The sequence below is a fragment of the Hippopotamus amphibius genome, chromosome 5, assembly GCF_030028045.1.
Source record: "Hippopotamus amphibius kiboko isolate mHipAmp2 chromosome 5, mHipAmp2.hap2, whole genome shotgun sequence".
In the NCBI taxonomy this organism is placed as follows: domain Eukaryota; kingdom Metazoa; phylum Chordata; class Mammalia; order Artiodactyla; family Hippopotamidae; genus Hippopotamus; species Hippopotamus amphibius.
The window spans coordinates 29,171,295-29,313,812 of NC_080190.1; the positions used below are offsets into that span (position 1 = coordinate 29,171,295).

General features: G+C 50.7%; 1 protein-coding gene and 1 non-coding gene across 6 annotated transcripts; one reads left to right on the forward strand and one right to left on the reverse strand.

Annotated features, from left to right (window-relative positions):
* Positions 1 to 33,460: 33,460 nt before the first annotated feature.
* Positions 33,461 to 109,768, reverse strand: PAX2 (paired box 2). Of its 5 annotated transcripts, none has more exons than XM_057735570.1 (11): positions 109,711 to 109,753; positions 105,997 to 106,165; positions 105,055 to 105,252; positions 79,081 to 79,166; positions 77,393 to 77,512; positions 71,716 to 71,784; positions 52,890 to 53,065; positions 50,561 to 50,687; positions 36,427 to 36,528; positions 34,071 to 34,157; positions 33,461 to 33,582 (listed from the first exon to the last, which is right to left on the reverse strand). In XM_057735570.1, the coding sequence occupies exons 1-11, from the start codon at positions 109,751 to 109,753 to the stop codon at positions 33,461 to 33,463; spliced, it is 1,299 nt and encodes a 432-aa protein (XP_057591553.1). The 5 variants fall into 5 exon arrangements, with proteins under 5 accessions (XP_057591553.1, XP_057591555.1, XP_057591554.1 ...); XM_057735571.1 differs by having other exon boundaries at positions 33,525 to 33,601; XM_057735572.1 differs by lacking the exon at positions 71,716 to 71,784.
* On the forward strand, positions 100,700 to 100,806 carry LOC130854636 (U6 spliceosomal RNA). Its single transcript, XR_009054085.1, has one exon. It is a non-coding gene; the product is annotated as a U6 spliceosomal RNA (small nuclear RNA).
* Positions 109,769 to 142,518: the final 32,750 nt, after the last annotated feature.

Sequence of the window (142,518 nt, forward strand, 5' to 3'; positions counted from 1 at the left end):
GGAGGATGGATTAAAGGTGGTTGAGGCTTGAAGCAGGGAGACCAGTTAGGAAATCAGTGCAGTAGTCCGAGAGAGACAATGAGAAGTCATGACTGGGGTATTACAGTGGGGGAGGAAGGATGGGAAACCATCAGGATGGCAGAATGAATAGGACTGGAGACTGGTCCACCGTGGGGGTAAGGGTGGGAGAGACGGAGGAGCCAAGAATGAAGCCCAGGCCTCTGGCTTGGTCACTAGTGTGGCTGGTGGTGCCATTCCCTAAGACGGGAAACTCAGAAGAGGAGCAGGATTGAGGTGGGGGTGGGGCTGGGGGTGGGGGAAGGGCGACTGTGAGATGGAGACATCCAGGTGGAAATGTTCAGTTGACAGAGGAATAGAAAGGTCTAGAGCTTTGGGGTGTAAATTTGGAAGTCGCTGTTCATTTCGATGTGTTAGTCAACAAATATTTATTGCGTGTCTGTGATAGACTGGGCTGGGGATGTAGTGGTAAGTGAGGCAGGCTGTGCCCTTCCCTTGTGGGGCTCACAGCCATCAGTGGAGAGGTGGTGTCTGAAGCCAGGAGAGTGGATGAACTTCCCGGAGGGAGAAGAGAGGAAGGTGCTGGCATCGCTGGGCTGAAAGGTAGCAGTCACGAAACCAGGGTCTCTTGTCTCCCTCAAATCCTGGAAGGCCTTCCAGTACACTTGCTGCATTTTCTTCTTAGATAAGCTTTGACTGGCTATCTCCTATGGTCCCCATTCTCCAGGCCTGCTCCCTGCCAGTGTGCCCACAGACACGTGTGTGTGAGGCAGCCAGGCTCCCTGCCTCTGCCCTGCTTCCACGTGTCGGGTAGTGGAAGACAAGCCCAACAGACTCCAGTTCTAGCTGACGTGTAAATCCTCCTTCAGCTCCTGATAGTGTTTGCAAGACAATGAGACCCCCAAAGCCCTTCATGATCTGGCCTCTGCCCAGTTACCCAGCCTCATCTCCAGCCCAACCTCCCAGATTCCCCAGTGGCTATCTTCCCAAACTAACTCCCAACCCCTGGTCAGCCCTTGCTCTCCCCTGCCTACAAGCCTTGAACATGCTCTTTCTCCTGACACCATCTCCCTCTTTCATCCAGCCAGCCTAGCTAACTCTTAGTGAGCCAGCTTAACTGTCTCCTAACTGCGGGCTTTCTCTCCCTGCCAGAGACCCTTAAGGTCCCTCTCGTGGGCTTCTCTTTAGGAAGATCTTATTAGCTCATATGGTGATAGTCTGTTTGCTTGTCTGTCTCTACCTCTAGATAAGGAGATACTTTAAGGTAGGACTTGTTTTTTTGTTCATCTTCATAGCCCCAGTGCCTAGTATAGGTGCTCAGAATTATAGGCTGTGCATGTTGGGGGCATTGAGTAGGGCTGGATGTCGGAATAGGGCCAGTGGGGAGGTGGGGTTGTGTGGGGGTAGGGCTGGTTTGGGGATGGTGCTGAGTATTGGAGGAGGGGCTGGGTGTTAGAGGTGGAATGGGTGGGTGCTAGAGGTGGGGTGGTTGTTGAGGAAGGGCTGGTGCTGGAGGTGGGGCTAGGCGCTGGAGGGTGGGATGGTGTTGGCGTAGTGCTGAGAGCTTGGGGTCGGGAAGGATGATAGTAACGCAGTGCTGAGAGGTGAGCAGGCAACTGGGTGTCAGGGAAAGGGGGCTGGGTGTTGAGGGAGATGGATTTGGGAGTATAGGAAAGAGCCCCTGAGACCTCTCCAGAGTTCTGACTTTTAATGTTGCTGATCCAGCTCTTCCTTGGTAACCAGCTTCTCCCCGGGAAGGAGAGAAGAAGAGAGGAGACCCGGGGAGAAGAGCCTAAAAGGGTGAAGAAGGATTTTCATTATGAAGTTAATTAGCTTCAGAGCCGCTGCACCTTTCAGGACGAGGAATTAGAGGGATTTAATTGCTTTATCAGCCTTCCCTTTGATTTTCAGCAATCAGGCCGATTCCATTTAATTTAACTGCCACAGACGAGGAGAAAATTGATGCGCTCACCTGCCTCCGAGCAGAAAGAGAGAGTGGGGAAGAGGGAGAGGGGGAGCCAGAGAGACTGGCAAACACAGAGTCTGCAGATTAATGAAAACCAACAGCATTTGCTCACAATTGGAGATGAAGTGTGCCCTCGAGGTGTTTGGAATTGTGTATGTGGCCGTGTATGTGTGGCTCTGTGTGATTTTGTGTGTACGAGCGTGTGCGAGTGTTTGTGACTGTGAGTGACTTGGTTGATATGGAGATGGGGTTGTGGGTGAATGCTGGTGTTTGGCTGTAGGTAAGTGATGGCAGAGGTGTGTGACTGACTGTTGGAGACTCCTTGTACGTGAAAACAACGTGTGAATGGGGATGATTGTGTCTGCTGCGTAACCATGAATAGTGACTGAATGTGTGTCACTCTGTAGGTAAGAATTTCCCTGTGTGTAAGCCGCACATCTATTAATTCATTTCTTCAGCAAGCACTGAATGAACTCCTGCTTAGAGCCAGACACAGTGCTGTGAGAAAAAGATAAGTAAGACAGGGTTCCTGCCCGCAAGGGTTCATGGTCTAACAGAGGAGACCGATGAGTAAATGTCACAGTTCTGGGCTGCATGAGTTGCTCTGGGAGCACTGTTCTGGAAGGCCTCCCAGAAGAGGTGGCTTAAAAGATAAGAAAGTTTCTGTGTAGGGGAGGGATTTGATGGGGTTGTGGTGTAGGAAGGGCATTCAATCAGAGGGGACAGTATGTGATGCGTAAGGGAAGGCGGGCTTCCCAGGAGGACAGGCCACAGAGCAAGAAGGATTTGGGGCCATGCTAACAAATGTGGACTTTTCCTATAGGTTACTGAGTGGGAAGTAACCCTGCCAGATTTGTGGGTTAGAAAGGCTTCTTTGACTGCTGTGTGGAGGATGGATTGGAGAAGGCAAAGGCCAGAGGCAATTTACAACCATTGCAAAATCCAGGGGAGAGATAGTAAGGGTCTGAGGGAAGAGGGAAAAGAGAACAGATTAGGTGAAATGGGCAGAATTTGGGGAGGGGGAGAGGGCAGAAAGTATTGATATATGAGCATCTTGGTAGTAGGTGATTCCATAAAGGGAGATATTGGAGGACGAGCAAGTTGGGAGAAAGGGTCTTGAGCATGTAGAGTTTAAGATGAAACTGGGTATCCAGGTTGAGGTATCCAGCAGGTAGCTGGATATGAGTCTGGAAGCTCAGCAGAGAGGTCTGGGCTGGAGAAAAACAGAAAAAAACCATCAGCGTGTGTGGGTAGCAAATAACGCCATAGGAATGGATGAGACTAGCCAGGGAAAGTGTGGAGATCACGAAAAGGAGAGGGTCAAGGGCAAAATCCTGGAGATCACTCATGTATATGAGACTGGAGGAAGAAAAAGAATCAGGGAAAGATGATAAAGAATCAGACAAAACAGAGGAACACTGAGAAAAATTTAGGAAAGAGAGGAGAATGTTGATGAGAAGTTGAGTTCAGTTTTGGAAATGTTGAGTTTGAGTTTGCTATGAGATATCCACGTGAAGGTGTCCAGTGGGCAGGATTTAGGATGCAGAGCTCTCAGTGTGAGTGAAAGCTTGAAGATGTGAATCTGGTATGGCTGGTATACAGGATGAGTGAATGGATGTAGAAGACGATGAGATTGGAGAAGTGAGTCAGCCTATATAGGGTCTTGAATACCAATTTATGGGTTAGTACTTTAATCTGAGGGCAGGAGTTTTTGACTGTCTTTAATAAGGCAGATGACTTGATCAGAGTTTCATTTTGGAGATATCACTCCATATCTAGAGATTTCCCCCCAAGTCAGAGCTTGAGACAAAGACTTGGGTGAAGGTAGTTTATTTGGGAGATGATCCCATGGAGCAGTAGTGAGGGAGTGGGGAGGGTGAAACGGAAGACAGCTGGTGGCCACTGTGGGCGACTGGTGCTTAATCCTTGACCCTCAGCAATCATGTGGAATGTACTTCAGAATTGTCCCTCTAAAGGACCAGAAGTGGGCATTTATCTACTGACTGACTGGTTGAAGTTTGCCCCTGGGCCATTACATTCGTTTTCTCAGGCAAGCTGCACTGAAATCAGAAGTGGGCTGAGGGGAGGAGATGCTTGGAGAAATAAAAGCGTCTGCTATATTCTGACAGTTACTTGGGAGATGGATTGAAAAGGGAGAGGTTAGAGGTAGAGATACCAGTGAGATGACTGCAATGTCCAGACAATCCAAGATGAAGAATGTTGGTAGGTACTGATGGAAGGATCGTCTTAGAGGCATAAAATTAATAAGACTTGAAGATAGGGCATTTGGGGTTTTGTGGTAGGCAGAATAATGGCCCCTCAGTATCCACATCCTAATCCCAAGAATATGTCGTGTTACATGGCAAGGGGGAATTAAGGTTGATAATCAGGTCCAGGAGATTACTGGGTGGCCCACTGTACTCACAAAGGCCTTTATAAGTGAAAGGGGAGACAGGAAGGTCAGAGTCAGAGAGTAGCTATGCTTCTGATTTTGCAGATGGAGAAGGGGCCATGAGTCAAGGATTGTAGGCAGCCCCCAGAAGCTCGAAAAAGGCAAGGAAACAGGTTCTCCCTTACAGCCTTCAAGATGGAACAGAGCCTTGCCAACGCCTTGATTTGAATGCAGTGAGACCCATTTTAGACTGCTGACCTCCATAACTGAAAGGTAATTAGTCTGTGTTGTTTTAAGCTGAGTTTGTGGTAATTTGTTACAACAGCAATACAAAACAAATAAAAGGTCCAAGCAAGAGGACTCTCAAGTAATTTCCAGGGCTTCTAGCTTGGGCTGGATAGGGAGGAATTCATTGAGAAAGAGAAGAGAAGTAAATTTGGGAGAGAAGCTTCTGAGCTATTTTAACCATGCTCTTTGTGTGGCTGGAGAGACTTCCATGTGGAGCAACCCATATAGGATATGAAGCCAGGGTAGGAAAGACTAGGGATTGGGGGTCTTCATCAATGTAGAAGCCATGGAAGTAGATGAGGTTACCTAGCAGAGGTTGAGAACAGAACCTTGGGAACATGCCAGTGAGTTGCAGTTGATGAAATTGTTGCTGGTGGTGGAGGTCTGTTGATGTCTGTTTCCTCTTAACAAGCTCTCCGAGTTCCAGTGTTGGCTCTGTGACCTCTACTCTTCCTCCTCCACTGTCCCCCACATTTTCTAGTCCCTTAGATTCTTAGGAGGTAGCCTGGAGGGCTGCTTTGTAATGTTGTGCAGGTTGTACATTGCACAACTCTAAGGGCATCATTCACCTACGCTTCAATATGAATATGGTACCCTCCTAGAGTTATCAATGTACAACCTTGCCAAGAGTCCATGAAGGCGTGGTTGGCCTGTTTAGAGAGACAAGGAAAGAGACTCTTCCTAGCCTCTAACTACATATCCAGAGCCTCAGCTCTGGCTTGAATCCAGGATGCAAAAGAGGTCTCAGGAGCAAGGCCCAGACATAGAATGGGAACAGCCTCTGGAAGGGATGGAGCCCTGGAGGCAGGCTGTCAGGTGTGCAGGCCTGGGCCTCCTGTCAACCCCCATTCCTTGGGAGGACAGCTCTTCCCTCTTCCCCTGGCACCCCACCCCTGTTGACTGCTTTTTGATTAGAATGTGGGCTCTAACTTGGAATTAACCTGATTAATGTAATGAAGGCAGGGCCGGCTCAGCACTGCCTGGTGATGAGGGGAGATGGATTGGGAGCGAAGGCGCTTGGATGGAGGCGCGGCCGTAATTGCTGCGTTTACTGCTACCTGCCTCGCTGACCCTGCTGTTTAGCCCATTAATGATGATGCACAAGCCTCACTTTCCAGAGATAATGACAGAGGATCTAGGGGGAGGGGACAGGAGGAGGGAAAGGGCCCTGGGGGTCTGGGGTCTGAGGGAGACATGGGTATGAGGATGGGTCCCTGGCGAGGGTGAGAGGGTGAGGGGCCCGAGGCACAGAAGAGTATGGGGAGACAGAGGGTGCAAAGGTACAAGATCGGTGTTTTCTCCTGGTTTCTGCCCCCTTAGGATAATTTAGGATAACTACCTTGAGCAGGGGCTGCTACAGCTGGCAGGGCTCTCTGACTGGGCGGGAGGCCAGCACCACTGCCTCCCCAATTCAAGAGGGCTTCCGGAAGGAGGGGACCTGGGAAGAGAAAAGAAAACCCAGGGAGTTGGACAAGGGTTGAGAAGTGCCTTTCCCCTTGCCTCTAGCACTGGCCTAGAGCAGGGAGGGAAGCACTGAGGGAGTAGGGCGGAGTCTTTGGGGGCATGGTGCGGGCACACACATGCACTTACATATTCAGCACAAAGAATCTGTGCGCAAGTCAGTGGGAAAACTTATCACTTTAACTCCTCTTTGGTGCCTCAAAGAAGATGAAATGGATGTTCCTGATCTCATCTGCTGCCCCTCCGTCTACTTTATCCTCATCTATGTACATCATTCATTCATTCATTCAAGATAGTCAAGGGTTGCCCTGGTTCTGCTGCAAACTTATGGACCCCACTGGGTTCCTTCCCCCTCTGGGCCTCAGTTGGCTACTCTGTAAATGAGGGGTTGGAGCAGGTGGTCAGCCCTGACATGTGATGATGCAGGGATGCAGCTTGTCTTTATTTACACCTGTAGTCTGCCCTGGAGTCCTGGCGGGTGGAGGACCCTCTAAGAGCACCCCCAAGGACAGTGGGAGTGTCTTTCCTGCCTCTGCTGGACTCCATTGGGGCTGCCCACATCTATGTACTAGCTTTTTAGTGGTTGCTTTGAATTTAGTAGTGGCTTTGAGAACCCACGTTAAGCTCAGGGCAACAGAAACTCCCTGCTTTTTCTCACATGAGCCGCTGACAAACCCTGACGGTCTCAGTGCACTGGGGCAATCGATTCGTAACACAAATCCAGGACTTCACATGTATGCCTTAAATTACATTATGTTAATTTTATCCATTATTCCAAGCTGTCTGTGAGGCCCCAATTTTTTCCTCCACCATTTAACAAGTTTTATATCTTCTGATAATCTGATGAGCTTGGAGGTCGTTAACAAAAACAGAGAATAGGAGGGCCAAGGATGGAGTCATGGGAGCAAGCTCTAGAAATTTCTTTTCAGCCTTACGCCCATCTACTCTTTCCTTTCCTTTCTCCATTTTGACTACTGGTTCTCGGTGAACCTATCCTGGTTATTACCGTGCACGGATGTTCTCTGTTTAGTGCCCACACACTGTCAACAATGCGTTTTCCAGCCAGAGTGTAAACCCCATGAAGGCAAGAACTGCCTTTGCCTTGTTCATCACAGAATCCCCCGTGTCTAGCTCTCTGCCTGAGACGTAGAGGGTGCTCAGTATAGGGTCATTGAGAGAATAAACGACTCCTCTGACAGAAATAAGGGTGGTAGTTGTGTCAGGGTAGGACAAGTGTGGTGCAATTGTGCAAAATTTTAGGAACATTAGTGTGTGTTTCTGCCCCCAGGTCCCCACCTCTGGCCTCTGCCACCGGGCCTTTGATGTGAAGGGGTAGAGAGGAGAGGTAGATTTGGTGGAAATTTTTAAGCAAGAACTCTGGGGTACTTCTAAAGAGAGAATGTGTGTGTGTGAGGTGGGGAGAGAGAGCAAGCGAACATGCTTCGGGGTCTGGCAGATTTGGCTGTGAATTTTGCTTTAGTTATTTATTAGCTGCATAATTGAAGGCGATTGGTTATCATTTCAGAGCTTCCATTTTTCATCTGTAAAATGGGCCTAGCAATATCTAACCCCCTCAGTTGTTGTGAGGATAAACGCCACAGAGACACAGCCCTGGCTGAGGCTTGGTCCTGCGCCTGCGTCAGGGAGCCCCACCTCCTTTCCCCGCCCCTCCCTCTTCCTCACAGCGGAGACGGAAACTCTCCAGGAGAAAGAGAGCGAAGGAAGAGTGTGAGGAATGTTATTTGTGCTCCAAAATATCTGCGTATCATTACCAGAGTCTGGGAAGTCAACCCTGACTTTCTTTAAAGCTGTTTTCCCTCATTGTATGGGTTATGGATGTTAATTGAAGAAAAACTGGAAAATTCAGATGTGCAAAATAACACATCACGTTTAATCCTACCACCCACAAGTGTGTGTGCGCGCGTGCGCGTGTTTACGCAGAATGTGTTGCACTATTTAGTTTTAAACACATTGAAGTGGGGCTTCAGGGGAACTTCAGATGGAGGTGTCCGTTAAGCAGATGGAGATGTGAACCTCAACTGGGGGAAGGTGAGCTGAGCTGAAGATAACAAGTTAGGAGTTGGTCACTGTGTCTATGTGGCTTTCGCAGCTGTGGGAAGGCCACGGTGCTTGAGGAGGAGTCTTGGCTGAGGGCTTAAGGGTGGGACCCTGGAAAGCACCAGCACCCATTGAGGGTTAGGTGGAGTTGGAGGAGCCAGTGATTAAGGCTGAGAATCACCATCAGAAAGGCTGGAAGAAAATCAGGAGAGCGTCATCCAGAAGCCGAGAGAGAAGAGTGGTTTAAGCAGGTGGGGGAGGGCAGCAGTGTGACCTGCTGTAGGGATGTCAGGCAGGAAGGGGCCCAGAGAGAGCCATGGGGTTTGCAGCGGGAAGACATAAAGACCTTGGCTGGAACAGTTAGCCTGGGGTAGTGGGGGCGGAAGCCAGGTGATAGTGGGGAGAAGGCTGGAGGTGGGCGAGGAAAGTAGCAAGTGTAGGACTCTTCAAGAATGGGCGGTGATGATGGGAAAGGAGACTGTGGGGTCTTGGCTTGGGAGGAGGCAGCGTCAAGGGAAGGTAAACTTATGTGAAGGCTTGGAGAGGAGGAGTAGGGGAAGGAGATGGTGGGGAGAGAGAGAGAGAAGAGAATAGTTGCAGAAAAGCCATTATAAATCATCGCTTATGGTTTGTAAAACATCTCTGCATCTTCCACAAAGTCTGTTGAGGACATTGTCCATTCTGTAGTCCTGTGTCTCTTTCACAGGGAACCATGGGAGAGGCGGTGGTATGTAGAGGATAGGAGCACAGTCTCTGGGGTTTGCAGACCTGGTTTTGAGCCAAGTCTCAGCCACTTACTGGTTATGGGCACTTGGGCAACCTCTCTGGTCCTCGATTTCTTCACATACAAATTGGGAAAATAATATCTAATTCACAGGGTTGCTATATAAATTAGAGGAGGTGCCAGATGTTTAGCCTTTCGCATGGCGTCAGGCCTATAGAACTAAGAAGGGGAAGTTGTTACTATTACTTATGTACCCTAAGGAGTTCAGCTGCAGGAAACAGAAACTCTATAATAAGCAGAAAGGGATTTAATACTGGGAATGAGGGGGCTCTAGGCTGATTCTCAGGAATGCCTGACTCCCAGGACGGTGAAGCTGAAGTGGTCACCAGACCAGGGAAGTGGGAGAGATAAGAGCTTGTGTTTCCCTGGCTGAAGCTCTCACGAACTCTGGGTGCTGGAAATGCAAACTGGTGTCTCTATCACAGGAGAAGGCAAAGGGGTTAAAGGGCCATCTCACTGTACTTCATCTTCCTGGGAACCAGGCAGGAAGGAAAAACTTGGTAATGAAAAGATTCTGAAAGGGAGGCAGGGAGGCAAAGCCAAGGTGAGACAGCCAACGAGGAGGAGGTAGCCCACACTGCCATCACCGAGCCGGTGCTCAGGGAGGAAGCGCCAGGTTGTCTCACGTACGGAAGCTCAGAAACAAAGTGGGAAGAATCTTGGAAATTTCCCTCAGAGTAGGTGGCGAGTGATGTACTGAAAGTTCCCTGACAGTGATCCCAGAGGACCTTCGGTGGTTCGCACCTGAGGTCTGGCAGAACCCTGCCCAGACACGTTCAGACTCCCAGATGCTTTTTTGTAGAACTTTGTGGTCCCAGGTAAAGACACTAAAGGAATCTGGGTACACTAGGCTGTGTGGGAATGAGTTTTCATTTCTTCTGGCATTTGGAGCTCATGCTTCTGGAAGGAAGGTTGAAGAAGGGATGTGAGCAGTGAGCTTACAGATGGTGTTAAAGATGAAAGACTGGGATTTGCTTTGGGAGTGCTATGCAGGGGTATTTGGGAAGATTTGGGAAGAGACTTCCTCCTTGATTAAAAGAGCCATAAACCATAAGTTGATGATAAGCTGTCAGGAAAAGCAGAGTCGAGATAAATCTGTAAAAATGGATGCTATTGGAACTCATGAAAGGATGAAGGCTCTGGGGTCAGGAAGATCTGGCTTTGAATTTTGCCTTAGTTATTTATTACCTGCATGGTCGAAGATGATTATCATTTCAGAGCCTCAGGTTTTCATCTGTAAAATGGGGTGAATAATATCTACCTCCCTCAGCTGTCGTGAGGGTTAAATACAATGGCAGAGACAAAGCCCCCGGCTGAAGCTCAGCCCAGTGCCTGTGAGGGGGCCCCTCCTCTTTTCCCCTCCCCTCCTCTTTTCCCCTCCTCTCCCCCCTCCCCCAATACCCTGTCTTCCTTAGAGTGGAGACTGGGACTCTCAGGGAGAAAGAGAGGAAAGAGAGGAGAGTGTAAGGATTGTTATTTGTTCTCCAAGACAGCTCTGTACAGTTACCAGAGTCTGGGATGTCAATTCCGACTTTTTTTAAAAAAAACTTTTTCCCCTCATTACAAAAGTTATGAATGTTAATTGAAGAAAACCCAGAAAATTCGGATGTGCAAAATAAAACATCATCTATTATCCTATCACCCAGATTACTATTGTTAATATTCTGTTGTATATCCTTCTAGACTATTTTTATGCATATAATCAATTTTTTACATAAAATGCTATTATATAATACATATTGTTTTGGAAAATTTTTTTCACTTAACAATACATATTCATGCCAATAACTATAGTTCTATAATCTATACCAATGTCTTTAATGGTTTCATAGTAGTCTAGTATAAAGGATAATAAAGGATAACTTTACTGAATAATCTGTTATTGATGGACATGTGTATGCTTTCTGCCTTTGTAAACAATAAGGCAAGGAACATCCCTGAGCATATATCCAAGAGAAGCATAGGAGAATACAAATGTGACTGCCTGGGAAAGTATCTAATGAGGTCAGATTGATAAGGCCTTGCATAGATCCTTCATAGAGCATGGAAGGAAGGAAGAGCAACCAGGGAGAGGGACACCAGTTTGGCAACACACTATGAGAAGCACCTGAAAGGTTAGAGCTCAAAAAGAGTGGAGGTCGATAATAACCCCTTTGTATATCCATCCTATAGACAATCACAGAGGGAGGCACTGCCAGGTACTGACATGGGGGCTCATTAGGTATATTGTCGAATGAGAACAGCAAGTTACAGAACAAAACGCTTGTCATTTGTACATATAAAGTCACCGTACCTCTTTGATTTTCAAGGAAAATAAAAAGTTTAAGAGGTAAAAACAAGATTCTCTCTGAATTTCTCCATATGTTGTAGGACTGAATGTAAATAAGAATCTCAGTGCTAAAAAGTTTTTAAAATATAGAGTGCCTTGCCTTTCTGTGGTAAAAAAAAAAATATATATATATATATATATATATAACATAAAACTCACTATTTTAATCATTTTAAAGTATACAATTCAGCGGTGTTAATTTTATTCACAATGTTATGCAGCCATCACCACTATCTATTTCTAAGATTTTCTCAAACAGAAACTCTGTACCTGTTAAGCAATAACGCCCCATTTCCTTCTCTCATAAGCTCCTGGTAACCTCTAATCTGCTTTCTGTCTCTACGAATTTGCCCATGTTTCATATAAAAGAAATCATACAATGGTTTTCTTTTTGTATTTGGCTTCTTTCACTTCGTGTGATGCTTTCGCGATTAATCCATGCTGTAACACATCTCAGAACTTCATTCCTTTCTATGACAGAGTGATGTTCCGTTGTATGGATATACCACATTTTGTTTCTCTCTTTGTCTGTTGATGGACAGGCATTTCCCTCTTAAATCCATTTATTCAAATCAAACATTCTTTGTGAAAATACTAACGAGAAGCCTGTTTTCCGTTATTTAAAATGGTTATGGGTCAACTTAAGTTAACAGGTTATGGGTCGACTTGAATCCGTCAACAGATTTCCTGAAATGTAACTAAATCCCAGCAAATGCCTATGTAGAATCAACATATTATTATGTCAGGACGTAAAATGCTGAGAATATTGCTTCCACACAACAAACATGCTTGTGATGGACGGTTGCTTTGTTAGCAATAACAAAGCCTCTCAGCATCAGCCACACTCCAGACTCACATCCCCTTTGCTGACACTTTTCAAAACGTCTATACATGATTCTGACATCCTACCAATTCTATTTGAAATGTAGTTTGGGATTTTTCCCATCCATCATTATGTTTAGAATGTCATATCAAGCTTTGGGGATGCATATACTGTATATATTTTCGCTATCTAAACAACAACTGAGAAACAGCATTGTGAGATACATGTGTTCTATAAAGTTTGGGTACTAAATGCCTAGAGATGTTCTGCCAGGAAAATGTTAATGGGGGGAATATGTTCTACAGGATATGCCAATGTAGTTAAAGAAAACAAAGTATATGTTCTTTATGTACATATATGTGTGTAAATGCATAGAAGAATATACACCAACCTAGTCACAGTAAAGATGGGCAGAGACCTAAAGAGACATTTCTACAAAGAAGACATACAGATGGCAAAGATGCACATGAAAAAATGCTCAACACTGCTAATTATTAGAGAAATGCAAATCAAAACTACAATGAGATGTCACCTCACACCAGTCAGAATGGCCTTCATCAAAAAATCTGCAAACAATAAATGCTGGACAGGGTGTGGAGAAAAGGGAACTCTCCTACACTGTTGGTTGGAATGTAAATTGGTACAGCCACTAGGGAGAACAGTATGGAGGTTCCTTAAAAAACTAAAAATAGAGCTACCATATGATCAGGCAATCCCACCTTTGGGCATATATCCAGAGAAAAACATGGTTCGAAATGATACATGCATCCCAATGTTCATTGCAGCCCTGTTTACAATAGCCAAGATGTGGAAGCAACCTAAATGTGCATCAACAGATGAAAAGATAAAGAAGATGTGGTACATATGTACAATGGAATATTACTCAGCCATTAAAAAGAATGAAATAATGCCATTTGCAGCAACATGGATGGACCTGGAGATTATTATACTAAGTGAAGTCAGTCAGTCAGAGAAAGACAAATATCATATGATATTGCTTATATGTGGAATCTAAAAAAAAAAATGATACAAATGAACTTACTTACAGAACAGAAACAGACTCGCAGACTTAGAGCAGGAACTTATGGTTACCTGGAAGGAAGGGTGAGGGGAGGGATAGATTTGGAGTTTGGGACTGATGCGTACACACCGCTATATATTTTTTAAGCTCTTTATTGGAATATAATTGCTTTACACTGTTGTGCCAGTTTTTTTTCTGTACACCAAAGTGAATCAGCTATATTTATACATATATCCCCATATGCCCTCCCTCCCGCGATGCCCTCCCACGCTCCCTATCCCAGCCTTCTAAGTCATCACCCATCATCGAGTTGATCTCCCTATGTTATGCGGCAACTTTCCACTAGCTATCTATTTTATATTTGGTACACACTGCTATATTTAAAATAAAATGCCTTTCCCAAAGTAAACATTAAAATAAAATAAAAATGAGAAGTATACAAAATGATTATTAAAAAAAGAATGGACTAGAATTACAAGGACTGATCAATGATATCTTTAGCTTTATCTGTAATATTTTCATTTTAATAGGTATGTATTATTTGTGTAATTAAACATAAATGAATGAATGGATGGATGAATGAGTTAATGAATGAACAAATAAGTAAATAAATAAATTTTAAAAATGTGTTTAATATCCAGAACAACCTAGAACAAACTTTGGGGTAGAAGGTCATGTATGATGTTAACCAAAGACAGAGAGAAGAGCTGCTACCTATCCTTTTTCCTTCTTTCCATAGTGTTGAGGAGAATGACTTCAGATCAGAAGTAGTAGGAAAAAATTATGATAAAAAGATCCAGGTCCAGAAAGGTATCAAAATCATATGTGATAGGAATCTGCTTTCGGTGACCTTTGGGGAATCATGGAAGAACAGAGAGGTGCTACAGGATGGAAATGGACAAGTACTACCATTATACTGAGGAGAAGTAGACAATGGATTTGGAGATTAAAGATTGTCAAGATTGATACTGATTTCTGGCAAAATTCTAGAAATTATTATATATGGGGTCTGGCAAGGAAAACATGTCTACCTTTTGGCAGAAGACAGCATGAATTATTTAAGAACACACGCCAAAGAGAAATATCATGCTTCTTTTGTTGATAAGGACACTGAATGAGGAGGTTAGGGGAATGCTGAAGATACTGTTTTTTTCTTTCAACAGGGCATGAAGCAGTTTGTCATATTATCCTTGTGGGTACAGTGAGGAAATGTGGGCTGATAATGACCCTGCTTGGAGGATTCGTAGCTGGTGACTCACTGTACCCAAAAAGGTATGATGATGGTAGGGCTTATGTCTTCCCAGTAGGAGGTCTTTGAATCTGTGACTCAACCCTGGTCTTGTGATGTTTCTATCAGTGGCTCAAATGAAGATGTAGGTGTCCAGCTCATCACACTTCCAGATGACACAAAGAGGAACAGGATCACTAATAGGCTGGATGACAGAATTGAGATTAGAAATGATCTTGACAGGCTGGAACAATGATCCTTCATGAACAAATGACACTTGGAGGAGGGTGAATGTGGAGTTCTACAGGCAGGTTAAAAAGATCAGAGGCACAAATATAGGGCTGGGAGCCCTAGTTTAGGAATGAATCACTTGAAAAAGACTGAGTTTATAGGACAGCTGATTCATTTTGAATCAACCGTATGGCACAGCCAGGCCTGTGATGACTCCCAGGCTCCCTAGCTGCCTTAGTAGATGCAGAAAGCTTGGAATAAGAAAGGTCAATGGTTCCACTAAGATTCCATATTTTGCTAGGTTCAGGGCTGAGAACGCTTCCTCAGAGTAATGTCCAGGGGAGGGCAACCTCCATCATAAAGGATCTGCACCAAGTCCTATGAGTAGAGCAACCATAAAATATTACCTAAACTGGGATATATTTGAGTAAAAGAAAGTGTTATTAACAACTGCAATGTATAATAATTCTATTTTTGAGGCATCATTGGAAGAACTGAGACTTTTTACAGTAGAAAAGAAAAGAAAAAAAAGAATACTAATAGTTAATTGTTGTCATATGAGAAAGGGAAAAGATTTCTATGGCCTATTATTTTTTAAAATTGTTATTTAGAAAGGAGTATTGTCTCACTGAAAAAACTTCAAATGATAGCCAACTCTTTTCTGTCAAATGGGGATGATGCTAGTATCCAGCTCAGACTGTTATGAGTATTAAATGAACAGTGCATGGCATAAGAATTTGTAAGATCAAATTAAAAATATAATTGTTTAAAAGAAAAAAAAGTTCTTCCTTTTCCCACTACCTTCCATCTCCTATATCAGGCATGTGCCTCAGAGGCAGCTTTATTATTAATTTGTTGTGTGTATTCTAAACATTTTTTAATTTAAAAAATTAAGACTAATATGCTTACATGAAGCAAGTGTAGCAAAATTTTTATATTGGCTAGCTCTGAGTGATTAGAGTATGGGAATCCATTGTACTTATTCTATTTTCATGTATCTTTGAAATTTCCATTAAAGATAGTTATTTACATAACTCAAAAATTAAATTAATACAAGGTTGTAGCTACCGCCTATTAGCTCCCCATAGGCTACAATTTAAAAATTGTTTATTTGCTTCTCTATTTATATTAAAATATCATGTTTATCTTGCTTTTTTGACTTATTTTTTAGATACTTTTATTGACTGTCTATTATGGAAGCTGAGAATTGGGCTTTCTTATACCACCATCTATATTTATTTTATCTTTGTTCATTCTCTCAATATACTTACATCACGATTTGCAGTAAAAATCAATATTTTGTGTTTATATATATAAATGTGTAAATATTTCTTTTCTTTCTTCTTTTTTAAACAGCTGAGTCACGTTGTGACTTTCATTACATTTTATTTATTGCATAACTTTTTGTTTTTCCTGAAGTTAAAAATAGCCTCAGGTTCCCCTCCCCCACCAGCAGTTTGCTAAATTTCCTAGTTACTTATTCCTAATTCATGTCCAAATTCCCAACAGAAATATGAAACTTTATTTTTGTCAAGCATATTTGGTAATCTATTGTTGCCGTATTTTTATTGGTGGCATCCCTTTTGGACCTATAGTTTTTCCATTCAGGGCCATCACTAACACAAATGTCCCTTTTGAGTAAATTTTTTAAAAAAAGGCACACCCCCCTCCACCCCCGACAGATGGATTGTAAAAAGGAGCTTCCTGGGGTGACAAATTACAGAAGAGTGCTCTCTTTGTGAAGATTGATTAGTAAGAGTGTCTTATTCCTCTAGGTTTGATGCAACCCTTCATCAGGACTGTGGCTCGGCCAGCAGAGTGCAAGATGGACTTTGGTTCTCATTTATGGCCCCCAGAGGAGACATCTTTTGTCAGTGAACAAGTTACACCACTGTATGCGGTGTGCCTGTGCTAGTTCCTATCTGTACTGCTTACTCCACGCATATGTTGCACACCTATCATTACAGATTTTTTCTTCTCCGTCATTTTGGGAATTTCCCTCCCTCTTCTCGCGTGTTAAATCTTTTGTTTACTAAGTCCCAAGTATTCCTCTTTCTTGGGTTAGTCATTCATTTTTTAAATTAATTAATTAATTAATTACTGTAATTGGCTCCATTGGGTCTTCCATTGCTGTTCACAGTCTTTCTCTAGTTGCAGCGAGTGGGGGCTACTCTTCGTTGTGGTGCACGGGCTTCTCACTGCGGTGGCTTCTCTTGTTGTGAAGCACGGGCTCTAGGTATACAGGCCTCAGTCGTTGTGGCACACAGGCTCAGTAATTGTGGTACACGGACTTAGTCGCTCCATGGCTTGTGGGATCTTCCCGGCCTAGGGATCGAACCCATGTCCCCTGCAATGGCAGGCGGATTCTTAACACTGTACCACCAGGGAATTCCCAGGCATTCATTTTTATTTACTTTTTGTTTATTTATTTATTTATTGGCTGTGTTGGGTCTTCATTGCTGCACCCAGACTTTCTCTAGTTGCAGTGAGTCGGGGCTACTCTTCGTTGTGGTGCACTGGGTTCTCATTGCGGTGGCTTCTCTTGTTGCAGAGCACAGGCTCTAGAGCGCAGGCTCAGTAGTTGTGGTGCACAGGCTTAGTTGCTCCAAGGTATGTGGGATTTTCCCAGCCCAGGGATCAAACCCGTGTCCGCTGCATTGGCAGGCGGATTCTTAACCACTGCACCACCAGGGAAGTCACCTATCCAGTAATTTTTAAAGAAAGAATGCCTAGGAATTTGGGGGAACTTTGAAAAATATTTTATTTTAGTCTTACACTTGATTGATATTTTGACTGAGTATAGAATTCAAAACTTCAAATCATTTTCTCCTAAGAATTTTGGAGGTATTGTTCCTTTAGTGGTTCCATTGTTACTATTGAGAAGTTTACTGCCATTGTTATTTCCAAACTGTTGTATTACCCCTCTGTCTCTCATTCTGGAAGCTTCTCTATATCCTTTGGTGTTCTAAAATTTTATGATTATGTGTTTTGATGTGGGAATTTGTAAATCTTTTGTGCTGGGTATTTGGTAGTCCATTTCAATCTAGAAATTCATGACCTTCAATTTGGGGAAATTTATGGAATTATTTTAAAAATAATTTTCTCACCTTCATTTTCTTTCTTTCTTTTTCTTTCTTTCTTTCTTTCTTTTTCTTTCTTTCTCTTCCTTTCTTTCTCTTCCTTTCTTTCTTCTTCCTTTCTTTTCTTTCTTTCTTTCTTTCTTTCTTTCTTTCTTTCTTTCTTTCTTTCTTTCTTTCTTTCTTTCTTTCTTTCTTTCCTTCTCTTCCTTCCTTCCTTCCTTCCTTTCCTTCTCTTCCTTCCTTCCTTCCTTTCCTCCTTTTTCTTCCTTCCTTCCTTCCTTTTTCTTTCTTTCTTTCTTTTTGATCATGTTGCCAGGCTTGTGGGATCTTAGTTCCCTGACCACGGATTGAACCTGAGCCCTCAGCAGTGGAAGTGCGGAGTCCTAACCACTGGACCACCTTCATTTTTTTGTCCTCTTTTTCTAAGACTCCCTTAGTCAGATGTTTATACTTTCTATATTTACCTTTTATTTTTCTTATTTTTTTCTTTTCTAATTTTATCTCTTTTCTAATTTATCTCTAATTTTATCTATTATTCATTCTACTTTCTGGATATTTTCTCAATTTTACCTTGAAAACCTTCTATCAAATGTTTTTACTTTTGATATTATATTTATGTCAATATATACACATATTCATATATGCGCATATACATATGTATTAGTTTCTAGGAGTTTAAAAATTATTATTATTCTCTGAGTGTACCTTAAAAATACACCATTTTTATTTCACAGATGTGAGTTTCTTTTCCTCTCTGAGGCTATTAATTATAAGTGGTTTTTTGGAGGGGATTGTTTTTAGTTTTCTTCTCATCCCTGAATTGCTTTTGATTCTTTCAAGGTTTTTTTTTTTTTTCTTGTGGTAGTTAATTCTGGCCTTTATTTTTCATGTTAGAAGCTTATTTTCAACCATTAGTATCTTTTCCTGTCCCTCAATACACAAAAGCAAGGCTGTAAAACACTTGGAACTCTGTGTGCATGTTTGGGATCTGTTGATCAGTAGGTATCACTGGAAAGTGATAAGGTGGGGGACCCAGATGTTTTGTGAAAGACCCAAACTGCCAGAATCTAAAGGTATTTTTTTGGGGGCTGGTCACTTTCTTCAGAATCTCCATTTTGGACAGCTAAGCAATTGAATTTCTGAAAGTCAAGGTGGGGGAGATGGCGATTCCCATATTTAACTAGTTTATTTTAATATAACCATGGTTTAAAATTTTTATGGTTGAAAATTTCAAACATATATAAAAATAGGCTAGTATAACAAACCCAAATCGAACAATTATCAATTAATAGCCAGTCTTGTTTTATATAGCTCCCAACCACTCCAACCCCCAGATTATTTTATAGCAAATTCCAGACATCATATCATATAATCTATAAATATTTAAGTTTATGTTTCTAAAATAAAATGACTTTTTAAAATGATCATAATATCACTAGCACAGCTAAAAGACTTCATAATGTGCAATTAGTGTAGTATTTACATTTCCTTGATTACCTCTTTTAACTACTTGCAGGATTCAAGTATATTGCAGTTAGCTGATATGTTTCTTAAGTCTCTTTTAGTCTATCCATTTTTCCCCTTTGCAATTTCTTCATTGAAGAAGCTGGATTATTTGCACTAAAGTTTCTCACAATCTGTGGAAACTATACAAGCAAGAGTTTAGGTCAAATTTTCTGTAAAATGGTAGTTACATCTAAAGGCTTGATCAGATTCAATGCAGGTTTGATTTTTTTTTGGAAATACTACTTTTAAGGATTTTTGGTTTTTTGTTTCTTTGTATTTTCATCAAGAGGCACATCGTGTTCTGTCATTTCTCTTCTTGTGAAATTAACAGCCGTTGATGATCATTGCCTAGATTTGTTATTCCATTAGGGGTTGCAAAATGGTGATATTCTAATTCTATCCATTCCTTCTTCATTTATTAGTTGGAAGACTTCTATAAAGAGAAATGAACCTTCACCCAATATTTGATTTTCCTGAGGTACAGTTCTTATAAGAAAGGCAGTAGAAATGCTAGATTCTTTTTATTTATCAGTTTCCCAAATAATGAGTTAGTTTCCTTCCTCCTCTAAAGAAGATCAAAAAGGTTTTCCTTTTAAGTATAATTATATACCTATGGATTTAAATATATTTGATGTTTTGATCAGTTGCAGCCATTATTCTCATTGATGCTCAATTATCTCATCATTGGTCAGCGGGAGCCTCTAATTGGCACCTAAGTCCTTTTAATATGACCCTTGTCTTTAATAGCTTCCTTGTTTTCTGTTATGACAAGATTTGCAGGATCATCTTGTACATTTCCTGTTTCAGACTTGACATCTTCCATTTCCCCAAAGAGCCCTGGTTCCTTTTAGTGCAAAGTGGTATTTAAAGACCACAATCTGGAAACTAGAGGTGTTTACTCCTACCAAGTTGGTCAGTGTCTTGTCCTTTTCAGTGTAGAGAGCCAGGGAATGCATTTTTTAAAAGGTAAAATGTGTCAAGAGCTACTACTAATACATCCGATTAAATCCAGGACTATAAGAATTTTAGTTCTCTTCATTGATCTTCCATCTGGTTTTGTTTGTTTCTCCCACACCAAAAAACTCCAAGAATATAAATATCATTACTTATTTGCTTCATCGGTGTATGCCCCACTAGGGAATGTGTATATAGTCAACTACTAGGGTTTTAAATTACTTGGAATAATTTTTCTCTATGTAGTTATGATACCAACTCAAAAGAGAGTCAGGTTCATTTGATTTATTTTGTTTTTACTTTTTGGGGGATTGCTTATTTATTTAGTTAATTTTGTTGTGACATTATGTAAAATATTTACATAGTTTGAGAGTCAAATCTGCAACATAAGATATCAGTGATGTTCTACCCTGTCCTCTCTATTTTTCTTCCTCCCTTCTTCAATAGATGAACTTAAAAAAACTTTTTTATCTTTCCATTTTGTAAAATGTAAGTTAAAAAGTATATGCATTCATATTCCTCCTTTTTCAGGTAAATGTTTGTCTATTATACACATTTTTATCCACCTTAATATTGTCTTTTAATAAAATTTATGTCTAGGAATATGTTACATATTTATGTTGTAACTCAACCTGTTCCCTCTTTTGTTTCTTACCTAGGGGCATGCACTTCTTAAAGCAGATACCCAAGGGCATGGATGTACTTTAAAAGGGAAATGGACCTGGGTTTGAATTCCAGCTCTGCCCCTTACTGACTGCGTGACTTTGGGCAAATATGTTAATATGTCTTGGTCTCATTATCTTTATCTGCAAAATAGAAATGATAAAACCTTCTTAATAGGGTTACTGTGGATAATGCAGAAAGAACACTGAGCTCAGTGCCTAGTCCATGCTAAAGGTTGGATAAATGTGAGTTGTTTTCAATCATGTTATTATTAGCTCTGAGTTTTGTTTTGCATTTTTGTCAATTTGATGATTCCAAGAATCTTACAATTACTGAATGTGATTTACCATCCCTTTAGCTCTGAAAGGAGCAGATACCACTTGGGCTACGTGAGTACTCAGAGCACTGAATACTGTCAGGGCTGCTCAGATACTACTCTGCAGTCAGGGGCTGCCTCTTTGGGATCCCAGCCCAGGCCCCTCCATTCTGACTAGCTCACAGAGCTGTGTCCTGGCCTGCAAAGCCAGATAGGACCACTGTTTCTTGCTTCCCCAACTTCCCTTCTTGGCTTAGCTCTTTCTTGTCCCAGGCTGCCATCATCCCTGCAGAAGCTGTTTCCAGACCTCTGCGTTTCCTGAGGAAGTTTCTTTTCAAACTTAGAAGGAGCTCTCTCCCTCCATTCTCAGGGCTTTGGGGCTCAGGCTCAGCGTTCCATCCTCTTCCCTTCCACTGTTCTTGAGGCTTTATCATTGTGTGACATCATCACCACTCTGACATCACTATATTAGTACAGTGTTACTGAGTTAACATGAGTACACTGTAAGTTTGTCATTTCATTGCTTGGTTGTGGGCTTGTTACAGTCATTTCAGCCCTACAGTGTCCCTGATTACATGCTTACCTCATTACCACAATATAACCCCATATTGTTAACCAGTAAATCAACCCGTAATTTCCTGGTTGATATCAGTAAGTTGTATGGTCATCCTGTTTCTGGATTACACCATTACAGCCCTTCCATATCACTTATACCAGGTGACACAACTTTACTACATCATATTATTGTAGGACCCCTTCATTTCAGTATTATACAATTACTTTGTCACAAAATTACATCGGCTCATCCAAAATAAATGCAAATTTGGAGGATAGGAGAGTGGGGGCAGGAAGGTATATCTCCCAATTCTACACCCCAAAGCCAATTTCCTCCCTGTAAGTCTGTCTGTTGGACATCATGCCCGTGTATGTTGCTCAGGCAGGTACACTCAGCATATGAAGTCATGTTCATTGTTTCTAGTCCCAAGGCAGCCTCTCTTTTTGCCTCTGCTGCTAGCACAGCCAGCCACCCAGCCTCTTGGAAACAGTCATCTCTGCCCTATCTCTCTTCCTCATCTCAGATCCAATTGGCAGCCGAGCCCAGGTGTGCCATCCCTATGAGGCTGCCACTAGACCTTCTTGGGCTAGTGAGTTAGCGCATTTAGCTCACCTCATCCCCCTCTACCCCTCGTGGGAGCCTTCTCCATCAGAAACCTTCCTTCCACAGGTCAATCTCTCTCCCTCTCTCCTTTCTCATAACTGCACCAGCCTACTAATGGTCTCCTTGCTTTAACCTTTCCCTTAAACCACCCCACCTGGTATCCAGAATTACCTTTGCAAATAAAACTTTGCATCTGGCCATCTTAAGCAGCAGCCAGTAGGGCTTCCTAGGTGGCGCAGCACTTAAGAATCTGCCTGCCAATGCAGGGGACACAGTTTGATCCTTGCTCCAGGAAGATCCCACATGCCGCAGAGCAACCAAATCCATGTGCCATAACTATTGAGCCTGAACTTTAGAGCCCGTGAGCCACAACTATTGAGCCCATGTGCCGCAATTACCGAAGCCCACGTGCCTATAACCCGTACTCCCCAACAAGAGAAGCCATGGCGATGAGGAGCCCACACACCACAAGGAAGAGTAGCCCCTGCTTGCTGCAACTAGAGGAAGCCCGTGTGCAGCAACAAAGACCCAACACAGCCAGTAAATAAATAATAAATAAATTTATTAAAAAAGAAGAAGAAGAAGCCAGTGACCCTTTCCTCACCAAGGGCAGGAGAAAGGCCAAACAGCTTGGCCTTCATTGACTTTCACAAACTGGTCTCTCTTTCCTTCATCCTTTCATCCAGTTGGTATCCTCGTCCTGTCAGTTCAACCTTAGGTAAATATATCAAAACCAGTTTTGGAAAGTTTGCTTTCCAACCATTTTTCCCTCTCCTGCTCTGATCAGCCCCATGTTTCACATGCACCCACATCACGGCAGAGCATGCTTCTTCCAGATCCTGGGCTTTGCTCTTCTAGCAAGTCCTTATGGCCATTCTCTCTACCATTCTAACCTCCAGCTGTCTGTAGCCTCATTGGAACCCACCCAGCACAGCTGGTTTAAGTCAGTCTGGTGGGCTCACAGGTTGACTGCGTGTTCTCTGAGGGTTTCTCATCTTCTCAGTCACCCCAGCATGTCTTGGGCTGCCAGGAGTGGTCTGACTCTGGGGAGCTTTGCCCCAGGGTCAGGCGAGGGATAGAGCCAAGAAAAGATAAGGCCTTTATTCACTCATTTATTTATTCAACAAGTATTTTCTGATATCCATTAAGTGCCAGGCTCAAAGGATAAAGACTTAGACTCCATTCTCATGAAAAAACATTCAGTAGAAAGAGAGACTGCACGAATAGGGTGACATGTTGATGAATGGGGAAATTTGGGAGCTGTAAAAACACATCACAGGTTCAGGGAAGGCTTCCTGGGGGGAGTGACATTTAATCTGAAATCTCAAGGAGGAATAGGAGTTAAAGTGAATGGTGGGGGTCACAGAACAGAAAGAATTTTTCAGGCTGCAAGAAGAACAGTGTGTGCAAAGGCAGGAAGGGAAGATTAGTGGGGCTGGAGCAGAGACAGCAGGGGACGTGTGCCGGAGGCGAGGCTGAGCTTGGTGGCAGACGTTGCGGCTTTGTGCCTTGTGAGTCAAGAGTTTGGACTTGATCCCCTGCAGGCCCGTGGTGGTCCACCGAAGGGTGTTAAACTGGAAGTTAGTGTGTATGTGTATGAGCGTGGTGCGGGGGTACATCAGGATATGATTTTCATTTTAAAAGATGACATTAGCTATAAGAAAGAGCCTTAATTGGGAGAGCAGGCAGAGTTGCTGATGGTGGCGAGGAGGAGCTAGAAGCAGGTGGCCCAGATTTGCATGTTTTCCGGACGTTGAACAGAGAGGACTTGGATTCTGATTGGCTGAGTGAGATGAGGGAGAGAGAGGAGTCAAAGATGGCTGGTGGGATTCTGATGTAAGCACTTGAGTGGGAGATGATACCAATCCCTCAGATTAGGATCACCGGTTGGGACAGTCATGCCTTGGATTCTGCACAAAGAGTCACCCAGGATGGTTGAGGGTCATGATGGGGGGGGGGGCACAGGGAGTGATGGGGCCTCACCCAGTCAAGGGGCCAAAGAAGCCTTCCTGATTCAGATAGCTGATGGCAAGGCCTTGACTACATGAGGCTGAGGGTCTAAGACATGAAGTTGGGAACTGGGGTCTCCCGGAAGCTGAGGGAGCAGGAGGCCTGGAGACTTGGCAGTGGACTTCGGGTGGCCAAGTCCTGGGTGACTCTAGCCTTGGTTGGTGACAGACGGCTGGGCTGGGCTGGGCTGCCCTCTCCTCCTCTGATAATTAATCCCGCACGGGGGCCGCGGGCGATGACAGGGCTGTCTAGCGTGCACTTAAGCATTAAATGACCAATTTCTGTCAGACTAACTTCCCCAGCCTCCCCATCCCCTCCTCTGCCGCCCACCCCCGCCTGCACCCCCTCCCTCTGCTCCCTGCACTCTGAGTTTTTCAGCAACTGATGGCTCCTGGTTCATTTCTGTGGAATTAATTGGTCCCTGAATGAATTCTGTTGACAGGGCAATTTATCATGTGTTTGGGCTGACAGTGCGGGTGTCGGGGGGTAGGGGGGTGGGGAGATGAATGGGGGGGCTGAGATGAAGGGGAGGAGGGGGGGTCTGGGTTGGGGTGAGTATTGACCATAGACAGGGACCTGAGAGGTGCCAGCCCGAAGGCTTGGGACACCATAGAGCACCCCCAATCATGGCTGCATGCTTTGCTACACATCCTTGATCCCACAAGTTTGAGAGAAAATCCTAAACTGGAGAGGACCCTCCAAACTTTGTCTGACTTCTCCCCAACCCTTCAATCATCTCAAATGTGGCATCTTCATTGGGGGAATTTAGCACCACCCTACATTAACCCTCTGAAGGCTGGAATGGGGCCTAGGGCTCTGGGAGAGAATAAGGGAGTGTGTGTGTGTGTGTGTGTGTGTGTGCGCGCGCGCGCGCCTGCTCATGCACTCAAGGAGCAAAGGGACTGATTAGTCTGGGGGGGAAGGGGGCTGGTCCCCAGGGAGTTGGGCGCTCAGCCGGCCTGGCTAACAGGGGCCCAAGGGGCTGGCTAATTAAGGTACTGAGATGGTTTGGGCAGGCGGGGGTGTTAGGGGGAGGCAGGAAATGTAGTTGGCCCTAAATAGCTGCTTCCTTTGTCTCCCTCCCATAGTCCCCTACCCTGCACCCTCAATGGTCCCCACCATTGTCCTAGAGATCTCTGGGCAGACATTGGGAAGAGAGATAGGAAAAGGAAGTACTGACTCCCAGGTGGGAGAGATGGCAACAAATAAATCCATGCCTCCTTTTCTAGCTTAAAAAGTCCCCCAACCCCTTCCCCATCTGAATGTATCCACTCCACTTCCCCAGAGCTTTCTTGAACTTCTCCTGGCCACAGAGATTGCCAGGCCACCTACCATATACAGCTGCAGAAGCTTAGAATGTCAAAGTGGGAAGGAGTCCTGAGGCCATCTGGTTTTACACACGAGGAAACTGAGGCATGGACAGAAGGAGAGGCTTGTTGAAGGTCACAGAGTGATCTTGTGAGCCAACTTCTGGGTCCCTTCTGCTTTCAGCTTGGAGATGCCTGCAAACACACATGCTTTTTGTTCTGCTTCTAGGTTGCTGTTTGAGGACTGAGAATTCCTTAGGGAGGGGGTGGCTCTTCTACAGGCCTCTTCTACCAGGAAATTGAGGCAGAGCCTGGGCACTTGGGGATGGACGGTTACAAAGATCAGACCGTGGGAATGGGCCTGAGGTGCTGCTGGGGTTCAATCAAGTAGGGAGGCCACACGGACAAGGGGGATGTGGATCAGGCTGGGGAGGGGAGAGCAGTGTAATCTGGGGGCCCTGAACCCTGAGTCCTGAGAGATGGAGCCAGCCAGGGCAAGAGAGCCCTGGATCAAGGCAAGGATCTACCACCCACATGTGCTCTCCCTGCTGCGGCCTGACAATGTACTCCTGCTCTCACAGACCACCTTCTAAACCTCCAAGAAAGATTCTTCCAAAACTCCTTACTTTCCACAAGGTGGGACCCAGCTCTGCTCTCCACACTGTCAGCAGACAGCTACTGTGTCTCCTGCAATCTCTCTGAGCAGCTACAGCAACCCCTATCCCCTCACCATCTGCCTCTCGCCAGCAGAATTCTCAGATTCCTTTCCACCCCTCACCCCTACGCCTCCACCCTATTCCTTCAGGCCTCTTTCCATAACCCCCTCAGTGCATCTCTGAACAGCCCCTCTTCCCCTCCCCTCAGTCTCCACCCTCTGCCTCAGCTCGCACGCAGGCCAGTCCACGTAGCCCTTAGCCTGAAAGGACACTCCCTTGAGCTCACTGACCTCAGCCTCTCCTGACCCTTCTTGTGTTCCCTTCCCTTCCAAACTTTTCAAAAGAATTGTTTACACTCTGCCTCCGTCTACTTCCTCAGTTCTTAGTCAACCCTCCCCCGGCAGCCCTCCCTCTACCTTCAGGAAGCACTAGCTTTCTGGTCACCAGGTGGCCCCTATTTACCAAATCCAATGGCCTTTCCCTCAGTCATACAACAATAAAAGCAAAACCTAGTTTATTTGTTAAACAATTATGCTTATATGTGTTGAGGACCTGGTTGTCTCTATTTTTTTTAATTTAAATTTTTTAAACTCAAAATTTATTTAAAAAAGCATACTCACAGAAATCTCACCCTTGCCCAGTCCCCATCCACACTGTTCCCTGCTCAGAGATGACCATTTCTTATTAGATTATTAATCTTTTCAATATTTATGTATATATAAGCAAATGTGATAAAATCCTTATTTTCCCTCTTTCTTCCAAAATGTGTCCACTGTTTCGCACTTTTCTTCTTTTACTTAAAATTCTAACCTTGTTGTGTCTCCATTTCAGTGTCCTCCCTGAGCTAATCCTTGGCATGGACCCCATCATCTCTTGCCTGGACCACTGGAGCGGGCTCGTATAGGTCTCCCCGTACCCACTGTGTCTCTTTGCATCCCACTCCTCACATTACAGGCAGAGAGCTCCAAAAATGCCGGTCTATTACGCCACCCTCTCTTGCTCAAAAACTTTCCACGACTCTCATTCCTATAGAAAAAAATCCAAAGTTCTTAACAGAGCATTCATGTGCCCAGAACTCTTTAAGTCAGAATTTTTGAATTACAGTTGGCAGACACCCAACACATTTGCTTAAGTGAAAAAAAAGAAAAAAGAAGAAGGTACTGGCTTACGACCCTGGAAGTCCCAACGTGGCCTTGCTTTAGGCCTAGCTGGCTCCAAGAGGCTCAAATGATGCCACCAGAGCTCTCTGTCTGCCTCTCAGCTCTGTGTGTCCCTGCTTGACTCTGAGTGTGACTGCACTGCGCTCTCAGGCAGGGACTCTCCACATGGTGGGGAGCCATCCCGAGGGGTCCAAAGGAAGACCCTCTCTCTTCCAGTCCCCAATAACAAACCTTCTGAGAGGACTCTTCCTAACTTAAAGTCTATGTGCTTTGAACAGGGACACGGGGTCCCCATGGGCCAGATATAGGTCTCAGATCCACATCTATGGTCAGGAGCTGATAGGGCATTCTGATTGACAGTCCCATAAGAACTACACAGGATGGGGAAGGGACAGGTTCAAATGGAAGGAGGGGTGCAGATATCCTGAGGAAGTGGGGGAGCCAGTCATGGGGCTGCTTGGAGGAAAATGCAAATCAAGAGAAAATGTCTTGAGAATTTCTTGGTGGTCCAGTGCCTCCCGGTTGGGACTCCGTGCTTCCACTGCAGGGGTCACAGGTTCGATCCCTCCTGGTCAGGGAACTAAGATCACACATGCCACATGGTGTGGCAAAAAAAAAAAGAGCAAATGTCTTGATGTCTTGGGAAGGCTCATGCTTGGTGTAAGTGAAGCGTGGCACAGAGGGCAGCAGGCTCAGAGCACAGTGAGCTGGGGGTGGTAGCAGGGGTGGAGGTGGGGTGACAGGTTGGACACCCAGAACATGTAGGACCTTATAGATCAGTTTTAGGATTCTGGCTTTGACTCTGAGGGAGAAGGGGAGCCACTGGGAGGCTCTTAGCAGAGGAGGAGCCTGCTCTGCTTTACACTTTGGAGGACCGCTCTGCCGATGTGGGGAGACTAGACTGGGGTAGGTGGGGCAAAGATGGAAGGCCAATTAGAACTTTTTTGCAAATCAAGGGGAAGGCTCATACTGGCTTGGACTGGGACGGTAGAGTGCAGATCATTGGAAGTGGTCAAGTTCTGGATCTATTTCAAAGGTAGAGCTGTCTGGTTTTGCTGGAGGATTAGGTATGAGATGGGAGGGACAGGAGAAGTCAGGGGAGATTTAGGGTTTTGGCTTGAGTGACTGTAGAATGGAGTTGTTCTTGACTGAGATGAAGAAGACTGGGGAATCACCTCAGGGCCTCCACTGGGCTTTGACTTTCATGGTCAGTGGCCTCATTCTCTCTGTACTTCCTATTTCTGTGTCCTGAGAGAGGGGGACTGATTGACTCAGCTTGGATTTGTGTATGAGTCCAATTCTAGTAACAGAGTCATTGGTGGATACATGGGCAGGAGGGGCTGTGAGTGGAGCAGCTTCCTTAAAAAAGCCATCAGGTGATGGATACCATTTGGACATTTCTGGTATCCTGGCTCTCAACTACCTTTAAGCTTCATCTCCTGCCACCTCTCCCAACCCCCTCTGTCTTTCCCCAGGCAGTTTATACTCCAGCCACATTTTATCTGGTATATTTCCATGCCTCCATGTCTTTGCTTCTGCTGTTTCCTCAACCCAGGACGGTTTCTAACTGTTACACTTGGTGAACCTCAGCTGGGGACTCTGTGGTAGTGGGGTGGAGACAAGGCTAGCAGAGTCAGAATTAGGTAAGTTCTGGGGAAAAACAAAGCTGGAGAACAGGCCCTGTTTGTGTTTGAGGTGGGTAAATGGGACTGCAGTTAGAACAGGCAACTGGTCAAGGATTTAGAACATGTTTTGGGGGCCCTCAGGCTGATTCCAAGCAGAAATCAGCATCCCCAGGAGGGACACAGCATGAAAGCTTCTGGGCAGTGGTGGTTACTGCTGACAGTGGACCCTTGCTGTTCAATTTGGTATGAAGGAGACCAGAAATAGAACAGAAGGTAAGAAGTTCCGGTGGGACCAAGGTAAGAGGCCCTGGTTCCCAATCTGATGAATCGAGCAGGCCAGGGCTCCCATTCTGGGGGCAGCTGGAGGCAAAGCCAGGCAGTGGGGCCAGATAGCCTGCTCCATGTGATGAGCGCAGCATTGGCTGGGCCAACCCAGTGCCCCGACGACCTCCAGGAATTCACTTGCTGGGCATCAGGCAGTAATCAGTTCTGCCATGCTGGATTTTCATGGGTTCTGAGCAGGCTCTCTGAAGTGGGGTGCACGTCTTCCAGGGGATGCAAGATAATCTATTTAGGCATGAGAAGAGAACACTGGAATATATATATTCCAATCTCATCCTTTTTCTATTTTATGTCTTATAAGATTCACAATATGTTAGTCTAGTAGTGGAATTTGTAGTTAAGTAAATATACTTATATTGGGAGTACGCATTCAGACTTCTTTTTACTGCTAGGGTGTATGATCAAAGAAGTTTGAAGACTACTCTTCTAAGAGACTGGTGATTAAAAGGAGCAGCACCAGGCAGGATGGAAGGTGGAACTGTCATTTGCTAAGGTGGGAATAGGGAGGAGACACAGGTGGGGAGGGAGAAGGAAGGGGATGGACTTGATTAGGGGCTTGCTGATTTGCTGGGGTCCTGCAGTGTCATTATGTGGGTGGGCTGGGCAAACAGGCTTGGGGAAAGACAGGCCTGTTGGAATCATGATGGGAAGGAGGTGTCTGGGAGACACTGTCCCCAGCCAGTGGGAAAGGTCACTCAGTCTGCTTCTAGGCCCTGCTTGCAGCTGCCCAGCTACCCCTGGCAGTTTAGAGCTTCAAGAGCCTTTCAAGTGGGAGGAGGCAGAGATGGAAGCTGAGCTGGGAAGCTTTCCCAGTGGCAGAGAAGGAAAGTATCCAAGGGTGGAGACCAGTTGGAAGCTGTGGCCTTTGTGGGAGGGCTGGAGCTGGGAGGTTGCTGAAGGGATGGAGAGCAGACCCCTTCCACGTATCTCAGAAGCAGCCTGGACAATCACTCCATCCCTCCCCCAAAGAGGAACAGAGACACAGGGACAGACACACATCCTTCACTAGACACTCAGGCACAAGAACAGTAAGGGTGTCTGAAAAAACTAACAGTTCTACCCACTTCCCCACCCCAAGACCCACACAGGGACGTACAGATCCACGCAGATCAACACGAATGGGAACCGGCGACCGACCAACCGACCCCAAATATAGGCGCCTGCGCGCCCTCCAGATACACCCAGACCGCACCAATCCTCGCGGCTGTCCGCAAGACACAGGGGGCGCGCGAGGTCGCTTGAGCCCGCAGCTTCTTCCCGGGTCTCTGAGGGCCTGGACGCTGTCCCGGCCCGGAAATGCACAGCGAGGAAGCTAGTGGCAAGCGTCTATGGCATCTGTGCGGACTGCGGGATAAAAATTGCGGCTGCGCGGAGGAGGGGAGGAAGGAGACAGGAGAGCAGACAACCCCCACTCTCGCGGAGAGGGCCTCCGATGTAGCGTTCTGACAGCCTGCACCCTAAGTTTGGGTGTGGTTGGAGAAATAGGGCCACCAAATCACTCACTCGAAGTTATTCTCAAGTTTTGCAAAGCGAAAACTCCTTGCCCCGAGGGCGGGGTTATGGGGGCGGTCGTCGCTACTGATGGGCAGACCCACCTGGGCCATTGCCTGCTTTCCGCTGCGGACAAGAGGGCCTCGGCAAAGGGGTGGGAGGCGGGTCGCAACGGGAGCGCTGTTGGGAGTATTGAGGGTTTATTTGAGATCGACTAGTGTGAGGGAAGGCCTGTCCCAGAGACAGGTAGAGACAAACCTGGAGCCATGGGGAGTGACATACAAAATTTTATTATTATTATTAATTATTATTATTTATTATTATTAATTTGTAATGTGCACAAAAAAAAAAAAAGAAAGAAAAGAATAGAAAAGAAAAAGAATCAAAACGAACCGACGCGCTGAAAGTGGCCAAGGAGACCAGAGCCATCGGGGGATCTTTCGAGGGTTCGGCTGGGTCCTGGGTCTGGGGCCCCTGTCGCGCCAGCCCCACAGGGACTGGAATGGGCCGGGCCTCGGAGTTTGAACCTCGGCTCCCTCGCTGCCCCGCTTGGGCCGCTGGAGCCTGGCTGGGCACCGGCAGTTCCCTTAACTATTCTTTCTCGTTTTCCTTTTCAAATAAAAAGGCTCGAAGGGGAGAGAGATCTGGGCGAGGACTCCAAGCCTTTTCGGATTTGTTCAAGGATTTTTATTTATTTATTTTTCACTTTTATTGACTTTGTTTCTGTTATTTCGAGTCGTCACGATCCACGGGAGAGGAGACATGCAGGGCGCATCGCCGCTACCGAGAGAGCAACTACGGGGCGGGGCGGCCCGGCCGCCGGCGGCCCAGGGAGCGCGGGGCACGGCCGCGAGGGGCGAGCCTGGGGGCTGGAGCTGCCACCTCTGATCTAGCCTCAGGGGGCAAGGCAGCCGGGGCAGGGCTGGGGAGAGAGGCCAAGGGAGAGACAAAGACAGAGACGAGAGAGACGAAGACTGAGAGAGACAGAGACAGAGGGGGAAAGAAGCAGAGAAGAGAGATGCAGAGAAGAGAGATGCAGAGGAGGAGCGAAAACACGGAATTACAGAGAAATAGCCAACAAAACAGAGGCGAGAGGAGTCCACAGGACCATGTTCGTCATTTTGCATAGAGATTTCTTTTCTTTCGTAATTTTTGTAACATAAAAAAAACGCCCCCCTCCCCCAGGACGTGCTGTGCTAGTGGGCGTGTAGCTGTGTTCCCCCCTCCCCCCCAGCGAGCGGCGACTCTCACAGCACAGACAGCGGGGCGTATCTACAGGCAGGACGGGCGGGCAACCGGGACTCTACCGGGCGGGGCGGGGCGGGGCGGGCGAGGCGGGGTTATATACACAGGGATTCGCCTTCACACGACACACACCGTCTTTCTACAAAGCAGCAGCCTGTTGGGTTTTTGTTTTCCTTTTTGCAAAGACCATCATATTAAATAAATGTAGACTTTTTGCGCTTCTGTTCAGTTCCTGCCAGAAGAGGAGGCTGGAGGTGGGTGGGAGGAGGTGGAGTGGGCAGCCTCCCACCTTCCACCCCGCGCAGTTCAGACGCCAGCTCAGACCCTGCTCCCACCACCTGCAGATTGAGAGTCTGTGTGGGAGGGGGCGGGGGGAGGGCATCAAGTAACTGCTAGGGGAGGACCAGTGCCGCGGCCCGCGGAAACTGGTCCTGAGGCAGGCACGGGAGAGCCTCCGGTGGGGCGGCGAGTTAGGGAGGAGAGATGCAGAGCGTCGTGGGATGGGAAAAGGACGGGCAGAAGGGGGAACTGCGAGGTCGGCAGATGGAAGAGACACTGAGGTAGGGGCAAGGCGGGGCTGAGAGTCTGGTCACCAACAGGAGATGCCTGGGCACTGGGGAACTGGGCAGTTCAGGTGGAGCAGGGACGAGCCAAGAGTCGGGCTCGGTGGGTGCGGGCTGCTGGGGCCTGCGTGCCTTGGGTCCCAACTTTGGAAACACCTGACGACCCCAGCCGCCTTGCTTAGAGCCCGGCCCCACGCCCCCATTCCACTGCACCTTCTGGGCAGGGCATACGCGGAAGGTGGGGGCAGTCGGGTTGGCGCCGTCGGGTTGGCGCCGGGGTACGGACTTTTCCCGGAGGGCTTGGCAGGAGGCTCTTCCCCCTTCTGCAAAAAATCGTTTTGTTCTCAACTCCTTTGTCCAGTCTCTCCAGCGAAGCCTCCCGGCGCCTGCGCGTCCGAGGCGGGCTGCTCCGGGGCTGGGCCGCGCTGCAGTCCGCGCTGATTGTGTGTCACAGAAACGTGTCCCCCGCGCGCAGCGGCGGGCCCGGCCGGAGTCCGGCGGTGTGGCCGGTCGGCTCCGGGGCCGGCTCGGGCGAGGCGGGGACGAGCTGAGTCGGGCCCTCCTCGCCACGCCGCGCGGTCCAGGCAGGCGGGGAGGGGCGGCGGGCGGGGTTGGGGGCGGCGGGCCCTGGCCTGAGGGTCCCGCCCGCGGCTCCACCCGTCCTGTACGGCCTTCGACGGGGTGACGTGAAGGGCTGCGGGGGGTCCTGGGATGGGGGTGGGTCTGGGGCGGTGGCCGGGAGGCTTCTCGTCGCGTCGATCCTCCCTCCCTCCGGGGCGGGCGGTCAGACGGGGACGATGTGGAGGCCAAAGCTGTCGGCCTGAAGCTTGATGTGGTCCCCGCGGTAACTAGTGGCGGTCATAGGCAGCGGCAGCAGCGGCAGGGGCGGAGCCCCGGGGGGCGGCACTATAATAATAAGGGGAACCTGGAAGTTAACACAGGAGAAGAATGGGCTGGGTGAGAGGGCAAACAGGAGAACAAAAAAGGAAAGCAGAGCAAAGCAACCTCCCCGGGCTGGGGTCCAGCGGGATCCGGGCAGGGAGGCCTTGGCTGGGCTGCGGGGCCGGTTGCCCCCAGGAGAGCTGCATTCACCGGGTGGGAGAGGTGACCGCCGCCGCCCGCCTGCGGACCTTCGGGGGGGCCCAAGGGTGAGGGCGGCTCAGAGCCTTCCAGCCACGCGGAAGGGAGCGGAGCGGAGGGGAGGGGAGGGGAGGGAGGCGCGGGCGTCCTCTAGGGATCCCGGGGCCTCCGCGCTGCGCTAACGAGCCTGCCCGACGGGGCACCCGAGGGTCGGCTCGCTGGGAGTCGCACCCGCGTCCGGAAGCAGCACGGCCGAGCCGGCCGGCGGGCGGACGGACGCGCCGAGCCGCCGGCCAGCCAGGTGGCGTACTCACTTAGTAAGGCGGGGTTGCTGAATCTCCAAGCCTCGTTGTAGGCCGTGTACTGGGGGTGGCTGTACGGGTTGCCGGAGAACTCGCTCCCTGCGGGAGGGCGGGGGAGTGGGGGTCAGACACGCGCAGGGCCAGGGCGGACCTGACGTGCCCGGCCGACGGCCTCCCCCGGGTCCGAGGTGCAGGTGCGGCGGGCAGGGCAATGCCCGCTGCGGGCTGGCGGCCGGGCGGAGGCGGAACAATCCACTTGGTCCGCAGGGGGAGAGCCCGTGGGTGTGGGGGGTGTGTGTGTGTGTGCGCGCGCGCGCGCAGAAGCACCCACGCGCCTCACAGCCCGGCGTGGAGGTAGCTGCGTGGCAGTGTCCGCCCGGGGCTCCCCCGCGGAGGCGCTCTGGGCCACCCGGGAAGGGTTTGTTCCGGGTGCAGGCGCGCCTACGCCGCTGCGCTGGGGGCCGGGGCCTTTTTAGTGGAGAATCTGGTTCTAGGAGCCACAGCCCCACAGGGTGGAAGCGGGGAGAGGGTGGTGAAGACAGGCCCTTGGGACACTTTGTCCCAGAAAGTACTGAGAATGGCATCTCAGCACGGTGCCAATGCAAGGGGTGGGGGCTCTGCTGGGAAACACCCCCCCTCCGTGCTTTCCCTCTAGAGGGTTGATACGTGGGCCACGCAGCAGGGGAAGGAGGCGGCGGGAGGCAGGTGGCCGGCCCGCGGGTTCGTAAGCGGTGAGCGGAGGGCCCCGTGGGCTGCGAGCCGTCGGAAGCTGCTTCCCTCCCTCCGTGGGAGAAAGGCCAGGCCTCCGGGTTTCCCCCTCGCCCTTTCTCCTGTGTGATGACCCCAGACTGTTTACAGTGATCCCTAACCGCGGGTTAAGTAGAGGAGAAGGGGCCCCTCTCGGAGAGGGAGCTGGGGTGGGGGTGGGGGATGCAGCCACTGGAAAGCCTGTTTATTGACGAGGAGGGAAAGCATGCGTGCAGCAGGATAATGAGCTTCTGAGCTCAACTGTGACCAAGAGGAACTGAGCTATCTCCTTCCCCATCGCTAATGAAACAAGTGTAATTTCCTCATCAGCACTAGATTCTGTTTAACGACTCCCCCCTTGCCACCATGAGCTCTCTGCGGCTCCCCGTGTCCCCACCTCCTTGCAGACTCCCCCTCCCTCACCCCCACCTCTCAAAGACCTTCCCCAGCCTCCACCTGCTCACTGCTGGGACCTTCCCCAAGGAATCTCCTTGCACTCAACACTTCTATTGCCCCTACCCCAAATCTGGGCAGGAATCCCTCCACCCATACCCCCAACTCACCTTATCAGTTCCTTCCACTCCCTTCAGCCCCTATTCTACAACACCCGGCAGCAGTCTCGCTCTCTGCCATCCCTCTCCCCCCAGCTCTGCTTACAGCAGGGCTGTCCTTGAATGGACGGTCCAGGAATGGGGCCAGTCACCCTATTCTATCCTTCCCCCCATGAGAGCTGAGCTTCAGGGAAGGGGCACACAGAGGACAGCCAGCAGGACAGGAAGCAGGCCCAGTGAGTCTCATCCTTTTTAAGACAAGAGTTTTCTGGTATTTATGTGAATAGGAACTTCAACTCTCTTTGGCTTCAAGCCCAGCTCCCCATCTGGGGTGAGGGGCTGGGGAGAGCACAACCTCTAGCTGCAGTCTCCAGACCCCAAACATGGCCTCTGTCTCTCTGATCCACACAGCCCAAAGCCAGCTCCTCTCTGATGGGGATGGGTCAGAGCCCCCAGGAGCAATGAGGACTCAGGGTTCCTCTGAGGAGATGTGGGGGTGCTCTAGCTTGTCTCTCTGAAGCCAGTCTCTCTGGTTCCTGGCATAGCCTGTCTTCTGTTCCTCTTTCCTTAGGGAATAACTCCCTTCTCTCCCTGGGGTGGGTTGGCTCTCGACACTGGTCTTCCCTGTGGGTTGGTGTGGACCAGGGTGGCTTTGTCTGAGTGACTGACATGCCCCTGGAAATGGTTCTTGGCTCCAAGTTTCCATGGAAACCAGGGCAGGCTCTTCCAAGCAGTGTCAGCTGGCTGGGGGTGGGTTGGGGCACCAAGGGCGGAGCTGAGGCTGAGTGCTACCAGGGCACAGGCTGGGGTAGGTGGGCACTGCGGAGGGGCCAGGACATACAGTCGGGTGCACACAGGGGGCACTTCTGCAAGCTCCCTCCCTGGGTTACTCATGAGGGAGGATGAGGAACCCCAGCTGCAGCCTCTAGGGAGCGAGGGGGAGGCTTGCGGGGGAGGAGGAGATGTTGGGTCTCCCCCCACCCCCAGCCTCAGACTGCAGACCACTCAGCAGCTCACCCACAATTTAGCTGCCCCCACCTAAATTAGGCAGCTGCAGCATTGTCACCTACCAGGCACCATTCCTGCCAGGGTGGAGGTGGGGTAGCTTCCCTGGCCAGTGGGGGGCACGTGAGGGGGGTAACCAGGCAGAGTGGTGCTCGCCATGTCACGACCTGGAAAAACACAAAGGGGGAGGGGTGAGGCCTGGAAGAGAGGGGCCTGCCTCTGCTCACACCAGGATGCTCCATGGAAAAGTGCTGAGTGCAGACATATGGGGGCACATCTGAATGAGAAGGTCCAGGTGTGCCCTTACATGTATCTAAGCTTGTTACCTAAGTGTCCTCTGATCAGCTGTGTGTATGTACCTCTGCTCTGTGTAGTTCTTTGTGTGTCTGTGCCTGTGCCTGTGCGTGCGTGCGTGTGTGTGTGTGTATTTGCCTTTGCTTGTGTCTCTTTGTAGCCCAAACGCAGATGGAGAAGGCAGGGAGATGACCTGGTTTTACTCCTCCTTCCCAGTGAGATGTTCAGCTGTGGTCTCTCCAGTAGCCAAATGGACCTCTATCATCTTGCTCACCTCTTGCCTCTTTAACACCCCATCTTTCCTTCAGGCTTGGTGGACACCCCACCACCACCCATACAGCAGCTGATGGGTATTCCTTGTCCTCTCCAAGTGAAGCTGCGGGTGCTGGGCCTGGCAGGTGTGACGATTGGGGGCCAGCCAGTGGGCTATTTTGCTGTTAGTGTTTATGGCATTTAAATGACAGAACACCATCCCTGAAGCAAATCAGGAGCTTTGAGCCAACAGTGCAAGTGGATCATATCAAGTTCCAATGAGTAAAGTCTGCTCTTCCCATGAGCTGCTGGACTTCTGTCCCTGAAGGTGTCTATTAGCTAGTCTGAAGAGTGGGAGGAAGGGCTTTCCTAGTGTTCTGGAGTCTGAAGAGTGGGAGGAAGGGCTTTCCTAGTGTCCTGGAGTGGCAAAGTGAGCCAATCTTAGGGAGATACCCAGGGTCCACAGATGTCTCTGGAACACAGCTGCACCTGAATGGCCTCCCTTACTTGCCTGCCCTCTCCATCACCATGAAGGAATCACCACCTTCTTTGCAATTTAGCATGCTCCAATCTCGAATGACAATAATTTGCCCTCTCCCATACTTCCATGCCCTAGAGACTACTTCATCCCCTCCTGGGTCCTGGGTCCCATTTATCCTCTCCAAATTCGCCTTATAACTCCTCTTCAGCCAGTGCCTCTCTCCCACTCTAGTGCCTCTGCCCAACTCTGGGGAGAGGTGTGGCTGGAGGAAGTCATAGAACTATGCATCTCTAGCTCACTTTCTTTTCATCAATTGCCCTAGACCTCATGCTCCTGATGGCTATTCCAAAGTGTTTCTCTCTCTCCTTGCCACTCTTCCCTTAAAGTTGACCTCACTTCCAGTTTTCCTGAAACGTGTGAGTTTCCTTACCACTATCTTAATACATCTGAATGATTCATCCTTACCTAAGTAGACAGAGATCCAGCTCAGGCTTCTGCATTCCCAGCTGCCTGTGAACCTTTTCATTAGCTGTCCCACTGTCACCTCAAACCTGACAGGAATAAAAGCAAATCATCTTCCCCACCGTCAGCTCTACCGACCCACTTGAAGACCATCAAACCAAAACCTCTGGAGTCGTTCTTGACATAGTCCCCCACCTCCCCCTTGAGGTCAGTCACTAAGTGCTGTCAATTCTCCTTAGCAATGTTGATTACATCTGTCCCGTCTTCATTGCCTCCACCACCTCCACAGCTCAGCTCCTAAGCACCTGCCCTTGCCACCACAAGTTTTTTGCTTGTATTCCCTGCCTCCATATTCTTCTCCTTCAGTCTATCCCTCATGTAGCTGCTTGGCCAGCCCTCATGAAACACTGCTTTTCCCTTGTAAAAGCCATCCTGGATTCTCTGTAGTCTACAGTTTGAGTATCTCTCTGGCAGTCTAAACTTTGCCAGGCTTTCAAAGCCTCCCAGGTACTCTTCCCCACCCAGCTTTCTCAGCTCTGATTCTCACCCCTCCTGGTTTAGTTTGACTACTTTCACTGGCTTGGATGCTGTGAAACCTCTGCTTTTGCCACATCATTTTCTTCTTCTTACTATAGTTTCCCTTTCCTTCCAGCTCAAGGCTTAAAACCCCTACTATTCTACCCATTGGAGGAGTTTCTCTCTCCTGAACTTCTGTAGTGTCTGTGTTCCATGGTTTACCATGTCACTATAGTTCATGAAACATCAGCCCTGTTGTCTTCTTCCTTAAACACATCGTAATCAAATGGGAGGCAGGCCCTGTCTTGTGCTCTATCATACAGTTAAGAATATGGTAGATGCTCAATAAAAACTTATTGATTAATTCTCTATCACTCTATTGGACTTAATAGCCAATTCCAGGTGGGTTATGTTGTTTTCCGTTGCATATATGTTGGTGTGCTTTGAAGAGGTAAAAGCTGGACAAAATATAAATGTTTGAATCTGCTTTTTTCTACAAATAATTTGAACAGTGGATTATGAATTTTTATAAGATGAAAGATTTATATTGGATGATGACAATGAGAGACATATGTTGTGACTCAGCTTTATCATGCAATAGAATGATTTTCTCTCTACTTATCTAATATAACTAATATCTTACATTTTAAAATTCAAGAACAAACAACAGAGTAGAACTGTCAAACAAGAGATCATTTTGGACTCCCAGAGAAATAGCAGAGAGAATCTGTGTTTGCTTTGTGTGGGTTCTCTTTCATTGACTTCTATTGTCAACTAAATGTACAATCCTCCTGACCATCTCTCAGCGAAGAGGACCTGACGTGGACAAGTCAGTAACATCTATCAATTCCTAGAGAGATTAATAACGTGGCATTTTGTGGTCAAAAAGACCCTAACACAGAGGAGAGTTAGTGAGGATGTAGAGGTTCTGAATTAGAAAAATATAGAAACCCAATTCGTGGTCTTGTGATCCTAATGTCCACAAAGCAGCCAGGAAAAGAAGGATGCTTCATTCTCAATAAATAGGAATTTAATTGCACCTGAATTCTGATTTTCAGCTGCGTGGCTCCCACAGCTTGTCACACACAAATCCTTGTACTCTAAGGTTGTGTGACACGACCCTTTACCTAGCTTCAGGAGAGAAGAGGAAATGTGGGGTGACCAGGAAGGTGTTTCCAGCTACCTGGAGGCACCCCTATTGCAGTGTTTATTTCCACTGGATCTTTCTCTTGCAAATGGTCCAACTTCCAGCATATAGAAAATTTTGCGTGCTGAAAATCAGCCATAGAATTGCTGATTGAGAGACACATTTCCAAATTCTATTTTAAAAACTGTATCTGGGAAGTGCTGTTCAAACATTTTTTAAGTGTGGGAGAAGAGACTCATGATGAGGGAAAAGCATGCAAGTGTACAGCTGTGATTCTGCTGCTGTGGATTCTGTAACATCAGTATAGTATCACCACCAAGAGGTGCCTGTTCAGGACCCCTGAGCCAACAAAGGTATAAGCCACTGCATGCAAAGCACTCTCAATGGCTTCATTAGCACACAGGTGACACCTGAAGAGCAGGAACAAATTGACCAAACTCTTGCCAGAGCCATATATTCTTCTGGAACACCATTGTCAATAATGGAAAACACATACTGCAGGAAGGTTTCAAATTACTAAGACAGTCATACCATTTGCCCAGCAGCATTCTGTGAGCAAGCCTCTTTTAGTGAGTGAATATGAACAGGTAATGGAATCTGTGCAAGGAAGAATCAACAGAGCACTGGGCCTTGCATTACTACCGATGGCTGGATAAAGGGGAGTGGAAACGGACTCTAAAACTGTACAACAGCACAGCCACCTCCTTCAAACAAACAGGCAAAAGTGCAGAAAGAGGAGAAAACAGCTTCAGAGCAGAACACATCAGTTACAAAATATGTATCATCCGACAGATGACAGGAAGCAGTAAAGCATTTGCTTTGCTCACTGACAATGCCAGGAACATGCAAGCAGCACCCAGAATCACACCTGGATAAAAACCCACATATTACAAGAGGCTGGGCATTTCATGTTGGATAACTGCTTCCTAAGATTACAAAGTTTAAAAGATGGAAGAGCCTTCGAGATGAGTGGTCTCACTTACTTGTTTTAAAGTTGAGAAAGTGGGGGCACAGAGAGGTATCATAACTCTCCTATGGCTACAGAGCTAGTAAATGACAGAGCCAAAGTGTGAAGCTATGTCTGTACCACACTGCCTTTTAATGACAACATGAAGCCAGATACTCCCCAAAAGAGCCAAAGAAAAGGAAAAAGAAGGCATCTGACAAGCAAAATCTCATATTGTCACCGCTGTCATTAGGATGAGGCAGGAAAAACGGGACACAAGGAATAAAATATTGACACTGAAAGTCTGTCGTAAAACTCCATGGGGTGGAGTATTAATCTCCTTGGAGAGTTTTCTGAAAAACAAAGAGGCTCTTCAAGAAACAGGAGTAGCTGAGCATCTAAAGTACCCAGAAGTGTTAGAAGCACTGTACTTGATGAGGATGTCTTCTCAGTTCAACTGCAGAAGTCCCTGAAGATTCTAAAGCCAATTTCTACAGCAATCACTACATCTGAATCAGACAGTGCACTTTCGTCAGACATTCCTTACCAAATGGGCCAGATCAAATCAACTGTTTTGGAGACTCTAAGTGCAGTTCCTCTTACAAGTACAGAGAAAAGCAAAGTGAAAGACTTTATGAAGAAAATTTGTCACCAGATAACTTTTGCTATTTTGTCAGGTCTAAGATCCAAGGGCAGAGTTGTGTTTCTACCTGCACCTAGACTAGCCAGCATTCACTTGAGCACCTACTATCATGCTAGGCACAGTCCTAAATATTTTCTATATATTATCTCATTTAATCCCCATATCAACTTATGATGTTGACCTGTTTTTTTTTTTTAATTTTATTTATTTATTTATTATTTTTTGGGGGTACACCAAGTTCAATCATCTGTTTTTATACACATATCCCCATATTTCCTCCCTCTGTTGACCTGCTTTTAATCCTCATTTTATAGATGAGAAACTGAAACTCAGAGGGGATAAATATCATATCCAAGACTTCACAGCTAGTAGATGACAGAACCTGGACTACAGAACAAGCAGTATACTTGGGAATGGATTCTAGAATGACATTCTCAAATAATGTAGACCCAGAAAATAGGTATTTGGCCCAGGTAAGTAACCTGGGATTATGCTAAGTGAATCCTTCCTATAACAGACATCTTTTCGCTTCTTGTTTCTTGCATGTTTCAGGTTCTTCCATTTTCTACAGCAAGGGTTTTAAATTGGGGTTCACCAATCCTGCAGGATATCATAATGTGCTTCAGGGAGTCCCTATAAAGCTATACATAAGATGTTACAGATGCATATATGTAACTTCTAGATGGCTTTTATCATGTCCTAAAAAGTATTCATGACTTGAAGATGAATAAGCAGTGTTTATAAAAGACCAAAGAACCTTTGTTTTTTGGTGTAAGAAAGACACTGATTTGCTTGACACTTTGAATTGGATCAATAAACCAGATCATACAAAGAATGGTAACATAACATGTGAAGGAGTAGGGAGGCTTATCTCAAGTAAGGCCAATGTCAGCATCCAGAAGACCAAGGAAATAATAAAAAGGAAGCTGCCGAAGCAGCAGAGATGCTTTAGCTCGGTGATGGCAAGACAACAAGACTTATTAGACATAGATTTATACAGTAAAAGTTATATTCAATGAGTTTAGAGATGCTTTCCCTCAGCATCTTTCTCTGAAAATGAGCACTTTTGCTATCCACTTGACACTATGGAGGACCCTAAGGCCAGAAAACATAACTCTTGTTTTACTATCCTAACCTCAAGTTTTGTCTGCTTCTCATAAGGTAGCGAAAATGAAGACATTAGATTGCTTCAAGGTTGAGAGTCTGTGCCTGCATTTGACACAAGCATTTATAATACTTCCAAGAATACACATTAAATTTGTAATTACTTCCTAAATATACTGTACATTTACATTTACTATACCAATTATGATCACTTTATGGCCAATCCAAGTCATACAGAATACACCAAAGTAACAAACTTTAAATCTGTAAAAGGTGCTTTTAAAGGAGAGGGGAAGAGTTTTCTACATATTTCATTTTGTTCCTTATTTCCCGGGTTTCCAAATCCTCCAGAAGGTTTCTCCTGGGGAGCAGAGGTGCCTGTGTGAGGGCCCCCAGCCCCAGGCTCTGTCTTGGCCCCACAGCTCTGCATCCTGAGGCTGGCCTGCCCTGGGCTCCAGCAGAGGGGGCTGTGCTTGCAGCTCAGGGAGGCTGCTCTCCCAGCCCATCTCGCTTTTCACCCACAGCTGGACCTTTAGTCCCTGGTGTGTTCTAGGCAGGGATGCAGCCCAGATCTATGTGGGCTCAGTAAGGTCTACATCTCAACAGCCAACCTGCTCGATACAATCAGTCATGCTGTTCCTACTCCTCCCAGCATGCAGCCCTTCACTGGGCCACAGTAGCCTGCTGGCCTAGGGCCCCACGGTGGTGCTCCTTCCAATCAGCTGGACCACGAATGGAGCTGCAGCCTCAGGATCCTGGGATAAGGATAGGGAGTGTTGGGGAGAATCACATTCTCAGAGAGCTGAAAGGGAACCTGACTATCCTCTAGCTTAACTCCCTCATTTTACAGAGGAGGAAACAGGCTCAGAAAGAGGGCAAGACATCCCAGCCCTCTCCATGGTTCACTTCCCCAGGCTACCTTCTCTGGCTCCACTAGCAAGTTGCAAATGAAGACTGGAGTTGGGTAGGTGCTGACACTCTGGAGGCTGGGCCCAGGCTCATTGATGGGCTCAGAGCCCCTCGTGCTGGGTGGGCAGCGGTTAAGCCTGTTTTGCACAGCCTCTTGATACGCCAGGTCTCCCAGTTCCTCTCCGGCTTTATTTTGTTCTCTGAGAGCACCGAATTGTCAGCTCTAATCCTTCAGAGTGCGCAGCGTTTTTCAGGCGCTCTGTGTAAGTGAAACCCTAATCCCAAGGAAAACGGCCACTTAAGCTGCTGGAGCATTAGGCTGCTCTGGAGCCTGCCACAGGATTTCCTTCCTCCCCTCCCACCAGCCTAGCTGCCCCCAAGGAGGAGAGGGGAGGATTCCAGGCTGAAGGCTTGCAAAGCCCTCTCCAAAGTAACAATAGTGGCAGGGTTTGCCTCCCAAAGCTCAGGGTTGAAAAAGTGCTGGCCTGTTTGTCCTCAGGCTACAGCTAAGAGCAAGGGAAGAAAGGATTCTGATCACCCTGGGGAGGATGGGGGGGTGTCTTCCTGTCACTTTGGGGGGTGGCTGGCTCTCTGGGGAAAACAGGCTTTTAGGTCTTACCTGGGTGACTCTGAGGCCACCAGGACATTTCTGAGCCCTTGGTCCCAATACATTCCTGTAACACTCACTGGGACACCCCGATTTAGGGTTTCTGGTCATCCAGAAAATGTTGGGTTGGCTGATTTCGCTTTTACTTTTCTTCTCAGAAAGTGCCGAATAATGGAGTAAACAGGCTTAGTACTGGGGGTTTCCCCCACTTTGGAGAACTCTCCTTTGCGACACCCCAAGCATCTTTAAACATCTACAGCAACTGAAAGATTCCCTATAACCCAGCTAACCATGAAAACAGTGCCCAGGGTTTTCTACTAGGCAACACTTTTTGGTCATTGGCTACTACATGCACTTGAAATGAAGATCGTTGATTTCTCAAAAATATTTTGACTCAAATTCAAACTGTCCTCTCTCCTTGATCTCTGAATGAATTAGTGAGACCATGCTGTGCACGGCCAAGCACAGTCCATTTGGTGTGCTCAGCCTTTGGGTCTCATAGGACAGAGGGAGGAGATGAAGGGAGGAGTCAAGAAGAAAGGGCCAAGGTAATGGGCCAAATCTGAGCTCAGCTCAGAAGACCTTAGAACTACATCTTTCCCAAGATGCCCAGGATCTCCCTCCTCCTCCTCCTCATGCCTCTCCTTCCCTCTGTAGCTCCATTAGCAGCCTCATGTGCTTCAGCCCAAGGCACCCTGCTGAGGAGGGCAGCCCAGCACTGGGATGACTGGTGGGCACAGACATGGGTGTGGAATTGGGGCTGGAGATAGGGTGGCACAGCTTTTATTCTGTTCAAATTTGACCTGACTCTCCCAGTCCTAGAGTAAATTAATGCCTTTTCTTTGCAGTATCTTTTCCCTCTAGAGGTGGACTGGATAAAGGAGGAAGGGAAAGAGCCCTGTCTAGTGACTCCCTAGGCTGCAGACCCAGGGCACCCATATTATCCGTCAATGTCTCATTGCTATGGAAATGCCCCGTAATTAAATCAGAGCTGAGGTCTGGGGGCTGGAGGTCCTTGGGGATGTGGCTGGCGGCCTCAGGGATGCTTGGAGGAGGCTAGCCTCTTGCCAGTGGGCCTTCTCAGCTGAGGAGGAGCCCTTCGGTTTGGTTCGGCCTCCACGGCCACAGGCTGTCTGACTTGCCTTGCCGAGTGTCTGAAGTTGCCCTAGACCACTCCTTTCAAGGTTGGAGAGGAACTCTGATGTCTGTGCCCTAAATTCCTCAGCTAATCAGGGGCTTTGAGCTGACAGACAAGGCTAGGAGACTCCCAGCCTCCTTGAGAAACATTTCTCAGCCTTTATTGCCCTCTCCTCCCCCAAGGGGCTGGCCAAGGGCTAAGCTGTTTGTTTTATGGAGGGAAATGCAGTCGCATTGGAAGGGGGTTGTTAACTACAGGAAAGAGGCACTTCCTAGAGGTCCTCAGGACTCCCGGAGCAGGAGGAGGAGGGTTTCCCATGGTCCACACTTCTATCTGCTAAAAGGCCACTTCGCTAACCATCCTAGATGTGGGTAAGGAGTCTGAACTTCTAAGAGTCTGCAACCCTTTCTCAGAAGCTGAGCCCACACTACTCTCTCTAGGCCCCGGGGGCCAGCCCCTGCTTTTCTTTGAACTTTGCCTTACTGGCCTCCTCCACCTCTGCTCAAATTTGCCAGCTTCCAGGAGACCCCCATTTTCTGCTCCCTCTCCCTGCCGTGGGCACTTCCCTCTTAGGAGCATCCATATCTCCTCCTCCTCTTAGCGACAGATTCCTGAAGAGCTGCAGTCTCCCGGCATCAAGAGAAGTTTCTCCCAAGCTCTTGAATAAAACCACCTTCTCCCCACCAGGGTGGGGAAGCTAACATGGCTTTTTTTCCCATGAGAGAGGAATGGACTGTCCCTGTGATAGTGCTTCAATGTTCAAAGAAAAGAAGAGAATCTTCCAAAGAAAATGGAAGATTCTCTGCTGAGACTTAGTCTGGGAGCTTGGATAAGCAGGGGACAGGCTCTACTTTCAAGACTGCCTGGGGCTCCTCTCTTTCCATGCCTCCAAGTCCCAAAACAATAGGCCCGCTCTGCTTGCTATAGGTGTCTTCTTTGCCCTTTAAGATCTCCGTTATCTGACAATTTGCTGAGCAGTGGTGGGGAAGGGGATGTGGGATCAAGATCTGTGATTAACACAAAACATTCTTCTTTTTTATCTTTTTTAGAATATTAAATATGCTTACATTATAGTTGCTTTTGGATTGTTCTATTATCGCTAGTTCTTGGGGGTATTAATTGTCCTGTTTATTGCTTCTGCTAACTCTCCCTCGTGATAGTTTGTATTCATATGAGGTGTGTAATGTTTTATAGTGAGCTCAACTTTAGTGGTGGATTTTTTTTTTTTCTGTGGGAGTCCCATGTGCCCTGGATTGTAGAATGTCTCTGCAAGGAAGGTTTGCCCTTGTTCCTGCTGGAGTTTCTGAGTAGGTTACTATCCTGGGCAAATTTTTATCTAAGTTCTTAGCTGGGGGTTCCTGCCACATCCTCATGGTATAAATTTGGACGCAGGGTCAGGCTTGGGGGTCTGCATTTCTCATGGAGATATTATTTTCCCCTCACTTGCTTCCGGGAGCCCCTGGGATGAGTTTGTGTGTTTCCCTTTCATAGACAGTGTTGTCTTGTTCTGTATCAGGCTTTATTCAGGGGACTACTCAGTTCTAGACTCCTGTTTCTTTTGGGCCCAAGGTCACCTTTTCTGTCTGGTGTGTTACAACGCCAGCCTTCCCCAATTAGGGTCCACATCCAATGTGATACCAGCAGCCTCTCAGGTTGCTCTGGCTTTGAGTCTCCTTCTATTTCTGGCACCAGAGGGTGAGGTTTGGTTGTGTATTAGCAATTCTCATTGTTATATTTATCCAGCTGTGTATTGGTGAGTTCAGCCTGCCTTGTTTCTGGACATCAGTTTCATTCCTCTATAATCCCTCCAAGACTGAAATGCGGATGGCGAGAACTACACTTGCTCAAAGCTCTGCCAGTGCTCGGCAGTGAGCCTCACTAGAGGCCAGTAAAGCCTGCTTACTCGGTGCAGCAGCTCTGGGGCCTGGTGAATCCCTTGGCTTCTACAGTGACCATGGAGAACTAGTGTACAATCCCAGACTTCCTCCAGCACTGTCTCATTCTATTTGGACTCCAGGGTAGGGAACCTGCTCTCATTATCAGGATGGATTTTCACCAGGCAAAGGGACTCTCTAAATACTCAGAAGTATCTCCAAGTGACTTTGGGAATCCTGAAACTAGAATTCATCTTATTCTCCCAGATCAACATCACTGCCAAGGTCCCCTCACACCCCTCTATGGCTGCAGACCTGGCCAGGCACAGGAAAGGAGAAGTCAAGGTGAAGAGGTCATGTGGAAGGGGGGCTCTTTTCTACCAGTGATGGGAGACTTGAAGGCACCAAGCACACAGCTGGAGCCAGAGTCCTCACTGAAGAGGTCCTGACCCAGAGGCCCCTGGGACTACTGAGGGGTTGACGGCAGCCTGCTGTGGGGCCCTTTGGAAGGGGAAGAAGGTGGTAGAAGGTTCCAGCCACAGCCAGGCAACTTGAGGAAGCCTAGGGCCAGAGTGCCCCCCACCCACTCTCTCATCTAGTTGGTCCCTTTTTCCTTATCACTTAGGAGAGACTCGGCTCCGTTCCAGACCAGCAGCCTAGAGCAGTGGGCTGGAGAAAAGAGACGCTGCTGAGCTAGAGCAGCCCAGCGGCGGAAGGGAAAGTGGGTGATAAATTTAAATAACCAGCTTGACTTGGCAGCTTGCTGAGTTGTGATGCAGTGAAATTAAAATCTCGGCAGAACTTGCAAACACTACCCAGAAAAATCAGTCTCTCTCCTTGGTTCCATGATGGAAGGTGGGGAGGGGAGGCTTTCAGGCTGAGCCTTAGCCTCTGGCAGCCACCCTTGCTTGCAATGTGATTAGCTGTGTCCTGGCCCACTGGGCCCCACTCTCCCCTCTACACAATAGTCCAGGCTCCTCTCTCCTCTCAGTCCTGACCTTGTGGAACAGCTGCATCAAGTGGCTGGTGAAGTTTGAAATCAGCCTCTAGTGCCAGGAGGTGGCAGGAATATCAATAAGGTCGGCTCTTCAGGTTGAGCTAGGGCTTCCTGGGCTGGTTTCCTCAGGACTCATTCCCAAAGGTTTGCAGCCTCAGCTGCCTGTCCCCGGGGAAGAAGATGAGCTAGGATGTGGGGGTGAAGAGGGCTCCTTGAACACCCTGGCACACTCGAGCCAGGCTGTGGCCACAGGATGCCCTCCTGCTCTCTCACCTGTAGCACATACCTGGCCAAAATCACCTGTCGAAAGGGCCTCCCCTTTTCCTCCTCCACCAAAACCCTTCATACTCTCCAACCAAATAAGCTCTTAAAGAATCTTGGAGGGGAATTTTTACGAATACACCAAGAGCCACTCCATATCCCAGCTGTGCTTGAAGCCCAGTTCTAGATGCTAACATCTTTCTAGAAAAGCTCACCTGAAATCCACCTCTCTGGTGTCTGCTCTCTACATCACCACTCACCACTACCCACAAACTCCTGGCCCAAAGGCCGACTTGCTGGACCCACTCCTGAGATGGTCCACGAAGCCTCTGGGCACTGCCCCGTTTCTCACCTTGACAGTACCTCCAACAAATTCTGTTCGTCCCCATAATAAACACATCATGAATCATTCATCTTTAATAGATTATGCAAATTTGGAGGACATAAAATCAACAAAGATCAATAACTGCAGCCGTTTAATTGCCAGCAAAAACATTTTAAGAATGAGCATAATCTGTAGCCCTTTCTCGGGTAATGGCACCATTAATCCAAGCATTGGATGTTGGCCTAAGTGTAGAAAAATCATTCCCTGCCCCCTCCCCCCACCCACCTCCCCTCCCCCACTTCTCCATACACTTCTCTCTTTTTGGTAATTTCCAGTTTCTGAGAGAGTTTCCCCGTCATTACCACTGGTGAACAGCTCCGAATGTTAATGGTTCTGCTTTTGTTACTCCTCGCTTGATTGAAATGTCGCATACAGATTGAGATGTTAGTGCTAACTTGCCACCTGGGAATGTCAAGCTGGGTCTGAAATGAACTTTTCTCACACTTGGATCCAGATGGATCAGCCGGAGATGTTCCCAGGCTGAGCTGGGACCGTTCCAGGGCCATGGGGGGGAGGCGGGCGGGGGATGCTCAAGGTGGAGGCACTTTTTCTGCACCAGCCTGAGTTCTCCTGCTGCAGGAACCCTACCCCAAAGATCCTTCTCTCCACCCCAGGAAGCCTCTGCCTTCTGGACCGTGGCCCTGGGCCCCGGGAAGCACAGCCGGGGTTAGAGAAAGGTCTCCTGAGCTCTGTTTTGCTGCTGCCTGGGGTGGTTCACCTTTGGGAAGTGGCCACCGTAACTCTCAGCAGATCTGGAGAAACGTGGCCTGGCCTGGGCCATCACTCTTCATTTGGGTCAGGATACCCACAGCTCAGAGAGCTTCCAAACTGGGCTATGAAGGGCTCTCGCCAATCGATTGTAGGCTGTGTCCTGACTCAGCTAAGGTTGTCACTCCCAAAAGCCCACCTCCGACACTTCCAGAACTCAACCTCTGATTGCCTAGCCAAAGAGCTCAACTCTGTCCAAGCTGTAAACAGCTGTACCAGGACAACCCTTAGGGAGAATCTGGGAAAGCTAACAACAGGGCTCTCCCAAGCCCCCCGGGTGGAGGCCGGGTGGCCCCTCACAGCCCATCTCTGACCTGAACCACGCTCAGAACAGCTCCGCGTCAGAAGCAGTGCTCTGTCCTGCAGTGGGGCCACGCCCACTCCCCGTCTTTGCCGCTGGCCGTGCTGCTGGCTGCCTGCAGCCCTGCTGCCAGGTCCCCAGGCCGCCTCTGCTCGCCTTCCTCGGCAGGTAACGCCTCAGTGTCTCCCAGTCCCCACCGAGACACTTCTCAATCATTCTGTCTCCCAAGGAACAAACGGCACATTGGCTTTAGTGTCTCCAGAATAATTAGGTGAATTTTAATAACACCTCAATGTGTGTCTCTCCCACTTGGGCACTTCCCTGGCCCGGAAACCCTTCTGCAGTGCCAGGCGCCTTCCACAGCCCACAGCTCTGTGGCCTGGAGCTTCATCAGCTGGGCCCTTCACGGCACTGCACCTTGGCCTTCTTCCCCTCAAGCTGCCTCTGCCACTCCTCACCCATGTAAGCACCTGGATTAGGTGCCCCCACCCCCTGCAGCTGACTGAGGCACGGGCCAGACCCTGCCTGACCTTGAAATCAAGCCTTGGTCTCAGTGATTTCTCTGGGAAGCTGGAGAAGGGCTGAAATAATCGAGCTTATCTATAACCACAGACCCAGGTGTCGTGCCCTGAAGCCCAAAGCCACAGCTTTGGCACACTCAGCCTGCCCAGAGGAGAGGAAAGCAGGTCCCCCAGGAGCCTTGGGGACACAGGAGTGTGGGGACTGGACACTGGGCACTCATGCTCCACTCTCGCCAGCCTGGCCTATTTGCCCTCATTCTCTTGCACACGTCCTAGCGAGAGGCTCATAATTCTGGCCACCTTGGTGGAGGCAAGAAAAAAGGCAAAGAAAGAGGCAAAAGGTTGGGCAGAGAGAACCAGCCATAGCCCCTCCTGACTTTGACCTTTCCAGGCTGACGCGCACAGAGACCCTGACCACAGTTTTTTTCTCCCACATCTGCACACATCTGTTCGGGAAGCACCCTGGTTTTTGGAGACTCTCTCTCTACAGAGATCATGGCAGGGAGCCCCCTTGTCACACTGGGCCCCAGATGGCATGGGCTGAGGCGCCCCCACTGAAAGCAGTTTCCCCACCCTCCTGGAAGCCCCCTTACCAGTCACGACGGGGTATGTCTGTGTGCCTGACACGTTGCTGCCCAGCTCAGGGTTGGTGGATGCAGATAGACTCGACTTGACTTCATCAAGCCCAGGGGTCAGGGCTGGGAGGGAGTACTCATTCCCCTGGGAGGAGAGAGAAAAGAGACAGCTCGCTATTGACGCGCACATGCGGAGAGAGGGCTTGGTGTGCAGATGGGGAGGAGGAACAGGGAGCCCTCCCAGATGGGGTGGAAGGAGATGGGCAGGCAGAGGGCGGGGAGGATGGGAGGGGAGGGCTCAATGGATGATGGAGAGTTGTGCGTGGGTGGGGGCGGACCTGACTCGGGGAAGCTGAGGTGCAGCCTGTACATTCTCGGTGGGTATCCCAGCACCCTTTACGTATCTGTAGCGTCTCCTGCCTAAGAAGCCCCAAGGAAGGGGTGGAGTAGTGGGAATGCCCCTGATGAGAGGCAAGGGGCGTTTTAAGGTCCCCCGGGGGTAGGAAGTCTTGGGGAGGAGGGGCGACCCCTGACATGATGGCAGAGGCAGGATCTGGGGGATGGGCCTAGTGGGGCCTGCAGCCTGGCACTGCTGGGCTGGCTGATGGGGTGCTGGCGCCCCTTTTTAAAAAACAAACAAAGACGGCCTCGCGGGCCCCTCGCTCTCTGCCTGTGCACTGGGGTATGAAATTGGGGAGGGGGAGAGTCCACATGGCTAACAGAAGGGTGGGAGGGGGCCAGTCATTGACTCTGAAAGGGTGTCCTGCCCGAAACACTCGGGTAATTGCCTTTTTATTGCAGCCACCGCCAAGCCAGACCCCAGAGCTGGGCCGACCAGGAGCCCGCACAAAGCAGGAAAAGTTGCTCTGATTAATATTACGTTAAATTAAAACTGATTTTCTGCTCTTTCGGGTCTGTTTTTTTCCCTTCCGCTTCCTGGCCCCCCCAGAGGACCCCCTCCCCTCCCTGGCTGGACAGGATTGCCTCGTCATTTCCAATTCCTTCTCGTATTGATCTTCCTGTAGAAATCAGTTTTGTAATTAGCTGCAAATTAGGCCTTCTACTGGGGGTGAAGCTGCCCCCTGATTTATCACCAGAGTAATTCGCTGTGATCGGAGAGAAATTAAAATGAACTCAATTAGGCTTCGGATTTGCTTTATGGGCCCTGCTCCGAGTTTCAGGGGGAAAAATGACTGTGCTGGTGTTTAATAGTCTAATGAAAGTAAATAAAGGTTATTCATTGTAATACAGCCGGGGACTTGGGGAGGGTGCACCAAGCCGCCCGCCTCGGCCGGCTCCTCCTTTGTTGGTTTATGGCTCAGGGCACCTTAAAAAGACTTTTGATTTTTGTTTTATGAAGACAAACAGCTTATGGGATAAAAGGACAGGCAGGGAGAAAGGCGAATGGCTGGGAGCTGTTGGAGCCCTAGAGTAGAACTGTGCTGTGTAGTCTGTGGGGCTGCGCTGGTACACGTGTGTGCGGGTGTGTGCCTAGTGTGCAAACACGGCAGGCTGTGTTGTGCTGCGGCTGTGGGCCTGACCTGGGCTGTAGTATGGAGGGAAGGGGTGTGTGCTCCGGCGTCGGAGCGTGTGTACAGGGGGCTATCCTGGTGTGTGGGTGGAGGCGGGCGTGGAGGTGTGCTGAGCTGGTGGTCTGGGTGGAGTGCGCACCTACTGGCTGGTGTGCTGTGCTGTGAGTCCTGTGGGCTGTGTGGCAGGTGGGGAGGGAGTAGGTGGGTGGTGGTGGTTTGTGAACACATGCACACAGGTAAATGTGAAGAGTTAGGAGATGTGTTTCCACGTTGTTTAATGTGCTGGTGTGTTGTGGGCTGCATCCCATGCTGTGTGTTCTGGGCTGTCCTGCATCTGTGGGAAGTATTGGGTCTGAGGGGTAGGCTGTCAGGAGGCAGGCACAGGGGGCTCACCTCTTGACATCCCAGGCTTACTCGGACATTCTGTAGGACCCTGGGGACATTTAGGCAAGGGACGTTCCTGAGTACTCTACGCCAGAAGCACGGAATGGCAGGGCTGGAAGCGACCTGTCAGATCATCTGTCCAAGTCCTTCATTCTACAGATGGGGAAACTGAGGATAGGACTGAAACTGAAAGGCGATAAGATTTACCTACAGCCATACTTGCACCCAGAACTCACCATTTCTAACTACCATATACCACGATGATTTTCTCTGCTATAATGTCCTCGTGTGAGCGTGTTCACACGGCGCACCCAAAGGTAGCACACATGATGCTGGGAGTGCACGTGGCCGACCCATGTGTGCACGTCCTCCAGAGGCCTTGCTCTGCCCAGTCCCTCTCCACTTCTGCAAGCAGAAAGCTCCTTCCTCACCTGCTCTGATTTGATGTGCTCTGATGCCTGGAAGACGTCAGGGTAGGAAGGACGCTCAAAGACCCGATCCAAAGCTTCCAGCTGCTGCTGGGTGAAGGTGTCAGCTCGCAAGTGCTTCCGCAAACTGTCCACGCCACTCTGGGAATCTCCATTGGGGACGGAGCCCTCGGACACATCTGGAGGACACAGGGACACTCGGGGCATGAGCGCAGGTCAGCAGAGGCACAGAACAGTGCCGTGGGCAAAGGGGGTGGGCACCTGGCTCGGCCCCCAGGGCTTTGCACCCCTGCTGGGACCCCTCACTCCCAGTTTTGAGGCTGGAGGGGCTGGCCCAGGGGCTGGCCACACCTCGGAGACCTGGCTGAGGCAGCCATTGCCCCGAATGACCTGGGAAGAGAAAGGGAAGTTGTCACATCGGGGGCGGGTGGTGGGAAGGACTAGGCAGAGGTGGTGCAGCCAGAGGGGCTCCCAGGGGCTGTCTCCCCACGGCATGTCTCCCCTGAACCCCTTCTGTCCCCTGGCCTGGATCCGCCTGGGGGAGGAGCTGGGTGTCTCTGGCCGGCATTACTGAGCCTGTGGAGAATTGAACTCGGCTCTGAGATGAATTTCAGTTCCACTGACTCCAAGGGTGGAAAATCATCAAATCTCCGAGGCTGAGTGTAACATGGAGACTGGGTGAAGTAATTAACTTCACCACCGAGGGAGGAGGGACTCAGGGCCCAGCTGAGGCGCTCTGCTTGCATTGGGCCAGGCCTGAGAGTAGAGCAGGAGGACAGCAGGTGGCACAGGAGCCATGAAACGCGACTTGGGCAGAGACTGAAGACTGGGTCCCTGTAGATGCTGCTGTGCCCGGACCACCCTCCTCAGTCTCGTCCCTGACCTGAACTCTGGCCAGGCTCTGCCAGAGGCAGCTCCTTGGCCACCTGGTTCCTCCTGCAGTCGCTACAGGGAGATGAGACTCGCCCATGTATGAAAGGCCACGATCGTGCCACACAGGGCCCGCTCCCTGGGCTGCAGGCCAGTCCCCCAGGCCTCCCACCACTCTGCTACCCCTGCCTCCCTGGCCCTGCCCTCTACATCCAGTCCACTGGGGTTTTCAGAGTGCACAGCGGGCCAAGTACCTGCTGTGCCCGCGCTCCTTGAACCCCCACCCTGCAACTCCCTGGGCCCAAAGCTGGGTCCTCCCAGCCACAGCTTGGCCACTCCTTGGCTTCCCTCAGCCCAAGACCAGCTGGGGAGCTTTGGGCCTGGGGCCAGCCCATGCTGTAGGCCCCAGGGTGTTCCTCTGGGACTGTTATATATATCAGTTTATAGGTGATTATACAATATGATATAATCAATATTGCATTATATACAGTAACACCATACAGTATCATTCAGGAGACCATAGAAAATATTACATATTGATTAACCTCAACCTGCAGCCAACCTCTCTTGCTGGCCTCCCAGATGGAGCAAGGGGGTCCTGCTTTCATAATGGGACCTGCTGTCTTTACTTGATCCTGGCTGGAGGGTGGGAAAGCAAAGAAAGTGTGTGTGTGCGCGCGTGTACATGTGTGTATGAGAGAGAATGGAGACCAGGCGCACGTCTGAGGTGGACAGACAGACACAGGACAGCCCTGATGACACTTCTATGTTCCCTATGTTCCCGAGGCTACAAAACTTGGCCGTTGTGTTGTTTTCCTTTGTAAGCCTCTGGAATGACTTTCTGTCTTAGAGGGAGTGTATGCTTCTCTCTCTCTGAGTTAGGGTGTGACATATTTACCTTTCCCTTTTGTGTATTTTCTGTGTATATGCATTTGTACACGAATAAACATCCACATAAATAAGTGTCTGGGTATGTGTAAATGACAGTGCAAGAACCTTGCTGAAAAGGTGCATGTGTACGCATGCGACCGCATGGGGAGCGTGAGTCCACGTCGCCCATGTGTCTCCCGTGCCTGCTTCTCTTTCAGGGATGTGCCGTCATCCTAATGCCACCCCTTGGAGCTATTTGCATGTTTTATTTTGTCTAAGTCTCTCTTGCTGGAGTCCTCCTACCTTTTCGGGAAGCCCTTCTGTTAGAGCAGAGGGAGAAAGCAAGTGTCTTTGTGTGTGGTTACTGCAGTGTCACCAGTGGGTCTTGGGGAGCAAAGTGCATTTGTCTGTGAACATGGGCTCACATGTTTTGTGCACGGCTGTGTGCATATGTGTGGTGAGACTCACACATGCCTCTGTGATGATTTGTGTACATGCCTGTGTGTGGCTGGGCTCAGCCCGTGTGCACGTGTGTGCGTGTGTGGTGGGGGGGGGGGCTGAACTGAAGCTTTGTCCTCAGGTCACTGGCTGGAGGAGTCTCTTTCCCTTCATTTATTCAGGGGCCCTTCAGATCTTGACAAATCTGTCACTCTAAATTTGCGAGAGATTATGGTGCTCTCTCCCCAGCCCGCAGAGAGGTGATATATGATATCTGCTGCCCCTATTGATTGCCTGATCTGGTGGCAGAGGCCGGCGAAATGAACTTGAAATGAACATCATGCCTCAACTCATTGTGCGTATAATACACTACTTAATCCCACATTTTTCAGCCGCGATGGAATTCAATTGATCAATCATGTTCCACTGATAGTACTGTTTTAGGGGTTATTTCTGCTCCCTCCACTCACTGACCTTTTTATTTATTTATTTTTTTGTGTACTCAAGCCCTGGTGATAAGGCAGGTTACGGAGGCAGTGACAGAAAGGGGGGGGAGGAAGGAAAGGCAAAAGGAAGGCTGCTACTGGAAGGGGTGGCCAAGGGAGGCGGGGAAAGGGAAGAAGAGGAGAGGGAAGAGAGGTGGGGGCGAGGAAGGGACGGAAGGTGCTAGAGGAGCAGAAAAGCAAACCGGTGTGATGAAAGCATGAGAGAACCACCAAGGGAGGCTGCAGGAGGCTTGAGGAAACACCCCAAAGGAGAAGGATGGTGACGGGGAGGTGGGAAAGGCAGCAGTCATGATGAATGGCGAAGGAGCACAGAGAAAGTTCTGGGGAGCAGGGAGGAGAGCCACGGGGGCAGAGAGAGGACAGCAGCATTACTGGTGGGGGACAGGGAGGCAGGGCCCCCCACATCAGCCACACGGCCCACAGGCTCTCACATGCTCTTCCCGGAGGCCGGTGGCACCACTCCCTCAGCTGGAGGAGGACGGGGGGAGCGAAGGCAAGGAGGAAGGGCGGGAAGGGAGTGAGGCCAGAAGCCTGGACTCAGAGGTCCAAGGAGGAGAAACTCAGGGAAGAAGGGAGTCCGGAGGCGGGGCAGAAAGAGAGAGAGGAAGAAAAGGGAAGAAGCTTCCCATGCCAGCCGTCTAGGGAAGCACAGGCGGGGCTGAGGGCACTCACCACAGGAGTGAACCCAGCTGGCTCTGCTTTCCTGGGAGCCTGGGTCTGCAGATAAGCAGGGCAGTCCAGGGCCTGGATGGGGGTGGGGTTGGAGGGGAGAGGGTGGAGGAGGAAAGAAGAGAGTAGAGGAGGAGCAAAAAAGATAAAAGAACATGGAAGAAGAGATTGAAAAGGAAGAGAAAAGGAAGCCACAGTCAGCGCCACCCACTGGCAGGGACCTCCTCAGGACATGGAGAGAGAGGGCTTGGGGTGGGGCTTCCCAAGGGTAGAGTCTCAGGTGGCAGGAAGGCAGAAGGATGGAGCTGGGCTATGAGCCAGTGCCAGGCCCAGGCACTGAAGGGCTCTCCGGCAGAGCTGGGCTAACACAGAGGAGGAGGCAGAAGCAAGTCTTGATCTAGGCTGCAGAGTGAGCGGAAGGAAAGTAACTAGATAGCATCCACCCCCTTGTACCAAGGAACCAGGCTAGGAGCTCCCTGTGGGCAGGAACCGTGACCAGTACATCTCTGTAGCTCCAGTGCCAGGCACGGAGCTGGGCACAGAGTTGATACTCAATGAATGAATGAATGAATGAATGAGGCTCTCCTGGGTGGCATTCAAAGCCAGACTCCTGGCAGAAGGTCTCTGGACCAGCCACCTGGCTGGCTTGGCACCCCAGGATACCCAGTCACCTCTCACCCAAGTCCCTAGCTGTCAGAGGATGTGGGAAGACCCACAGCAAGTCTCTGGGTAGACTCACGCCCCTTCTTCACTCACCCTATTGCTTGCTAGCCTCCAATAGCATCGACTCTGGTCCACAGGAGGCCCTTCTCACTCCCTCCTCCTGCCCACCTATGGTACTTCTACCCAAGGGACAGAGCACACTGTGTTCCCAGTTAAGACTGGAACTTAACCTTGGAGCTGCAGAACTGCCCTCCAAGGCAGCTGGCAGAGGCTGCTTGAGAACGGGGCCCAGAGATGGCCTCTATGTTGGACTCCCCACACCACGGCCCTGGTCACAAAGAGTGGGATAAATAAAGTGGATCTATCTGCTCATTTCTGGTTCCAGCAAAGGCCATTCCTAAATGACAGAGCAGGCCCTCAGCCTTCACCTTGACAGGAAATCCAGCACATCCTCTGTTAGAGCTCCAAGAGGAGGGCTGGAGTATGGTGCCACACGTCCTGGGCTTTCTGGGCCATAATGATTTCCAACATTCTCTCCCACTCTCGGGCCACCTTCTGAGATTGAGGTTGGAAAACGTGGTTGCTGAAGGTTTAGTAAGACCTCCCAGAGCAAGGAAGATACCCTGTGCTTGTTGGTCTCCATATGTGGAGGATTCAGCTCTGTTCTGGTGTCCATGCCCAGCCACCATGCATTAGCAGCTCACAGTACTGCGAACTTGTTACACGCCATTTAACCCTCCCAACAACCCTGAAGGGTAGGTGCTGTGATACCTATTTTAAAGATAAGGGAACAGAGGCAAAGAGAGGTTAATAGATTATTCAAGGCCATGCAGCTGGTAAATGACAGTCGGGATTTGAATTCAGGGCTGTTCGGCGCCCGGGCCTGCCCTCCACATCATCTCACTCTGCTGCCCGGGTGCCAAACCCAGGGAACACAGCTGAGGGCCACTTGGTCCCATCCAGGACACGGAGTCCCTCCCAGCATCCCGCCTTTGCTGCTTTGCACCCTCCCGACACTGAAGCTACCGCCTGTGGCCCCTGAGCTGGCTGAGCCCAGAATGATGAGAGGACACCTTGGGTCCAGACTCCTCATTTTATAGTAATGAAAACTAGCAGGGTTGGTGGTGAGGTGGGGGAGGGGAGGTGACCAGTCCAAGGTCACACAGCTGGGGAGTGGGCCCCTCAGAACTGGAACCCATTCCAGGTGCTTTGTCCACTATGGCATGGGCCGTAGCATCTCTAAGGAGAGTGAGCTACCATAACTACTTTTCAGAATAAGGCAGGATATAGATAAATTAATTAAATTAAACTGCTGAGTTAAAACTTTGACGTAGATTGTTTTTTCAAAGGGAACAAAGGCTCATATTGTCTTCTCCTCTGACTGCTTCATATCTGCCTAGCAATTAACAAAAAGCTTTCATAGACCTTACGTTATCTGGGCTTCCTAACTTTTCTGCCCGGTAGCTAGGGATTATAATCCCCGTTTTACTGGTGAGGAAACTGAGGCTCAGAGTAAATGAAGTGCAGTGTAGATGAGGGTAAATGACTAGGTCAAGGGCATATCTACCAGGGAGCCTTGCACTGGGAAGGTGCCCGTGGACAGTTGTGGCCTGAGCAGCAATGGGCGGCAGCAGCTGCCTGCCCAGCCCATATGCAGAGCCTGGGCTCCAGCAGTAGGGCCCTGATCTCCATGCAAAAGGAGAGAAATGCAAACCAAAGAACACCTTGACCAGAAGGAGAGCCCGCCCACAGGGTAACAGTGATTACTCCCTGATCATAAGCAAATGCTTCCCTTCTCATCTAAGTTTTTCTATGGGATCCAGGCTTTGTACAAGAAGCACATACCACTTCTAGAATCATTCATAAAAATGGCTTTTACTCCTCATTCACTTAGCCTTGTCACTCCGCATCCATTCCTGGGCCGCCCTGGAACAGAGCCCTACCTCCCGACCCTCTGACCCCAGGCCAGAACCCTGTTGCCGGCCAAGCATGAATAGGGCTGGCCAGTGAGGTCTCAGCAGTGTGGGGAGGGGGACAGGCACTGAACGCCACATATTAGGGATGAGGGCTAGAGACAAGGGACAAAACAGAAGTGTTCTATCTTCCTTGTGTGTTGACATTGTACCTGAATCTCCAAAGTCGTCACTGCAAGGGACAAGAGAAATTCTTGTGCGCTGACCAAAAGGTAGGTGGGGGTGATGGTAACAGAGAGGATGAAATAGCACCATTTCCTTGGTCAGAAAGCACCAAGGCTCATCAAAATCAAAGTGGAATGAACAGGGGGTGCTCACCGACTCCCCAGAAGTAGGAATTAGGCACTTGAGAGGAATTTGTTTAAAGCATAGCAAAGAACTATACTAACTTCCGTTTTCCAAGCCCAAATACACACATCTACCCATGTATGGGGAGACTGACAATATTAGGGCTTCCACATACACTCATTAAATCCATTCAGCTTCACGAGGTACTTACTATCAGTATTCTCATTTTGAGAAGCAAAATTATTTGTTCAACATCATTCAACTAGAAAGTAGCCAAAGGCTGGATTTGAACTCAGGAATGTCTGACTCCAAAGCCCTCTCCACTCTATCAAATTTGCCTTCCCTGTCAAAGATCGTCATCACTGCCATCTACTGAGCACTAATGATGTACTAGGCAGGCTCCAGGTGCTTTATACATATTATCTCTAATCCCCACAGAACACTTGCAGGAGAGCTACCATTAGTCCAATGTTACGAACGAAGAAACAAGCTGAATGCACATAAAAAACACGTGCGTGATCACACAGCCAACAAGAAGCCATCTTGGGAAAAGTAAGTCTTGCTTCACCAAAAATGACCTGAAAAAGTGATACAGGAAGAAAAGAGAAATGTGTGGAGGAAGTGGGGACACTAGGTGATGGACCTCAGCCTCTAGAGGGCTTCGGGGAGCAGGAGGGGTCGGGGGCGCTGGTCAGGGTAGGGGCTCTTTGCTGCATCCCATTCTGACCGGGGTGGCCTCTGCCCCTTCTCCCTCTGTCTTCGCTCCTCTAACACCCACCGTCCCACTCTGAGGGGTTCACCCCCAGGCCGCCTCCAGTCTCCCCAGCTGCCAGTTGTTGCCGTTTCAAACTCAATTGTTCTCCTCGGTACTGAGGCAAATGGAGTCATTAATTACCTTCTATCGGCTGGGCTGAGTTCAGAATGCGATCAATATCCCCGCTTGTCATTCAGGGCAGTCCTCCTGTGCAGCCCCGGCCCCACCCCCACGGCGGCGCAGGACCGCGAGGTCTGGGCTGCCACCCTGGCCTCCCATCTGATTGAGAACACGGAGAAAGGTCGGGGATGCTGAGGAATGGGGCTGCTTTCCAGACTGGGAGAAGCGTGAGGATTGACAGAGTGGGGAGGGGAGTGGGCAGAGGGGAGCCAGAAGGAAAAGGGAAAAGGAAGGAGCATGAAGGGGTGAGGAGAGACGGGCAGGAGATAGGAAAAGAAGGAGAGAGGAGGAAAGTGGGGGCGCCACGTGCTGGGAAGAGGCTGCAAGCGCGGGGCTGGAGAAGGAGCTGGTGCAAACACTGCCTGTCCAAGGAGATGGGATGACATTACCCATGGCCTCCCGTCCTTGCACTGGACAATCCGTGGGACTGCCCTAGCCAGGCACCACAAGCCAAGCTCAAGAGGAGGGCATGAAGGAGCCCTTGGAAACCTGGCCCAAAGCTCTGGCTTTGAGCAAGACCAGCTTCTGCCCAGCCTTCCAGCCTTGGCAAACCTGCTAATCTTGACCAAGCCCTGCTTCTAAAGACTCCATGAGTTCACGGTAGGGTGGAAGGCAGGGGCGTGGCTACCTGCCTGCCTGACCTCAGTCTTACTGGGCCCATTTACATCCATGTGCCTCTGAAGACACTAACTATATTAGGGGCCCCAAAATAATACTGGACTTGGAGTAACATCTCCTGGGTTGAAATCCTAATTTTGTCCCTCACTTGCTATATGACCTGGCCAAGTCCCTCGAGCTTTTCTGGACTGATTCCTCAGATGAACACCAGAGGTTTGCTAGCTCCTGGCTCAGCGGTATTCACTTCTCTTTCCTCTGTATTCCAACAGACAGCTACCCAAACCTCTACTGCAGAAATAATAATAATAACTAAAATCGATCCAGTTCTATTACGGTACCAGACACTATGCCTAGCATAATCCACTGATTTAATCCTTACAATAACAACAGCTAACATTAAGTGCTTACTATATATTGGGCACTCATCTAAGAATTTTACATATATCAACTCGTTTTATTTTCACCAGAACTTAAGGAGGAATCTTCTATTATTATCCGCATTTTGTAGGTGAGGAAATGGAAGTGCGGAGGTTCAGGGACTTTCATAAGGTTACACAGCTAACAAGTGATAGAGGAGACAGAAGCAAACCCAGGCAATACACCTCTGGCTGTTAAGCTCATAACCTGGAGAAACTGAGAGCTAGAAAGGCTAGGTAACCTGCCCCGAAGTACTCACTCCAGCCAGTAAGTGGCAGAGCCAAGTTTAGAATGTGTATGTATTGTAGTTATTTTTTAATGTTTGTTTTCTTCATTAAAGGCAGAGACCCATTTTCTTCATTTTTGTAAATCTAGCCCAGGTCCTGACACATAGTAGGTGACAAAAAATGTTGGCTGATTTGTCATACAGAATTGCAAAGGTGGGCTTCCTAGGTGGTGCAGTGGTTAAGAAGCTGCCTGCCAACACAGCAGACATGGGTTCAATCCCTGCTCCAGGAAGATCCCACATGCTGCAGAGCCCATGTGCCACAACCATTGAGCCTGCGCTTTAGAGCCAGTGAACCACAACTATTGAGCCCATGTGCTGCAACTACTGAAGCCCACACGCCTAGAGCCCGTGCTCCACAACAAGAGAAGCCACGGCAGTGAGGAGACCGTGCACCACAACGAAGAGTAGCCCCCACTCACCGCAACTAAAGAAAGCCCGTGCACAGCAAAAAAGACCCAACACAGCCAATACAATAAATAAGTAAATAAGTAAATAAATAAATAAATAAATTTATTAAAAAAAAAAAAGAATTCCAAAGGCAAAGATTGATCCATTCTTTACTTGTCTTGCAGTTTACCTTCTAGAAGGAAAAAGAAGCAGCACAGGGCATTGCTACTCTGGATTCAGTGTTATCACATTTTACAGCTAGAAAGTATCATGGAGATAATTTAATCTGCTCCCTCTTAGAGATTAAAAAAAAAAAAAGAGGCTCAGAAAGGTTGAGTAATTTCCCCATGTCACACAGCTAGTCATCATTAGGATGTGCCCTTTCCCACTACTCCAGGCTGCTTACTTCTTACCAAGAAAGGAAAAACTGACAGAAGGGAAGTGTTGGGGATCTGGGGAGAAAACAACCATATCTACAGTTGACAGTAGCGAAAGAAGGGGGCATTGGGCAGAATCTGACTTGAGGAAAGCAAACTGCAATGTGTTGAGGGAAAGAATAGTTGTGTGATCCCATGGCAAGAGATTCTAGAAGGGAATATAATTCCATAAGGACAGGATGCTCTAAAAATGAAATTCCGCTGCTACAAGCTCAAATAATCAACTTGACAAAGTAAAGGGAGTGGGAGTGGGGGAGGGGTGGAAAGAGAGGGCATTTAAGGGAAGTCATTGTTGCACACGACTAAGCTTTAAAATATGATGAGCCTAGATTTTAAAAGGACATGTACATGGAACAGTGGAAGATTATGCAGCCATTAAAATATCATGTTTTCAAAGAATATTTAATGATATGTGAAAATGGTCCTATATAATGCTAAGTAAAAAAAGCAAGACACAAGCTGTATATACAGTATCATTCCAATTTTGATAAAAATTATATATAATTATATACACACAGGAAAAAAAAGACTGTAAAGAATATGAGAAAATTCCAACAATGGTTATCTCTTGGTGATGAGATTATGGGTGATTTTTTAAAAATTCACTGTATCTTCCAAATATTTTTACAATAAGCATATATTACACTTATTATCAGACAAAAGTTATTTTTTTCCTCTTATAAAGGACACACAACAGATGGAAGGAGGGGACCATAACCAGGGATGGATATGAGAGTAGCAGGAGCCTGTCTGGAAGACAAAAGCTCAGAACAAGCTGAAACAACAAAAAAGGGCCTTGGTAGCTACGTCTGGAGAAAGAACAAAAAGGAAGGCAGGCTTAGGCTCAGTGCTCAAGAAAGGAGGTAATACTGAGAGAAACGAGAGAGAAGGTAGAACTTCTCAAGCCCTGGCTTGACTTTGTCTTCTCCATCAAAGAAAGAATCTTCAAAATGGGACCAGCGGGAGATGCCCAGGTCAGGAGGAGGCCAGGCAGCTAACTCTTAACCGTTTCAACTGCGTTACCTCTCTCAGGCCCAGGTAAGTCATATATCAGAACTCAGGTGGGGTGGGGGGTGGGGGAAGATAGGTAGGAACCTAAATTTTTTGTTGATAATCCTTGAGCAAGGATGTGACAGCGAAAGGGCAAGGCAGTGACAAAACCAATGCCATCATGAAAAAGGGGCAACAGTAAGCTTATGCAAACAACACTCTAATACATTGAATATTAGAGTCTGGAAATCATTTAGAAGAAATTATCATGCAATTAATTTGTGGGCATTAGAAAAGAAAATGGTGATACTGCGGGGTCTGCGTGCACTCACTAAGTTCTAGCACATTAACTAGTTATCAGTACTTAGATCAAGTACCACCCCATGAAGACGTCCTCAATTGCCCTGATGGGAAGCAACGCCCCCCCCGCCGCTTTACGTTTATCATAGCATTTTACACCTTGATATAGATCTATCACATTCTCCTTGTATAACGGTGTGCACATCTATCTCCCTACTAGATTACAAGCCTCTTGAGGTCAAGGACTGTGTCCTTCCTGTTTACCTTTGTAAATCAGTCCTGCTATGCTTTATCTATAACAGACATTCCAACTGCTCATCAACTTATATTGGATTTTTTTAATTGATTGAATTAAGGAAACATATAGTGAATGTTAACAGAGAATTTCACAGAGAATTTTCCTAACTTTATGGACAAGATGAAGAACAGTGAAACAGCTGATGACTGTTGGGCTCAATAGTCCCTAAGCAACCAAGAGGGAGGACTTCACTGGTGAGCCTTGTGGTTTTCCTTTATTTTAAAGGAAAATAACTCTTTAAAAAACCTACTTGGATGGTGATATAGATGACATCCTTATGATCCTTAATCAGGTAGAATTAAGAACCCAAACCAACAAGATGAAATTAAACAGGGATAAATGGAATGCCCTATATTTAGGTTTAAAAAAAATCAATTACACAAGTGCAGAATGGGGTAGACCTGGCTTGATAGCAATTGATGTGAAAAAGATCTCGAGATTTTAGTTGACCACGAGCTCAATAGGAGCTTGAGTCTGACACGGCTGCTAAAAAATCGAATGTAATCTTAGGCTACATTATGGAATAGAATCTCCAGGTGGAGAATGGCAAGGGTTCTACTGCACCTGGCTTTGGCTAGACTGTCTCTAAAGTTTAGTGTTCATTTAAGAGGGACTTTAACTGCCAAGAATAAATTCAGAGATGGGTAGCCAGGATGGTGAAGGACCCCCGTCAAGTGCAGGGACCACACCATGTGAGAAACTGAAATCACCCAGGGCTCAGCCCAGTGTCTTCCCAGGTGCTCAGTAAATCAGGTGGAATGAATGGAAGAGAGGGAGGGAGAGAGAGAAGAGGGGCTGTCACATGGCGATCTCTGCCACCACTCTATGTGGCAAATGTCATTATCTATTTTAAAGATGAGGAAACAGATTTGGAGAGAATACGTAATCAGCCAAAGGTCCCAGAGCAAGTAAGGAGTGGAGATGGAGCCCACATTCAGGCATCAGGGTTCCAAGTCCCATCCTCTTCCTTCAACACCACACCAACTCAGTATAAAGGCAGTGCTGCTAACAGTGACAACTGTCCATCTGTGTCCTATGACCAGGCAGGGGCTGTGACGTGTCAGGCAGAACTGCTAGAGGGGAGAGTTCTATGTGAGTGGCAGAGAAGACCAGATGACCTGCCTTGTCACCGCTCTCAGCCCAGCCACTGGCCTCTCTCCACAGGGGAGACATCCCTGGAGACAGCCTCTCCAAATCACAGCCATTTCCAGCCTCAAGTCCCACTTCCTGCCTGCTCTTCTAGCCACTTCCCTGGATTCCACATGGGTCAGCACTCAACTAATAGCTTATTGTCTGGTCTGCAATAGCCTTGCCCCTCCGTAGACTGTAAGTTCTGTGAGATCCACATCCTGGTTATTTGCTCTTCTTATACTTCCCAACACAGTGGAAACTTGGGCTCACAAAGATCCCCAGAGAGGTCAGTGTACGTTTTCTCAATATCCCACCTATTTACGCACCGAAGCAACACCGCAGACTCTCAGCTCTCTGAAACGGTTTATGGGAAATCTGCCCAAGGACAGAGGGATGGCCTGAATGGTCATTTAGGGCCCTCATTTTTTCTAACCAGCTAGGGGAGAAGAGGGATCTATGGGGGACCTAGAACCCCAGAGAATTATATCCATAGTTACTTTCCCCGTTTTTGAATAGATTAAAGAAGGGCACAGGCACCCACTGGCAGCGTGCTGTGTGGCCCTATGTGAGGAAGCAGAAAGAGGCTGAGCAGGGACAGGGTGGGGGAGGGGAGCAAACAGGTAGTGGGGGAGAGAGGCCTGCTGCACAGAGGAAGGGGAGCGGGGAGCACTGGGTGGGTTTGGGTGAAATCCCCAGAGTGATCAACTTTCCTGGTTGACAGCATGCACTGTGCCTTCCTGCTGGCCTGCGGGCAGAGGCTGGGTCTCTGGGCTGACCGGCTGCTGGTGGCAGGGAAGGAGGGCTGGCTGAGGGTCTATCTGGGTGAGACCTGAGTCCTCCTTGAGCCCTGTCTGGGCTCTAGGGAGGGGCTGGGGCCTTCTGCCTGGGGCCGGGCCCCAGCTGGGGCCAGAATCAGTTAGAAACCTCTCTGGAGCCAGAAGGGAAGGGGGCTTTGTTAGCTCAAAGGACACAAGCAAGGCGAAAAATTACATACCAGGCCGTTCTAAGTATGCTTGTTTAGAGAAACTGCTTGCATTTATGAAGTCTTTGGTGCGGAAAGCAGGGTTGCAAATGACTGCATCAGAGCGACAGTAAAGGCCATTAATTTCCTGTTATGTTTTCCTGTGTTGGGGGCTTTATTAATTTAATTTTACACTGTCGAACAACAGCGAGAGCTGACACTGCCGCACCGCCATGGCTGGGGTTTTCTTTTTGTGTGTGTAGCAAGGCTTTGCCTGACATGCAAATCAACGCTATTACCGGAACCAATAAAGATGTGTGGAGGGAAGAGGGGAGGGATGAGGACGGGGAGGGAAGGAAGGAGAGAGGGAGGAGGAGAGAAAAGAGTAGAGAAAGGGCAAAAGCCACCCCTGGGCAGTTTCCGCCTCCCTCCATGCCTCGCCTCCCCTGGCTTCCCAGAGCTTCCTCCACAGTCAGCAATATCCAGCCACCCTTCCCCTCCTCTGGTGCCCTCTCCTGCTTGACTCTCTGTCTTCAGCTGACTCTACCTCTGTTGTCCTCCTCTGTCCCAGCTGCTGGAGAAATTTGAATAGGGACACTGAGTTCCCAGGAAGAGGTGAGAGGTAGGCTTCTCCCCACTGCCCGTCCCCAGCCCAGGCATGTCACGGAAGCACTGGGGCAGGAGACTGGATGTGGCCACCCTGCCCCCACCCTCACCTTGCCTTGGCCAGCGCGAAGCCCTTTGCTATATTTCCCTTTCCGGTCATTTTTCTTCACGCTCTCCTTTCCTCTGAAGTCAAGGATTCTGGCCCACTTACATACTACTAGTGAACACACACATACGAACCCATGTGCTTGTGCACATGAAGAAGAGTCTAGAAAGGCAGTTACTTCACCTTGCTTATGAGCCCTTCGGAGAGCTCCCATATCCTAACCTGGTCAACCATGTATTTCCTCTGAATTCTCAGAAAAAAATACTGTCTCTGATTGTTTCTCCTTAAGAGACTCTTCTCCTTAAGCTTCTCCTTAAGGGCTGTCTTCAGTTGCTGCGAGGTACCCGATTAGTCTAGATCAAGGTGCCAGGGAAAAATGGATCTCCAGCATCAGTAAAAAGGTAGGTTCCTGGGAGACCACATTCTGGCCCCTTTTCCTACCTAGACCTCAAGACCATGCACACTGTCCTTTTCCCAGATCAGCTTCCAGTGGTCCACACTGCAAAGGAGATGGAGATGGGGGTGGGGAGTTAAAAAAAGGACAGGGAAGCTCCCAGGGTCCCTCCTACCAAACACTCATCTGCATCCCTCCATCCCAGGTTTTGAAGTCTGATGGGGCCTAGGGAGATCTGCGTGAGCCAGTGAGCGAGAGAGCGAGAGAGCGAGAGAGCGAGAGAGCGAGAGAGCGAGAGAGAGAGAGAGAGAGAGAGAGAGAGAGAGGGAGTGTGTGTGTGTGTGTGTGTGTGTGTGTGTGTGTGTGTGTGTCCATGCATCTCTCCCTCTGTCACTGGCTTGCTCGCACTCCTGCCCGCACTTTCTGCTTCAGGAGCTGTCTGGCAGGCTCGGAGAGGCTCCCCAGGAGGAGAGCATAAACTTCATAAACTACATTTACTTTAATGCAGGTTCCTGGGGCTGCTTTCCTCCGGCTTTTCTTCCCTCCTCTTGTCTGCTCTGTCTCGATCACATTTTATCCCTGCCCCCGTGTGCACCCAGACCTCCCCCCCACCCCCGCCACACACACACTATAGCCAGTGCTCCTGAAAAAGAGGAAGACTGGGCAGGAGGAGGACAGGCGGGCAAGGTGTAAAAGCTCTGTCTGAAGGAGAAAGCCTCGGCCCAGCCCTGGGAAGTCCCCGTGAGATGCCCACACGCTTGTCTCCAGCGGAGGTGAGCACAAAGGGTGCTTTGAGGCAGGCCGGCGGGCACCTCGGGAGGGAGGGATGCTGACGTGCCACTGGGACAGCCAGATGAGGAGCCACCTGGAGGCTGGGCCACGGGCTCCAAGGAAGGGAGGGAGAGAAGGCGAGGCCTCTACGCAGGTTGAGGTCTGTGAGGCCTCCCTTGTCTGGTGCTGTCAAGGTCAGCAGGTTTGGGTTCACCGAAGGGTCAGGATGGTTTGAATTACTGGCTCTGCTGCAACGCGGCTCTGAGGCTCGTGATCGGTCTTCCAGCCCTCCCCCGACCCTCCTGGCCTTCCCACCCCCACGGGGCAGAACGGGGAGGGTCCCGGGGAGCCCTACTGGCCTCCGGGGCCCTGAGGAAGGCAAGTGAGGGAGGGGCCCTCCCCTGGGCTCCACGGCCCCTCTTGTGCAGCCAGCAAGGGTCGGGAGGCTGCTGGGACCCACTCCTCTGGCAGGTGGCAGTCCTGGGTCTCCACAGCCTACCTTCTCCCCAACCCTTTTCCTGAGGGGTCCCCCAGGCCTCTGCCCTTCCCAGCTGCCCGGGGGTCTGCAGAGGAGATGGTGCCCAGAGTGAGCCTTCGAGCAGAAGGGCCTGAGGAACAGCCTCGGGCCCCGGCTCCTCCCTCCATGGCCCTAGCCGGGAGAGACGGGCAGAGCTGAGGCAGCGGATTTCTCCCGGGGTGCCCTTGCCCGTGGGGGAAGGAGGACGATGCCTACCTTCAGGGCTGGAAGGTAGCTGCCAAGCAGAAGACACGGGGTTGAAGACATATTCTGATGAGGTGGGTGTGCACAGACGTGCACAGGCGCGCACAGCTGCGGGGCCGGCGAGGACCCGAGGCCTCTGCTGAGCAAGTTATAATACGGCCCCACTCGCGTCCCGGTGTCCTGTGGTGGAGGCTCACACACAGCCCCTCCACTGCAAGTCCGTGCATTCTCTCCTGGCAAGTGGGGTCGACCCACCCATTCTGACTTTTTGGCACTTTACGAAAAAAATACACTTTTTTGTGCTAAATCTCAACATACTTCCTCAAACAACCAAATATAACTCTTTATCCACAACAGCATGAAGTGGCTGGGAAACGAAGGTGGTTAAATGACTTGGCTGCAGTCTCTGGTATAAACGCAGTGATTTGTGTACAAATTCATGTGCCTACGTCAGCTACACACAGCCATGGCTAAACCCTGGTATCTCTCTACAGAAAAAAGTAAGTCCGAGTGTACACAGGGCCCAAGGTAAAGGTCTTAATAAAACCTTTAAACCTAACTCTGTATAACGACATGGTTGGTGTTCAACAGGCTCGTAGCCAACATTACCCTGAGAGTTTGGCTAAAATATGCGATCCAACTAAGATAGAAAAATTCCCCCTCAGGTATGAATGGTCTAATTTCCCAGGTTACTAGGAAGATATACTCAAAACAATGAATGTGTGTTCAGAAGTGGATTTATGGGGTGTGTGTGTCTTAGTAAATGCTGACCTTCAAACCTTAGTTCGCTCTCGGGCTGGAGTAGACAGTAGCTAGGTTTTGAATATTTGTTGGAAAATAAACATGGGTTGAGCTTTGTTAATGCAGTTAAAGTCGGGTACCTGTCTAGACAGATGATTACCTCCTAACAAAAAATGTAGATTTTGTTTCTGGACTTTCATAGGACCGGCCTCCTTAGAGTCAGAGTCTTTAACCTGTGCTAGGTAGTATGCAGTGTGTGTGAAATCATATAATTCCAGCAATAATCCCCAGAGGTGCTTTCCTTACAGAAACTCAAATTCTGCTTGGCTTCTCTCTGCCAGTACACTGTCTTCGTGCAGTGCCCGGCTGGGGCCTGGCGGAGAGTAAAAGCAAAAAAGGCTCTGCAACGCCCTGCCCACGATGTAAGCTCACTCCAGAGGTCTGAGCGCACAGCACCCCCGGCCCACACTCCTGGATGGGTGTGCTCTAAGAAGGGAGTTGGATGGCTGAGTATGTGGGCGTGTAAGAATTGAGTGGCAAACAGACATAAATGCGCCCAAGTGCTGGGTTTAGGTTAAGGAATCAGTGTAACCTCCTTTTGTTTACTCAACATAGTGCAACCTCTCCTTGCCTTCTGGGCCCTCCTCAGCAACCCCCCCCCCGCCGCCCAAGCTCCTTCAGGCTGCATCTTGTCCCACTAAAATAGTGTGGACTCGGTGAAACTTCCCTAAGCTCTTCCCATGCAGGGAGTGCTCAGATTACCTCTCTGCTTCTGCCAGCACCCCTGGCCTCTGGACCAAAAGGCCACAGAGAACAGGCGCGGTGGGCCCCAGAGAGTCAGGCTCTAGCTCCCGCCTCTGCCTCTAAATGTCCACCCATGCAAACCTGCCCAGGAGCGCTCACCTGCAGACTCCCCCAGCAGCCTCCTCGAGGACCGCAGGCCCGGGCCTCGAGCACCCAAAGTCCCAGGGCCTGGTCGCTGGCCAGCAGCGGCCTCTCCTCTTTCCCAGGGTCCTCCTTGCCCGCCTTTTCTGACACCAGCACTCCTCCCGCTGCCCCTCCAGAAAGAGAGTGGGGAAGAGAGCCCGGTGACCAGGGCATGCCTGGTTTACATTAATGAGATACACCGAGGGTAATCCAGCCATGGAGGCAGCCTACAAAAGGAGGTGATCGCGGGCGGCCAGGAGCAGAGCTGCTCAGGTAATTGGTTTATCTATCTGGAAGCAGGGGGAGCAATCTCAGCACAGACAGACTAGCAGTAAAGTCTCTTCCTTAAGGCTATTTCCTTTGTCTTTTCAATTGCTTGCACATCCATGTGAGAGAGGGAGAGAGTGTTAGAGAGAGAGAGAGAGAGGGAGAAATGTTAATTTGTGAATTAATGGCTTTTCTCAGCGGAATTGTAAATTCAAATGTCACCTCACATGGTGACACCACGGCTGGTCTGCTGAAGAAGCAATGATAAGATCCCCCACCTCCCTCGGTGCCCCTCCCTCCCCAAAGATAGCTGCGGAGTGGAACATGCTACTTTTAATTTGCAATAACAACACAACAGAGGTATGCAGTAATGACTGCCTTCTTCTCCCCTCCTCCTGGCTTCCTTCCCCCCGGTCCGGCTGGCTCCCCACTTCCTCCCTCCCACACCGTTGCTCTCCTGAAACAACACCTCACCTCCCCCTGGCTGCCCCCCACCCCACCCCAACCAGGGCCTGATCACTTGGGGGGCGGGGGGACGGTGTGCCTTTGGAATTGACGATGCTGCAACCCTCTCTTCTCCTTCAATAATCAGGGAATTAATGACCCTGAAGTTAAAGTGAGGCTGATACCGAGGCCCTGCCCAGCATTGGGAAAAAGCCTTCATTGTTTTCAAGCAGGAGGCGGGCAGCAGTGAGGGAGATTCATGGATGGAGATTGAATATGCAATTTTCTTTCACCTTGCCAAGAGCTGCCCCTGGGCTGTGCCTGGCCTAAATTTTTCCTTTTACCATCTCTGCCTTATCCGGCCCTCCCACCTCCCTTCCATTCTTTCCAGAAAATTACCTTCAAAATTGATTTCCACTTTTACAAACAAATATAATGGGAACACAGGAAAAAACTTGGGCCATGATGAATTAGGGCTGTCAGGTGCTTCCAGGTCTCCTTTGCTTTTGTTTTACTACCTGATCTGCTCTTTGTTTTTCCAAGGGCTGGAAAAAGTGTCCCCCCATCCACTGAGGGCCTGACCCTCCAGGCCACCGGGGCTTCAGCCCCCAAACCCAGCAGTGACCCAAGGCGGAAGTGAACCAGGCCCTGAGACTCCGTCCGTTAGCCTCTTGGTTTCCCAATGGAAGCCTGGGCCACCTCCTCCTATTCTGCTGTCTGGCCCTTAGGAACCCACTCTCTTGCAGGCTCTCTAACCGCCACCCCCGGCTCTTTCCCCTGGTCCCCGCACCATGTTCCCTCTGGCCCCCATACCTCTTAAAGTCCAGACCAGATGCAAACCTCCACCTCCTCTAATGTGGGCAGGATCAGTGTATACCTCGACTAGAGCAAATAAGAGACAGACAGACACTGAAAGATCGAGAAAGACAGGCAGGTTGAAGACCAGGGGGCAAACCCTGAGGTTGGGAGACCAGGCTCCTCTGTAAGGGTTCCCAGCCTCAGTTTCCCTTGCCTTGGGCCCCAGGCCACCCCTGCAGGCAGAATCAGGACAGCCCATCCTTTTGCCAACAGAATGCAGGGTGATGCCTACAGGGCCCTGTGGGCAAAACTCCATATGCACACCTGTGCCTCAAGACTATGCAGCCTTAGCACACCCAGGCCTGGCTTAGAGCTCTCCCCGTTCCCTGGCACTGGTGACAGGGACATGGACATGCACCTGCTCACATTCAATCATCTCTTCGAGTACATACACTACTCAGAAAACTGCATGCCTGCCCAATATATGGTGTTCTGTGTCCCCTTTCACCCAAGGATCTCAGAAAGGTAGAGAACACACAATACCCACCATGTAAAAAAGCATATATGTGTCCACAAAATAAACATACATTTCCCAAGGTGAATAAATAAATTTGTTTGTGGGAGCAGAAATACACAGCAATGGATAGAGGGAAGGATGCCTCCATGTTAGAGAAGAAGGGGGTCCCATATTTACCCACATCTAAAATGCCTGTGGAGCTAATAAGAGATGACATGTGACCCAAGTGGATAAACCACAGAGCAGATGTGCAAACAGAGATGGACAGAGGTCCTCCCAGTCACACAGGGGAGGCTCACATCTTTCCCCCACTGCCCTGGTCCCGTCCAGGTCAGTTTATCCCAGCATCAGCTTCCCTAGGCTGCCCTACTTAAAAGGAACCGCACCAAGATGAGAGAGCCTGTACCCAAAAAAGTTTCTTTCTGACACAACTTCATTTCCCCTTGAAACATAACTTGCCAATTATGCCTTTCTCCCCAGACACCCAGGGAGCCATATTCCGAGATGGAGTTGGCTCAACTCCATATCCATGATCTTGTGTCGTCCTCCCCACAATCCCCGCGAAGTAAGTGCTGTCACCATCTCCACTCTACAGAGGAGAAGACTGAGCTGATGAAGGTTAAATGATTTGCCCAAGGCCCTAGGCCTCAAACCCAACTGCTCCTCCCTCCAGACCCCTTCCCCACTGAGCCACACTGCCCATCCCTGCCATGCTCCCGGGACTGCCTGCTGGCGTCCGTCCTGAATCCTTCCTCCGAGTGGGGGTCTTTGCAGCCTTCACTTCCCTGAAGCCCGGGCTTCTAGACAGGGCAGGTGCTGCTCCTTCCCACAGCTTAATCCCCATATTTGCTCCAAGTCAAACCTGAGCAACACACTGGGGGACTTCTGGGGGGAAACTAGCTAAGAAAATAAACCACTTTTTGCAGTTATGGCTTCATCCGAAGCAGAAGGGAGCTATTAAAGGCAGGGACAGGGCTTGGCCATTAGCAGCCATGCAGCCTGCCCTGCCTGCAAATGCACAACTGCACTGGCTTGGCACCACTCAACTGCACAATTCATTGTGCACCTAATTAATGGAAGGCAGAATCACGGCCCCCTGCAATCCCACACATCAAAGGATGATACCAACGCACCTCCCCTCACTCAGATCAAAAGACTCATACCACATGACTTCATTTGGATTTTTGGACAAGTTACGTAATTGCTCTGGGCTTCAGCACCACTGATGGATGGCAATGCTTTAGTCCAAGGCCAAAAGCAACTGGGTGAAGGCAGAGGACTTTGGTCTTTCAACCTAAAAAAACACAAGAGTCCCTATCCTGCAGCCACATAAGCCAGGGCATGCAACATGAGGGGAAGCAGTGTTCCTTCAAAGGATCCTAACATACCCACCCAAAATTGTAGCCAAGAAGAGGGGAAGATTTTAGCAGGGTACTGAATGGGGATCTACCTTCTCAGACTGATGGACAGACTGTCTGTTGGGTGCTCCATGACATAACTTCCTCATCTATCCCTGGTCTGTCTACCTGTCTCATTCTGGGACCTCCTGGACTCTTCGGGGGAGGGAAGGTCGAAGCTTCTTGACTAGAATATTTCTTTAAGGAAAGTCTGGGGATTTTTCCAGTCTTCCAAAGGCCAAGGCATGAGAGAGTGTCTCAAGCAGGCTCACAGTCACTGTCACTTTCCTTTTTCCCCAGAGTCACAGCTGATCGGCCCTTTACTAATGTCCCCACAGATCTGATTGCTGCAGATACTAATAACGCTGTCCATATTCTGAGTGCCAGTGCCAATAATGCTCTGGGTATTATCACTGTGAACACCAATAACTACTGCTGAGATTGTCTCCAATAATGCCAGCACACGCTGCAGTGATTGTCCTCGCTAATGCCCACCACCGTGACATTGTTAGAGCTGAAGAATAGACCGAACTGTACTCACAGGCAGGAGTGGGAGTGGCTTCCTTGAGGACAGAGAGGCTCACAGCTTGCCCCCGGGCTATGACACTTCTAGGGAGATGCCCCAGTGCATCCGGCCAAAATCAAGCCAGCCTGGCAGGGGTACAGGGTCCTCCTGGAGAGAGACCTGCCCCCCCACTCCCTCGAGGTCTAGTCCCTTGACATGTGTCCCCATTCCCATCCCAGCGCCCCTCAGTGCCCCAAGTCAGCTCTCTCTTTTGCCTGCAGTGCGGCCCAGTAGCTGAAGGACACACCTGGGTGTCTCTGCAGCCCATGCCTGAGGCTGCCTCCTGCGACCTGCCAGCTGCTGTGCTACCTTGGCCTGACTGCAGAGTTGGGCTACATCATCTTGACACATAATTATCTCCCCTATTCTTAATCATCTGAGCCGCTCCCTAATGCAAACTGGGCCTGGCTGCTTGGAGGCACCCAGAGTGGGGGAAGGGGGGATGGGCTGTGAAAGGTCTGCCTTTGCTCTCACCTTTCTTTTCCTGTCCTTTCCCACCTGGGTCCGATGGATCAAGTGTATGTGTGGTGGTGGTGGGGGTGTGTGTGTCTGTGTGTGTGTGTGTGTCTCTGTGTGTGTGTGTCTGTGTGTGTGTGTCTGTGTGTGTTTACGGGGGCAGGGTGGTCAGGGAGAACTGACCTCCCTCATAGGCCCTGGCCTCCACCAGGGAAAGGACAGTTCCATCTTGCCTGGGGTTGGTCAGGAGCAGGGGTGAGTCAAGGCAAAAGTAACTACCCCTCCCCCCCAAAAAAGAAGTAGGGTCTCTGACCCTTCCTGCCACCTGGCTAGGCCTGGGGGTAAGCATTTAAACAGTAAGAGTAAACTTAGAGGCTGCCATTATCCCTCACCCAGAACTTAACGGCTTCCTGAGATGTCTCCCCACTGCCGTCTCCACCGCCCTGCTGGAGGAGGGTCTTCCCAAACCCAGTCCTGCTCTTCTCCCTTCCTGCTCACTTTCAGTGTCTTCTTATGTCTGCAGGAAAAAGTCCAAACTCCTTACATGGTCCCATCTTGGCCTGCTCTCCTGTGACCCTACCCTTTCACTCAGCCTTACCTCCATGACTTCCCCTTAGGCCCTTTCATCACAGGCAAAGCACCCCTGTGTTTTTCAGCACAGTGCCTTGTGGTCACAAGGCTCAATCTGTCCCACAGAATTTCAACTACCATTGTCTTTGAACCGTGCCCCTGTGCCCCTCATCTATCCCTCAGGCCCCTCCTCAAAGAGCGGCCCTTCCTGGAGGTTCACTCCCTCCCCTCTCTGAGTTCCCATGGCCTGCAGCCCAGACTTCCATCACAACACAGATATCTAGTATCTGATGGGCCTTTCTGCTCTCTGGGCTCACGTGTTTTACACGCCCCGCTAGACTGTAAGCTCCTTAAGGACAAGAATCATATCTTGTTCTGCTTTGGGATCCTATAGCACCAAGCCTTTCTTGTGACTGATGCCCAGGAAAGGTTGACTGAATTGAATTGACTTGAAACAATGAATGTGATCAATTGCCCTGAAAGGAGAGCGCTCTGTTCTGGGTTAGCTGGGCTCAACCTGTGGTGGCCATAGCCTCACGCCAATGACTCTCCACCCCCAGCCTCCTTTCATGGCCTGTAGGAGCTCAGGAAGCAAAGGACATGCATGGCCCCAACTGCAGACCAATAGGGGAGAGGACAAAGGAGGTCCTGTGGCCTCCCCGGCCCCCTGGTCATCTCACAGGTGCTGCTGGTTAAAGGAGAACTCCTTGGGGTCTGAGGCAGAATCTTCCAGATCACTCAGGGTGCCAGGGAGTCTGGCCAAGGCCTGAGTGTAGGACACCCCCCAGGGGGGACTGAGACGTAGGCCCTTGCACACAGCCGCCCCCCGCCCATCAGGGGCTACCGCCAAAACAACCACAATGAAATTTAGTGAGTGGCAAAGGCCGTGGCAGCCAAATGGGTCTGGATATTCTGGAAGAAGGAGAAATAGAGCCAGACAAGCTGTTTTCCTGTGAAACGAGGCTATTAGGGCTTCTGGAAGGAGGCCAGCCCCAGGTCATCACTGTCTTGCCAGACCCAGGCCTCTCCTGCACGCTGTCCTTTCTGCTGGAGGCCTGAGCGCTCACACTCTCTTTTCCCTCAGCCTGGGCCTAGGGAGTCTCAGCTTTGTCTCTTTTCTCTGTTCCTTATCCTCTAGAGCGGCCCCAATCAAGGGCTTGTCTGTGTTTGGGGCGACCACGTGATTTATTGTCCAAACAGGACATTTTTGAGAGAAAAAGCAGATGCTGACTGGCCAAGATGCAGAGACAAAGGCATAAATTGGGACTGTCTGGACTAATGGGATATATGGTCACCCTCCTATGTTCATATTTAGAGGGTTCTGTCTATTTCATGGGAGATACCCTTAAAATCATATGCCCTCCCTAGACCAGGAAGTTACTGCCTCCCCAGTAGGCACCATAAGATCAGGGTAGGAAGTGGGCTCCAGACACTGGTGTCTCCCTTTGTCTGGGCCTGCCAACCCTGCCCCCTGGCCTCATGCATCAAAAGAGAACTTGATGGTCACCAAGGGACCCTTAATGTCACAACGTTTGAAAAACACCTTCTCCCAAGTTCATCACCACCACTCTCTCCTCTGATTTCCTTTCCCTGCTTCTCCTCCTCTTCATCCTCTCACCCTTTAACTCCCTGTCTAACAGCTAGCTGCACCCAAGGAATTTCGGGGAATGAGGGGAAGGGCCTGAGAGGAGCCTGGGGGTGTCTCCTCCCATAGAGAAGAGCAGAGAGGGCCCATGCCCAGCTTCCTGAGTTGTTTAAATGGGGGAAGGGTCCACATGTTATGGAGAAAGGACACCAGGGTCAGCTGTGCACCTACTGATGGGTTGAGATCAGAGGAGGACAAGTCAATTTGGCTTTTCATCCCCAGGTCAGAGACCAGCTGTCCCCCAACCTCCAAAACCTTCCCATGGTTCATGCTTTCCCTCCTGGCATCCCAAAGGGATGTTCAGGGTGAATCCCAGTGGAAGGTGAGGCAGTCGGGGCTGCTGAGCAGATGGTGAAGCTGATGGCCCCACCAGCAGCCTGCCTCCCTCTCTCCAGGAGCCAGCAGGGTAGTGGGGGGACCTGGGCTTTGCTACTAAAGCTGATCTCACAGCAGAGCAGCTGTGAGGCCGGGTGGAAACCGGAGCTCTGAGTCCAAGGACAAAGCATGCACAAGGGAAGCCAAGCCTCTTCCCTCCTCCCTACCTTCATCACGTTTCCTCTTCTCGCCATTGGAGCGAGGGATCCCCAGGATCCCATTGATGGAGTAGGATCCCACTGGATCATTGGAGGCGCTGGAAACAGGAGGGGAGGCCGTACTGGGAACTGGACGAGAGTAAGGAGGAAATGCCATCAGGATAGCGGCTGTGATCGCAGGCCAAAGCCCCAAGGCTGGGGCAGAGAGAAGCAGAGGAAATGAGGAGGGATGGGGAGCCCATAGTCCCCTCCTTCCTCTGAGGTTCAAGGGGGAACGCATTGCTACATACAATTCAGGCTATTCACTGCTGTCCACCCTGGGCTGAGTGGAGACCAGTCAACCCCAGGCCTTCTCTGCAGACCTAGAGATTTCACTCACTGTAGATTGAGCCCATTCCCTGAGGATGGATGGAAACAGCAAAGCTGACTCAACCTAGAAAGCAACTCAGCGGTCCTGAAGAGAGCACAGCTCCTAGGATGCCTCCTTGCACAGCTCATCCCATCAGATCCCTGGGGCCGGCCCCTGCCAAATCCTTCTAAACAAACCCCAGCCCATTGTTCCTAAAAGTCTCCTGGGAGGAGTCTTTCTCAGTCCTGATTTAGCTTGTGGTTTTCTAAGATCTATCTCTGAGTCTCTTAGAGACACAAGAATGGTCCTGATAATCCCTGGGAGTGTGAAGCTCCTCTCCCCCAGCTGCTTCTGGTCTTGAAATCACTTGAGAAGTTCCTAATTTCCCCCTCAGGGCACAGAGTAGTGAACACACTCACTCCTCAGGTGATCAACTCAGGTACAGCCCGGCCTGACCCTCCCCCCCAGCACACGCTGTAACACCGGCCTAGTAAACAGCACTCCTGCCAACTCCAGGAGGGCCGGGACCAGCCCTTTCTACTTCCTGATGCTCAAGAGAGAGGGGGCAGCTGCCAAGAGGGGCAGCAGGAGAAGTTTAACCACATCCCAGCCCCTAGAGCCCCAGACGGCATCTATGGCTTCAGCAGCACCAAGCGCCCTTGGGCCAAAGGGAAGACAGTGCGTGTTGGGGTAGGGGGGGGAGCTGTCAGCAGGTGTTCTGGTGGGCCTGGGTCATGTCTCTGTGAGGCTGTGGGCAAGGCTCAATAAACCAGGAGGCTGGAGAGGGGCAGACAGTTACCGAGCGGATGTGAGAGAGATGAAGAGATCAAGAGAGACGGGTCAAGAGGAGAGAAGCCATGAGGAGGGAGGGAGGGAGGGAGGCAGAGGAGCAGGTCCAGGGACACAGAGACAGAGGAGAGGAGAGGAGACGAAGGGAAAGGCAGAGAGGAAGGAAGAGGAGAGAAGAAGGCAGAAGAGGGGAGAAGAGAGGCGAGAATCTTAAAACTTAAAAAAAATAAAAATGGAGTAAGCAAGTAGATATGAAAGAGAGAAGGACAGAGAACACAAGATGGAGAAGGAGGATGGGAAGGAGAAGGAAAGTTAGAGGGAGTAGAAGGAGAGAGACAGACACAAAGACTGATAAAGGCAAGGCTGCTGTGAGGAGATGCACACAAGAGGCAGAGAGCGGTCCTCATGAGCTAGTCTCTCAGGCAGATCCCGAGCCTCTAGGAGCCCAGGGAGAGAGCACTGGCCTTGGGCCTCAGACAGGTGGGCACTTCCCAAGGGTGGAGCTGTGTTTCCCAGCTCTCAGGGGGCCCAGCTTCCACCCTTCCCTGAGCCCTCTTACCAATGGTGTGGCCAGGGGCAGTCACTCCAGTCCCGGCTCCATCTGGCGTTGGGTGGAACGGCTGCTGAACTTTGGTCCGGATGATCCTGCAACAGCATCACAAGAACATCACACATCGTATGCCCTCTCCTGCCCTGGTCACCTCTAGCTCAGCCCTGCAGAGGCGTTCCCTGAGCTCCTAAGCTCCCTCCTCACCCCCCTGCTCCCTGCATCCCTGCCCTCTCTGACTGCTGCAAGGCACGGGCTTGCCCTCCTGTGGGTTCTGCGGATCCAGCCTAGCACAGCCCTGGGCCGAGGCAGTCTGCATGCTGTCTGCTGTGTGCTTCTTCCGAACTGCAGCTTGCTGTTTGGGAGCAGGGGCGAGTGGAGCACAGCATCCTTCCCCTTTCTGGGAGCGGGGGCTGCCCTGGTGACTTGCTGTCCACCTTCCCCACCTCAACCACACACGTCTCCTCCTGAGAGGCATCTGGAGATCATTTTGGAGCTGGCTTTCCTATTGGGACTGTATCACAGTCCTCCAGAGTCGAGGGAGGGGGTGAGATTTCCCTATTTCCTGAGCTAAAGAGAAGCAGCCAGGATGAGGGCTGGGTCACAGGTAACCGTTTCATCTCCAGGATTCCAACACAGCACGTGGTCCCTCTGCCAGGTGTCAGGCCCTGAGCAACTCCTTGAGCCCACTTAGTGCTCTCGAACCCATCAAAGCCCTGTCCCTGCCCAGCTCGCTGCTCCGCTGGCCTCCTTCTCAGAGGACTTACTTGAATCACAGCTTCTTTACCAGACTAGGTGAAAAGCCTAGTGCCTTCCCTATGTGCTCCGGGAGGGGGGGTGGGGGTGGGGAGGATCCAGATAAAACCTCCCAGAGCTGGGGATTGTTAGTGATCCAAGGACCCAGGGCCCAGCGATGCAAAAGACCAACCCTGGCACCAGGACCGAGGAACACTTCCCTCTACCCAGTGGTCAATCAGGTGTCCATGGAAGCCACTTTTCTGAAGGCACTGCTCCTCCCTGCAGAGAGGTGTGTGAGCCAAGTTCATCTCAACTGGCCAGCTGTGCGTGGACTGAAACACTCGCAGGCAACCGAGATAAGGCCCCTGCCTCCCAAGGCCGGGAATGAAGTTGGGTAGGGAGGACACACAGCCTGAGAAAGCTAAATAACCCCGAGGGGGCCAGGCAGTAAGTGCCAGCAGGACGTGGGGGAGGAGTCGTTCCTCCTGCAGGTGGAGGAAATGGGACAGAAGTCACTGAGGAGGTGGAACTTGATGTAGATCCTCAAAGCAGAGTAAGGCTGAATACATACACACACACACACACACACACACACACACACACACACACACACACACACACACGTATAGGAGCCAAAGGCACAGAGGATAGTGGAAAAGTCACCCGGCTGCATGGCCCCGAGTCTGCCATGAAGCAGCCACATAGCCTTGGTCTTATCGTTCTCCTTTTCTGGGCCTCAGTTTCTTCAGCTCTAAAGTAAAGAGGCTAGACTACAGGATCTCTGAGGTCTCTTTCCCCAGTGAAAAATAATATGATTCTAAGATGAACAAGGAAGTGGAGAGGAAGGCTTATAAGCAAATGCTGGAGGAGGGTAGAAGCAGAGCACGGGAGCCAAGTGGGCACGCTGGGTCAGGGGCCAATGCCTAGGCCAGGAATGGTGGAGGGATGTAAGGGGGTAAGAGGAAATAAGGCTGGAAACGTGGAAGTAATGATGATACTAGTGATTTTCCACTTATCGAGCATCTATTATGTGCCAATATTATATGCAATCTATATTACTGAGTATATATTACTGTTAATTCTCACAACAACCTCCAAAGCAATACTATTATCCTTGTTTGCATTGCAGACTGAAAACCAAAGCTGACAGAGGTTAAGGAGCTTACTCAAGATCACACTGCCAGCTAAGGCAGAGCTGGAGTTCAGTCTCTAAAATGTGTGCTTTTTGTTACTTTGTCAGACTTCCCGCAGTTTATAGGAACCAGATTTACAGAGTCTCAAGCCATGAGTGACTTCTAAACTAAAGGAGACATGTACAAACCGATACAGGTAAAGCAATAGACAGGTAAGGCATGAGGCAGTAAGTAGCTGGTCTCAGAAAAGAGAAGGAAAAAAAAAAAAAAAGGGAATTCCCTGGCAGTCTAGTGGTTAGGACTCTGCACTTTCACTGCTGAGGACCCAGGTTTGATCCCTGCTCAGGGAGCTAAGTTTCCACAAGCCTCGCGTTGCAGCCGAAAGAGGAGAGAGAGAGAGAAGGAAGAATTTGCAAGATGGATTTGGCAACTAATTGGAAGCAACCATGGCTCTAAAACCTCAATTCTGTGTCACTGGAAGGCCGGTGGCTTGTCCCACTGTCAGGAAGAGGGATGCAGGGAAGTGACTGGTTGGTCCTGGATGTGAGCATTTGAGGAGGTAGGTGAGTGTCCAGGTAGATGGCCGTGCACCAGCCGGCACAGCAGGTATGGACCTAGGAGATTGTCAAGGAAGGGAATGTTGGTTGGGATGAGAGGCCTAAAGAGCAGACCCTGGAGGACATCTACTATCAGAGGGTGAGGAAAAGAACCTGACCTTGCACAGGCGTCAGAGTTGGTCATACAGGAAATGGCAGAACCAGGATCAGGCAGTGTTAGGTAAGTCAACAGAGAAGAACATTTCCAGAAGAACATAACTGACAGCATCCATGGTGACACAGAGATTGCAGGGCATTGGGAATAAGAAGAGACACAGATTTGGGAATTCTGGTGACCAGCAGTGACCTTGGGAGAGCGGCCTCAACAAAGCAACTGAGGCAGGAGCCAGAAAGAAAGAGGTTAGGGAGTGGACAGCAGGAGAGGGGCAGTGAAAGTGGACTATGGCTTCAGAAGTTTGTAGAAAAGGAGAGAAATGTGTGGAAGTTGAGGATGGAACTGGCAGCCGAGTGGAGGGAAGGCCGTTTAGGGGAGGAAGGACCTGGACGAGTCTGTAGGCCTAGGAGAAGGAACTGGTGAAGAGGGAGAGGCTGAAGCTGCCTCGAGATTGTGGATGATTGCCAGCTGAGGAGAGAGCGGGATGGTGGACACGGGGAGGAGGTAGTGAGAGAAGGCACGTGCTGAGGTGGCCCACAGCTTCTGGGTTTGGAGCCGGATCACAATGGGAAAGACAGTCACTAAGGGCAGTGTAGACTGTCTACACGAAAAGTCTAGAAGGAGGCTGAGAAGCTCAGAGCAGCTGTTCCTAAGTCGTTGCAGCAAAAAGCTTCTGGGATCTCAGTGGGCCTGTGGGTGGCGCTGACTTGACGGTTGATGGGCTCTGGACCGGGGGAACCTCAAGACTGAGGCTGGGTGAGACAGACAACTGGATGGCCTTGTGGAGCTGCTGTCTTTGTTACCCAGAGCCTCTGACCCCTGAGGCACTGGTGCAGTTTTAGCTGAGGCAGCAAATGATGGAAAATCACTACTCCCTGACAGCAGCTTTGGTGGTACATGGGAGAGAAGCCGGGCAGGGTGCCTGCTGTGAGTTACTAATGCTCTTGGTGTCCATCCATGCCCCCCAGGAGGTGGACACTCACCAGTCCCCAAAGCCCATCTCACGGAATTTAAGAACCAGGATTGTGGAAACCTATGGTCATCCATTACCCTCTTGCATCCCATACACAAACCCAGTGATTCATGGGAATATCACTAAGGGTTAAAAGGATAAAGTAAAGAGGTTGCTTTGCGTGAATGCCTGATCCTTTTTCCCCCCGTTCCTCCTCCTCTTCCTCTAATTCTTTTTCATTCTTGGCCCCACAAGACAGGCAGACACATCTGCAGCCATCGTGGCCCCAGGCAAATTTGGCCTGGAAAGTCAAGTTCCTGCACATGCATCCTTGGAGGGTACAGTCAGGAGCCATGGGCACATTTACTGGGGGTTGGGAGATGCCACTTCCTGTTTCCACAGAAAGACCACCATGCCAGGATGCCTGCTCCCCACGTCTCCTTCCAGCATGCTTTCCTTGACAGAGATGCTCTTTCTCCCCTACCTTTCCAGGGAATCTACTGGGCTTTGCCTTGGTTCAGCACAAGGACTGCAGGCACTTAGCATCTCACACTCACAAGCGTGTGAGCAGAGCAAATGGAAGAAGGGGAGGGGCTTTGGGCTCAGTCTGCCTGAGTGTGAGTCCCAGCTCTGTTACTTATTGCCTGTGGAATCCCTGGCAGTTTCTTATTCCCTCATCTGTAAAATAAGATAATAATACTGTCTACTTCGTAGGACTGTTGTGAGGATTAAATAGGATAATTCATGTAAAATGATTAGTATGATGCTTGGCTCAATAAATGCTAGCTATAATAATAACTACTAGTATTATGATTCCTACGGGTGACCCCCAGGCCTGGCCGCTTTCTGGGGAGGGGCTGAGCCAGGTGCAGGCAAGGAGGCCTCTCAGGCCAGTATGCCCAGCCTGGTCAATGCAGCTGCTTCAGGGACCCTGGAAAGAGCACTGAGAAGACAGGAAACAGCAACAGCAGGTGTCATGGCCTGACCCCAAAGAGATGCATCCGAGACTCTCGGAAGACAGACTGGGGACCCCTGCCTGGGGGCACTGGGAAGGATCCACGGACAGTATGAGCAGCAGCTCTCTCAGGACCTGAGAGATGCCAGGGGGCTGTGGCAGAGCTTCAGAGGAAAGGATGACAAGGCAGGTGAAGTCACTCCCTCTTTGGTTAAATTCCCAGGAGGTCTCCACCCCCCACTGTGCTGGAGATCAAAACAGTCTCATAGGCTCTGTGAGTTAGCATGAAAGCATGTAATGAGTCTCCTATTAACAGTTTGTTAAACTCATGAAGAAACAGAGACACTCATTCTAAGAAAGCGCTGGGGAGAGTCTTTACTCCTCGTCTGGTTTTTCTCCCTCTCCCTCCTCCTCCTCCTCTCATCCTCTCTCTCCTTCCTGTCCGTCTCTGCCTCTTTCTCTGTCTCTCTTCCCTTTGTCTGTCTGTCTGTCTCTTTGCACCCTTACGTCCCACTGTAGCTGTGTGAGCTTATTGATTCCTGGGAGCTGGGGGAAAGTGGGAGGCAGGGCTGGGGTGCAGGCTCGGGATGGAAATAGAAGGCTATAAATTATTTGTGACAGGAAAGCAATAGTGGCAGAGTGCTGAGCACAAGTCCTGTGTCACTATTAGATTCCTTTTAGCCTGATGACACTGTAAAAAAGGTTAAGTGTCTGCTGGAATCGTACACCTGGGGGGCCGGGGCAGCCTGGGAGCAGAACAAGCCACTGAGAGCAGGTATATCAATTCTCCAGGCCAATAATATTCCTCTCATTGATCGCCACGCAAAGTTCAAAAATCTCATTACAGCCAGGCAGACCGGGAACTTTTTACAAATCAATAGAATGATATAATGTATGTATACTTAGTACAAATGTATCTATTCATCTATCCATCCATCCACAGTCCGCCTCAGGGTTTCCAAGTTAAGCTACCCATCATATTATGTTATGCTATGTATGATATTATATTGCATGATATTATATGATAATAAATGGTGTGCAAAAACTTCCCCTGAGGTGCAGACAAGAAGAGGTCCTATTAGCATTGAGGTGACCTCAGACAGCTCACCTTGGAGGGATTCAGGTGGCAGCATTTCCAGGGCTAGGCTGGTCAGGATTTCTAGGAGCTATGCTTCCTTAGCGGAAGCTCCAGTAATAAAAAAAAAAAAATCTATTGTCTACTGAGTATTTCCTATGAGCTAGGCAATATTCTAAGTGCTTCAAACAAATAGTTCATTTAATCCTCACAAAGACACATTTTGCAGATAAAACATATTATCAATTGCCTAAAGTCACCCATTTAAGAAATGGAAATCTGGGGTTTGAATTCAGGCAGACGAATCCCAGGGCCCTACCCTTAACCACGAAACTGTACTGCCTCCAGGAGAGAGATATCCAAAAGCCCAGAATCCAAATTCCAGGATTCTATGGCTCTATTCTCTTGCTCTACTGTGTTCTGAGAAACAAAGGATAAGGGGCTCCCTGAGCTTCAGCATTCCCCTCTATAAAATGGGAGTATACCTACCACCTGCTGGAACCAGCTGCTGACAGAGTGATAGACACATGTCCCCATGAAATCCTGTCCAGCTGCCTAGAACAGACTGTCTTATCTGCTTTGAAATTACTTCCTAGCAAACCACAGGCTAGCCCCAGGCCCCGTCATATCATTGATTTGCTCAAAGAGTCTCTGGGGCAAGAAGTCAAGTATTAACATACATGTGTTGTATACATGTATAAATCAGTTTAAATTGCCTACTTCTAGAGGTTTTTTTGCAGAAAATACTTAATCTCTGGAATGGGGAACGTCTTTCCTGATTGAGTAAATCAAAGGAACTCCAAGGCAGTGAATGTTTCAGACTAGCTGGCCCCACTGCCCATTAGGGAAGAGGATGGTGGGAGGGGCCTCTGCCAGTGACTTTGGGCTGCCTGAGTATTATAGGCTGGATCATTCAAGAGGACAAAGTGATATTTGCTTCAGCAAAGCATATTTTACACAATGCATGCAGGTAATTCCTTTAACTCAGGCCTTTGGGAGCTGCCTACATCAGGCATGTGTCCCTGGCTCTGCCCTGAGGCAAATCAGAGCTCCAAAAACAGCTGGAGACTTTTCATGGTAGAACCTCAAGTAAGATCTCATAGATTATTCAGGAAAATTTTGCCTCTCCCCAAAATGGTTCCTACCTCTCCCTATTCCTGAGAACTCTAAGGAACTGAAATCTCCCCTCTGCACATCCCAGGAACTGAAGAACTGGAAATTTATCACCTTCTCCCCCACAGGAACCAACAGGAAGCAGCAGCCACCCAGCCCTCCCCGCTGGCAGCCGGGAAGTGCTTCACGTGAACTCTGTTTTCCTAGGCTCTATGTTTTGTGCAGAGTTTCGAGCTGTTTGCCCACGCCTACTCGCATGCCCCACGGGTTTCAGTTTGGACGACTGACCATATGGCAGGCAGGGCTCTGTGTGTGAGAATGGCCACTGATGAGGGGAAGCTACGGGCAGGACCTTCCATTCTGGCTGTAGCAGGATATAAGCGGAATACACAGATTCCGAGGTTACCAGGGTTCCCCCAAAATGTGTCAAGAGTTTCTGCCTCTTTTATTGCTTCTCAGAGGTCATAACTGAGCTCTAAGAGATGACAGTCCTATCTAAACGCTTACAGAAAGGTGTCCTGAAACTACTGTCCTAGAGCCACTTGTATTAGAATCCCCTGGGGTGCACGCTAACATACAAGGCCCTGCAGCCCCCTTTAGACCTTCTATATTAGAATTTCTAATGGTGGTAGGGCCCAGGAATCTGTATTTAAGCAAATTCTGCAGATTACTCTTAAACTCCCTGATATTTGAGAAAATTAGTTTAAGCCAGTGGGAAAGAAAACTATCCTTGAAAGAGTTGGGAGAACGTCTTAGTGAGTTAAAGAAGGTTCCTTACTCAAATTCTATCAATCCACATTTCCTTCATCTGCTAATCCTGACTCCATTCGGACACAGTAACCAAAATCCAAGAGGCTGTCTGTGCCTCTGTGGAAACTAAACTATAAGCCACAAATAAAAATAATTTCAAAACAGTTTTTGGTACCTTCCAGGCTGATAGATTCCCAGTGGATTGCTTAGATACCAGGCATACTTTCTGTATCAATTTGGCCTTCTAAGACGGGCACTGAGGATGATAATCCTTCTACCATGTGTCCCCGGGAGCCCAGGCCAGATACAATTTACCAGGCTAGATGGGCCATGGGGCTGGCCCAAGGGGGCAATAGTGATGGTTTATATGATGAATGGTAAGCATATGGATTGATTTAACTTCAAGATATGCATAGGTTTAAAAATTAAGGGGCAATGTGTTTAACTAACCATTTGGAAACCAGTCTGCGGTGCATGCCAAGCCCGGAGCGTGACCGGACTAGCTCTTCTCGCCACCGGCCCTGCCCTCATCTGTCAGGGCTTCTGGGCTAGAGCTGGGGTCTACCAGCTGTCCACCCCATGGTCCAGAGGCTAGAAGACTGCCTAGTATGATGGTGAAAGGGGTGCTGCCACAGACTCATTGCTGGGACATGTCTTCCCTGTCCATTCTCCCCTTCCCTCCACAGGCACAGCTCCCTCTGCAAGCAGAAGGGAGACTGGAGGGAAGGCGTCCTCAGCAGCAGCTGAGCTGGGGCCTCCCTGCCTCTGGCCCCTCCCACCTTCCACCTCCCCACTCCAGTATTCAAAAACAATCCATTGGTCTCTCTGTGTCTGCTCCTGAAAGAATGTGATGTGGCTAAAGCCTACAATTGCTTCCTATTACTTACAGGATAAATTCAAAATTCCTCAGCCTGGCCTTCAGAATCTTTCCCAATCTGGCTCCACCTTGTTTTTCCAATCTATTTCTCTCTATTCCCCTCTTCCACTTAAGGTCCAGCACAGAGCTGAAACCTGTTTTCTTGCTTACTTAATTCACAGTGAGTCCTCCCCTGGACTCCGAGCTCTGCAAGGGTACATGCCACACCTATTTTTCTCACCATTATATTTCCCGCACCTAGCAACGGTGCCTGGCATAATATGAGTACTTAAACACTATTTGTGAATAGTAGATGAATGTCATTACTATTAATGATAAATATAACACAATATTAAGGGACATAGTAAACTGATATATGTTTACTGTATGCCAAGGCACTCTGCTAAGTACTTTACATGGATTATTTATTTTTCACAACTTCTTATGAAAACTATTATCCCTGTTCTACAGAAGTGGAAGCTGAGACTCAGAGAAGCTGAGTAACTTGCCCAAGGTCACACAGCCGTTAAGTATCAAAGCCAGGAGTTAAACCCGGGCGCCTAACTCCAGAACCCATGTTGCTAACCACTAGGCAGAATAAGTCAGTCGTATCAAGAACAGATGGTAGAATCTATGAGAAACTGGGTCTGAATAGAAGAGCTGCATATAAAAATAGTCAAAGTAATAACTATCATTTCTTTCACATTCATTCTATGACAGGCATTATAACAAATGCATTTTCTCATCCAAATCCTAACTACAACTCTGTCAGATAGGGGTGTTTTCTATTTTACTAAGCAGACAACAGAGAGGCTAAGCACCTTGCCCAAGGTCATGTGCTTAATAGCACTGGAGCTAGACTTTGGGTCTGTGATTCCAGTGTCTGTAGGCTGAACCATGTTACCTCTTCTGGAAATTTCTATGTTAATATTTTTTTGTGTTTATTAACTATTTGGGCATAAACAAATTTTTTCCTTCAGTCTTTTCACATCCACGATCTGGACAACTGTGCAAATGTATATGTAGACAATGAACAGGGACTGCATGTAGCTGTGATTCTAAACATGCCGACCCTGTCCTGTGCACGTGCCTAGTTGTATTTGGTAAGCACCATGGCTGTGTTAACCTCAATTTTAAGTTAAGTGGCTGTGGTTTCACTGTATTCTATACACATCTGTAGGTTTGGGGCATAGATTTTTCTAAATTCTATCGATCTATCTATCATCTATCTATCTATCTATCTATCTATCTATCTATCTATCTATCATCTATCAATCTATCCTTCCAAATTGTGTACACGATCACATAGCAATACTGAATACAGATATGTTTCTTGGTTTCTAGAAAGTATTTCTATTAGTGTATCTTTATATTCATGTCTGCTCTTATGCATTGATTCAAGATTTATAATACTGGATATATTTATCAAAACTCCCCTCATGAATTTCTGCCCAGTTAGGCCTTTCTGTCAAATCTGTAAGCCACAGTCCTATATGACTCCACACTCATCACTGTTCCCTTCCCAAGGTGTTTCAGATGCTAACATGACAACTGCATTTTTATATTGGTCCGGGCACCGATATTGATGTGCGTAAGTGTGCATTTGTATACCTGTGTATCTTTCTGTCTATGGCCAGGATAGGGTGGGGGTGGGGGAACGTGGAAATGAGAGAATTATTAAATGCCAAGTAGATGTGCAATAAATTCCATTGATTTTATAAACTCCAACTTGTCTTCAGTCTCCTTCCATTCTTTATCCTGGGGGCATTGCAACAAAAACCTATTTTAAATACCTTTACTCCCCCCTCCCCGTCCCTAAAAAAGTGTCAATATTTTATTTGGATTTTTAACTTCGCTCCATAACAGTTGTTTGACCTCCTGACTCGCGCGAGTCACATAAATTCTGGGACTTTATTCAGGAGCCATGTTCCTGCTATTGAATAAGCAATTTGGGAGGGTGAATTAATGACTTGTGCTGTTGCTGGAAAGTCCCTGAAGAAATATTAAAATTGCTTGCAGACTGAATCGATACTCAGTGAACACCCAGCAAGAGGGCTTCGGCTCTGGAATGGCCATGGAAGGCAGGGCTTGGTGGAGGAAGGGGAATTCCTGCACCCAGCTTGGGGAGCCCCCTCCCAGGCCACCCCCACCTTGCCCTCCATCCCTGGAGCTCTGTCATTTTCAGAAACGGCGAAGTCTTATTAAACCCCAACCAGGATAGGGCTGATTTGTCCTGTCTCGGGAAACAGGCTCAGGGGACAGTTTACTCTCTTACTAGCAATGAGAGCCCAGAGGCTTTATTGGAGGTGATGGTCTGGACACATCCACCTGCTTGGAGAAATGGGATGGTCCTGCTGCTTTCTGGCAGGCTGCACTGTGCTGCGGACCAGGAGAGTCCTGGGTTTGGGGAGGCTACGGCAGTAATCATTTTCTGCTGGGTATGCAGGAGGGCTGGGTGTTGCACTGCTGGCTCCAGCTCTGTGTGTGTCTGACCAGTGTTTACTATCACTCAGGTGGCCACATGATTTCAGCCTTTGTGCATGGGTGTGCCTGTGGGATGGAGCGCTTGAATTGTGTTGTGTGTTACCATGTATTGCTGACACATTCCGGCAGCTGGTTTAGGGTTTGTTACTTGATGTTTTGTGGTATTGTATGAAGGTGACTGCACTTTGTGTAACACTGAGTTGGAGGAATTTTAGTATTGTTTGGTGGCAATGTCTGTGTTTCTGCTTTGAATTATTGTGTTCGTTGATCATATCAGCATCTTTCTTTTTCGTAATGTATGTCTCAGAGATTAGGTTAATGGGTGTCTCCTTGTTGATGTGGGTTGAGTAATGATGTTGGATCTGGGTGGTGATGTATGGTTTGGTAATTACTTTCTTGGTGTGGCTGTGGGTGAGAAGACCCATCCTTTAGCTTTTTTAGCTTCCTCTGGCTTGGTCATTTGTACTGCTCCTTTCCAGAAGAAGGATTCTAGAGATGCAGGACAAATCTCTTCTTGATGACCCTTTGCATGGTTCTATTATTCTTGGAAGCATACTGCCCCTGCTCTATGGAACAGATCTGACCTTACCACAGTGACACAAGTCCATAGGCCAAACCCTACGCCTGTCAAAAGTCTAGATCCCTGGTGGGACTAGAGGAGAATGGATGGCACTAAACTCCCCAATGCCAATGGGAATAACGACATGAAGTCTAGCTCTGAGAATCCCCAGTCCACCCTACTCTGGCCATCAGCATCTTCTTCCTTACCAGCATCCCCAGATGATGTGGCTCAGCTGTGGCCTGCACTTACAGGGCCACATACACACACCAGGAAGAGTACAGAAATTTGCACTAGGCATGACTTTCTACTAGGTGCAGGGTCTCTGTTCTGAGCTTGTAAGTACACGTATAAATACATCCCTGCTCATGAGACTTCAAAATATACAGAGATGCCCAAGACATTACACATGCCTGCACTTCCTTTGATCCAAAGTTGACATGAAGCATGAAGTAGTGGAAAAGCACACGGGTTTTAGAGCCAGTACCGCAGGAGTTCAAATCCTGGCTGTGCTGCTTAGCCTGTGACTTGAATGAGTTATTCAACTTCTCTGTACTCCAGTTACCTTATCTATAAACAACCCTATAAAGCCCTATGGGGTTGTTTATGAGGCTTAAATCAATTAATACATGCAACATTCTTATAACAGGCCCTACTGCAGTAAGCACTTGTTAGCTATTATTATTATGAACACAAGGACTTACCGGGTAAAGCGCCTATAAGATTGGCCTATGCGTGTGTATAACCACATGTATTAATGTGAATAAGATCTAAGTCAAGCTGTGTGTGTATGTGTGTGTGTGTATGATTTTAGCAGAGAAGTGCAAAAATTACAGTCAGGTAGCGTGAAGGCAGGGATTACTTTTCTCCTTGGCCTTCTGTCCATGTGGAAAGTGGCAGGGGTTGGGGGTTGATAAGAGTCCACCACTACCCATCTCCACACAGAGGGCTGTACCCAGCACTGTGGAAATGAACAGGCAGAAAGACGGTGGTCCTTATACATTTTGCAACTATAAAAAAATTTTTGTTTAAGGATGATTGAGCTCTCAGGATTCAAATTCAACTCTTAAAAATATTTACTTTCTAATTTAAAAAATCAGGACCTTTACCCGCTAATAGGGGTCAGTGAGGAATAATGGAATCTAGGCATTAAATTGGGGATGAGGAAGAGTTAAGAAAGGAATCGGAAGAGTGAATGTTAAGGCATTTGGTGTGGACATTACAAAAGTCCATCAAGCTGGACTTGGTTACCTAACTAGGCCCAAGAGGCAGGGAGAACTTGGGGACTCAGCCTTATTCCATAAAGACAGCGAGACAGAACATATCGTGAGTTTCAGAAACGTCGGTTTTCATCTTTGCTTGTGTTGGGCACAGAGTAAATAAGAGAATTCAGAGAATTCCAGTTACTTTGAGCCGTTACACTGAAGACATTAAGCCCAAAGTGAATTTTTTTTCTCCTCAATTTTTTTCTTAAAATCTTTTATCCGTTAGCAATGGAATAACTACAGTGATTATCAACATCCCACACATCCCTGGAATATCCAGATATGCAGGGCCACAGCAGACAGACCTGGTTTGAATCTGTCAAATATTTGCTCACTTCTTCCTCTCCTCTCTCTTCATCCTTTACCTCATCTCCATTTTCTCTCCTCTTTTCCCCTCCTCTTTCTGTTTACTTCCCTGTCCTCTCCCCTCTATGACATTTAAGAATCAGAGGAACCCTTCAAAGCTATCAAATAAGGATTTTTTTTCCCATTACCATTTCATTTTATCTTTTAAAAAAACTACAAAATGCAAAGCATCACAACCCATGAAAATGCCGTGAAGGCCAGAAAATGCCAACCTTCAACTCCTCAAGCAATCATAGGCTCATCCAGAGAAGGAATGTGCGGTCCTAAGAAGTAAACACACACACACACACACACACACACACACACACACACACACACACACACACACACACACAGGCTGGACTCTCAAACAAAGTGGACAAAGGGGGCAACTATCTGACTAATTCTGTTCGATGATCAGATAACTGAGTCATAAAGTTTCCTTTTTTTTTTTTTTTCTGGTGGTACACAGAGCAGGTCCCCTTCCTAAATCCAGCTGGGCTCACAGTGGACCATAATTCTCACTGGCATTCATGATACACAATTCTGTTCACCAAATATCCTTTTGGCTCCTCAAGCTTTTTTATTTAAAAGATTTCAGTGCTTATGCATGCATAAGTCAGAACTCATGTACACTGACAGACACATAACTTGATGATTACTATTGCCGTAATAATAACTAACATTTATTGAGCACCTGGTATCTGCCAGGTGCCATTCTAAGCAGGTTTATGTGGAATAACTCATTCAACCTTCACGAGAAACTATGACAGAGCTATAGCTACATAATTATCCCCATATTAGATTAGAGTAAGGAAACTGAGGTCCAGAGAGGATATGAGATTTACCCACAACCATGGAGCCAGTGAGTAGGGAAGCTAGATTCAAACTCTGGCAATCACTTCCCAGAGCCTACTCTATGTTTTCTATGCCACAAGGTTTATGTCTGGCACACAGGTAGTGCTTAGGAAAGGTTTTCTGAATGGATGAATGAAAGAATAAATGAAGGATAGACCATATCTTAAGAACCCTGATATTCCCCTAAGATGGTGAAGTGGGTTCCCTTATAAAGTCAGGCCTATCAGATAGCTTAAGCTTTATTTGGACAAAGTCATTTGCCCTCGCAACCAGCTTTCGAGGGAAAGTGTCCACCAGCTCTCCACTTGACTTTCACGCCAAGCCCAGCCTCCCTTCAAACCAGAAATAAGACCCAAATACATCAAAGATGGTTTCTAACCCCAACATTTTGTTTCCTAGAATATCTCCCTCTGAAAACGGGTGTTTCCCAATGAAATGAAACACCAATGAAATGAAAAATCGTGTTGGTGCTGTGCCTGGATAAAAACTAAGAAATTCAATCAATCACATGGACATCTCTAAATCCCCAGACATTTGGCATCATATTGACAACCTTTACAGATGATTGACTGAAGGTTTGGGTTTTCATCCAGATGTTTGGGAGTTGCCACAGTCATTAACCTGTTTGTCAGCAAGAGCTCATGCATTTCCAAGAGACATAAGTGAACACTAAAGAGGAAAAGAATAACCCAGAATAAAACACACTATAGAGGACAGGGGTAGCAGCTATTCGACAAAACTAGTCAAGCAGACTCCGTTCTGGGAATGAGCTGCTGCCTTGGAGATCCATTAGAACGTGCATCCAGCTCACAAGAGACGCATGTGCTCAAAGACCTTTAAAAACTTCATAAGGCTGTATCCTTGACTGTCTCCAGAACCCTACCCCTTAGGATCGCATGTGGCAGAGCTGATGGGTCAGTCCCAGCACAGAGAGCACACGTTGTGGTCAATCCACCTTCATGTCGACACAGCCTCATCCAATCTCTGGATGCCGCACGCCTGTGTGCATAGTATGTCTATGCATTGTCAGTCCAAGCGCTAGATTTTGCAAAGCTTGGTGTAAATATGGTTTGTGCCTTTGTCCATGGACCCCTATTTGTGATTTAGTGCTCTGCCTTTTATCATCTCTCCTACCTCCATTTTCCTTCCCTCTCTACTTTTTAATGCTATTTACAACTTCCTTAGCCACCGTGCATCACAGTGATCTTTCAGTGTCTCTACTGATAAACCCAAATGATTTTCCTTGCCCAGGTTTTCTCTCCATTCGACTTAATTCATGTTTTGGTAAATAGGAACTTTAGATTGTTCCATTCAATAGCATTTAGAGTTGCTGCTTTTATCAGAGGGATCACGGGACTAAAGGACTCCCTGCAGTGGACATCTGTTTATTCTCAGGAGCGACCAGCTCTCCCTGTGTGCGAGGAGGCTGCGTGCGTGCGGGCGGGCATGCACAGCGTCCTCGTCTTGAGCCTCTATGCTCCACTGCCCTGTGTCAATGCCGCTTGGCACTGGCAGGAAGAGCCTAGTGAAACCATTATGTAGACAGCAGCCACCGCTTAAACTGCTGGAGATAAATCCAGGCCCTGGACCCTCCCTGCTGATGACCACTGGCTTCTTCGAGGAGCAAGCCCACATACGCCTGGCAAGGCTGCTTCTCCAAACTCTCCCTCCCACGTCCACCCTTCTTCCCTGAACTGCAGGGGAGGCTTGTGATGATATTACTCACAAGTAAGGTCTGGGGTCCCTTCTCCTCGAGGTGGAAGTTGGAGGAGGAGGATGGGAAGCCAGGACAATGCTTCTCTCTCTATTTCTGGGCAATATTGTCTTTTTCTCCTTTTCAATTCTCTTTCCGCATCTTCTCCTCTATTTCTAACTCTATTTGACCTTGAACTCTAGTCTCTCCCTTCACACCAGAATGTGTCCCAAGGGGGACAGAACCTCCAAAGAAGCAGTTACCTGGCCTGACAGGCCTGGAGACCAGTAGCCAGAGGGGCCAGCCCATCACTCCACTCCTGGAAATAAATCCCATTGTATTTGCATTTTAATTTTCCACATAAACAAAGGCCCAGAGTACTCGCTTGGGCAGCATCACTGGACGAATTTAATTAGAAACGAAAAGTTTATAGGGCCCTCTTTAATGCGATTAATGCTCAGTTAACATTTATCACATTCGTACGCTGGAATCGCCTTTTTTAAGCAGCCACTGGCCATGAAATGAATTTCTCTCAACTTTTTTTGCACCCAACCTGGGAGGTCATCTCCTCAGGAGTCTGCACTGCCCTCCAAGCTGTCTCCCTGGGGCCTCTTCCCCCATCCTCACTTTCCTTTAACTTGGCTTTGAAGAGGCAAATGTGTGCTGGGATGGGAGGTCAGAGGGTATAAGAGTGAGGGCGAACACGATTTCTAGGATGGTTGTACCCTCTGCAAAGAGCTGAGGGGTCAGCCCAGCAGACTGGCTAAAAGACTTCAGAGCCTCTTCCCGTATTTAAAGAAAACAAAAAAAAGACCCCCCCACACCCCCCCAACACACACCTAGTCCATTTCTGTGGCCAAAAACCAGGCTTTAGCTGGGGCTGATTGGTCTCGATCACAGCTGGCTCTTGCCTCTCTCCTCCTGTCTTGGGCCATCTTTCTTCTACCCTTTTCCCTCCCTCATCCTGAGCTCTCTTAGACTCTCCTTCCCAGGCCCATGGTGATAGAGGAAAGAAGCCCAGGTCTCAAGCCCAGGGATAACTCCTTTTCTCTGGCTCTCCCAGTCACAGTCCATGGAAAGGCGGCCTGTCCTGGTGTTAGCTCCTCAAGGGAAGCAGAGCAGAGTAGGGGGAACTCAAAACCTCTTTTGGTCCCTAGAGGAAGGATGGCCTTCCTTATCTTATCAGATTCTCTTCACTCTTCCCTTAGAGTCGACTGAGATTGGCCTCCTAACCCAAACCAGCTAACCTGAGTAACGAAGAGGAAAGAGAGAAAGGAAAGGATAAAGGACGTGGGGAGGGAGGGGAGGTATCCACCCTGCAGATGATAAAAGAAGATAGATAGCTTGACCTTTGTCCCCACCTAAATGCACACTCCCTATGAGGACCTCAGCAGACACAAGCCAAGCAGATGTTGCCAGTTTTCCTAGTCGCGCGTCACACACACGCACCGCCCCAGCATCGCACACAGCTCTACACCCTCACCTCTAACAGAGCAAGTGCACGTGTGCCTGCACACAGACTAAACATGTCGAGACCCTCTGTGCCCCTGACAGGACCCCCACTCATCCACCCACTGGGACACTGGCCATCCCTTCAACCCCACGCTTTCCAGATAACGTCTGCTAGCACCCCAAACAGGCGGGCCATCCCAGTGATGGCAGAGACTTTTGTGTTGGGACCAAAAAAGGCCTTCAGCCAGAAACCCTCTGAATGGCAAACCACCAACTTGCTGTTGTCTCTTGGACAAGACGGATGCCTTTTAAGAGCTCTCTGTAATGCCAGGGCCATTTAGATACCTTCTCAGGGCATGAATGCCAGACTCAGCCAGATACCACGAGCCCACATACTCTTTCCCAAACAGAGCCACACGGAGGCCCCCAACACAGAGGCACCAGCCCCTCTTCGTACCACTCACAAGGCAGGCACCATCTTGTCTTCTAGAATTAGGACAAAAGGTCACAGGATAAAGGGCAGAATGAGGGCCTCCTCCCTGATCATCTCTGAGGCCTATCAGGCTGGAGGCTGCTCACAAGGCTGCTGGTGGCCTCTGGCTTCCTTCACCAGTCCAGCAAAGACCCTGGGGCCTCGAGGGAGCATGAAGACCAGGGGGAGCTGCCCCAGTGCTCGCTCCCATTTGTTCAGTCTCCGGGCCCCCGCTGCTCTCCCTTCTCGCCCTCCTGCCCTCTCCCAGTCCTCTGAGTCCTTCTCTCTATTTCCTGACTTGACTGTGCCTACAAAGTGGGTACAGTTCCTCTTGCAGCCTGCTGCCCTGTCTCACAGCCCTTTCTCCTCCTCCTGCCAGGAGCTGCCAGGAGCCGCCCGGCACGTCCACTGGCTCCTCTGTTCCTGGATGGCTGCAGAGGGAGCTCACTGCAGAGGAGCTCGTGCCAGGCTGAAGGCAGGCGGAGGAGGAAGTCCAGAGCAAAGAGGCCAGAGGCTCCGGGGTGGAGGGGGCTCTAACCTGGAACACCCAGGAAGGGGGGCCCTCCCTCCTTCCTCTTGGCCTCTCTCCCACTCTCCCTTCTGCCAGGGACCAGGCTGGAGTGACCGCGCTGCAGCAGCCCCACAGCCACTGTCGGCCTGCCTTGCGGCTCGCTGCCTGATGCAAGTGACCACGGGCTCCAGGTCCTGCGACTTCACCTCCCACGCCACTACCTTTGTTCTGCCACCTTTTTCCTCCCTGGCTGTCCTCCCCCTTTCCCCTTAACAACCTTCTGAGCCTCTCCCGGGGGCAGCGCCACCAGCCTGCTCAACCAGCCGCCCAGAGCTCTGGCTCCCTGCACCCTTTTCACATGCTCCATTGCCAGGCAAGCCTGTCCCCACCCCCCCACCCCCACCCTCCGGCAAAGCCAGCTCCCAGGCCTTTGCCTTTCACCTCTCAGTCTCATCACCTCCTTCTTCACTCTTCCTTCTCATTCTTACTTTTGTCCTTCCCTTTCCATGTGTGTCTCCCCTCTCCTCCTCTAGCTATGGGGAATAACACCTTGCCCCCACTTCCCTTCCTTGGGGGGCTTCTGCACTCAGGGGCTCCGGAAATGTCACATCCCCTATACCTGCACTGAGATTACTGCTCTGGTCTGAAGCAGAGAGATAAGTTATGTCCAGTTACGCACACCAGGGGCTGCAGACTGCTGGCCCATGGACTGAATCAGGCCCGGAGATATGTTTTATTTGACCAGCACAGAGTTTTTAAAAATGAAATCTCAGTGTCTCTAGGCTGGACCTGCTCACTCCAGCTCCTGTTTGTTCGGTTCTCACCACCCCTGTCTCGGTCCCTAGGCTCTCCCACTGACCTCCCCCAATGGGGTCCCGGAAGCACCTGTGCTCATGACCCCTGCAGCCACACGGCAGCTCCACTAACACATTTCTTGCCAGGCTGGACTCTGGGGCACTACTTCCTCCCCTCCACAGCCCTACAACAAACCCGAATCTCTCTAGAACGCCAATGACTCCTTCCTCCCCCACCACCGCCCGTCTCTTACACACACACATGAAAAACACAAAATATCTTATCATATTATCTCTCAAAATCCGAAAGAGTCCAGTTATTTTTGTGGTTGTTGAGGATGAGCTACAAGAGGAGCCTGGCTCCATGGCGTCTCCCGTCTCCCTCCTACATGCCTTCCCCACCTACCTGAGAGTTCCCAGGTCTACAGAGGGCCTTGCTGCTTCTTTTTCAGCCCCAGGTCATCCTCCTCTGGTTTCCCACACCCTCAACAGCTCCCCTATGCCCAACCCTCCCCAGGAGGCATCTGCCTTTGCCATCATGCTCTGCTTGGTCTGGTGTCCAAGCCTTCTCCAGTTCCCAGTTACGTGTTCCTTGCACCCAGCTTCTTCCTTACTTTCCTGGCACCTGGCGAAGGATTTGGAGGCTGGGGCTGGGGCCTGGCCATTGGGAAAACTCTGCCAATGACCGTGTCCCAGTGCTGCTGACATCCCTCCTGCTGGGGGACCTGCAGGTCCCTCGGTGGGCCACTGCAGTGTAACTCTGCAGGAACGGGGTGCACCAGGAAGAGCATCTTCTTGGCTGCTTATGCAGTTGGTCCCTAACAAGTTCTGCCAACAGGGCTGGGACTCAAGTGTTGAAGTGAAGGTGGACAGTGGCTCACAAAGCTCTCTATCACAAAGGCAGCATCACTGCAGCAAAGCCCCTCTTACTGGGAGCTAACTAGACTATGGAGGGTTACAGTGCAAATTAAAATTGAAGAAAAATTTGGCCCCAGTGTTCCCAAATTACGAAACGAGGACTCTTCAGCCTAGCCCTATTACTGCTGCCCAAGGGCCCAATGACTGTTTCGCTGATTGACCTGATGGTCTCAAGGACAAGGTATCTAGCCTTTGTCTGTAACTGCAGGTCACATCCTGTGGGCCTTCCTCTTTTTCCTCCTCTTGGCCTCAGAGCCCATTTTACCTAAGAGCAGACACAGGTAGGCACAAACACACACAAATCCACACACCCTGAAGATATCAACCTCTGGGCCCGTAAACCATCATGAATATATTCAAGCTGCACCTTTAGAGCACCAAAGCAAATAACTTGCTCAACAGGAGAAAAACATTTCAACCCAGTAGTTTAGTGGTAGACAGATAAACCCATAGTGACTTAATTTTCTACCCGTTTAATATTTTACTTGTTATTAGGGCACTGGTTGTGAGACACTGTTTCCCACCCCTCAGATCTATTGGGGGCCCTTCTCTCTTCTCTAGGTTCACCCATGGAGCTGGGTGAGCGACACTGGGCACAGATGCACCTGTACCTGCTTTCCGTGCTTGAATCTGAACTCTGAACCCAAGAAACTTGCCCTTTGAGAATCTGACCTCAGGTCAGGAGTAGGGGGGGGAGGTGAGATGAAACAGCAGGGATTCGGAGACATGGCAGGCCAGTTCACACCCTTTACTGCATTCTTTTAACGAACAGGAAGTGAGAACGGAATTCTTTCCAGCATACAGTTTCCTCTTAATATAAGAATTCCAACTCCAGGTAGCAACAAGGAAGGGCCAAGGACAGACCTGAACTGTAAGAGGCAAAGTTGAAGAGTAGCCGGAGCTGGAGATCTAGGGAGCAGACAATGGAGCCCCTGGTTCAGGGTTCTCCTCTGTGGGCTCAGAGGGAGCTCCCTCTTCAGAGAGCAGGCTCTGGTGGGAGTGGGGGTGGGTTCATCTTCTTCACCAGTTACTACTATCACTATTCTTTCTATGAAAGCATAATATTCTTGTCCACAGCACACACCATCACATATACAACCACATTATCCCATGGGTACCGGAACAAGCCCACTTCCCAACTGCTCCCTACCACTCCAGCTTCCAACGGTGCCTCTGGTCCCCTGGATCTACCCGGCACAATAATTCTCACCTTGTGCCAATACGCACACAAAGCCATTGCCCTATCTCCCTCCCTCCCCAATATTCCCTTCTCGAGGCACCCCGTTTCCCTTCTCTAGGGGCTGTTCCGGCCTGGCCCCATCTCCACTTGGCTAATTCCCCCCGTGGCCCCTGTATTGAACTGTTGCGTTGTCCATTTCCCTGTGACAAGGGCTCTGGTTACAGAGTTATTGATTGGTTTTCATGCAGACAGATGGGCCCTTCCCGAGCTCCCATCGAAATCTCTGGTTGTATGGGCTGATTGTTGCCTCTCGGGGTGTAGGATTGCACCGGAGACCACCCTCTATGCAACCTCCTTTGCCCAGACTGTGGATGGTAATAAATGAAGGCAGCCTGAGCGATCATGAAAGCAACTGAGTCGCTTACCTGTGCAGACACAAGATTTATGCCTCTTCATATCTGATGTGATTGTTTTATTGAGTTCTCAGAATAGCTGGGACACACTTTATGTATTTATTTAGGGGGTTCCCCTCTCGTTTCCTCTTCACATCACCCTCCAGAACCCACCTGGAGCTTCTGTTAGGGACAACCCCTCCTGTCTTCCCCTTTCCTAGAGCTGCCAGTGGAGGTAAGCACTCAGGGCCGCCAGCCATTGCTCTCACCTGAAAGCCATTTTGTGGCCTGCCCGCCCACTCGGAGTCTGCCCACAGGGAAACAGACCAACACAACTGCTGGCCAAGAAGTCTAAAATAACTAAGGGAACAAAAATGGCTTTTCGGGGGGACAACTCCAGCTCATTTTAAGAAATATGAAGGCCAGTACTCGCTTCGGCAGCACATATACTAAAATTGGAACGATACAGAGAAGATTAGCATGGCCCCTGCGCAAGGATGACACGCGAAGTCATGAAGCGTTCCATATTTTTAAAGTAATAAATAAATAAATTTAAAAAAAAAAGAAATAAGAAGGCCAGCAATCATGACTATTTCATGCATTATTCTAATGACAGGCAGCCTCAGCACCAGGAGATGCTCTCTGGGGAAGGACAGGTGAGCAAGGCTTTTCAGAAAGAAACTGGTATGTCTGTCCACTCTAGGTGGCCTGATGCAGTTGGCCCAGGGCCACAGAAAGCAAGTTCTCTATCCTTATTTTTCCAACTCCTCTGTGGAGAGAAGTCTTCTTAACCTACCAACTTGCCTTGGCTCTTCGCCATGAGACCAACAGCCCTGACAACCAAACAGCTGCAAAGCTATGCAGATGTGGCAGGCAATCCTGCCTCTCTGGCCCAGTTCTGTGCCAAGCCAGGTCCAAGAGTCAAAGGTGCAATGTTCTAGAACCCGAGTCTGAGAAAGAGAGACACAGACCCCTGTCCTGAACATGTCTTCAGCATTGCCTTGGCTGGGATGAGTGGCTCTCAGCTTACTCGGAAAGGCCTTTGAATGAACAGCTAGACCACTGTCACACCAGTGCCAAACTTCCAATGAAGACCTGAAGATGACATGAGATGGAACTATTTAACAGCCCTGGGGCTGGCGCCTTCTTGAAGCCAGTGTTGCCACTGCTAGGAGAATAAGTATGCTCGCTTAGAGGCAAACAGGCTAAGAGAGAGTGTAGGTAGCAGGCGATTAGTGGGAAATTGATTCTGGAAGGGTCCACTCCAAAGATCTAGGAGCTGGGAATGCCCTGATCCCAAAGAGTATAGGGCAGGCTGAAAAAGTTAAGAGAGCTATGGCCTCCCTGTCAGCTCAGTCCAAGAGGGTGCCCTCAGGGGATCTTTAGTAACCTTAGACTCTATCTGGAGTTTGCGCCTGTGCCTTCAAAGGAGCTATATTCCCCGCCCAGAGCAACAGCCAAACCTGAAGACTTTGGCATATAATCCGGAAAATCCTTCCTGCCCCGCCAATTGCTCAGCCACGTAACTAGGTGACTGTTTCCCTTTCAGCAGCATGGATCTCCCTCCATCTCCTCCCCACTCCGGGCCATTTCCCACACCGGGTTTCAATCTCAAGTCACCTGTTTATAAACACCTGCCCTCTACAGCAGCGGTGTACAAGCTGAAGAGCTGGCAACTCCACGCTCAGTGATCAGTAACCCAATATTCAGAGTCATTCAGATAAATTCCACGTGCTAAGCAATCCAGTCAACCCTCCGGATTTTTGACGGGGGTATCTGGGGATGAGGGCGAGCTTGGGAGGCCTCCCTGACCTACTCTGTTGGCTCAGAGAGGTATTTCTATGATGACTTGCCAATGGAGAATGGAGGTTGGATGTCCAAGCTTTTATCATGACAGGATCAGAAAAAGCCCAAACCATTTTTAAAGCACAAAAACCAATTTAGTTTATAACCACAACAGCATATTTCAAGTGCGGCGACAGCATCTGTTTTGGGGAGGAGAAGATGAAAACCCTTCCGATTTGGCTCAGGTGGATAAGCATGTGTGGACTTCCTCTCTTGCCAACGGCCTGCACAGGCACATTCTTACTCCTGACGGTTATAAAGTACCCAACACAAGTGGGCACCTCACCGATCGTAAAACTCTAAACTCAAGAACCACCGGCTCCCTCCCCAGTGCACCACAATTTCTGCACAAAGGAAAATCCCCAGGCTCGTCCTACAGCAAGTGAGAATTCGCGAAGTTCCTGGCATCAGCAGTGCCAGCAGAAATCCCACTTTTAGCAGGCTTTACGGTGAAGCAACGCATCTCAGATAAACCTTTCCCTTCAGAGCAAAGCACCTAGAGGGATGACGCTGAGGGCATGGGCCCAGATGCATCCCTCCAGTCCCGATTCGGCAGCACACTGGGAAGCACCCAGAATCCTTTCCACCATATGAGTCAGGGTAGGATTCTGTCCCAAAGCAAAATCGAAGAATACCCTGACTGTGCCTTGTTGACAAAGTAAGCCGGGAAGCCTAACTGCAGACCCGGGGCTGGCTGCCTGCACTGCCGGTGGATTCCCCATTCTTCTCCTCCCACTCCCTTGCCATCTCCAGCAACACCTGTCCACAGGTGGCTATTTTTCCATACCCAAAGGTAGCCTCCTTGCCCCTCAGGTGATAGGGCTCCGTGTGGAGCACATTCTGCTGCTGTCAGAGCTGTGACACTGAGGCCATTCTTTCCCCCACTCTCCTCCCGCTAGCAGCTCACTCTTCTACTTTCTCCCCGTTCTGCTGAGTGCACCTCAAGGCCTCTGGAGCTTGATCCTGGGGCCACCTGTCACCTGCTCTCTGTGGCTTTTCAGGGTGAGAGTATTTCCAAACTTCTGCATAAGCCAGCTTCCACAAACATCTCAGCCAGTGAGGGGTATATGTTGGGGCCGGGGGAGGAGGGATGCTAGACACCACACCTGCCTTGATTACCCCAATTCTCCACATGTCAAGAGAAGCACATTGCTTTAACCGTACGTATCTTGGGTTCCTCCAAAGGCTTGCAAATCCTATCACTTACAACAAGATTTCTCCCAACTGTGCTCCAGAACACTAGCACCCAGCCCCAGCAACACTGCTCCTCAGCAGGGCTGGTCTCCTCCCAAGACCTCAGTTCCAGCTCACTCCCAAGACCAACGGCCAGTCTAGAGGTTGAGAGGAGACAATGCTTTGTCTCCTTCCCATCCCCAACCGCCACTCCTGCCCCAGTCTCAAAGCTTCCCCAGCCCCCTCCTCTGGCTTTTAAATGCAAAAGACTCAATCCTCTCCCAAACCACTGGGAGTCTTACTCCAGCTCCTTTGGAAGGTGTCTGAATGTCAAACCGCCAGGCTCTCAATACCTAGCTGAGCCAGGCCCAGGGAGCTGGAGGGTTTTCGGAGGGTGTATAATTAGCTGATCAGTATTATGTTACCCTGTTCATAACTGAATAACCATTTTAATACAGATGGTACACACTGGGATAATTTCTGGGGTCGCCTCGCAGTACGTTACAGCACGAGTGTGGCAGAGGGAATCTTCTTTAGCCAAGGTACATTCTACCAGCTAATTTTACCTGCTGTTTTCAGGATGATTTGGGATAATTCCATATCATTTACAAAATATTAAAAAAAAAAAAGAATACGAGATGCCAGTTTCAGGAAAAGGTACCAGCTGAATTATTAGCTGTCCTGATAATGAGCCTATGAAGAGTGTAAAGAAAAACAAGGGGATGAAACCCTCAGCCTTCTTCTCATTTGGAGATTTGCCTTAAAATGCGAGGGGCAGGGGCTGAAAAGCTGGCCAAGGCAGTCTGGAATTTGCACAGTGTCTCTGCTAATGTCAGGTTGTATAGTTCTGTGATGGGAAAGCCATTTGGGTTCCCACGTCCCAGTGCTCCTGTTATGTGCTGTACCTGCCACATGTATACACTGGCTGGGGGCAGGAGGGTATATACATGGAGTGTGCACCTGTCCCAGAGAACACGCTGGAGTGGCTCAGAGATTGGGAGACTGACTGTCTTGCACTCCTACATGTTGAGCTGACTCTAGCCTGAGTTGTCCCTCTGTGCCTGAGCCTGTCATCAGCGCAGACTTAGGCCTGGACATAGGTACTCTAGATGGTTGAAGGCATCTCCTAAGGTTCAGTCTCATGGTCCAGAGTTCTCCCTCCCAACCTGGCATCCCACTCCTTGTCCAGCTCCTCTGCTCCCTGCCAATGGCTGGTTGGTGGTTGGCATTTGCTCTGCAAACCTGGATACCGGGGCTAGTAGGCCAGAAATTTGTGTGGAGGCCTGAGCTCCCAGGAGGTCAGCTTTGTGGGAGTCGGGAGGGACGGTGGGGGAGCCAGGACAGGCGGCTGCCCCTGGGGAAGGGAGCTTGTCTTTAGAAAGGGAAGTCTGTTCGGAGGCGATGAATAGACACTGGCCATTTTAAAGGCTTCGGCTGTGGGCTGTGATTGTCTCTAGATACCGAGGCGCGTAATCGTGGAGTCTTAATTACCACAAACACTTGGATTCGTTTCCAGGACACCGGAGGGAGAAGCCTGGCAGGGAATACCCAGCCCTGAGCTGGAGACAGCCCTGTCTGTCTGTCTATCTCTCTGCCTCCAGGTCCTCTCTCCCACCCAAAGGACTTGAGGGCTGGGAGCAGGGAGCAAGGGGAGGTGGAGGCCAAAGAAAGAACGGAGACCAAGACCGGTGCTGGGGGAAGCCCTCGAGGGCAGGAGCTGGGAGCTGGAGCCCCACTCTGCAGCACGGCATGGCTTGCTCACCTGTTGATGGAAGAAACGCTGGGCACTGTGTCATTGTCACAGATGCCCTCTGCCAGGAGCCGGTCCCGGATCTCCCAGGCGAACATGGTCGGGTTCTGTCGCTTGTATTCAGCAATCTTGTCCACAACTTTGGGCGTTGCCACTTTGGGCTTGGAGCCACCGATCACTCCGGGCTTGATGCTGCCGGTCTCGTAGTACCTGCGCCGGGAAGGCCGGCGGGGTCAGCGAGAAGCGGGTGGTGGCAGGGACAGGGGGGCTGCAGCTATGGAGCCGCTGAGCCACTCTCTTGCCTGAGGCAGTGGCACAGAGGGAAAAGGCCCAGCGTGTCAGAGATGGCTTCCAGAGTCCGCTTGGCTAGGGCAGGGACGCAGCAGAGGATGAGGGGAGGGACGACAGGGACGCTCCCTCCCTGGAGGTGGTCATAGCAAAGGCTGCACGCACAGCAGCTGGAATCAGCGCTCCTGGGAGTGGGAGCCTGGCCTTTCATTTAGGAAGAGCAGGAGGAACAGCACTTGGAGGCCTCCAGCCCTTTCCCACTGAGCACAGGGCCCCTATGGGAACCAGGACCAACCTTCTACCTCCCCAAGCTGATTTTTCTCTTCTCAGGGACCCATTTTTACCTTCCACCCTACTCCTTCAACCCTCCCTTCCAAAGGGAAGAGCTGTCCTTCTGTTTCTAAAACTGGAATCAGCTTATCTCCCAGTGAGGGCCCTGGAACCGGGCAGGTGCTGGATGGCCCTGCTCCACCTTCGCTTCTGGGGCCGCAGTCACCACCTGAGTGCCCTCACCAAAAGGAGCAGCTCTCCGGATAGCCCCAGTCAGGGGTCTCCCTCTCTTGCTGGCGACCTCAACTTTTAGCCAGGCCCTCAGCTGGAGACCCAGGGCTGTCCAGCCAGGGAAGGAGACAGGGCATCTCCCAGGGGCAGCTCGGAGGCCCTCACCTGCCCAGGATTTTGCTGACACAGCCGTGGCTGACCCGCAGCTGCCGGGAGATGTCGCAGGGCCGCACGCCCTGATGGGCCAGCTCCACGATGCGCTGCCTCACCACGTCGGGCAGGGGCCTGCCGTTCACAAACACCCCCCCGAGCTGGTTCACACCCCCGTGCCCTGCTGGGGAGAGACAAGAAAAAAACACAGCACCCCACACACAGCAGGGACCGGCCATTAGTCAGGGTCCGCGGCCCAGGACGTGCGAAGGGAGCAGGCTGGGCGCAAGGGCACGTTCCCGGACTCGCGGGAGAACGGTGGCCGCCGACCGCAATGCAGAGGATAGGGGACCGGAATCCGCGGGGCTGTAGAAACGCGGAAGCGCAGACGCTGGGCGGAGGGCTGGGAAAGAACGCGATTCTAAGACCTATGCGACGCCAGGGAGAAAGCGAGGAAAGGAACGGGGAAGCGGGGCGAGAGGGGGAAAAAGGGAAGAGGGAGAGAAAAACAGCAAAGTGGGAATTAATGCCAGCAGGAAAGAATGTAGGAAAAAGAGGAAAGGAAGGGCCGGGCGGAGGACGGAACCGCAGCGATGCGGGATCCCGCCTGAGCCGCAGGCAAGAGGGAGTTGTCGGAGCGTGCTTGGAGGCGGATGATTCTGGGGTGTTTGGGAACGCCTGACTCTGTATGTAAGGACTCCAAGCACAGAGAGGGGCTAAGTCCCTGATATCCTCCCTTTGCTCCCTACCCCTTTCCTTGTATTTATTTTTCATCGGAGTTGGAGTTTTCTCACCTCTTGCCCTGTGTTTTTGTTTTGGTTTGGTTTTTGGTGGGGAGTTTTTCTTTCCTTTATGTTTATCTTTAGATGTTTAAGGAGCCATATTTCCCCTTCGCCTCCCTAGTGTTGAAAGTTCAAAGAAAGCCGAGGGAAGGAGGGAAGGCTGAACAGGCAGGGGCCCAGAGTCTGCTGCGCTCCTAGACAAGGAGGCAGTGGAGAAAGGCGAGGTACCCGGCAGCAGCCACAGAACGCAGACTGCTTGGGTTTGTCCGCCTGCCGCGCTGCGCCAGGCTTGGGGCCCACCGCCTCGCCCAGGAGGCATGGTACAGGTCGCCCAGGCGGCCTGAAGGCTCACGGGACACCCTGTGCAGCTAGCCCGAGCCAGCTCGTGTCCCTCTGACCTTTTAGACCTCCGTGGCCACTCAGGAAACCGGGCAGGAAGGACGTTTGCGCTCCTGGGCAAGAAGGGGGTGCTGGGTCTCCAACCTGACTCCAGCGCGGGCTCCCAACCTCGGAGCCGAGGTGGTCGCCGGATGCCAGGCCTCAGGGCGCTGCCTGGCGCCCCGTTCTCCCTGCCTTACAGCAGTCTGGAAATCCTGCACCTAGAGCCATCAACCCGCAGCCGCAGCTACTGAGCAATCCAAGCGCAGAGAGTTCTAGCGGCAGAGTCCGACCAGACCCGGCCGGCGACCTGCAGCCCCTGCCCTTCTAGCCTCAGGCGACTTTCGGAGAAAGCGGGGACATCTGCACCCGGCTCACTTCTCTCCCGTTCCCTTCTGGAAGGACCGAGAATAGGGGCCGGCGAAACCCCTGGGGAGAGGCCTCTGATCTAGAGGCTGGGGGAGGCCGGAGCCTCTTATTCTACCCCTCATCCATGCTGGGCTCCCTACCTCTAGCCCCGCTCCTCACCCCTCCCTCCCTCCAAACCCGACCATCAATAATTTAGGCCCCGGGAGAACTCGCGTTACCGGTATGAAAAGGCGGCAGCTGCGGGCAGATTAAAGATGAATAATTCAGCCTCCCCGGGCTCCGGGCCCGGCTCTTCGACCCCAATCTAAGGGGTGGGGAAGGGAAGGGGGCACGGCGGGAGTCCAGGACTGGGGCCGGGAGCCGGCGCTGTGTCGGGTCTGGAATGCGCCCCTGCCGCCGGCGCCGACTCCGGCTGCCGCTGCCGGCCGGCCAGCCCGCCCGCCCGCACGCACGCCGGCCCGCGCCGCGGTCTCTCACTTCCTTCGATCACCTTCGGCTCGCCTTGCTCCCCTTTGGGTTTCAAAGTGGCACCCAGTGGGCGGCCAGGACTCGGCAGATACCCCGCGTAATGGGCAAGAGAGGAGAGCAAGAGCAGAGGCAGCGGGGCCAGGAGGCCGGAGGACTGGGCGAAGACGGCGTGGTACCCGGTTCCACTCCCTCCGGAAAGGAGACAGGATTTCAGGCTCAGTTCGCTGCAACCCGCGGCAGCCCGAGGCCCCAGGCTTAGATTTCCTGTACTTGGAAATTATTTAGGGAAATATATTTTATCCCAGGAGCATTTTTTTTAAAGCTCCCCTATATATATGTGCAGTAAATATATGCTTACAGAAAAATACAGCCCTCCCTCCTGGGCTCTCTTGTCGAAGGACAGATCAAGCCAGGTCTAAAAAGTTGCCCTGTGAAAAGTTACAAACCATCTTTGATTATTAATCTACAGAGGAGGAGAAGTTTTCTATTTAGAATCTATTTGTCTTAAAAAAAAAAAAAAAGCAGGCTGCAAAAGAAAAAAAAAATCTCTGAATTGTTTTCCAAGCTAAAGACATATGACAAGAATTAGATAAATTCAAATTTCATTAAAATAATTCTTTTCCTAGCTTTAAATTTCTTTTCTTCCCTTCTGTTTTTTCCTGCAACATTTTTTTTCTGTGTTCTTGCTCTTCCTTCCTCCCCCCTGTTTTGATTTCTCTCTCCTTTCTCCCCAGCTTTGGCATTTGCCTTCCTTTTGTTCTTCCCCCCTCCTTTTCTCCCTCTTTTCCTGTTCCCTGGCCAGGTTACTGGCTCGACCATCCTTACCAGGGAGTGGGAGGCCAGCAAGGAGCCTCCAGAACTAGAAGCAGAGCTTTGCTCTGCCCAGGGACTGCCTGGAAGGCTCTTCTACGCGATCCCTCGCTGACTTCGATTTCTTCTTGGAACCCCTCTTTGTTTTTAGAGCATCTCCCAGGGAGAGGCAGAGAAAGATGACCACCATGTCCTGCCAATCTCAGACTCCCAACTCTAGCACAAGAGAGGGGAAGGAATAGGATGGAAGGTAGGAAAGAAAAGAGGAAGGAAGTATTTCAAACCAGCCCATAAGAAACCTTGGCTGGGCTGGCAGGGCCAGGAGGTGCTGAGAGCTGAGGGTCAGAAGGGGGCACCCCACCCCCACACTCTTCTTCCTGATTGTCCTGACACTGAGGCTGCCTGTGCTGGGAGTCTCCTCCTGGACAACCGCACTTTAAGTGTGAGAAAGGTAGAGATGAGGGGAGGGAGCAGGGAGAGGCAAACGGAGAGAGAGAAAGAGAGAGAGAAGATAAAGAAAACACAACACAACACAAAACCCTGAAAACTGCCTGCCCTTTAGTCCCCCAGCTCCAGGCAAGAGGGTGGCCTGGGAGTAGGGTGGCTGAAGCCAGGGTCAGGGGCTGTGGATCCACTACCTAAGAAGAAGCAGGTGTAAGGAAGGAAGGTGATGGGCACCAGGGAGGTAGGAAAGCAGGTAGAAGGAGAGGTATGAGTGACAGAAGGCAGAAGAGAGAGAAACTGGGGGCTTTAGAAACACCGGGAAATGAAGGAAAAAGGAAGAATGAAAGAGGGGGCCAAGAGAAACCGGGCGGCCTCCAAGATGGGACCTGAGCGTGTAGGGGGCCAGGGCCGCGCCAGGGCAGGACCGGGTGGGACGGGGAGCCCCGAGCTGGGACAGGAGCCGGGCGCCGGTACTCACGGTGCATCGCGGAGAAGGGGTCTGCTTTGCAGTGCATATCCATGGGGAGGCAGAGGAGCGGGAGCAGCGCGGCCGCCGCCGCCGTGTCGCCTCTCAAACTCAACTTCAGGACTTGAGGAAAAAAGGGAGGGACGGTGGGGGTGGGAGGTGAGCGGACGCCCGTCTGCGGCGGGGCGCTCGGGGGCGGGGGGGTGGGGCGCCGCGCTGCGCTCCCCGCGGGGACTCCTCCCGGGCCGGCCGAAGCTTGCAACCTCAGCGGCCGCAACTTCCCACCGTCGGGGCGCGGAGCTCGGCGGTCAGCAGAACGGCCCCGGGGCGGCTGGCCGGGCCGAGGGGACCTGGGGGCTCATGGCGCGCGCGGCAGCTGCGGCCAGGGCTGAGGCTGGGCGGGGGAGACGGCTTGCTCAGCTCCCCTGGAACCCGGTCATCCAGAGGCGGCAGTCGGAGTAGGCGAGGAGAAGGGGCGGCCCGAGGGCGCCGGGCGGGAGCCGGGCCGCTCCAAGTGCCGGTAAGTTGGCGAAGTTGGCAGAGAAGTAGCAATCCTCGGGATGTCCGAGCCGGCGCCTTCGGGAGGGGAGAGCGCGAGCCGGGCCCCCGCCCCCGGAAAAGGCTGGCGCGCGCCGCAGCGGCCGAAGGGCCGGGAGGGAGGGAGCCGAGCGACGCTGGCAGCACTGGACTGGCCCCAGGTGGGTTGCGATTGCGAGAAGACTCGGTCGGAGACTGGAGCCTCGGCTCCCGGTGTGTGTCTCTCTAAAAGCTGCAAAGCCCCCTCCAGACCCCCTCCCTCTCCCCGCGCTGGGAGATGGATGACTTGTCAGACAAAGGCAATAGATTCCACCACTCTGTGATTCGCCAGCGCCGGAGCCCCGAGCTTCGGCGAGGAGGGCCCCGCGCCTGTCACTCCGGTGCCGGCGAGGGGAGGGCAGGGGAGGGGGAAACGCGAGGGAGGGAGCAACGGGCGAAGGAAGAGGGAGGGAGGGGAGGGGGCTGGGGGAGGGGGAAGGGGAGCCTGGGATTAAAACTACACTGAGAAACGAAACTCGCCGATAAGATAAACGTTAGATAAGGATAAAGAGCGGCCAGTCTAATGAATATTCAGGCAACGACAGAGGGCCGCAGAGCGCGCCACGCTCGGAAGCCGGCTTGAAGTCCCAACTCACCCAGCCCTGCCATCCACCGGCCAGTGCCCGCATGAGCCGCCGGGCCCCGAGCTCGATCCGCATCCTTAGTCCTATCCCCCCTACTCTCAGCTCTGAGTTCCCTTCCGTTCCTCCTAGCTCTTCCTTCCTCTCTCTGGTCCTTCCCTTTCGCCTGTCCCTCCTGAGGTACCTCCCCACCCACATACCCCCAATTCTCATTCCGGGGCAAAGTGTCCGGCAGTTTGTCCTCTCCCGTCCCACGCGCGGCTGCGCGCAGGGCTTCCCTCGTCCCCTTGCCTAACGGGGTCTGGACAGCCCAGAACGCTCGGTTTAGAATCGAGCTGGAGACCTCCGGCGAGGACCCACCTGCCTCGGTGGACCCAACGGACGGTGCGAGAGCCCGGGGACTTGGCTCCTGGACCCTCGGGTGGCCGGGGAGGGGGCTTGGGGAGGCAGTGGAGAACGACTGGTCGCTAGCGGCAGAAGACGCGGGAGACCGAGGCTCGGCTCGCTGTCCCCGGCTGGGGAGAAGGCTGCTAACGAGGCTGAGCGCCGCCCGCTGCCAGCTCGGCGGATCCAGAGCAAGCGCAGGAGGCGCAGCGCGCTCGGCCCGGACCCGCTGGTCCAGCCTCCGCAGCCCTCGTCCGCACTCGCTGCCTCGCTCGCTCAGGTCCGCTCGCACGCACCAGGCAGGAGAAGCCCTTTGTCTCCTAACTGGTTAAGTACAGAATATCCGGGAGATCTTTATGAAATATTTTCCCTCGTCTCATAAATCATCTTGGCACTTCAGCTGATGTTTTAACTCTCTCTCCCTCCTTCGCTCCCTCCACCCCCCTTCCTGGGTCTGCGAAAAGGCGGCTCAGAGAAGCCCGCTCTGCGCTCTTGCCGCCCGTACTCGAGGCGACTCTGGCCCCTGCCTGTCGACCCTGGCGCCTTCAGAAGCGCCGCGGACTCGCTCCGCTCTCCCCTTGGCCGAAGCCCAGGAGACAGCTAGCTTGGGGGCTGAACCTGCCTGACTCAGGAAACTCCTACAGGGCCTCTTGCACCTGGGTTTTCAGAGCGCCCTTCATCCTCGGGAGGGATTCGGGCCAGGTTCAGCCCGACAGGGTTCCGAGCTTCCCATTCTTTAGTAGGAGGCCGGATCTGCTGGGATCCTGGCATTTGCTCTCCTTCCTGGATCTTCTGGAGCCCGATCCGCTTAATCCACCTGCGAAGTAACTTCTGGGGGAGGGGATCGCATCCCCGCTTGCCCCCTCCCTCCCTGCCCCCCATTTCCTTTCGGTGGCCAAGCTGGTTGCCTCGGGGCAGGAGGTGGAAGGCGCAGGGTCCAGCCCCGAAGGTCAGTCTTTTCCTCTCGAGACCTGCAGATGGCGCTCCCGGGTTTGCTTTGGCCTCACAACCCCACGAACACGCACTGACTTGGTGTGGGGAGCGAAAAAAGAAAACAGTACCGGGCAGCCTAAAGGGAAAGTCTCCCGGACCTGGGAAGGAGGGACTCTCAGGTGGTATTAGCCGGTACAGCCTTGGGCTTCTTTCAGGGAGGTAATTAACCCAGAATTGGGATGAGGGGACCACATTGAGGAAGGGTCCTTACTGAGAGGAGCTCAGAACTAAAAGAGCCCATTGCCCCAAGTCTCCCTATGTTGGTCTAGGAAGTTGTCTTAGGGAGTCTGAACTCTTGAAAAAACTGGACTGTGGGCAGGACCCCTCTCCACACAGAGATTTTTCTAGAATCAGCTAGACATATCCCTAGGTTACACATACTATGAAGAAGTGTGGGTGCAGACAACAGGAGTTTTTACATACCAAGCAAGAGGGATTTTCATGTTTTGTAAGGAAGGGGACTTAGTGCACAAAGTGTGCTGGAAATTGCACTCATACACCTATACTTCACATGTACCCCCTGAGGAGTGAAGACTCTTCGATGATAGTCCAATTCCCAGGTAGCCCCTGAGACTCCAGAACCCCACTCCCCCTGTTTCTGGGGCACTTTCCCCAGCATGGCATTAGCTGGACATCCACCCTTCTGCAAAGCCAGCCCCTGGCAGCTTCCTCCCTGGCTCCAGCCTGTTCAAGGGTCTAGAAAATCAAAGAGCAATACTCCTCATTGATTAGAAACCCTTTTAGCCAAGACTCAGTCTTCTCCTAGGGCTCCAGGCTGAAGGGCTGGCCTGCAGATTTCTTTCCAGAGGTGCTGGCCTCTCCCTCTGATGCTCCCTTTCCTGTTCTTTCCTTTTTTCTTCTATAGTCTTAGTAGAGGAGAAAAAAGCCAGAAAGGAAAAAAGGAAAGAAGAAAGAAGAGAAAAGAGGAAAAGAAAGAGAAAGAAAGAAAACAACCCAACCCCAAACACAACCCGGGCTCCGACCTGTCAGGGTTGGTTGCTTTTCCCGTCTGCCTCCAAATGAACCTTTTCTCTCTGGTGTTTTCAAAGCGGCCCTTCCACCCCCCAACCTAGGGGCATTTACACTTCAAACAAGGCGCCCGCCTCCCTGCGGAAATTTAAAGGCAAATAAACTTTTGGGGAGTTGCTCTGATACCCATCTCGGGATCTGCTTCATTAGCCGCCTCTGTGCATCTGATCTGACCAATAAATCTTCCTTGTGGATCTCCACTCCTTCACCTTCTCTGCTCCCTTCCCTGCCAGGCTCGCCTGGCGCCCAGTACCCCCTCCCTTGCCTCCTTCCTCCTTGACGAGCTCTGGCCGCCAGGCTCTCTGGCTGTCTCCTGCCCGCTCTGTCGGGTGTAGGTGTCCGGGAGGCTGTGGTCCCCGCGAGGCTGTGGTCCCCGCTAAGCTTCTCCCTCCTTCCCCACAGTATACACCTGCAAAGGCACCCCAAGCCAAGCCAAAAGTAACTAGCACCCTGAGCTCCCAAACGCATTTCTGGGCAGATTGTGCGTGAAGTGAAGTGCTCGGTAAACCCTGTCCGCTGCCCTGGATTGCACCCTCTAGCCCTGCGCAGCCCTTCTGCTCCTTTTCCGGTTCCCCGTTCCCTGGCCCAGTGCTTTCTGCCCTGGCGAGGAAAAGCTGAGGCTTGGCTGCCCACTCTCTGCAGGCAGGGCCCTGACCTAGGGCCCCAGGCGCCTGACCTGGAGCAGTTGGGGAAGGCGGCTGGCCGAGGGGGAGGGCCTGGTGAGGGCCCTGGGAGGATCCCAGCCATGCCCTTCCCGCATGGCCTGAGCTAGCCTTCCTTCTTCCACTCCTTCCACCTCCCAGGGAGCAGCAAGGGGAGCCTGGGCCGGGGCTCCGAGGGAGGGGATTAGAAATTCTGAAATTAAATGTATCTCCCTAGGAAATGCTCCCTACAGTGCGGACCAAATTAAACGCATTAAAGTTCAGGGAGGGGAAAGCCGTTTAGAACCAAGGGGGGAGAAACTAGTCCAAAGGGAAGAAAAGCAGAAACGGAGGAGGGAAGAGGAGGTAGAGTAGAGCAGCAGCTCCACAGCCAAGCTCCTTTTCAGAATTATTCCCAGTTTTGGAAGTCACCACCACCAGAAAAAAAGAAAGAGAAAAGGGAAAAAAAAGTTCGTCTGACAATCCAAGTCCGGGACAGCTGAGGCCCACTCGCCCCCAGGGTCCCGGAGTGCACCCCGGGGCGCGTCCTCCTGGCGACCACGTCCCCAGCAGCCGGTGCACGCACCCTGGCCCCTCTCCAGCTCACCCTGACGGGCTCCGGGCCGGCCCTTTCCCCTCCTCCTCCCCATTCTCTCCCCGCCCCTCCCCCTTCCTAGCCCTCTGGTCACGTTGGAGGATGGTTTTTTTTTTTTTTTTTTTTTGGAAGAGCTTCTGGTACAATATGGAGCACCATGGGCTGCAATTTCACACTCCACGGCACATTCCCCCTAAAGCTACTTTCTTTTTTTTTCATCTAAGACCCCCTAATTTCTGCTTCCTCGCTCCCTCCCTGGCTCCCTCCCTCCCTCCTGCTCGCACTCTTCTTTTCCTGCTTTTGTTCCCAATATTTGGGCTCCCTGCTAGAAGCCCCGGGGCGCGGGGGGGGGGGTTCCTAACTCCCGGCCAGCCCCGCCCCCTCTGTCTGTTGGTCCTGAGGAGGCCTTGCGCACGTGCTGTGCCTTTATCCTCCCCGGCCCCTCCTCCTTTAACCGGGCTTCTCCTCACAGAGGTTCTAGTGACCTGCCGGCCCTTCACAGCCCCTTTGAGGGGAAACAACAATGCAAGCCACTTGGCCACCAAAGCAGCCTCTTAGCGGCACGGGCCTGCCAGGTGGCTGCCTCCAGTGGGCCACCCGACTTGGGAGCCCAAAAAAATTGTCAAGCCAGGAGAAACTGGGCCAGCGAGTCTATAGGGTAGGAGTGGAGGGCTCTGTCGAACAGAGCAAAAACTAGAAGGAGGTGGGAGGGTGCAAGAGGCCCAGTGAGGCTATGGTACTCCTGGACACAGCCTGCCCTCCCCCCCACATACACTTATGGACCTCTGCGCAGCTAAAGGGGCCACTTACCCCAAAACCCGGAAGGAGCAATAGCCTCCACATGCACAGTCCCTTTGCCTCTTTGAGCCTCAGTTTTCTTACCTGTAAAATAGGGATAATTACACCTGTCTTGCCTCTCCCTGGAGCTAGCCAATAGGAAAGCATTTTTTAAAACCAAACATTTCTGTAGTAGATTAAGGAATAAGTGCCTAACTTTCTGAACCCTTAACCTTCCACAAAGAGGGAAGGGAGGGATTTGGGCACTTGGGCAGGGCTGAGGGTGGGGTTTTCCATCCAACTTCTACCCTAAAAGTAACTAGAGGATTCCTCAAAGCCCTCCTTTCTGTGTTCCTCCCTTTTGGACTTTTTTTCTTTCCGTTGTCGATACCACACCCTGTCCATGTTCATCACTCTGCTCTCTCTCTTTCCTGCCACTCTTCCACTCTCACTTCTTCCTGCGCCTCTCGCCCCACTGCACCACCGCAACTGCTAGAGGATCACTTAAATACTACCCCGCCCCCTGCAACAGCCGGGTTAATTATGGCCTCAGGCGCGGTCCCCTTTGGGCCAGTCGGCCAAAACCGTTGGGAGGAGTTGGCCCGTTGGTGGAGACTTGGGGAAGGAAATCCCGTCCAGTTCGGTTCCAAACAAAGAAAGTTGGTCTTCCCAGGACCTGCAGTCAACCTGCCAAAGCCAGAGCGGAGATGAGACGGTGGGGAGAGGCCTGACCAAGGGGAGGTGTGGAAGAGAGGAGAGAGGAGGAAAAGAAAGGGATGTGAAAGGTGCTGTGGGACCGGAGAAGTCACTTGTCTCTGGAAGGACTGAAGTGGCTGGTTTGGGCTAAGCCGAGGTCCCCACCTGGCCAACTGCCCCTTCCCTTCCTCCCCAAGGGTGAGAAAGTCCCAGTGAGGTTGAGGGTCCGTGCGAGTAATGATTAACCCTCTTCTCAGCCAGGCCCTGAGCCTGAGCCTGAGCCGGCTGGTGAAAGGAGACAGTGCCGGCGGGCCTCGAACGGCCGCAGCGCTACCCTCCACCGTCACCGCGAAGAAGGGGGCTGCGGCGGAAGGGGGCAGGAGGTAGCTTGGGGCAGCCGAAAGGGAAGGGCGTGCAGGGCAGGAGCAGCGCAACTTCAAATGCTGGGCAGACCAGGGGAAGCGAAATAGCCACCGCCAACGTACAAGGAAGGGAAGGGGCCAAATGCGGGCGAGAGCGCGCAGCTCGGCGGCGCTGAGTAGTTGGAGAGGGGCGGGCTGAGTTTTCCCGGAGTTGCGAGCAAGCACCAAATCTGCTCTCTCGGATCCGTCCGCGGCGCGCCCGCCCTCCCTGCCTCCTCTCCCAGCTGCTGTGCGGACGTGAGCAGCAGGAGGAGAACGCGCCAGAGCCGGGAGCGGGTAAGGAAGGCAGGGGGAGCCCCGCCAGGCAAACAGGGAAGCGAGGGGCAGGGCCGCCCAGGCGGGGGCCAGGCGGCTCGGCGCCGCGAAGTGGCCGGAGACAAAGGACCGGAGCGGAGGGGAGAGGGGATCACGGGGCGGGGGGGGGGGGGGGTAGGAGAGGGGCTGTTGAGACAGGGAGAGAACCAAGGAAAAGGGGTCTCTCTGGGGACCGGCCGAGGTTCGTCTACTCCTGCCGCCTCCGCCCACCCCATCCTGGAACCGGGACGTCCCAGGGTCTCAGGATCCCTTGGGTTGCTGGCCGGAGGCCCTGGGGCCTGGGATCAGGGCAGGGGGATGTTGTTGTGGCTGTGGGGCCGTGTGTGTGCGCGCGCGCGTGCGACAAGGTTTAGGGAAGAGGGGGAGGGGTGGGAAGGGGAGGGCCTTCGCTCTTGGGTTAGACCCCTGCCCCAGGCTGCTGCAAGCCTCCGCCCTCCACTCTCCGCGGTCCAGAGCCGTCCATCCCCCGAACTTGAAACAAAAGGGCTTAACAGAATCCCTCAGGAGTCAGGGCACGGGCTCTTTCTGGAAAGTGATTTGAGAGTTTAAGTGTTACGCGCATTCAGGATTATTTCTTAACTTTCTGCAACTGTTCCTGGGGGGAGGTGGGAAAGATGCAAAGTAAATCTCGGACAGAAAAAAGCCCGGGTCCCAGTAGTTGGCTCCGCTATCTGTGAACAGGCCGGTCGCGAGGTCTAGACACGCGGATAACGGGTATAGTGAAGAAACTGAATGACGGGGGGGAAGAAGCCTCTTTCGATTTCTAAATCGATTAAGGAGAATTTCTGATGTGTCTCCTTGGGGGCTGAACGCCTCTTGGTGAAGGGATCGTGTGAGTGTTGTGAGGGTGTGTAAAGGTGTTTGTGAGGCGGGTGGAGTGAGTGTCTAGCAAACAGCTGTGTCCCAGGCGGGGCTGAGATAGGACTTCAGGGCCCATACCAGCACCTCCCCCTCCCCTCTGCCCTCAGCCGAGCCTGCACCGAGGCCAAGGCCTCCGCAGCCTCTTCCAGCGGGGCCGCCAATCAATCCTGCAGGTTAACACAGCAATTAATAACAGGGTGAAGAGGCCTGGCAAAAGAGGGCGCGGAGGCGTAGGGCTTGTCTCCCCCTGGCCCAAAGGACCCGGCGGCAGGACTAGGGAGTGGGAGGGGTCTCCGAGGGCATAAAGATCCCTGGGAACTCAGTGTAGACCCAGGGCCCCAGGAGGGAGAGGCAAGGGACCAGCGACAGGGAGGCAGAGAGCCAGCTGGGACAGGCCAGTGGAGTAAAAGGAAGGTCATCAAATAAAGGGCATATTTTTATGGTTCTAGGAGTAGAGGCTTCGATGGCCAAAGGCCACAATTGACCTGATAGCCGATTCTTTCCTCTTACCCTTTCCCTCGCTTTTTCCTGATGGCCTTCGCTGTTCCCGAACAGGCTCAGCGAGACTATATAAAACCCGCATCCTTCGCAAACCCGGCTGCGGCGGTTGCGCCAGGGCGTCCGCCAGGCACGATCGCTCGCGCGCGTCATTGTCATTTTGAACCAGCTGGATGGGTCTAAAGGGGGCGCGGGGGTCCTCTGGGGCACGCAGGGTCCCGGGGGAGCTGTGCCCTGGCCAGAAGTGTATGAGAAGGAGGTGAGGGCCTAGGAGCCAGAGGGGGGCTGTGAAAAAAGAAAGAAGGAGGCTTGGAAGCGAACGGAGGTGTCCTTCTCTCAGACCCAGCCCTGACCCCTGCCCAGTTCCACAGCTCCTCCCCACCCTTCTCCGAGCCCCGGATGGGCTGGCAGGAGTTTGATCCCCGAAAAAGCGAGGAAAGGAGGGAAAAGAAACGGAGTTCGGTGCGCCCCTGGTTTTCCCGGCCGCCTGGCCACGCGCGCCAGGACAGCGGCTGCCCGGGCAGACCAAGTAGGCGCAGACGCCACTGGGTAAGCGTCCGCGTCCCTTGTGGAGTATTCCGAACGCCAAGAAACTTGGGATGAGGGCCCGGACAGGTGCTCAAGGATGTCCCCACCACTCTGCCTTCTCCTTGCCGAGGCGCTGGGGAGAGGGCCTGGTTGCATCCTCCCGGAGATGTGCAGCGACTGGGAACCAGGTCCACACACCTCAGGCCTGCGAGGCAGTAAGAGCCGCTTTCCAAGAGGGAAAATGGCAAAGTGGGAGTGTCGGGGAGCCGGGAGCCGGAGCAGACAGGATGAGGAAGGAAGGAGGGGTGGGGGCAAGAGGCGGCAGGAGGCAAAATAAATAGATTCAGGCAGAGTGAGGGAGAGAGATGCCCTGTGCAGAAGAGGAAGAAAGGGGGAGAGAGGTTCCCAGGAAGGCCCAGCCATTAGGTCTGTCCTTGGGCTGCATATTTATACGGTCGAGGGGGTGCACAGATGGGCTCTCAATTGAATTCCATCTTCAACACCATCAGAGATTGATTTTGTACTCGCTTTTAATTTTGCCATAATTAATTAGATCATTACAACTGTTTGCTATTGATCTCCCTACTTAAACCTCTGGTGCGGAGGGGTGGCCCAGATCCCTAAAAGCCCAGGAGGCCACAGCTGACACTCCTGGGGGCCCAGGTTCCCCAGTAAGGACAAGGCCCCCAAGGGGGAATGGAGGCAGCTGGGGGAGTAGGCCAAGAAGCTACAGGAAGGGCAGTGCTAAGGGTGGAAACAGAATTATCCGTTGAAAGAACTAGAGCCTGAGCTGGTAGGGGATGGAGGGAGGAGGGAGGGGGAGGGCGATTTGGGGAAGGAGAGGAGTGAGGCAAAAAGGGCTTGGAGTTAGTCCTTGACCTCTGTGGTATTATTTGAAAAGACTCTTGGAAACCTGATCCAACCCTCTCTCTCCCCACAATCCAAAACTAAACTTGGGTCCCGGGTTTCCCACCCCTGTGCTACACCTGGACACCTAGTGGGCAGACAGAGTGGAGTTGGCAGGCCTGGGGGAGGAGGGGAGGAGGGAAGAAAGAGAGAGAGAGAGAGCAGCCCTCCACTCCCTTAGCAGCTTCAGATTCTCCTCCCCACTCGGGTCCCCTGGGGTCTGCTATCCCTTCTCTTGCCCCAGGCCACCCTTGAGTAGTTTATTTTGGGAGCAGCCTTCTTTCCACTGCATTATCTACACCAGTGCTTACACTTTGGTTCATCCTCAAATACACAAGACCCTCACACATGTGCACACAGACGTGCACAAAGCCTGCCCCCACCCACTAGCACACATGCACACGCACCCACACTCCATCCCTACTAGAAACTAAGGCCTTCCCAGTGCTCCCAACTTGGAGGAAGTCCGGCCAAATATTTCTACACTGAAGGAAAGTGGAAAGATAAAGTCCTGAACGCACAGCAGAGAGCAAAGGCCAGATTCTGTGAAGTGACCAAGAGAAGTTGTAAAACTCACGTTTTCTGGGTGGAAAGTTTTTAGTCTATTTAGAGGACACTGGGACGGAAGGCACGGAGGCCTCAGTGGTGGGAAGAGGCCGAAGAGCCCCAGTCCCCGGCCCCGCCCGCCCAGCAAGCACAGAAAGAAAGAGGAGTGGGGTCCCTCGGCTTGGCCGCCCCATCCTCTCGGTCACCTTCCCCCACCCCCACCCCTGCCCTTGCCTGTGGCGCCAAAGCGTCCTCCTCGCTCTTACCTGCCCGGCCCGCGCGCTGTTCCATGCTTTGCTCCCCGCCGCTGCCGTCTGGGCCTGGGTCTCGCTTCTCGGCTCCTCCCGGCCCGACAGCGCGTCTCGCCTTTGCCGCCGCCGCCCGGAGATCTGGGCGCAGTCACCCAAGACCGAGCGGCTCAGATAACCCCGGCTGCCCGCCGCCTCTGCCATGCGTTCCGCTCGCGCCCGCGCTCGCCCAGCCGGCCGCGCCGAGGCACAGCCACGCGCCCGGGAGCCCCGGGCTCTGCGCCCCGCGCACACGCGCGCACACGCACCCGGGCCCCGAGTCCGCCGCAGGCAAGCCGCCGCCGCGCCGCCGCAGGCACCCGGAGACCGAATCCCCAGCCTAGATGCCGGCACACCCTCTCACCCCACCCCCTCTTCGTCGCCGTCGCTCGCTTCCGTCAGTCGACAGCCTCACACGCAGGGGCGTCTTCACTCCCATGCGCTCCCCAACTTTGTGCGTTCCCCTTCCCCGCGACTCTCAGCGCGCGCCCCCTGCTACTTTCTCCACCAGCACTTGCTCCACAGCCTGCCACACACGCCCGGGTCTCAGCCCACGTTTCCAAGATTCCTAGAGACGCACCCCAACTTTCTTGGGCAACATAGTCATTCCCTGTCGCCAATACATTGGAAAACTGCTCACTAAATTCCTCACAAGCCTCTCCTGCTCCAAATTCTTTTCTTTTTTCTTCTTTCCTTTCCTTCCTTTTTAAAAATTCAGAATAAAAGGAAAAAGTCCTGGGTTCCTGGCCTTAACGTGGTGACCTGACGCGGGCTCCGAGGAAATGGAAAATGACCAGATCCCTCCCCAGCTCTGGTGAGAGGCCCACCCATTTGAATCACACCATTCCACAATATTCTGGTCCTCTCTCCTCCAAGTCTTTTGGACCCTTAGATTCACACCATCTCCAAGCACACTCACACTTTCATCCCGAATCAAAGGCTCACTGGAGCTTTGTCCCACATAATGCTCTCCCAATCTGGAATTTACACCTTTCACACCTTAGTCACAAGTTCTCCCTCAAACCTCTCACACACCACTTTGCTCATACACACCCTCTTGTACTCCTGCTTCTTACACACTCACACACTTCTCAAGCATCACTGCTGCCACTTCCACTCCCTCCCTCCCCACCACGTACCCCTTTCTCATCTGCCCCACTCACTTGCTCTGGGCCTCGCACTCTCATGTAGCCTTGCTCACACATGCTGAGTGACACTGAGAGGCCATCAAGGAAAGTGTTTGATAAGCCCCAGTATGCAGGCAGGGGTCTGTGGCTGGCCCCATCTCCTGCACATACATCTCTGGGTCCCAGGGAGAAAGCCACCAAAGCAGGGGTCAAAGCCCAGGTCCACAGGGTCTACTGAGCCCAGTTAGGTTAAGAGTAGAAGCTCTTCACTGGGAGTCTCAGACACTTCAGCTGAAGTTCCTTCAGGAAGATTGTGCAACTCTGGACTGGAGAGGCATAGGCACCCAGAGGCAAAACCCATATCATGGTGCCCCAACTTAGATTTGTTTGTTTGTTTCTGTTTTTCACCAAGTGCATCTTGCAGGATCTTAGTTCTCCAACCAGGGGTTGAACCAGGGCCCTCAGTAGGGAAAGCTCAGTGTCCTAACCACTGGACAGCCAGGAAATTCCCTTCCCAACTTAAATTTTTAAAATCTTACAGGAACATGAATCTCTACTCTTTCAGACAAATCATGCCCAAATGACCATCTTATCAATAAGTGATTTAAAACAGAGTTTGCTGGGTTTCTTTCCTTTTTTACTTCTTTTTAAAAATCAAATAATGATTTTCCAATGTAAGAGTATGGAAACTTAAAAGTAAAAAAAATAGTTTTTGCTTTTTTTATACACAGAACACCATTCCCAAGGACAAAGATGGGAGAGCAATGTGCATCAATGAAACCCTAGTCTCTCTCTCACACACACACACACAAACCACATTCTCATGTGGTTACTCCATGGCACACACATGAGATGTTCACACACATAGCCTCTCTGTCACCTACTCAGAACCACAGGCATGGGCCATGACTTGCTGAGTCACACCTGCAGGGCTCTTTGTGCCTTTGTTACCGCTTCTTTAAAATAGTAGTTATAATTCTTGCCCTTCTCACAAGTTTCTCTTGAGTGGAAGTGATTGATAAAATGTGAAGTGCAACCACAGACATATTCACTGCTCTTATTCCTGTGTTTTCAGAAACAGAAACTGAGACCCAACATTCCACACACACACATAGCAGGGAGGCACCCACTGGGGAACCAGGTGTTTTGAACTGGAGACACTCACACACTCAGCTCAGTGTGTCCCTGGCTGCTTCTGAGCCAGCTCTGTCACAGTTACCTGAACACAGGGCCCAAGGTTGGGGTGGTGCCAGGGCTGGGGCCTAGGCCTAGGGGAAGGCAGCTGAGGCCATGGTGCTAAGCAGCCTGTCGCATACCAGTAGGACCAAGAGGAGGAAGGCGCTTTCTTAGCTCTTGGCTCTGATACTTTTGGAGCCTTGGGGACTCTGGAAACCTGCAAAGTGATGCCAGTGAAAGGGCAGGTCCTGCACCTCAGCCTCCCTCCAGCCTCCTCCCTCAGGCTGTGCTTCTCTTTGTCTCCCAGCCCTCACCCTTGTCCCACACTGTCTCTCAGGGCCCTCTGCTCATTGCCTGCCCCATTGATTGAAAGTCTCTCTCAGGTTCTCCAAGGAGTCCCAGGAAAAATGATCCGCCAGCCTATTGATTCTTCATTAGAATTACATTTTCACGTGTGCTAAATTGGTTTTAAAAGCTTTTTCTGTTGTTATTGTCTTGTCAGACCCTGCGGTCCAGGGCAAACCAAGTTAAACGTTGTGGCTTCTTAGGGAAAAAAAAAATCACTGGGGCCAGGTCTGTGATTACTCGCTTTCCTGCCTTATTGTTGTCATGATGACAGTTGTGATTTGGTTTAAGTATCTTTAGGAAAAGGGCCCTGCACGAGGCTGCTCAGGTCAGGCTGGGGCTGGCTTGGAGGTGGATGTGTGTGGAGAAGGCTCTGAAGCCCCAGAAGGAAGGACACTAGAGTAGTTTTTCTTTCCTTGAAAATTACATTTAGCACTTGAACTTGTATTAATTGCTTCTGGGACAAGAGGAAAGGTGAAAGTTTTAAAAATCACTTCTATTTTCTCCATCCCCTTCCAGATTGAAAAGAGGAGAAATAGAAAACAACCTCACTTATTCTAGCTTCCTCCCCTTTCCCTTAGATAACTGGGGAGGGGGTGTCAGTCTTTCACAAAGTGCTGAGGAAGAGGTTGCAGCCTCCTGCTTTGTAGCGGGGCAGAAGCCCAGTCACAAGGATGTTTTTAATCATTGCACTTTGTACTGGGGAGAAATGAATGCAAATGAGGGTGGGGATGTGGAAAGAGAGAGGTAGGGACTCCCATAGAGAAAGGGGGGTAGCCCCCGACTATCAGAGACAGACAGACAGACACACGCAGTCAGTCTGATGGACTGTTCTTTGCAGAGAAGCAGAGGACAGAGAAGAATGCAAGGGAGGAAGGAAGGAAGAAGAAAGAAAGAAGGGGAAAAAAAGAGGGACTGAGAAAATGAAATGTACAGAGGAAGGGAAGGAGAAAGAAAGAAAGAGCAAGGTAGGCAGAGGAGCAACGCGGGGGGGGGGGGGAGCGGGGGGAGGGGAGCTGGCAGCCCCGCCAGCCCCCGCGCTCCTCCTGGCCTGGCGGCCGGTGGCAGTGCTGGGGAGTGGGCACAGGGCGGCTGCGGAGCCCAGGCAGGAGAGCCGAATGTCTCCGTGATGTGTTTATCCCCTAATCAGTTCATTAGTTATAAACAACATGACATTAGAAGTTAGGAGGCAGTTGATATTAATTTTTATTTAACTAGTTGATGTTTAATCCGTCACGCCAGGCTGGGTAGCAGCGAGAAAGATCTTCCTGACACAAAACCAGTTAGAACTTCATAAGGCGCAATCAGTGTCCGCGCATTGAAACAAACAAGAGAGACAGAGACAGAGAGTCAGGGAGAGACAGAGAGACAGAGGCAGCCTCGCCAGAGATGGAGCTGGCGAGGCGGGGGGAGGGGGGGAGAGCTAACCCGGGGCGAAGGCTGGAGGGAAGTAAGCTAGAAAGGCTGGGAGTGCAGAGGACGGCTCCGCGAGCGGCAGGCTGCCCTGAACCCGGGCCCCAAGTCCAGCGCGGCCGGACGCAATAGTTGAGGGGCCAGGCCCGGCGCCCTCGGGAAGGCCCGGCCCGGGCAGCGGCGGGGCTGTCCTCCAGGGCCCTGCCAAGCCTCGCCAAGCCTGGCCGCGGCAACCACCAGCCTTCTGTGGTGGAGCGCATTGGGTGTCCGGCGGCCTGGCGGGCGGTCAGGGGCTAACGTCCCAGCCAGGCGAGCCCCGCACTTTCCCAAACTGTCCTCTCCCAAGTCCGGTGACCCAGAAAGCCCTCCCGTCCTGCTCCAGGAAAAGTCGGCTGGGCAAGAGGAAAGGAGGAAAAGGCGAGGAGTCTGCCCAGCGGCTCAAGTTTGACAAAGTTTGCAGCGATCACAAGCCAGAGCGGGGTGTGTGTGTGTGTGTGTGTGCGTGTGTGTGCTCGGGTGCTCGGCAGTGGCAAAGGGGGAGGAATCGGGGACAGTCGGAAGGTTCTGCAGGCGGGAAAGGGCTTTCCCCCCGAGTTTGCTAGCCCCTCCAAGGGCGTCCCCGCGTGCTGGGCTCCGAGTAGGGACCAGGCTGTGCTGGTCTCAGGCTCCTCGGGTGGCCGTGCCCGGTTAAGCTCCCTCCTCAACCCCGCCCCCAAGCACAAGCCGTTCGGCTTTTTCCACCTTCACCCCAGGCACCGGCCGGGCACTGGCTCGGTCACGGCTTCGTGCCCCAGCACGGGCGGGGGAGGGGGTTGGCTCCGGCTGTAGTTTTCCGCCGTCGCGAAGGACAATGTTTGGAGGGGCAGAGGCATCCTCACCCGCGCGCAGACTCAAGCCGAGCATCTCACCATTTGCATGTTAATCTGCCTCCACCGCGAAAAGGAAATCGCTGAAATTCCGAAGAAAATTGCCTCTCGCCAGCGGTTAATAGTTAACTCAGACGGGAAAGTTCCCAGGGAAAGGAGAATGCTGGGGCAAGAGGCGCAGGGGAGGCGGCCTGGGAGGGCTGCGGCCCGGCGGCGGCCTTTCCCCTCGCCCGGCGCACCTCCCCTCCTCGGGCGGCGCGTCCCCCACCCCGTAATTAGCGTCGTTTAGGTCACAAAACCCTTCCTGGGAGAAATCTGTTCCCTCGTTCCGGGGCGCAGTTCAACACCTGATTCCGCAGGGTGAGGCGAATAAATCACCGCGGCGGCGGCGGGGAGCCGGACCCGAGCCCGCCAGACTGGGGCCGCCGGGAGAAAGAAAAAGTGAGAAAGAGGCGGCCGAGTTAGGGAAAATGATGCAGGGAGATGGCGCAACCCTAGCGCAGGGACAGCGAAGGGTCCGGGAAGGGAGACCCAAAGAAAGAGAGGGACTCAGAGGCAGACAGGGAGCCAAAATAGAAGCGGGAGATACGGAAAAGGACAGAGAGAAGAGGGGCAGAGACAAGAGTGAGAAAGAAAAGCGAACGAAAAGAAAGGGAAAAGGAAAGTAAGGGAGGAAAGAAGAGAGAGGAGGGAGACTAAGAAGGAGGGGACAAAAGAATAAAAAAAGAAAATAAACTCAAATAAGCAAACGCTTCTGTTGATCTACAAAAACTCCCCTGCGAGGCTCGGCAGTGGAAGCACGCCCCGCGGCGGCCAGGGCTCACGCCTAAGGGCCGAAGACCCGGGAGGCCCCGGCGAGGAGCGCAGGTTGCGCACTCCGCGCTCTAGGCCGGTTCGGCGCAGAACCCGACTCCAAGTCGAAGTTCCAGAGCGCGGGGCGCACAGGAGTATCTGCCCCTGGAAGCAATGGAGTTTGTGTGTGGGATGTCATCCTGGATCCACGGCGGGGAGGGGATGGGTAAATAAAAGGCGCAAGGCTCTTGGGCGCGCAATGGGCACCTGGAATTTCCTGCCCCAGCGCGAAGGGAGGCAAGGACCCGGGGAGGACAAGCTTCGGCTGCTTAGCGCAGAGCCCCCAGCTTTCCCGTAGCTAGAACCGCACCCCCACCCCCCGATCCTCCCTCCGCTCCGCCCCCCCCCTTCAGCAGGGTCTCGGAGAACTGCCCCCCCCCCCCCCCCCCCCAGATTCCTAGTGCCCTGGAGGGCGCGCCGGGGCACCGCTGCGAGAAAAAAGTAACGCAGCGAGAACTGCGACCCGGCGCCAGCGGAGGGCGCATTTCCTGAACCGCCTCCCGGCGGCGACTGGGTGGCGCGGCTCAGGTTCGGCTCGCTCTAGGGACCAGGCGCGGCACTGGGCTGCCCAGGTCAGAGGGTGGGGAGGAGGAAAAGGAAGAAGAGAAAGAAGCGGGGGAGGGGGCAGGAGCCGTGCAGAAGAGAAGCATAGAGAAATGGAAAGTGGAAATGCGGACTGGAGGGAAAGGCAGAGCAAGGATGTTAAGGAGCATCTCCCCTCAGGTCTGATGAGGTCTCTGCGTGGACAAAGGTGGGAGAGCTCCCTCCCAGGTCTCATTCATTTCAAACCCCTGTGCTCTGGCACCCCAGGATGCCGGCTGGAGACTGAGACCCCAAAAGGCCTCTGTGTCTGTGGGACCAAGGAGGAGGAGAGGAAGGCTTTCCTGCCTGCCAGGCAGACCCTGGGATGACAAGCGCCCGGAAAATTTCTGGCCTTTGGGACTTCTAGGTTGATATGGTCCAACCCACTTTGCTCCTCCTCCAGGCTTCTACTCCTCTCTCCTGCCTTATTTGTCTGGCCTGGTCAGCCATGAGCTGGACTAGAGGATTGGGGGGAGGGGGGTAAAATACCTCCAGGAAGAAAGGGAGCAACTCAGTCAATTCCTACTTTTGCACAGAGACAGGAGAAACCAATACCTAGACCAGAATCCTTTGGGCTGGGGAAGGTAGGGAGGCAGTGACCAAGCTGGCTCAAGTGGGAGGGCACTGGCCAGTCAGTCAGTATGCCTGGGCCTGCTCTGTGATGAACACTGGGGTTATGTTACCTAACCCAAGTTCATGAGGCTGACTCACAGTGAGGCCATGCAACACTGAAACGTTGGAGTTGGGCCAGCAGAGAAAGGTTTATTGCAGGGCCATGCAAGGAGAAAGGGTAGCTCGTGCCCCCCAAACCCTGAACTCCCCAAAGGCTTTTTTTTTAAACTTATTTTTATTTATTTATTGGCTGCGTTGGGTCCTCATTGCTGCATGTGGGCTTTCTCCAGTTGGGGCGAGCAGGGGCTACTCTTCATTGTGGTGCGTGGGTTTCTCATTGCGGTAGCTTCTCTTGTTGCTGAGCAAGGGCTCTAGGCACGTGGGCTTCAGTAGTTGTGGCACACGGGCTCAATAGTTGTGGCTTGCGGGCTCTAGAGCACAGGCTCAGTAGTTGTGGCACATGGGCTTAGTTGCTCCGTGGTATGTGGGATCTTCCAGGACCAGGGATCGAACCCATGTCCCTCACTGGCAGTCAGATTCTTAACCACTGTGCCACCAGGGGAGTCCCTCCCAGAAGGTTTCAGCAAAAGCATTTTTAAAGGCAAGGCGAGGGAGGCGCATGGTTGGTTGTTGCAAACTTATTGGTGTTGGAATCCTTTGTTCTTGCAGCTGTGCACATAGGTCAGTTCCCTGTAAACTTCCAACAAGACAAATGTTATTCTCTGTTCTGCAACTTTTTATCTCTGTATGAATGGAAAAGTGTTATATCCTTAAAGATCAGAGCCTTGAGAATGGGCTATCCTGTATATTTCAGGTTAAAGGCAACATTCTTAAAGCAAAAGCAATAGAATACAAAGGAACAGATGTAATATGGAGTCAGATTTGTTCTTCCCTATTACACTTATAGAGGTAAATCAGGCACTGGCCCTGCTTTTAAGGTGGATACTACCCAGTGGCAAAGAGAAAGCTTTGCCAAGAAACTCCAGAAAGTATCAAGGTATGGACTGAAAAGATGATTGAGACACAGAAAGTGTCAGAGAATGCTTCATAAAGAGGATGAGGTCTTGAAAGATGATGAAATGTACACTAAATGCAGGGGTACCTGGGCGAAATATTCCGAGGCGGAAGGAGATCATGAGCAAAGGCGTGGTGGGGGGGGGGGGGCGTGCAGCAACCCACCTAGTTGGGAAACTGCAAAGGATTCTGTGAGGCCAGTATGGATGTGAGAGTTCAGGCAAGGGGAATAATGTCAGGAGGCAGGCAGGGCCTACGTCACGGAGCACTTTTGCTGAGGAGTTTTGCTTTTCTCCTTTGGCCATGGGATGTTGTTGGATGATTTTAAGCAGGGAAGAGAAAAGATCTGATTTGGAGGGGAAAGACCACTCTGCAAGTGTAGACAGTGGGCTGGAGGTAGAGCAACAGAAACTGGGAAAACACTCTCAGCAAGAGAAGGTAGGAGGTCTCAGAACAAATATGTCTGGGGGAGATAGAGAAGAGAAGGTAGATGTGAGAGATGGAGGCAGGATGGTCAGGACTCAGGCACAGACTGTGTGTGTGTGTGTGTTGTGGGGTGAGATGATAAATTAAGGTCTGTCTAGGTCTCTGGGTAACTTTAGTCTCAACTCTGACCCCTCCCCTCCCCTTCCACACGCCTTCCCTTGCAAACTCTTCCCCATTAGTGGTTACAGAAGTGGAAACCCCATGCATCATGTCTGGAGGCAACTCTTTTCTCCTCATCTCATGCACCCTTACCAGGCAGCCTCATGGGCACTATAGAAGAGGAAAACTCCTCACTAACCCCAAGATAAAGTATCACCCAAGAGTGAAAAATGGAGCCAGGTAGTCCTGAGGTAGAGCCCCCCACCCCCCGCCAAGTTCCAGAACATACCAATGTTGTGATCTTGGGCACATCTCTTGAACTCCCTGTGCCTAAGTGTCCACATCTATAAAACAAGGACAAGAACTTTGCCTTGTGGAATTATTGGGTGGTATTAAATACAGGGCATAGGAACCACTGACGCATAGATGCCCGCTCCAAGCCCAGACCTCTCTGCATGCACTGATTGAGCACTGTCTCCTGCACAGGCACATAGTGTCAGGGGTACACAGAGCAGTAATAGAAAGATACTCTGGGGAAGTTGTCAATCCAGAGGGAAGGCCAGGTGCCTCATTGAAGCAAGGTTAATAACAAAAACAACTAACATATCTGAGGGCTTACTGCATGTCAGGCATTGTTTTACATGCTTTACATATATTCATTCCATTCATTCTGCCTACTATTTATTACTAACCCCATTTTAAAGATGAGGAAACTGAGGCACAGAGAGTTTTAGTAACTTGTCCACAATCACACAGAGAGTAGGTGGCAAAGGTAGGATCTGTACACAGATACTGCCTCCATAATCTACACTCCTGAGCACATGCTATGCCAAATATTCCTAGTGCCCAGCGGGGAGTCAGAGGGAAAAGAAATACTGGCTGTGGCTCAGAGGTTGAATGGGTCTGAGAGGCTTCTTTCAGGGCATCCAGTTGGTGAAACCCAGGAGCTCTTCTCCCCTTTCTCTTCCAGATCCTCACACCAGCCTCCTTTCACCATCTCTATGCTTTTCTCTCTTCTCTGCTCAGGGCCTCTGAATCTGGAAACTCAGAGTTGGCTCCTGTGACCAGACCAGCCAATTCTGGGAGGCTGCAGGGCCACCAGTCCTCACCCAGCCTTGCAGGAAACTGGGAGCTCCATCCTAAGAGTTTTCCAGCCAGCCTTGTCCCTTCCCATGGGCCCTGAGGCTTTTCCAGCTTCCAGGCCTGCAGCCTCAATACTGGGTGGGAGGCTCCACTCCATGCCTCACCCCAGCCGGGCTCAGCCTCTTGATAGGGCTTTAGTGGATCCTGACCTTCTACACCAGCCACAGACAAGAATTCCCCAGACTGAACCCGATGCCTTCACCCCACAGGCCTGACCCGAGTTGTCCCATATGGCTCTCCATCACGGTGCACTGGGAACTGCAGAGGAGCATGAAGGACCCTACTCATGAGCCCATCCTCTCTACTGGCTCCTCTGGGTCCACACAACAGGCACTGTGACAGGCACCTCAGAATTGACCACACTATGGCCAGAGAGCCGCCCTCTCCTATATGCTGGAACCATCCTACAGTCTCTGTTTTCCCTAGGCCCACAGAGGTTTGCCTTTTCCCTCTTAGGGCAGGAGTTATCTTTGCCAAAAGACAGAAGTTGAAGAAGTTCTGCAATGATCCAAGTCTGTGGAGACTATCTTTAACCCATCCAGGAAGAGTGAGGCAGAAATGAATGTATGTGTATGGGGAGGAGGGGTCTGGGCCTATGTTTGGAGGGGTCTCATTTTTTATTGGAATTTAACCAATTCCCCACCTAATACACCGAATGGCTTCTTCTAAATGACCTGTGAGTTCTTGAAAATAGTCACTGTGGCCAGGCACATATTATTTGCAAAGTGCCAGCACCGTAGAGCAAAACCATTTCTAGACTTCTTTTAGGTGTCTGCCTTCCCAGTTTGCAACCTAGTCTTTTGAACATCTTCCTCCAAGATGGACAATGTATTAGGCAATATGCCAATTGACTCAGAGCAGACACTAGGAATGAAGGTGACCGGATGGATGTGAATTAGGGAGAGGAGGTTTCTCTCTTGCTGCCCCCTTCCTCCCCCACCCCCCACCGCTTGGTCAAGGGAAGGTGTGTGTGTGTGGGGGGGTGCTGCCTGCAGCATCCCTAAAGTAAATATATCCCCTCCTCTGAGAAGTGGGAAGGCTCATCCATTCTGCACGGGGAAATTAAAGCATTAAAGCATCCAGCACAGCTCCTGGCACACGCAGGGGCTCCCATAAATGCTATCGTTATTTTAGTATGTCTTTGAAGGAGCCCGCACTGCGTCAGTCACAGGCTTCGGGTTCACGGGCTCTCCTCGACACATGCAGGAGCCGGGAGGGTCCGTTTCCTGCAGTAGAGCCGCACCTCGTGTTCTTGGCGCGGCGGACCCACTTGTCTCCCGGACGCAGGGCCGGACGCTCGGCTGCGCAGGCGCACGGGCCAGGGCTAGCGGCTGGACCGCGGGTCGGATTTGGGATGGGGATAAAGGGTGTGGACTGCGCACAGAGGCCTCTGCCGCCCCAGCAGGTGTACGAAGCAGGCCTGGCCGCCGCCGCCGCCGCGGAGTCCTCCGGGCTTGGAGCTGCCCCGGGACCAGCGTGTCCTACGCGCTCCGAGCGCGCTCGCCCGCGGCCCGCCCCGCCCGCCGAGAGCCGGCACTCGATTAATACTCATAAACCCCCTGCTCACCCTCCTCTTAAAATTAATAACTCTGTAATTAGAGTCATTTCAGAAGCCTCCTGAGTCGCCGAGGCCGGCCGGGCCGCCGGCCGCCCAGCGCCTGGGCAGGAGGGAGGAGGAGGCCGGGCGCAGCGGCCGCGGCATCTGCAGGTAGAGAATGAGAATTAAAATCGTTCTCAACAATCCAATACACTTTTTATCAGCCATCTATCTGAGAGCCGGGCCCATTCATCACCCGAGGCATCCTCCCTGAAAACAAGACCCATTCAGATTTTATACAAATTACCATATTCATCATCGTCTCCAACTCCGCAGCAACATCTCCGCAAAGTGTCTGCCGTCTCCCCGGGGAGCCGCGCGGCTCGGGCGCCCGAGCGCCAGCCCGGCAATTCCCCCGCCGAGCGCCTCCCCCGACGACGTGGGCCCCGTCTCTGGCCTTTGATCCACTGTCTCTGCTTTCCACCACTGCTCTTCTCTCCCCACTCCCCATCAATCTCTTTTTCTCTCATCCCCCTCTCGCTCTCTTCTCCGTCTCATCTCTTCCTGTGGCCTTTGATCCACTGTCTCTTTGCTTTTCCCCTCCCCCCAGCACAGTTACTCACACTCTCCACCCACCCCACCCCCATCCGCCCCGTGTCTCCCACCTGGTCTCCGGGGCCTCGTCAGGTCTTCCTCGGGTCTTCCTTCTCTTCCTACCTTTCTCTCTGTCTCCAGTTCTGTCTGTCTCTGTGGGCCTTTGCTTTCTCCCCACCCAGCATCCCCATTGCCCTGCCAGAACCAAGAAGCAGGAAGGGCCGTTTGTGACAACACCTGGAGCCTCCTCTCACGGATGGAGGAGGTGTTCCTCAGTGGGGCTCCCCAGGTTGATTCCAGGGGTCAACTTGGGCCCACATCCAGCAGCACGAGGAAGTAAAGCAGTGCCATAGAAGAGACATGCCCACATCCATCACACACTACAAACACATACACAACCCACAACACATACACAGCCACACACACTACACGCACCACACACATGCACACAAACAGCCGTTCCAATACACACAGCCCCCAATACACTCATCCCCCCACCACACACACACCACACACACACCCCCTAATACACACACGGCTCCTACTATACACCACACACAGCCCCCAACACACAGCCCTGAATATGCCACACACAGCCTCCTAAGCATACTCATGTAGCCGATCTCTCTATACAAAAAGGCCCCCCCATACCACACACAGCCTCCCAGTACATACACAGCTCCCTACCACACACATGGCTCCCAATACATATGGACACACATAAGTGCAGGAATTCACATACATTCCAAACACACAGGTTTACACACTGGCCTCTTACCCGGATTCTCAGCCCCTGTCTTCCCCCTCCTCTCTCTCTCAGTACATATGTACACTGGAGATTTAGACAGGAACAGGTCGGGCACCGCAGCCTCTGGAACACCTACTGGCTTGGGTGGGGGAGTTTCCCTGAAACCAGCAAGAGCTGCCCCATCCAGCTACTGAAAGTGTTCTGCACTGACCCCCAGGGGTTAATGAGATCTCCCCAGTTCCGGCCCACAGACACTGGAGCATTTCAGAAGGGGCTTTTATTCAGATTCTAAGGAGGGAGACCACACCAAAAGTGACAGCAGGAATGTTTAGAACAGGGGTTTCTGACTCAAATAACCATCTGTGGGTGACTGCTTCCTTTCTAGGCCTCAGTTCTGGGGGTGATCCTGCTGGCCTCCTTGGGAACAGCCAGGCTCCAGCATTACATTGAGATCCCCTGTGACCTAGCGCATCCTCAGTTTCCCCTGAAAAACCTGTCTCAATGGGGTGTTGTGGAGGAGCCTGTGGCTGTATCTCTTGTGGGCCATTTGTTGGTTGATTCATTCATTCCTCAGTCATTAATTCAACAACCATTACTGAGTGCCTTTTCTGTGTCAGCTCTGAGCCAGGCATGGGATCACAGTAGTGGACAAGAGATACTCAGTCTCTGCCACCAGGGAGATTACAGTCCAGAGCAGCGCTGTCCAACAGAACTTTCTGTGATAGTGCAAATGTTCTATATCTGCATTTCAAGATGGTGGCCACTAGCCACATGTGGCAATTGAGCACTTGCAATGTGGCAAATGTGACCGAGGAGCTGATTTTAAATTTCATTTATTTACTTAGGAATTTCCCTGGAGGTCTAGTGGTTAGGACTTCCCACTTTCATAGCAGAGGGCCTGGTTCGATCCCTGCTCAGAGAACTAAGATCCCACAAGCCACAAGATATGGCCAAAAAAAAAAAAAAAATTGAACTTTCGTTTGAATTAATTATTTAATTTAAATGTGGTGAATGGCTACTGTATTGGCCAGCATAATTCTCATGAACAGGTTAGTCTTCATTTCATTAAATGGAACAGGATATATGTGAAGGAATCCCCTCCCTCCTTCCAGAGCTGTGGAAGGCTAGTGAGTGTGAACCAGGGGCCTCTGAGCATGGCTCCTCTTCCTGTAAGGACCACCAGTTCCTCACGTGCAATAAGAAGGCCACCAACCCACACGTGTGAATGTAAGAACCTGTGCCCCTAAGACAGGCCCATTTGAAAAACTGTAGGTAAGTAATTCCCCATGAAAGAGTAACAGTAGCATTTCTTGAGTATTTCTTGGCTACCAGACACTATTTGCATATGCCATATCATAAACACAGATGCCTGTGGGGGCAGAGATGGCTGGGAAGACAACAGGGAGGGGGGTTCTGGGGCAACTAGAGAGGGCAAAGTTCTCTGTAAAGGACGGGATTGTCATGCAGAAGTGGGGGCCGGTGATGGCTAGTTGTCCGATTTTTTAAAAGTAATGAGGAATCTTGGTTTTTCTTTGAAATTCATTGGAATCTATCTACAAAAAAAAAAAAAAAAAAAAAAGGTGACCAGGCAGATGACCAAATGATGGATGTGTAAGGATAGTCATTGCAGCTTTGTTTGCAGATTAGAAGTAAAAATTCGCTATTAGGAGCCTGGTAAATGACTTATGATACAGCTACTCAATGGAATACTAGGCAGCCTTAACCAATAATTAAGTGAGTCTTCATATATAGATAAGGAAAGGTCTCCAAGGTGAACCAAGTAAAAAAGTAAGGCATGGAACAATGTGGAAGTTACCATTTATTGAAAGAAAAAGAGGCACACATATATAAATGCACACATTTGTACCTGTACAGATTAGCTATGGAAAGATATGCAAGAAACTGGAAATAGTAGTTGCCTCAAGGAAGGGGGCAGGGGTGAAAGGAAGACTTATTTTTCCCCGTATACCCTTTGGCATGTTTTGACTTTTACATTAACTGCATGAGCTATGCATTTACAGCATAGGCCAAGCAAACCTAGCTAAATGCCAGCTGAGGCTTTTGGGCCACATATTTATAATCTCTGAACCTCATGGGGTGTCCCTGTGAGATAGATATTACTGACCCTATTATACAGATGAAGAAGCTGAGGCTTAAAGTTGCACAGCTGGTCAAGTTTATGTAACTGGTTAGCAGTGGAGCTTTGATTCTAACCAGGTCCCTCTGGCTCACTGGCCACAGCACCACACGGCCTCCTCCAAGAAGAGGGGAGGGATGGTGATGCCAATAACATCATCATGGTCAACAACAGTGCTTATTGGGAACTTGTTATATGCCAGCCACTGTGATAAATATTTCATGTCTCATTTAATTCTCACAGCAACCTTATGAATTAGACATCATTATTATTTCATTTTATAGATGAGGAAGCTGAGGCAGAGAGGTTAACTGAGCTCCCAGAGTTGCACTGGCCAGAAGTGGTGGAGCTGAGCTCCCTGCCTGGGTATTCTAACTCCAGAGTTTTGCGCTTAAGCATCTCAATGCATAAAGAGAACTCCCCATCCTATTTTTGTATTCTGGGTGGGCTCATCCCAAGAATGCTCTATCACACCTCCCTGGGGCCTGCCATGAGTGTACACTGACCCCTATAGTGTGGACCTTTGTACACATTTATTTGCGCAAACACATCTGCGCAGGTTTGAAGCACATGTCCTTGGGGGCAGACTTCCTGTGTTACCTTCCGTGGTGAGAAGAAATGGATATCTAACTGCTAGCAATGGTCCTTCAGATTCCTTGTGACTTGCCCTTCCTACTTATACCTTTGTGCTGCCCCATGCCTGAGGATGGCCAGAGTTGCCTCTTTTCTCCCAGTAAACGTGTGTCTGGCTCCAGGGCCGAGGCACTGACAATACCAAGTCATTGTAGAGCAGGTTCTCTTTCAAGTCTCTTAACATCCAATGAGGAAGGCAGGAAAGGATTACTATTCCCTTTGTGTGGATGAGGAAACAGGCTCACACATCACAGACACACACACACACGCACCTACTTGTAAAAAATGAAAAATATGTTGTGGTGCAAATTAATCCACTTATTCCATTATGTCATGGCATTGTCTCAAAAGTCCCTGTCCCCATCTGGGAACCATGGGAGGAGCATTCCCCAGGGGCCCCATGCTGGAGATGGAAGAAGACAGCAAAGGAAGCAGAGAGCTAAGGGAAGAGCCATGGCCATTTTTTTTTTTTAACTCTTTATTGGAATATAATTGCTTTACACTGTTGTGCCAGTTTCTGCTGTACAACAAAATTGAATCAGTTGTATTTTACATATATCCCCATAACCCCTCCCTCCCAAGACTCCTTCCCACCCTCCCTAACCCACCCCTCTAAGTCATCACCAATCACTGAGTTGATTTCCCTGTGTTGAGCCATGGCCTTTGAGCAAGAACTCCCCTCATTGGTGGCTTGAGTTCTATGGCTAAAATTGTAGCCAGCTGCGACCAATGATCTGGTGTAGCTCTCTGTGCGCAAGGACATGTATGTACTCCACTGGCTCTTAAGGCACTGACTTCCCACACAGGTTTCCCTTCCCCCACAACAACCCTGTCCTCCTACCAAGACTGGTTCAAAGAGCAAGTGAATGGGAAGGTCTGAATATTCTCAACCTGTCCCCTGAATCCCCTCAGCCACAGGCCTAAATGCATGTGCTAGCGCTAACCCTAGTGCATGATTAAGGAAGAAGAAGCAGGCAGGTATTGGAGTGTCCCCTCCACCCCCAAGTTGTGTCCATGGTTATGATGGTAAAACACAGGCTCTGGCAGGATCCAGAATCTTGGAGTGTCCAGGGTAGCCAGAGGCAGCCTTAGATGTGGATGGCAAATCTGGGGACTGACAAACTAGGCCTTCCCTAGGCCCTCAAGCACTGCCTCCAAGGAATTTGTTTAACAAATACTTATAACATACATGCTATGTACTTGGCACTTTTGTACATGCTTTTACAAGTGTGTTAGTTTCCTATTGCTGCTGTAACAAATTACCACAAATTTAGTAGCTTAAAACAACACATGTATTATTTTCCATTTCTTGAGTTCTGAGTCTAAAATGGTCAGCAGGCTGTGTTCCTTCTGGTAGCTCTAGGGGAGAATTAATTTCCTTACCTTTTCCAGTTTCTAGAAGTTACCCACATCCCCTGGATCATGGTCATGTCATTCTGATCTTGCCTTCTGTCATTACATCTTCTTTGACTGATTCTCCTTCTTCCCTCTTATAAGGACCCTTGTGATGACATTGTGCATGCGCCAATAATCCAGGATAATCTTCTCATGTCAAGATCCTTAACATGATCACATCTTCAAAATGTCTTTTGCCATGTAAGGTAACACAATCATAGGTTTAGGGGATTAGAATTTGGGGGGAGGGGCAGCCATTATTCTGCCTACCACAGCAAGTATTAACTCATCTAATCCCAATAACAACTCTGTGAAGTAGGTGATATTACTATCAGCATTCTGCAGCTGAGGAAGCTAAGGCAACCAGAGGTTAAAGTCACAACAAAGCCATAATTCAATCCCAAGCAGCCTGTCTCCAAAGCATGTGTTCTTAACCACCACACTACAAGTATTTGGGGGCCTAATAGAAGCAGATGTTCTGTGACATCCACAGACACTTCACATACTCAGACATCTCACAAAATGTCTATGTATTTTTCACACACATATAACATACACACACACATGCTCTTCACATATATGTACTGTGCTCACATACATACGCTCTATAGATATTTGAATATACAAAATATACCTGGACACACACATTCACAAACATCCCCTCTGCTCGCATGCATTCATACTGCACACATATACCCAGGCCCTAAACACATACACACACATGTGTGCATACTGTCCCATACAGAGCCTGTGCATAGATACATTTTCTGCACACAGAGCAAACATATTATATTTTCTATGCTGTTTGCACACACAAACATCCTGTGTACACAACTGCATAATGCCCTGTGATATTCACACCTTGCACACGCATGCACACCGAACCAAGCAAACATATATCCTCTTTAAAACACATCTCTCAAAAAGACATATTATGTGCCTGCGATAGCATACATATCCCATACATGAATATACCATGCACACAACAAATACCTATCCTGTCTAGACACATATCGTACCTACACATAGATTCTATGCATACATACCCTACAAACAGTCTCACTTGGCATACATATGTATTATGAACACACGCTCTGAACCCCAAAGCTCTGTGCTCTGCATACCCTATGTACATATACATTTATATACCATGCATATGTATCTACAGAGGTCCTGGGTACACACATCCTGCACATGTGCACGCAGCCCACCCGGAATGCGTACATTCACGCACATATACAATCTTTCCTTAATTCATTTTATACCCACATCTTGCAGTAACAGAAATGTACATCCTATTCAACAGGACTGAATCCACGATGAATTGTCTGCTTTCATTAGCGCTTCACACACAAAAATAACCTCACAAGTGTACAGCCCCATCAGAGGTTTTGAGGGGCTTCCTTAGGCATTCCCCAACACTTGATGGGGGCTGTTATCCCCATTTTCTTGGGGAAGAGGCTGAGGCTGGGAAAGGGCGGGGCTCGCCCAGGGCCGCCCCGCCCCCTCCCGTCGCTGCCTGAGGTGTGATCAGCCCCCGGCTCGTATCCCTCAGCGCCAACAGAAAAGTAGTTCCAATACCATGTTTGTTAACTAGGTTATCTAGGCTGTGGAAGATTTTAATGTTGAATTTTATAGCTTTACCACGCTCTGCCGTCCTTGTGAATATTGTAATATTGCATTTTTTACAAGTTACTCTTCTGTTAATGTTCCAGCTAGTAACTTTTATAATCCTCCTCAATGAAATTTTTTTGTATTCTTCCGCACCGTTAACCCCAATGGCGGCGCCTCGGCCCCTGGCAGGAGGCAGATACGAGATGAATTCCTCTTTAATCAGAAATAATAATAATAAAAACACACACGCGGCTCGGCTGCCTCTCACTCCGGCTTCCCTCGCCGCCTCCGCCGCCGCCTCTCAGGGCCGCCTGTGGGCCCTGCGGCCTAGGCCCGGGGCACCTCCGACCCCAGCGCCCGGTTGGGGTAGGACCAGGCACCCGGCCGCTTCCCCCCATCCCAGACCCTTGCCCCTTGGCGCTTCCCTCTCCGACGCTGCTGCTCAGGTCTCAGAGTCGAGTCTCCACTCTTCAGGCCCCAGCACACCTTCCCTCTTTTCCATCCCTCTTTCTGTCTGTCTGCCTGGGCCTCTTTGGCCGCCTCTGCCAATCACTGTTCCTGCCTCTTCTGTCTATAGGTCTGCCTCTGTCCTCTCTCTCTAAGGCTCTCTTCTTTCGTTCTGTGTGCCCTTCTCTGCCGTCTTTCCAATCGTCTAGGTTTCCTCACAGGCTTTTCTCTTTTCCATCTCTTTATGTTCTGCTCTTCCAGTCTCTACATCCTTCCCCTTTTTCTTCTCGGAAGACGATGGAAAGTGGGGAGATTCAGTGATGGGATGGAGGGTGCTTAGTGAACTAGGGCTTTGTACTAGGTTGGGGCTAGCTTGGGATTGGGGTTACGTTTGGAACCACTAGGGAACAGAGATATCAGAGAGGGTTACAGTGTCTGTGGCCATGCAGACAGAAGTGGTCAGCTGGGGGCAGGGGGGGGATATCCAAGAGTCATGAGAAGGCTAAGTTAGAGGGTCCTAGCTCCTGGGGCCTAGGGAGAGAAGGCAGCTGGCCAAAGAAGCCCTAGCTTAGTGTCAGACATACTTTTGCCCTGGGGTCCTCTTCTGTCAAATGGGAAAGACCCACCATGGAGGCAGGGAGAAAAATGGGCTCTTTCCTAGAAAAGACAAGGTCTGAAGTTTGGGAAGCGTCTCCATGGAGAGGGGATTGTGTGTGTATGCTAAGGTGCATGGAAGCCTGTCTTCAGTGATAATGACACAAGAAAATATGATCCAAGACTATAGCAGACCACACAAATTCCTTCATTCAGTCAACAAATATTTATCGAGCATCTGCTATGAGCACCTACTGAGGCCTGGTGCTTGACCCAGGGAGTGCAATAATAAGTAAAAACACAGTCCTTGGCCTCATGGAACTTATGGGCTAGTGGAAGTGACAGATATTAATCAAATAACCGCACAACTTGCAAACTGGGATCACTGCTTAGGATTTCTGAGCTGGAGGCAGAGTACATCCCTGTGGCTTTCAGGGACCCTTTTGAGGCTGGTGAGAGCAAATTGGCCTCAGGGCTTGATAAGGACTCCAGAGCTTCTCAACTTCCACCTCCCACTGAAGCTGCCAAGAAGCGGGAGGGACTCCTGCTCCCATTTTACAGAGAGCACTACTTCCCCAACGGATGTGAGGTTTTATCAGCTGGTCTTCAAGAAGCCACCCTGTCAGATTTCCCTAGGGACTCCTAGATCTGACCACTAAGGTACTCTCCTTCCTCATCAGGCAGAGGGGAGCACGGTCCCACACGTGAAAACAGAGATGCCCAACATCTGGAAATCTCAGCCTCAGCGCAGCCGAACACCTGGAGCTCTAATCGCAGGAACGGCGAGTGGCCCCGGAGGTGGGGTCGGGGAATGGGACGGGAGGTGGGATAGCTCAGCTAGCAGGGCACTCGATGCCCCGCTCCTTGCGCTCCCAATTTGGACCTAGCCAGGAACTCGCCTCAACGCCGTACTGAGGGCCGCCCCCTCGCCGCCATACCTCTGCGTGTACCCTCACCAGCGGAGCCCCAGGTCCGCTAGCAAAGGTTAACGGCCCTGCACCCCATTCCCAATTCCACCTCGGACCAGGAGACTGCAGGTGGGGGGGTATCGTTGAACCAGGACCGAGGGGGTGGGGGAAGAAGAACAGGGACCGGAGGGGGAGGGCTGGGGGCGGGCGTGGCGAAGGGGGGCGGGGGCGCCCCGCGCGCCTGTGCGGAGCGCGGAAGCTGCGAGCGCCCGAGACAGTAAAACATCTGTAATGTGCCATTCGCCGCTGCTCGCTGATTGCTCATGGATTAAAGATTAAAATCTCGGCTTTGGCAGATGGGGAGAGAGAGGAAACTCTTACGAGCACGTTTTGCATCTGCATTTCATTCTGCTCGGTTCCCTGCGCCACGCCTGGTGGCGCCCGCCCTACCCCGCCCACTCCGCTCTCAGTTCCCCAGGCGCGGCCCTCCTAGGCCGGACCTCGGGGACCTTCGGTTCTCTTTCCACCCTTCCTGTCGCTCCGAACCCTAGGCACCTGGCCCCCCCTCGTCTCATTCTCATCTGGGGTTTTCGCCTCTGATCCAGTGTTGGTTCCCTGGCTCCCACTGGGCGGGGCAGAATAAACCTCCCCAGAAAAGGGGTACCTTTTCTTCCGCCGGCCAAGGGCACCGCCCACACTCCCACCGCACCTGGCTGCCTACCGCAGGGAGGGGTACACACGTCGAGAAGGCCTGGGGCGCGGAAGGTGGATCCAATGGTGGTACTTCTGGCCCTTGGAGATGGTGAAAATTACTTGTGACATGGCCAGGTGGGCTACCTGGGTGGATGTGTCATCTCTGTTTTTCACACTGAGCTGCTGTGGAGGCTGGGAGTGACATAGAAGACACAGGGACAAGAGGACTCTTAGGAGCTCTTAGGGCCAGGAGGGCTACTCCAGGTCTGTTTTGGCTTCGGATAATCCCTGTAAATCAGCCTCCTCCTGGACTACCAAGGAGTTGAAACGTGTGCTCATGTGCTCCAGCACCAGGGGCAGATCCCTTGGTTTCCTCATTTTCCATCAAAGTTTGTTGAGGAGGGAAATCCAGGTGGAGAGAACTAGAGACAAAGGACTGTCAGAAAGACAGACAGTATTAGAGAAATAGAAAAAGGAACAAAAAGCTGCAGAGTAGGATGGCAGATGTGAGCACCTGCATCTGGGGGGGGGGGGTGAGGAGAAGGCTGGGGAGATGGTGGGAGGGGGCCCTGTCTGGGTTCTTAGGCCCCAACTGGGAGGAGGAGGTTGGTTCAGGGTGAACAGAAGAAAAGCTAGAGAAGGATGAACGAGAGGAGGGTCGGTGTGGCAGATGTAATTAATTACTGCATATTAAAATGTTTGTTTACAGAGATGAACAGCGGCCGGAGATCTGATGGTAATTAATTCACAGCATTTCCCAGCCCTCATTGAGCCCAAACCCTTCTGGGGGCCTGGGGGTGGGTGAGAGGCTGGCTGGTTCTTGCCCTCCTCGCCCCAGGGATTGGAGCCCAGATTGCGGACACTGGAGGGAGCCTGAAACAGCACCTACACAAAGCCCATCCTACTCCACACACTCGGGGAAACCCAGAACAAATTTGTGACTAGTGATTTGCTTAAGGCCACCAGATAGCCAGTGATGGAGCCAAGACTGTAGTCCCTGTTTTCTTGCTCCTGGAAGTGTATTCAGCGAACACTGAGATGATGGTGATCTTGGGCAGAGATGAAATAACAGAGAGGGCAGAAAGGGGAATTAGGACTGAAGAAAGGGCTTGGGAAGAAGATAGACTTAAGGCCCATGGTGAAGAGGGGACCAGAAGCCTCCCTCACTTT

Bases quoted from the DNA above. Each gene is read 5' to 3' on its own strand.
- PAX2 (XM_057735570.1), bottom strand. From the start codon at position 109,753: ATGGATATGCACTGCAAAGCAGACCCCTTCTCCGCGATGCACC. The intron at 106,166-109,710 runs GTGAGTACCGGC...GTCTCTCCCCAG, and splicing joins CCCCTTCTCCGCGATGCACC to CAGGGCACGGGGGTGTGAAC. The intron at 33,583-34,070 runs GTGAGTACGCCA...TTATTATTATAG, and splicing joins CAGCAACCCCGCCTTACTAA to TGCCGCCCCCCGGGGCTCCG.